This window comes from Emys orbicularis, chromosome 8 (assembly GCF_028017835.1).
Source record: "Emys orbicularis isolate rEmyOrb1 chromosome 8, rEmyOrb1.hap1, whole genome shotgun sequence".
In the NCBI taxonomy this organism is placed as follows: Eukaryota; Metazoa; Chordata; order Testudines; family Emydidae; genus Emys; species Emys orbicularis.
In genome coordinates, this window is record NC_088690.1 from 111,181,714 (window position 1) to 111,325,892 (window position 144,179).

The window sequence follows — 144,179 nt, forward strand, 5'->3', positions numbered from 1 at the left end:
TTCTTCAGTCGCAGTAGCCGTTTAGTGCTGAATACTTACAAGCCCAGACTGAGGCCATGAAAGTTACACACGATACAGCTGGGCCAAGTGGCAACACTGACATTTCTTATCAACACTGAGTTTATTTAGTCTGAGGCTCTGGGAAGCCAGCTGTGTAGAAGAGGCCGGGTCAAGGACAGCGTGGGCTGGCAGCAGAAGGGGGTTACATTCAGTTAAACACGTTACCTTGACAAACTTTACATACCTGCATCTCGAACTGGGAAGAGCCGGGCAGGGCATTGTGCCTCATTCAGGGTGACACTTTCTCAGCTGCAGTTAAGTTATTCAAGCCCCCACGCGTAGCGCTGCTGCCCTTTGCCGCGTGCCCTATGAGCTCGGCACTCGTGCTAGTGGGAGTTGGAACCGGCCGCAACCTGGGCCAGATCAAACCAGAGATCATTAATGAAGACGTTCATTTAGACTGCTCTGATGGCCGACCCGTACTAGACACCCTTCAACTCGGTTGGACAGAGCATCACTTTCTCCACGGGGTACAACCTGCTTGGGAGCGTCTCACTCTGCAATTCTGTGACCACATCCTGGAGGTCTCAGGAGCTTGGTAATGGGGATATAGAGCCTTTCACCTTCAGGTCACGGGGTCACATTCAATCCAGGTTGGTACTGACCAAAAATTGTTACTCTGCTGTTGAGTGGCCTGTGCAAATTGAGTGGGGGCTCGATTCCAGAGCCCAGTGCGAGGTGTCCAGGCTAAGAAAATGTCACTGCAATTGGCCCTGGAAATCCCACGACTGAATGGAGCTGAGGCTGAACCACCCCTTCCTTCTTGGAGGTGATTCTTGCCCAGCAGAAAGGACACTGGTTGGAAGGGCAGGGTGGGGAAGCCAGCAGTGCTGCTGCCCTGTGCTATACCTGTTCTGTAGATGAGGATCGGCCTTCAGCCTCCCGGCGTGTCAAGCTGGTACCTTCCATGACACTGAATGGCACACGCATGTTTCTCTCCTGCACAGGCATAGCATGGAAAGCTGTGACAACGACAGAAACAGCCAGGGAAAGTAAAATTGCCTTCTGCTGTTCAGCCACCAAAGGGTTTCAGATGCGATGTTATAGGAGAACATGGCTACAAGCAGTAGCTGTTCGGGAATGCCTTTCAACCTGGAAAGTCATTAGGAATTGGGTTACTTTACGTGTCACTTCAGGGTCACTGGGTGTAGTATCTCAGAACTGGGATAGGGTATTATCAACATCTGTGTGTGTCCAGGCACTCTGATGGCTGGAGGTAGAGCAAATAATGAGGAACAATGCATCCGGATACCAGAAAATTCACATCACTTTGATGGCTGGACAAATAGAGCCGCCTGTAAATAGAATAATTTAAGTAGGAACAAGCTAATAATCTCTAACATGTCCTCTATTGGGAGACACTTCTACTTCTTTCAGGGAGACAGCCTTTTCCCATCCTGGACTGCTAAGATCTGAGGTGTTAAGTGGAACAGTCCTCTGACATGTGGGGCTTTCTGGGGAAGAACGGAGACCACCATCCTAACAGCATAAAGCAATAGGAAAAATGGCAAACCCAATACTAGGCGGCATCAGCAGAGAGAGAATACCAAACCACAGGCACTGCTGATATCTACGGTGGCTGTTAGCTGCCTGTGCAGCCTTAGTCCTGGAGCCACAGGCTGGAAGACCATGGGACTGTACTCACCCATAGCAGACCAGGTCCCCTTCCTGAATGCATCCAAACCCGCCCGGATCACCTCCTCCTTCCTGGTGCGTCCTTAAGCCTAAAGGGGATGGCTAAAAAGCACTCTTCCTTCCTTTGCCAGTCCAGACAGCATGGTGCACGACCCACCCCTCACTAGAGCTCGGACAAGGTGCCCTCATGTATCAGTGAAGCCTGAAACAACCTTTGCAGAGACTCTCCAGACGCTGGCTGAAGGTAGGAACAAGAGAAGATCATTTGGCCCAAGCAGTGTCTCCATTTTAATTAATTTCAAAGTGTCCATCCTGTCTCACCCTCCTCCGGCTCCAGGCATACAGCACTGTGTCACTGAGACCCACCCGTACTGCATTTTTTGAAGACTTTAGTCATTACCAACACGAACTTTCCATACAAGTAACCTGTATTTATTCCCTTGAAAAGACCCATGTGTGTTTGTTCGGCCTTGTAGCTGTCTATTTTGTTCAAATTCCAAAAATGGGCACCATGCATTATAAAATCCACTTGATCCCGACCCTCGGTCTGGCTGTCATTTTATGCACTGACAGGATTTCCCAGGCTTTAGTTCTTCATGCCACTAACGCTGGGGGAGCTGTCCTTTCCCCCAAACCAGCTACCCCACCTGGGGTTGCTCATAGCAATTGTGCTATCAGTGGGTCCTTCCCTGAGTGACTAGCTCCCCTTTGGATTATGACCTAATGGGATCACCCTGAGTTCGGTAGGCAGCCTATCTTCAGTTACCTCAAAAAGTCCACCCATTCATACTAGTTTCCTGATTGGTACCCTCTCCCATTACGTGTACGGATTGTTGTTATCTTAGGTCCTTGACGGGATTTTTAAAAAGACTAGATGAGTATCAACTAATCACTTCTCCTTCGCTGCTTCCGGCACCTGTGCCTGCCACTGCATGACTATAGCCACGCAACGACTCCACCCTCATCCTGTGGACCAGCTACAGCAGGCTGCCATGCACACAGCTTTCTCCAGACACTGCCCATGCGCCCAGCCTGCACTCCCTATGCCAAACCTGACATGCACCTGCCTCCCGCGGTGTCAAAGGGAGCAGGCGTGTGCACCTTCCTGGCCTGCTAAACAGACCTAGGATTCCTGATTCTCTGCTGACTTCCAAGGGAGGCCAATGAGCTGACTTGCAACATGAGGAGCACAGAAGGGTCAAGCTGCTAATTAGCTTTGAAATGTCCCATTTCTTTTAACCACAACCTAAACATTCCTTGCCTGGAAGATTAGGAAATGTATAGTGATCCCTCCAGGGCTCTCTTTGGGGTGAGTTCATAATTAAACCTACCAGAACTAGATGTTTGGATCAACAAATGTGTTTAGAAGCACAGTCTCTCTTTGATCTTTTCTTTTGTGGCCACAATTGTCTGTACATTCACTGTTTTTCCACTCATGTTAATACCTTTACACACACATTTGGATGGAAGGAGGCACATTGGCTCAGTGAACAGATTCTGGGCACACTAGACAGCATTACAACCTGTGTAAATCGCAGATTCAGTACTTTAACAATGGATTTTTGACTATCAAACTGCAGCGGTGCCTTAGAAGTTGTCCTGGTCAGTTGGCTGTTGCAATGTTCTAGTGACTTTCCCTTTCCCTAGTGTTAATGCATAGCTCACATGAAGTACGGAGATCGATGGAGCTATTCTGCAGAGAAGGTAGTGGTGTGAGTTCTAGAGGCAAGTGTCCTGGTTCTATCCTTGATTCTGCATCACATGGTACAAGGGATGGCTTTGTGGAAGCACAGAGCATGGGGCCTGGTGCACTAGAAATAGATGTGTGCGCGCGCGTGGGTGTGCATACACACACACACACACCCCTACACCTCTCCCTGGCAAAGAGATTATACCTTCTTTAGTTTCATCTATGTGTCAGTACTTGGAATATGCTTCTAAAATGCAGTTCTAATGTTTGTGGTCTCTCAGAGCTTGTCTACACTACCCACCGGGTCGGTGGGCAGCAGGGCCGGCTCCAGGCACCAGCCCAGCAAGCAGGTGCTTGGGGCGGCCAAGGGGAAGGGGGGCACGTCTGGCTGTTCGGCGGCAATTCAGTGGCGGGTCCCTCTCGGAGGGAAGGACCTGCCACTGAATTCCCGCCGAAGAAAGTGGCGCGGTGGAGCTGCCACTGGAGTGCCGCCGATCGCGACTGGGGTGGCAAAAACCCTGGAGCCGGTCCTGGCGGGCAGTGATCGATCCAGCAGGGATCGATTTATCGTGTCTAATATAGATGCGATAGATCGACCACTGAGCGCTCTCCCGTCGACTCCAGTACTCCACCAGAACGAGGAGCGCAAGCGGAATTGATGGGAGAGCGTCAGCTGTTGACTTACCGCAGTGAAGACACCGCGGTAAGTAGATCTAAGTACGTCAACTTCAGCTACGCTATTCAAGTTGCATATCTTAGATCGACCCCACGCGGTAGTGTAGACGAGTGATTCCATAGCAAAATTGCGGGACTTAGAATAAACATAGTTTTACTTGCAAGTGCCAGTCAAACAACCTCAACCTGGGATCTGAAGATTAAGCTGGGTTTATTCCACTACCTGCATCACCAGCTGTACTAGAGGCTCTGCAGAACAGGTATACCCTCAGTTGCACCTCTTCAACCTCACTGCCCTCTGCAGAAGGGAGTGGCCCTCCCATTGAAAGCTGGTAGAGAATTTGGTTGAAGATACACAAGAATGCAGTCCAAGACACCCTCTCCTAGCTGGGTTGGCTCCTGCAATGCGAAGAGGAGTAAAAGAGTGCTGAACGTACTGGATTATAAATTACTTTTAACGCAGTAGGGCCTAGTCAATGGAGGTATAACCAGCAGAGGATCTGGCCCTAGATCCATTGGGCCCACACCTAAACGTGCATTAGAAGGTGCTCCATTGCAGTCAGTGGAACTGCAGCAGCGTAAATAAGAATAAAGGGCGTTCGGATGGTAAGCCATTGTCAGCCCAAAATACTATTTGTGATGCAGTGAAATTCATACACACGGACATCGCTATTAGGAAACCACAGCCGGGCTGGCTTAAGAAATTCAAAGCAGAAACAGAAATCTCCTCTTTAAAATGTTCCCCCTTATCCCTAGCTGTGATTTCAAAGGGCAAGGTCCTCTCTCTGGACGGGTTCAGATCAGAGGCTGAGCCTGCAGAACAAAGGAGAGACTGTATACAGTCCAGTTTCCTGGCCTCATGGCGTTTAACCCCTTACGCTCTCCCACCAGGAGTTGTGTGTGCAAATCAAAAATTAGTGAAAGATTTTGGTAACCCCCTGGCATCACCAACATTTTGTAAAAAGACTAATTGCCAAGAAGCGTATGCATGTGGGACCATTAGTAATTCTGTAGCTATGCAAATTAAAACAGTGATGTATGATTTATAGCTTTAATAATGTTCTGAAGGCTCTTAAATTTTAATCACTTGCAACATCCTTTTTAATATTCAATTACTTTATTAACTAATTAGGTCACTTGCTGAAAAAGCACATAAGGCGGGTGCTATTTTAATATCAGCTGTGCATCACAAAATCTTTGAAATGGTGTAAATGGTTTATTTATTTTAAACAGATCATTAAGATTCTATCATTAATAAGCCAATTATGAAAAAAAGCAAGAAACTGATAGATGCCAAAAATGACACCAGCAATGTCCATAGGCTGATTCAGTTTCTGAACAGTCAGCGAGGTGCTGAACTCAGATGGTGATTCATATTCAGCTGAGGAATAAGCTTCAAGGTACATTTGGTTCACTGTAGATACACCTAGTACTTTTTGTATGACTTTAGATTCAACTGCCGAAAGCTCCACAGGTTAGTGAGTCTGCTGCATCTGAAACCTTGAAAAGTAAAAGCTTTTGAGGGACCCTCTGACTGCTTTACAGCCCTTCTTTTGTATCCTTTATCAATAGCGAACGCAGGGCATCTTACTTGCATGGTGCATCTTAGTTCTGTTGATCTGAGGCTTTAAAATTAAAGTAAAAACATTCCAAAGGAACAAAGGGGACTTAAGCAACACTTTTGAGAATCGGACTTAGTTAAGATCTAAGCACCTAGGATCCTGTGTCATTAAAAGTCAACAGGATTTTGACTCCTTTAGTGCCTAAGTCACTTTTGAAAATTGGACTTGGGCTTCAGAGTCACTTAGGTGCTTTTGAAAATGTTACCTACAGCCTTTCATTAAAGCTTGGTACACCCAAGCCCAGGTCAGTCGTGACCGAAGTTGTCACCATCTTGCTGGTTGTTTGGTGCTCTCAGTCCAGTCCTCAGAAGCAAAGTCTCTATTCAGCGCAAAGTACTCCATTTGCTGACCGTCTCAGCCGAAGAGAGACAGGCTCAATGGATGTGGTGAATAAACCACCTTCACCTTTAGAAGTGGCCCCTCTAGGTCAACATTAAGACACAGTCCAGTAAGGCAATGGACAATAGCTTACTCTGCCACTGGGGATGGTAAAACTATTCTGAAGCTAGAGAACTGGCTCTGAGATATGAGGTAACTGGCTCTGTGGATGAGGGGAAAGCAGTGGATGTGTTATTCCTTGACTTTAGCAAAGCTTTTGACACAGTCTCCCACAGTATTCTTGCCGCCAAGTTAAAGAAATATGGGCTGGATGAATGGACTGTAAGGTGGATAGAAAGCTGGCTAGATCGTCGGGCTCAACGGGTAGTGATCAATGGCTCCATGTCTAGTTGGCAGCCGGTTTCAAGCGGAGTGCCCCAAGGGTCGGTCCTGGGGCCGGTTTTGTTTAATATCTTTATTAATGATCTGGAGGATGGTGTGGACTGCACTCTCAGCAAGTTTGCAGATGACACTAAACTAGGAGGCGTGGTAGATACACTAGAGGGTAGGGATCGGATACAGAGGGACCTAGACAAATTAGAGGATTGGGCCAAAAAAAACCTGATGAGGTTCAACAAGGATAAGTGCAGAGTCCTGCACTTAGGACGGAAGAATCCCATGCACTGCTACAGACTAGGGACCGAATGGCTAGGTAGCAGTTCTGCAGAAAAGGACCTAGGGGTCACAGTGGACGAGAAGCTGGATATGAGTCAACAGTGTGCTCTTGTTGCCAAGAAGGCTAACGGCATTTTGGGCTGTATAAGTAGGGGCATTGCCAGCAGATCGAGGAACGTGATCGTTCCCCTTTATTCGACATTGGTGAGGCCTCATCTGGAATACTGTGTCCAATTTTGGGCCCCACACTACAAGAAGGATGTGGAAAAATTGGAAAGAGTCCAGCGGAGGGCAACAAAAATGATTAGGGGTCTGGAGCACATGACTTATGAGGAGAGGCTGAGGGAACTGGGATTGTTTAGTCTCCAGAAGAGAAGAATGAGGGGGGATTTGATAGCAGCCTTCAACTACCTGAAGGGAGGTTCCAAAGAGGATGGAGTTCGGCTGTTCTCAGTGGTGGCAGATGACAGAACAAGGAGCAATGGTCTCAAGTTGCAGTGGGGGAGGTCCAGGTTGGATATTAGGAAACACTATTTCACTAGGAGGGTGGTGAAGCACTGGAATGCGTTACCTAGGGAGGTGGTGGAGTCTCCTTCCTTGGAGGTTTTTAAGGTCAGGCTTGACAAAGCCCTGGCTGGGATGATTTAGTTGGGAATTGGTCCTGCTTTGAGCAGGGGGTTGGACTAGATGACCTCTTGAGGTCCCTTCCAACCCTGATATTCTATGATTCTATGATTCTAAGGGGTTTCAGGCTCCCAGGGGTTATCAGTCTGACCAGCAGGATTCACTCTCTTTGCAAAGTGTACATTTGCACATCTAGTCACCTTTTCCAGGGAAGTTTGGACTAGGCTTTCCCACAAAACACAATTAAATCCCCTGGGCTCCAGGGCTAAGAGAAAATCAGTGTGTTCTTCAGCTGCGCATATTGCATTGCACCAATTTTCACTAAAATCACAAGTATTTGCTGCCAATGGAATTTACGCTCGGACATCCTTTGACTCACATGACCTCTGGCCCCGGCTGTAAACCAGTCGTCTTCAGTTGCTGATGAGCAAATAGCAAAATGTCTTTTTTGCTTTCAGTCTGCATCACACCACTCACTACCTTCTAGTGATGGACCTGTGGGCCTGTCTCTGGCTGGCATGGCTCCTTGTACCCTACCATTGGAAAGTGACCTAATAAAAGGCAGTGATCCAGTTTGGGTTTTCAGAATGTAGGATAAATAAGTGGTGGGGAAAAATTGGAATTGAAATTCTAGCAGTAACCATGGTTTAAATAATCTGTCAGTAATAACAGGGTTCCTCTCACCTATGGGCAGACTGGTGGAGTCTTTCAGTGCTTATGTAGACTGGGAAGCAGTCCCTATTGCCAAAGAAGCTTGAGGTGTATAATGAACACAGGATGCTGTGGGATGGGAAAGGTTTATCAGCATTCATTGGGGATGACCTGCAACACCCACTCGTGACTTCCTAGCCGCTAAGTATTGTGCCCCTCATTCAGGCCAGGCCTTTACACCCCACAATTGTGTATTACATATGCGCACACACAGTCCCACAAAAAAAATAAATCTTAAAGAGTAGGAAATTGTCATGATCCACAAGGACACAAGAGGCTGAATTGATAGCGAACAGCCCCGGAGCTCAAATATTCACACCCCACCTAGTGGCAGAATTTAACTCTGCAAACAAGCTAATCATCAGCGTGGCCACTGTTATAAAACAACTTCAATCAGTCATTTGTTTCAAATCTTAGGACCAGTGAGAAAAACAAACAAACACACACATTACTCCAGGAATGGACTCGGTATCGCTCCAACTAGCAGAGTTTAGCTTCAGTTGTATGTGTCATGGTATGTGGGGAAAAGTAAAGTTATCAGAAGCAATATGCAGCAGATCCGTAGCAAATACATATAGCTTTGCTTCTGGTTTTAATTTTTTCTCTTTTGTTTCTTGCTCATGAGGAAAGAGCAGTGCTGAGATCAGTGCCATGCCACTGCAATCATACTGACTTTAGCCACAGCAAAAATCCAGATTTTTCTATTTGACGCCAACCAGACAAGTTTCACTACGAACAACTTTGTGAGCCAGAAATGGGAGCAAGCTGGGGGCCAGAGATATCTGTGTTCTAATGCCAGCCCCAGTGCAGACTCAGGCAAGCCACACACTGCCTCAGTTTCCCTCACCAGCAAAATATGAAAAATACACACCTATCTCACAGGGGGTGCATGAAGATTAGTTAGCACTTGAAGGAAAGTGCTGATCAATATTAACCATCTATCACTAATGGGAACTGGACTGTATCGCAAGCTTCCCCAGTACAGAACTGCACCTGTTTATCGCTTTGCCTCCAAAATCCGGAACAATTAGCAGTACTTCTTGCATGGCTTATAGACCCATTTAGTCATGCACAGGAAATGGGCACTGGATCACTCCGAGAGGATCTGTACAAGACAGAGCCCAGGGTGCCTGACAGTGCCAATCCTGCTTAGAATCCCACCAAAGCATGTTAGGATGCAAAGGTGGGGGACGACATCAGAGGAGGCCATCCACCATTCACCTTCTCCTGCCATGGATTGGTACGACACATGTTGCTACATATGCTGGATGCAGCTCTCGAGGTCGGGGATTTTAGGAATACAGCCAATGACACCTCCCAATTCCTGCAGCCTTCTTTTCACAGGAAAAGCGGCTTAGTCTCTGAAACCTGCTGTGTTGATTTCACCCTATGAACACACTGTTGTGTCAGAACAGCTCCCAGAGTGCTACCATTCCACTTTGAAACCTGCAGTTCTCTGTCAAATAGGTATGTTTTATCGCAGTTCCTGTAATTGCTGCCCAGTCATTTATTCATATGCTGGATTCCTAGGTCTCCTAACTCATTTGTGCTGAAAAACAACTCCCAGCTTTGTAGAACACAGTCAGACAAAGCAGAGCGTGGCGTTGAAACTAAAAGGTCACCAGTGCCCAGCATACAACTGGCACCAGGAGAAATAAGGAAAACAACGTGCAATAGAAACCACCACCAATGCTTTGTGACTTCCACCACCATTCCCCCTCCTTCTCATGAACGGAAGCAGAAGTCCTGTTCTCAGGCACAAAGACACTGGTACCAAAGAGTTGATTGTTAGCCTCGCCAATTCGATTCAATGTGACAGTGACACTTCACAGCACATTGCACCCAATCTCATTTGAAGCTGACAAAGATTGTTTCTGCTTTATATCTAGTGGTTTATTAATGGACTACAGCCTCTTAAGCAGATGCATATTCATTAGATAGCCAGCTGTTAGGAGGTTCCCAGATGTCGAATGTAGCTCTGTCTTGGAATGTAATTTTTTTCCCCCTTATCATGAAGCAAAGCAATTGAAGCCCTATTAAAGAACCAGTTAATTACTAAACCGGTACCTTATGGCACAAGGTTGTATTTTTTTTTTATAATTTAAATCTGCAAACTCTTGGGGACTGCTCAAAATTGTTTAAAAAGAACCAATAAATAGGTCTATACCTGTTTTTATATAGCATATACACAGAATAGGTAAAGAGTCCTAGCAACTGTCAGTATTTATTGCTACTGTGAGTGTAAAAAATTCAGATTTACAGTCGTCAAGGAAGGCTCTCGAAACCTAGTTAAAGGCTCCTTTCTAATAAACATTTCCATTCAGTATACGGTAGTTTCTGGTATGGTTTTCCTCCTATCATTGTGTACGGGAACAACATAAAAATGGAGACTTTTTTTCTTCTACTTCCTTGAAACTTTTAGATGTCTGAAGAGAAGCAAATCCCTTGCATCACATATGGGTAGCCACATCCCTGGTGAGCCAACGGGCTCTCTGTCCAAAATAGCCTACAAACTCCGTAGGACGGGAAGTCCTATGTACATTAGCTGCATTAGCTCAATAAATGATTGTCTCCATAACAGCCTTATTCTTCCCCATCCCTTTCAAGGCTTTTCACTTTAATATATATATTTTTTTACTTTTGTAAAACTCTATCAATGACTGAAAACATCAGCTCCAAAATACAAGCCTTCAAATTGTTTTTGAAATGTTACAGGAAAAACAAACACACACCCTTATTAATATGTTTGCTCAAAACATTAGGTCAGCTCTGACTCTAACAATGTTAAGGGAAAATTGTTCACACTGATTCTGGATAATATGGTGGAAACAGAACTGAAGTTTACAAACAGCTGGGCATCATACCATTCCGCAGCAGAAAGAGGAACCGGAGACTCCAATGAACATCCAGTACAGCGGTTCTCACCCAGTTGCATACAGGGACCTCTCTCCCATTTAGCAATAGGGGAAGGGTATGGTAGTCACATTCCCCTTATGCCTGTTTATAGCTATCTATAAATATTGGACTTAATTTCTTTATCTTGTACTTTCATTTCTTACTCTTTTATAGTCAAACACCAGAGCATTGGGAGCCTGCTTTTCCTTCTTCCTATTCCATCTGATGTCAACCCTCAGACAAAGGAAACTTTAATTCATTGCTCAGCAATACAATACAAATACATCAGAAGTCCAAAAATATTCACATCTGGCCATCTCTCCCCATCAGTGCTAACTGACATTACTAGGTCTGTGATATCTAAAAGAGAAAAGCATTAACCTGACCATATTGTAAAGCAACTTTCTTTTCCTGTGGTCCTAATTCCTTCGTTTATTAGGCTGAAGAAAATTTTTTACATTTATTTTTCACTGTTTTTGCAATGAAGTCCTGTTTGACTTTGGTTTATAGTTAATTTCACTTCCAGATTCTCAGAATTGCAATGCTGAAGTTGCCAAAACTTTGAAGTAAGTGCTGTTTAACAATTTTCCACTGGAATGTTAAAAAAATGGAAACGAATATTGGCCTTTTGGTTTCACAGTGGCTTATTTTTGGACCAATTTTGAAAGAAGTGTCCCTTTAAAACATTCCCACCTCCTCCACAAATACATTAAAACTATTAATCAACACCAGGTACGCAGCTAGTTGAGTAGTAATTATAAATACTTATATAATACACACACTCACAGAGGAAGGCAGAGCCTGCAGAAACAAGTTCTTGGAGTAAGTGCCTCCAGGAGCAAAGACCTAGGAGAATAAAAAAGTCTTCAGATGTTTGTTATACTGTTATTGTTGGTATCACCTTGTGTATAGGATGCCTGCCTGCATTATGTAAACACTTCATTGATAAATCCCTCCCCTACCTCCCTCAGCAAGCTGCATCACAGTTCCTAGCTGAAACAGATGCTGCTATAAATACCTTGGTTTAGCTGTTTTGAATGTCATTTTTCTTTTGTAGAACATACTGAATGCTCTGGTTATCTCTGAACCTGCCCCTGTGCTGCAGTTTTACTTGCAAGGCTCTGGGTGCAAACAGGAAGACGCATGTGTTTTTAAATGATCTCCTACACACAGAGCCAGACATACAGGGACAGAGTCTACTACCCACCAGCCTTTAAAATCATGGAACCTCTCGCAATGGAACTACCTGTAGATTGAGCAACTATTCATTGTGAGAGTGGCGGAAGCTGGATGTCACTGAGAGGTCAACAAAGCAGCAGACAGAAGTTAACAATTTGAAAACTCCATGTGGGGACACTGGTAGGGCAAGCGGGAAGCGGCGTGGGCCGAGGGACATGCTGGCTGCCCTTCCTGCAGCCCCCATTGGCCTGGAGCAGCAAACCGCAGCCAGTGGGAGCCGCGATCGGCCGAACCTGCGGACGCGGCAGGTAAACAAATCGTCCCGGACCGCCAGGGGCTTTCCCTGAACAAGCGGCGGCCCAACTTTGAGAAGCACTGGCCTAGGGAATGGCTGAATTAATTTATTTACTTTTATTTTTTAGCACCCATCCCAACCTGTGGGCACTTTATCACGATTAGTAGGTCATACAAAATTAGGACACTTGTAGCACAATTACTGGACTGGATGTAAGCAGCAAAAAAGCCAGCCCCTCCCTTACCAGTAATAATTCATCATCAGACCCACCATCTCCCACGTTTATCAGCATATATAACTGACTAGTTAGCCACATGTATGGTTTGGTGATAAAATCCACATCCAATTGCAAAGTTAATAGAAAGCTATTGTACAGGTTCTATAATGTGTCAGGATCATTTGGGTTGCGTATTCAAAATGTTAGTGACCGTACTAAGGAATAAGTGAATCAGCTTTTACAAGTTCCAGCTATATATTTTTTTTTAATAAGATTGATTTGATAGTTTCCTAGAATATTTTCCTTATCTTTACCTGTGTGAGCAAGGTAAAGAGTATTAAATAACGGTCTTTACATATTTCATATCCTGAAAATTGGCTGGTGAGACTTCTTAAATATATGGTCAATACCTTTTCTAAAAGCTTACAAGATGCGTTTGTGGATGTGATATTTCAGTTTTTCAGGATACAGATCCCTTTAAAGAGAAGTGGAAACTGCTATCATTTCCCTGCCTAATACTTCTACATTCATCCTCCATAGTGTCTCTTCAACACCGAGACAGTCTTTGTTGTGCATCCTTTATATCGACAAGGAAGTAAACCTCCTTTTGTCAAGTTGTGTCCAAGCACTACCTTTGACCACTATCTAAACGTGTTCCCTTAACCTGTCTCTACACTTTGCATGCTCCTTGGGCTGGGACCACGCTGCCTTTGGAAAATCCTGGATTATTTTGGACATTACCCAACCCAAGTAAGTAATCCCCTCCATCCACTGCTTTGGGTTAAATATGGGTCACCTATGGATTATGCTCATCCTTAAAAGCATTGTCAGCTTTATATTTTTGCAGGATGGCAGGTGCTGCAACTCTGGGCCTGATCCCAGTGAATTAAATGGAAAGATTCCCATCAACTTCAAAGAGCTTTGAACTAGGCCCTCATTCGGCAATTTATGGCAAATATATTGACGTGTCCCCCTTTTTTTCTGTTAAAATGGCTTCAATGGACTTTGGCTGGCATGAGGACTGTGGATGCATGCGTAGGCCAGCTACATGGGCTAACATGCAGCGAAGCCCACTGAGAAACAGCTCGGGAAAAAACGTACAACAGAACATAGCAATAAGATTGAAAGATTCTCTCCTCTCCCAGCACCGCTGGGTCTAACAGCTGAGTAGCTTGAAACTAAAAGCAGTCTGCAGAATTCTGCCCAGATTCCTCCATTTGCACATGTTCACTAGGGTGTCTCAGGAGTGCTGTGTTGTCATCAGATCGATCCCCCCCCAGTGTAGACCAGCCCTAAGGTAAACATTTAGGCCCTTCATATTTTGTCAATACTTCTAAGGAGCTGGAAGAGGAAAACCCAGGTAAAAGCTACAGCAAACCTATTTCAAGGGATTGATAGAGTTCTTGAGTTTTGTTCCTATATTCCTATAGGCTGTTACCAGAACAGAAAGATCCTGGTCAGCAAAGCTGCTCCACACAGGAAGCTAGCTAACACAGGGGTCCATTCAGGAGTTGTTTGCCCAGCCAGTCACAATGAAGGGTGAAGAACCAACTTCTTTCTACCCCAGTGATCCTCATACAGAGGCTCGGGAGCCCCAAGTTGCTCTTTAATGCGTCTCCTGCCATTCTTTGCAGCACATATTAAAACTCTGATGTAATTATTAACCAATCCAAGATATTAACCAATCAGGATGCTTTTACTATATTATTAACCAATTGTAGAATACTTGGTCAGTTGTTTTAATACTGTGGCTCTTCTGGGTAATGTTGATTGCTAATTTGGCTCCTGAACCACTGAGGTCTGAGTATCATTTTTATTGCTCTCTGTGACGTTGCACTCTATATGCTGATGAGTGTGAATATAATGCAACTAAAATATGCTTCATGCAAAAGGTCTCTTGTAAGGTATCATTACAAAGCTTATAATCTACTGAGTGTGGTCATCCTATTTGTATAAATGTATTACTCTTGTATCTGAAACTAGAATATGAAATATAACTCTGAGGGCCTATTGTAATTATGCAAAGTGTGGGCCATTAATGGTGGTTTGGAATCTTGATGGCTCCCTTTTTCATAATTCTTTATGGACCAATAGCCTACTGTTGTGTTGGTCTATGCTAAGACTCAGTTCAATATTAAGATTATGGTCTAAGGACAGAGGTATTAGATCTATGAAATGAATAGGGTGGGTCTATATAAACCATTGACCAAGATGACTTCATTTGGAGTGATTCCAATCCATTGGCTACAAAAGATATCTTAGGGGGAAAAAAGAGGATTTATAATAGGGACCACAGTAACCCCAATGAGTTAACTTCTAAAAATATCTGAGAAATCCGGCAGGGACATAGATTCTACGTTCAGATAAAAGACTGTCAGGCCCCATCCATAACAACCAGCCAAACTGAGTTTAAAGCACATCAGTCTAAACAGCTCACTGTAGCTTCCAATTGTTTACACAGAGGATGTCCACTTTGACTGTGTTTGACAGTCTCAAGTTGTGACACAATCTAACAGTTTGTCCTATTAGTTTGGTTTTCCGTGCTTCTCCACCATACTCTCCAAAAATAATCTGTTCCTTCTGCCTTGCAATTCTGTTTTCCAAACCAGCTTGAATAGTACCATCTGTCACAAGATAAGTTCTGAAGATTATTCCAACAAAGTTTAAAGGTTTCAAAATGGCAACTGGAGAGAAGATCTCTCTTGCTCATCCACTAAAGTCTGCCTTGATTACTTTGATGTAACAACACTTGAAAGCTCCTATTCTTTGAAACTAATTTAAACACATTGAATTGTTGAAAGATTAAAAACCACAGTCAGCTAATTACACTCACTCTCATCTCTTATTCAGCAAATGAATCACTTTTCATTACCACTTAGCTGAAGTACATGAATTTCTGCCTAATTAGAAATGTTGTAGATGGAGCATTAGCAAGGCTGGAGCGGGTCAGGATATCTTGCCTGCTTCATTTTTAATTCCTAACAGTAGAGCCAGATAGGAAAGGCTGGAGATAAGAAGTCATTAAACAAATGTAAATTATTTATAAAAATTACTTTGCCCAAATTATAATTATTTTTCCCCCCAAACACTCTTATAAACGTCAAATGGAATGAAAGGAAAAGCGGCCCAACATTGATTTTAATGACCATTTTAATGTTATGTATAACAGAACATTGTGAATACAATGGAAACAAAGTTTTATCAATTTAATAATAAAAAAGAAATCCAACATAAGAAAGGGGAGGTAATAAATTTCATACCTATAATATAGTGCTTATTCTCAATAATACTCCCAGCTTGTGAGTATAACCATGTCTTTGTATTCCAGACTCTAGAATCATGATTCGTGTGTGAACTTAAAATGCAGAATTACAGCAGGAAAACAAAACCTTAATTAATTAATTTCCTTTATTTTCATTAAATCAATAAAATCTTTGACTGCTACAGGTTTCCTTTAATAATATATATATATATATATATGTATTATATATATTTAACTCCTTTCTTTTGGATTCCACCGCTGCTAATGCCATATTTACACCAAAAAGTCACCAAATGTTGTATAAAATCTAAAATCCAATGCTGTTGGATTGACAAGGGTTTAGAGATTTAACTTAAAAGACAATGTAGTTACCTTGTTACTTTTCTTTTCGTAAAGATGATTTTTTTTTGCCTTTTGACTGCTGCTGACACTGTAAACCAGTGGCCCCTAAGGGTACATGTGGCATAAAGTTGCCACTGAAGTAGAACTGCAAAAAGTGTTCATATGCTGGAGTTTTCTGAAAGGAAACCATAAAGCAGCTCTGGATGAAATGTCTCCCAATTCAGCACTGGGTATTAATTATAGCAGTAAAGGTGTGAAAAGCCCCTAAACCTATTAATGACCAAATTGCTTAAAGAGGTTTTTACAATAAAAATTGGGATATTATAGCAGTGTTGCTGGAACATCAGCAAAAGTATATATATATATATATATATATATATATATATATATATATATATATATATATATATATATATATATATATATATATATATATATATATATATATATATATATATATATACATACATACACACACACACATTCCAGGTCCCTTTGAATTAGCCATAAGCACATATGTAAGCCATTTTTTTTTTTTGGACAAAAATATATATTCTTATAAAAAACTGATCATTGTACTTGAGTGACTTCAAATATGGACTCAGAGTGGTAGTAAAAGGAATGGCTTCAATTATGACAAAGCGATTCAGGGAGAGAAAAATCAAGCTCTTCAAGAAAAAAAAGAAAAGTATAAAATTAGATTCAAACAGATTTACCCAACCCCCATTCCAGTCTCCCCACAAGTTTCAATGTTAAAATTGGTTCTTCCATCTAGAAAGGCTTTTGATGGTCTTGCTACAAAACAATGGCCTCTTAATTGCAAAGTCATCCAATTGATTCATCAGAAGAACCTTTCGTCTCCCCAGAGCTTGAACGCTAGGTGTTTCAGCATTTACAAAATAGCCTTTTGGTTCTTTATGTAGGTTCATTTTAATTAACTGATAAAAGGAAAAAAGGTATTGATCAGTGTTCTCCATCCCTCCCCCAGCTCTATTTGTGCAGCTAAAAATCCTTCATTCACTCTGACCAATTCTTTACAATCTTTATTTGCTAAAATTGGCAAAATTGGCAAAGGCATCTTGCTTGGGTTGCACAGTTCCAGGAGTCATAGCAGAGGAAATAGCTATATTGGGTACCCCCAAGCCCATTGTGCCTGTCAAACCCATTCCAGCAGCTGGCATCCCCACGTTCACATTCATGCCCATAATTCCCTGGTTCATCATAGGCGTGTTTCCCAAGGAGGTCATACCCATTGTACCCGTCATAACATTGGGCATCCCCATTCCCACAGGAATGGGCCCTCCCATCAATGAACTTGTTGGGGATCGAACAGGCATCACGTTGGACTGGGAGTTGAGGCTCACGGCTGCAAAATTTTGAGTCATCACATTCACAGGTTGTTGCATATCTGCAGAAAAATAAAATACAACAGCCTTTAATTTAATCAATATCCTAGGGTTGAACATGGTGAGTTACAATCTACTTTTAGAAGTTATGTAACTATATTGTGACTTTACAGTGAACAAAGACAAGGAAAAAGTTATATTTATGTTCGCTAGCCAGTTAGCCTACAAAAGATGACTAATTTCCACATCTCTTCCTTCTTCAGTTAAAATTCAGAAAAGTCTAACGAAGTTTTACAATATGTCTTACACCCAGGTTAACTATTGCTAACCAATTGAGCTCCGAGGACAGAGAGTTGATACCACCCATAGGAAGAGCTTAAGAGATGCGGGAGTCCTAATGTGAAGATTTGGGAATGATGCAAGCCTCTGCAGTTAGAGACTTGGCTTCACATCCCTGAAACATTCCCGGGCTCATTCTTCTGGATCACGTTACGGTAACAGAGCTGCCAATGGTAAGAGGCAATGGAGCAGATGAAAAATAGGACTATGATTAAAATTAAGAGAAAAGGTGATCTAGCAAAAGGGTCCGTTTTTTTTTTTTTTAAGACACATTGGTAACATCTGTATAGCAGGTCATGCCAGTGAAGTATTATTACATCAATGGGATCACTTACTCTGTTGCTGAATCATTGTATTAAGCGATGGCTGCTGGGGTTTGGAAGGCTGCATACCAGGTACTAAATTGTCCAAACTGATATTTACACTGGGGTCTGACCAAGTGGATGGTAGAGTTTTGCTGGCATTTTTTTGGACCATCTCTGTACTCGGATTATAAAGAGGACTGGGCTTCTGCAGCATACTGTTAACATTCTGCAAAGGCTAGAAACAAAAGAAAAAAGCTTTTTGTTTTTTTAAATGATGCCATTCACTCCCTAACATTTACTACTGCTGTGTCTAAGAAATAAACAGTTCCATCATGTCAGCATAAAATACAACAAATGGTTGTTTAGGTTTGCATATGAGAAGTTAAAAAGCCAAAGAGAAATGTCATCAGTTTTTATGAGACATGGACGTTCATCTCTTTCAAAGTAGTTTCCCCATCAGTTGGTATCTTGTTGGAAGTGATCAGGATGGTATTTCATATGTTAGCACTAAGCATTTTGCATCAGTGGATTGTGTCACCAAATCAGAGTTGCCTGGCATCTCCCAGACAAGGAGCCCACTCTATTTTGGGCTTTTTGAAATGCATTTGTAGGTTTTTGCACAAGAGTCAATGTGCTTTGGTTTCAACAGCCAATTACTGTCCACTGGAGTAGCCCCACTGTGCGTCATGGCAGCACACAGATGAGGGTGAGGACTGGTCCATCAGTTGCCTGATGACGTAGGCTGCACACATATTCTATTGTTTTTTTTCAGGTTCTAACTTTAAAACCTTCCCTCCCCCAAAAAGGATGACAGAGCATCTCAGATAGAGCGACCGAGTGATAAAGAATGCATCTGAGAGCTAGGGGTAACAAGAAGGTTTGAGCCAAAACAGGACAAAAGCATTCTAGAACCTTTTCTTCACAGAGGAACCAGTCATTAAGGGATTGAGTAACAACAGCATACCTGTGACCTTGACATGGGTAGACTGATGCCCACCGCACTAGAGCTCATCATCGCAAAATTCATGCTTTGTGAAGAAGCCATGGTTGCCTGAGAGGAGCCCATCAAATCAAAGAGGTCAGTAGAATTTGAGGCAGCTGGAGGATGGCCAAGAGCTGGCTGCGAGCTACCAAAGAGCTCTACAGCTGGTTGGGCAGTGCCACCGAAGTGCTCTCCTGCTGAAGCACTGGGACAGGGAGAGGCTTGGTTGAAGGCACTCCAGTCGCCGAAGTCTCCGTTCCCACTTGCTGCTGTACCTGGGGGTGAGGGAAAGAAGGTAAAAGATTTTGAAAGGCACAGAAAAACGCCACATTCTGTGAACTGAAACAAATGAGACCTGATTTGTGTCCGTCCAGATTAACATCTGCAGGTAGAATCTCCATCTGGACATCATTCCTTCTCATGAATATTCCAACAGTTTTAACAAGGTAGCAAAGGAAATATGAAACACCCACGCACAGACAAAAAACTACATCTGATAATGTGTCACCTATGGACCTGGATGAGTGGGACACAGGTTTCCTTCAACTAAGTTTGCAGCATCCAAATGCTTCCAAACAGACACGGGAAAAGTAGATTTGAGGTTCTGTCAAAAGCAGGGCTAGAAGTTTAAGAATCAAACTTGCCAGTACTTTAATCCAATGCTCTGATATTCTCAACAGAGCCATGATCCCAGCTAATGGGTATTAGGCAGTCACTGTACATGAGAAGCCCAATTCCACTGTCATAGTAAAGCATACAAGATAACAGCCATTTATTCAAATCTTTTTGATTACATATAATTAATAGCTTTTGCACAACATAGGAAAATAGTGACACTAAGTGGGATACCAATAAAACCAAGAGCTTTCAAAACAGATTACTAGAGGGTCCTTATCTTACTCTGTTGCCTGCTAACATCATAAGTAATATTTCCCCTGGGCTATGAGAGTACATGATGCTTTGATATGGACCTGTTTCAGATCACATGCCCCAATACCTACATACAGACCAGCAAGCCCAGGATGTGACAGGATCCTTACTTCCATTTCCTTACCTTTATAAGGATCAGTCAAACCACTGACATTAAAATAAGTTTCCTTCACTTACAGGAAAAAAGTAAGTTACAAGAAACATCATGGGTAACATTTTATAGTGAAAGTTATTTAAAATATCCCAAAAGCTGTGGTGGTTTTTGTTGTTTTTAAAAGGCCACATCTTCCAGAGGTTTTTTTGGGGGGGGGGGGTGGGGGGTTGGAGGGGCATTGCATAGGTCAGATTTTTGGTGATGTGGCTAATGTTTTACAGGTCTGGATGTAGTAGATGAATATCATTCTTCTGGCATATGAAATGCATAGGACTGCTTTATTTGCTACATGGATGCACAGCTTAGAGGGAACATTTCCATCATGCATAAGAATTATGATATTCCCCTGTAGGTTGTATCTCATGATGAAGTTCTCATTCCCAGTTAGGCCACAAGCAATATCCCTGCAGTAGGGAAAGAGCTCTGAACTCTAATAAATGATTAAATCAACTCCACTTCCTCCTGCATGAGCAAAGGAAGAGGCTCTGATTGAGATTTCACTGATTTCAAAGTTACTAGACCTATGCACCTGGCTAAGAGTACAACCCACACACCTGGCTATTTCCTAGAGCTGTATTTTCTCTAGTCAAAGGCAACTGCAATAATATTTTACACTCCATGTAAATGCTTAAACACCTGTGTGTTGAAACCTGGTTTTAATTACCCTTACCTTCACTAGTGTATTAAATTTTAAGTAATGGAAAAGGGGGTAGGAGGAAAGAAGCGAGTTTGTTTACAAAATCCAAGCACTACCAGTAGTTTTAACGCAAGAAATGGACTAATGTTCATTAGCTCAGGGCCTTACTAGAACATTTTGCTTTCATTTCCCTTACAAAAGGGACTGTATCGGAGGATTTCAATTAGTACTGCATATTAAAGATTTAAACCCACTTTAAGTATTCCTGATGGACAAGTAAACGCTGAATGTGCTGATTCCATGTGTACTGGATGCAGAGATCTGAACACACAATAAGAAAAAGTAGGGGTAAGAGGAGAAGGTTTTGCCCCCCTTTTGGGGAACTTGATCAAAGATGATTAATCCGGGAAGAAAGGATTACTAGAGGGGCTTATATTGTTAGAGAATGATTAATCATTTCACAAGACTCCTGGCCCACTGCATAATGGTGATCGGTATAGATTAATCATGTTAATGCAGATAAAGGATTGTGTCATTTTAGGCTGTATTCATACACAAATTATTTGCATAGTAGGCAGCTTTATACTTGTAAAAAGAACTTTATTTTGAATAAGTATCACAAGCAAGGAAGCCTGTACAATTAGGACAGTGCTTTTTTTCCCTGCCGGTTGAAATATTAAAGGTGTGTTTTAACCCACAGATGCCCAATACTGCTTTCCTAAATGTAGCAAATAATGCAAAAAGATTCCCAGGTGCTGATCTACAGCCAATTTGCCAAGAGATTTACTAATCTGTCACTGAAATGTCTTCATTCAAACTGGATTTACTCCTATACCCCTAGCTGAGGCACAACTCCCAACTGCCTCAAGAGCAAGAATTACACCCCTTTTGATTGGAGCTCCATACTTTTTGGTCAACTGCAAATATCCATATTTAGCAACATTGTTAAGTTGGCGCCTGCAAGTGGCTGAGCACCCTTGACTCCTACTGGAAGGCTGAGCTCAGAAAAGCTCAAGTTAAAGAAAGAAGAGATTTTAAGTGGTCACCTCCAACACACTTTGCTAGCATAAGACTGTTCACTCTGGTTTGCTTACTACTACTTTGTTCAGAATCGTTTTAAGCACCACAAGCGACGTGGGCTCCATTTCCCTTGAGAAACCACTCCCCAGTGTGCTGTTTCATTATGGATACATTCTCCTTGTTAGAAGAAAGAGCTGTTCTCTCTTACTCCTAGATATATTCCTTGTGCCCCCATAAACAGTTCCTTGCCCTCCTTGGCATTCATATATTTCCTATACTTGTAAACAAGTTGTCATTTAGCTAAGCTATGAAGGACCATCCATCAGTTTTAGCCCACGGATATGCATAAACATAGTCCACTGAAGACAATGGAGTTATGCCAGAGTATTGAGGGCATAACTTGGCCTCACGTCAGTCCTTCCAGGTGTAACTCCTATTCCACCTGGAGGTTTTGAAATCTTGATAGCATCTCCCTTGACATCCGTCAAAGCCAATTTACCTTTGTCTCTCCATTTATTATACAAATGTTTTGTTAATCTTGGAAGACAAGTGGGATTTTAGGTATCTTTAGGGATTATCATTCTTCCAACACAGGTGGGCTGCTATTCCTCATTGCATATGAGCCTAAATTTTTGTTTTTATTTGTTAGACTTTTATAGGTGAATTGTTTGTGGGAGTGTGTGGGGAGGTGGGGTTATCCTGACGTTAAATTCCAATTTGCCAATGTAGTACTCAGTCTGAGCTTTGGGCTAGGTCAAACATTCTATTGTTATTTTCCCCCAGAATTTCCAACATACTAAAATTCCTTTGTATTTGTGTCCTCAGACATTCACAAGTCTCCCAATTTAGTGTGCTCTCATATTCCAGATTAATAAAGTTGCTATGATACCCCAGTCCTAGAAAGGATCCCTGCAGCCAGTGTTCCCTCTAATTTTTCCCACCCATGTGTGGAATGAAATTTGTTATGTGCACCAATATGGAGGTGATGTGAGACACATCACCTCCATATTGGTGCACATAACAACGTTCATGGGGTGGGGTGGGGCCGAGGGGTTCGGAGTGTGGGAGGGTGAGGGCTCCGGCTGGGGTTGTGGGCTCCGGGGTGGGGCTCAGGGCTGGGGCAGAGGGTTGCGGTGCGAGGGGTGAGGGCTCCGGCAGGAAGCGAAGACTCCCCCCAGCTCTCTATCCCTGCAGCAGCACCTGGGCTGGGTGACCGCGGCAGGTCCAGGGCTGGGGCTGCAGGAGAGGTGCTTCTCCCCAGCTGCAGCAGATCTGGGGCCAGCGGGAAGAGGTGCCTCTCCCCTGGCCGCGGCAGGTCCGGGCTGGGCTGGGGCCGGCGGGGAGAGGTGCCTCTCCCCTGGCCGCGGCAGGTCCGGGGCTGGAGGAGAGGCATCTCTCCCCACCGTGGCCCTGAGCACCTGTGTGGCACTTAATAGGCTTCTGCGTGGCCACACAGCTTAGAGGGAACTTAGCCTGCAACACTGCTGAACAGTTTGATACATTGTTGCTGGCCATTACCATGTGTTTAGGGCCCTTCAATCACTTTTCAGTCCATGGCAGTGCTCAAAGTCAAGCAATATAAATTTGTTTTTGAAGACAGACTATCAAATACTTTACTGAAATACTGCTGCCCCACTCAGGCAATTATTTTTTTATAGCACTTGCTTGTATCTGAAAAAGTTTGCGAACTTTTGACTGGAAAGATCAGGAGAAAGGCTGCCTTTTCTCAGAGAAAAAAGTTGGTCAGATGATCTTACATAAGGCATTAGAACATTTTGACGAACAGTGATTAGGTATATCAGTTAGCGATTAGTTCTATCAATAACAGCCAAGAAAGCACGAAGAGTTCACAAATACTGTCTGTGGGAGCACTCAGCATATCACTAAGACTCCTATTAAAAAAGTTCCCCCTCCCCATTTCCAAATATTATAAAAACAATGTTTTTATTGTGTGAAGTTTTTTCTGCTGTTTAATACGTGTTTTTCACCTGGCACGCTACACCCACAAAACTTGGAAGTGTTGAATACCTTGAGTAAGTTTTATTGTCTTGATTTTCCACCCTAAAAGCCACATCTTATTTTGTTATGGTTCAAGTGAGACCATAATTCCAAATGTCAATTTGAATGGAATTCTACTTTCACTAAAACAAAGTTATGCCTGAAGCTCCCACTGGTACAGTGTTTTATGAAATAAGGCCCTCACACATTTCAGAATCAACTGTATCTGATATTGCCAAGAAGTGAGGCTCTCGCTTCCTGTCTGCGACATACCACAGTTGTGTTTCCCTGGACCATTTAAGTACTTAAACTTTATGCCAATACAAAGCTGAAATTTAAATACTGTTTTGTGACATCCACAAACTCTCCTCTAAGCCACCTGACATCCAGGATGGGCAATGATATTAAAAGCAACTTGGGAATCCGAATCACTTTGAAATGAAGAGGGAGGGTAAAGACTCATCTAAATTTCCGTTATTAACCACCATTTTTTCTGACTACTTATGTACTATTTCCCCTCACTCCCTGTATCCTTTTGATGGATGTGACTATAAAGTCTGCCAATTTCCTCTAAGATATCTTATGACTTTATAGCAACATTGCTAAGGGATGCTTCTCAGCAATGCAGGGTGCATCAAATAAAGCAAAATAGGGTTCTAACCCATACCCATTAAAGAAGTATAGAAGAATCATTTATCAAAACCAGAAAACTGTCTTTTATTTAGCCTCAACTGTGTGAAAATACCCATAAGAGACCAAAAAAACATCAAGCACCACTGAGGTGAGCATGTGGCTTTCTTGGTCAAACTAACAACACAAACCAGCCCCAGGAAAGGGAACTAACTGCCAATAATGCCACAAAAAAGGAAGTGGCTTCATTCCCCTCTCCTCATCCCTAATGGCAGTTTTTCAGTCAGTAAATTATCCTACCTTGTGGGGAGGGGAAACTTGCTGAGGCAGCAGCAGAGCCAAAGTCAGCGAATCCTCCAAACGGGTCAGTTGAACCACCTAGAAATGAGAGGAATCACAGGATTGTGGAGCGATACCCTGCTCAATGAACTTGACAAGGGCTTTCTGTAAGCTGCTTTCAGGCATTTCATTTTATTTTTAAACCTCTTGCATTTGGCAGTCAGGCTTTGTTGATTCTGTCGTATGTCTGTACCATTTTTTGAGGCTTTATTACCACCACCATTCTGTATTTATATGAACCTAGACAAACTGGATATTCTTGCCTATGCTGCAGATCTAGCTGATTGTGCATTGCCATATAGGTGGCACGGAAAACAAGATGCAATTTCTGTTTCACAATTCATTCTAAAATAGTAATTCATACAGCGCAATGAAGCTTGAGAGATCAAACTGACAGGAGATGGTGCTGGTATGGTGTAAACTAAGTAATGGGAGGATTACAGAATTAAAATTTGGGAAGCAAAAAATATCAAAATAAATACTTTTTGTAACTGGAGGAATCCTTAATTTATTATGCTGCTTACCATGAAAAATTAAAAGTCTTCTTATATTTAGTTTTTATGTTTCTTAAAGCATGAATGATTCTGCAATGATCTTGGTATCCAGATTTCAAGGACAGAGCTTGCATTGGTGTTCATTTTTTATAAGTTTGCTTTCTCTCTAGAGCAACAACATTAAAGTCCCAACCATGCCTTTTGTAAGCTACCAGTTAAATTATTAACTTTTGAATACAGTATTGTAACGATTTTTCATTAAAGCATATTCAACCCAAACTAGAAAGAAAAGGAAAAAAGCTTTAATAATTATATTTGGGACAACAGAATAGGCAGAAGGCTAATTTCTTAGTCCAAAACACACTTTGCTTTACAGTGTAGTTTTTGTCACTTCTTTCCCCTACAGCTTTTAAGTGGCCATTCTAACGGCCTAAAGGTACCAAAAAGTTGACCTTATTTTTGTTTGTCCTTAAAGATTTCACCTCTGAACAGTCACACCCTGAGAAGTAGCAGCAGCAGTTCAATTATTGTGCTTTTAGTGTTATGCGTACATTATATAGGTTACATCACAGCTGCTTAGCCTGCAGTGCTTAGAAACTAGCCAGGTGGGACTGGAACATCTGTGCTGCACTCAAACACCACCAGGGACAGCTTCCAACATCTGGTGCCATTTCTGAATTGTCTTATCGCTGCAAGACATTCTGCCCCATCTGCTACTCTCAACTGGGTTAATTAAACTAGAACTATCTCCTTTATAATAAACGGCTAGCAGTAATAAAAGGAACAATTCACTTTCTAATACATGTGTACTTGTATTTCTTTTTAATGTTATTTTATTGTCGTCAATATCAGGAAGGCATGACTGTTTTTCAAAGGGGAAATGGTGTCTATCTACAGAACGTGTATGATTTGATATAAAGCAGCAAATAAAGAGTAAGGGAGGACCATGCGTCTGAATTCCACAGAAGGTTAATTCCATTGTAATACCTGTACCACTCTTTTTAGAAAAGATTGAAATTTTCTATCTGATGATGATGCCTGAACAAATGCAGTAGGATTTGTATTGAAGGAATTTATATAAAATATTTGTTTAGTCTGTTGTATTTTGATATAAAAACCTTGCATTGGATATAATGTAAACGTGGGAGGGAGGTGGAATGAGCCAGTCAAATATCAAAGTTGGAAACTAAGTGAGAAGATCAAACTTACTGGGTCTACTGCAAAGGAAACACTTTCATAGTAATACCTCATTTGCTTCCTGTTAAAGTAGGTGAAGATTTGATCTTTTTGTACATAGAACATACAGCATAGGTTCTGTATTCTCCTATGTCAAACCACAACCTCAAGATCAGCTGCTTTCCTGACAAGCCTAAAGAGGTAACCCATAGCCACAGCATTGACTAACCCCCTCACTTTGAACCCAAAAGATGTAAGGGATTTCTGAATATTCTTCAGGTCTTTTGCCTCAATGGTCATTCTTGCCAATTCTCTCTCTCCCTCTCTCTCTCATGTGCCTGTTTCATTTTCGGATGGAACACTAAGCTCAAGAGGAAAGAAGCAGAACCTAGACTGATAGCAACAAAAGCAGCTCTCAATGGAGGAAGCCATTGGCCTAGAGTTAAACCTAGTCTCTAATAATCCTAAAAAATAGCTATGACCACCTACGTGCCACCATGGACATGGCACTGTCTTGTTGGTGTGACTTCTCTATGCAAGTCTGTCTTTACACGTTCTGTAAACAGGAGGTAACTTATTGGGCAACTTCAATAAATTGTAAATCTCAAACTTCACCATCCCTTTCCTGTACTGTAAAGCTTGCTCAGTGTTCCCACATCTCAGGGGAAACAGTTACAGCACCTACTACACTGAAAAATACATATAGATGAGGAGTTGTTTAGCAAACGCCTCCACAGATCCTGGAACTCATAGTATTTCCCTGCCAATTTCTTTACAGGGGAGATCAAAGGCTGCTTTTGACCCCTCCACTGTGTCTTGCGTGACCCAGGAAATGTTCCCACACCCTCTGCTGCAAGGAACATATTGGTCATCACAAGCGACCTGCATGTGAAGGACAGTGCTAATCTTCACAACATGAGCTATCCTCAAAGGTTCCCACAGGAGATCTGTCGCTATAAATGAACTCTTTCCATCTGCCTTCACAGGGCAGCAAGGAGATTATTTACAATGACCAGCTGGTAATATGCCTCTTCTCAATACCACTCCTCAATGCTGCTGAAGACGGGAAAAATTGCTGTACCACTGTAGAGCAACAAAAAGAATCAGCAGCTCAGATGTGCTCAAATATGGAGAGCTACATTTGTTTGAAAAGGGTTCAGTTTAAAAATGAAAAATTCTTCTGTTTAGAATTTTTTAAATCTCTCTCTCTCTCTCTCTCATCTCTTATTAAAACTGGATTTAAAAGGGAAAGAATAAAGTGTTACAAAATAGGCTTTTTACAAAAACCTGATGAGTATTTCCATGGATAAAGGGGCAAGGTGGAGGACAATGTGGATTCTGCTTTTGGAACATATCAGAATGACCATGGATCTCAGCATTCCTAAAATGCATGCCTCACTCATTTACCTTTCCCTCAATAAAGGCAAATAAAAGTTAATGTATGAAAACTTTAAAGATCTTGGGAAGTGGGAAGGAGAGAAATTAAGACAGATACTAATTTATTATTTATTTTAACTTGGTTGTCTGGTGAGTACTATGGGTGCTGTCTCTACCCAGCATCACTGCTTTGTCACCCATACTATTTTCAAGATCACACCATTATAGCACAAGCAGTATCTCAGATGATATTTATCACATTTGACTGTTATTTCATGAATGCGTAACATGTCCAAACTAAACAAGTTTGCACTCTTTTGATAAGTGACATTGTGCAATGCAGCAGCATTGAGATGGTGCCACATTGCTCCTGGCTGCTAACAGTGTAATCCTTTACTGAATTTTCTTGCACTTATGGATTCATAAATAACCCACAAGATTATGAATTAAATACATTTTAAGTTTTATGTAAAATTTATACAATTATATCCAGCGGCGGCTCCAGGCACCAGCGCTCCAAGCGCGTGCCTGGGGCGGCAAGTCGCGGGGGGCGCCCTGCTGGTCCCTGCGAGGGCGGCAGTCAGGCAGCTTTCGGCGGCATGCCTGCGGGAGGTCTGCTGGTCCCGCAGATTCGGCGGCTGGTACGCCGAATCTGCGGGACCGGTAGACCTCCCGCAGGCATGCCGCCGAATCCGCGGGACCGGTGGACCTCCCGCAGGCATGCCGCCGAATCCTCGGGACCGGGGACTTCCCGCAGACATGCCGCCGAATCCGCGGACCTCCCGCAGGCATGCCGCCAAAGGCAGCCTGCCTGCTGTGCTTGGGGCGCCAAAAAAGCTAGAGCCGCCTCTGATTATGTCTAGTTAATGATTATGCATCATACCACAAAGCTATTAGCCCTTGGTGTTGGGCAAAACTAGGAAGTGTGGCCTTAAAAAAAACAACAAAAAAACCCCCAAACCATGTATTATATAAAAGAGTAACCAGTTATTTGAAAAAAAATAAATTTGTTTTGATCAATGAATACAGCTGGAAAAACTGCAATCAATTCACAGAATTTAATTATTATAACCCAATCTGCTATGGGGAGGAGGCTCATTCAGCCCCACTATAAGCTACTACAAATACTGCGAGGAAAGAAGCACTACTAAGGTGCCCCATGTTACACAGAAACAGTAGGCTTGTGTTAATTAGTAAAATTTCTGTTTGCAATTGAGAGAGAAACCTTCTTTCAAAGGTTTCTTGCCAACTAAAAGGGTCACACTGGTGCTTAATTCTCTGTTAAACTTGATACTGAGGGGAAAATATTACATCCAGCCATCTGACCACCCCCATCCTCCTCCAGTTAACTCTTCTTTGATTGTCCCATTAAAACACCTTAGATACATGACAAACTCCCTTTAATAGTTTATGATCCACTGTTTTAACTGTGGCTGGCATGAATGTCTGTAGCATGACACGAGACTTTTTTTTTTTTAATTATATTATCTCTCTCTTTCTCACACCCACATCCATACACACCCACACCCAACCCAGTTTTGTACTTTTGTAGGCAAGTCACTGAAATCTAAAGCTTGCCTAAAAGAGTTACTGTGGTTTCACAGTTTAGTGCTAGTGTGGGCATGAGTGAACTTAAATTTCAGTTTAGTATTCAGAGAATAATTCACCATAAATTAATTGAACAGAATTGTAACTTCAGAGTGAGTTTTTTGGCATTAGGGTTGGGGTTATCCAGGGGTCATGAGGAGATAAAAGAAATGAGTTTGCTTTTGCTGTATACATTAGATGTGGCTTGTGAATAGAGGTCATCCATTTCTATAGCTGCCTATCCCTTAACTTGTAACATGAGAAACTTAAAGCTGACTGGATTGTGCTTGCTTTTAGAATTAATTATAAATAACTCTGCATTATAACCCATGCAGTTTCTGACAGACTGATTTAGTGGCTAATCTTTATGATTTGCTAACCTTATTATTAATCCTATATATAGTAAAAGCTGTGTTATCCAGCACTTTAAACCGGACTTTCAATGAAGACCAGAAATGCCAGTTTATAGAGCTGTCCGGTTGGTATAGTCCAGTTGGCACGGGGCCAGCAAGCTCCCTACATGGCTCAGCACGTAGTGGCGACATGTCCCTGATGCTCCGATGCTCCTAGGCAGAGGTTCAACTAGGCAGCTCTGCGCCGGCCCCGCCCTAAGCGCTGGCTCCGCAGTTCCCGCTGGCAGGGAACCGTGGCCAATGGGAGCTGCGGGGGTGGCACCTGCGGGCGGAGGCAGTGCGCAGAGCCATCTAGCTGTGCCTCTGCCTAGGAGCAGCAGGGACATGTCACCACTTGCAGGGAGCTGCCCAAGGTGAGCGCCACCTAGATCGGGCACCCCAACCCCCGCCCCGAGCCTCCTCCCTCCCTCAAAGTCCCACCCAGAGCATGTGCCCCATACCTACTCCTGCACCCCAACCCCCAGCCCCACACCCCTTCCCCCACTCAAACTCCCTCCCTCTTAGTTAACCAGAATTTTTCACTTACTGGCACCCCCCATTCTCCCAACATGCCGGATAAAAAATGTAATATGGTAATTTGTGTGCAGTTATAAACTTACACACAGTTGTCCATTTTTTGGGTACTTGAAACATTTTGCTTTGCTTGTCACCATTTTTCTTTCCCCTTTATCCTTACAATATTAAAACCCACAAGCTTGTGCACGGACAGTCAAAATTAAACAGATCATAGATTAAGGATAAGGATATATACCTGTTGAGATTGGCTGGCCAGCACCATCAAACAGATCAAACAGATCATTAGAAGACTTGCTGCCAGGGGGTCCTGAAGCCTAAAGAAGACAGAATTTACCAGCTTTTTAAAAAACATGATTGAAGTACTATTTATAGTTCAACTGCAAGTGTAGCTTTCTAACCGTCTTATCACAAACTTCACACATGAATTGAGCATTGTTCTCCTGATGAAATGGCCCCCCAAAATGGCCAGAATGTCTGCAGAGATGCAGATGGATAGAGGGGAGCTTGTTTGAGTAACCTAATTAAGCAAAGACAGACTTCACTAGAATATATTTAAGAGAATCTGAAGTTAAAAAGTGCTGAAGGAACATTACCTACCATGTTATTTTTACTATCTGTAGCCATTTATGTCCACGGAAGATTTAAATCGGAGAAGCAAACATCAAAGGTGTGCACGTTTAAATCACTTTGGTTTTGGTTGAATGATATAAACCTTATGTAAAATACTACTAAAGAACGTCACCGTTATCAGGTGGTGAATATGTTCAATCAGATCTTAGGGCTTGTTTACATAGGGAGATTTCCTTCCCACATACTTATAGCAGAATTATTAATTCATTAATACATAATTATTCCATTTAGTTATACTGGTATAAGTCTCCACGTGGACACTATTCAAGAATTACATTGATTTTATTCCAGAATGATGACTGTGCTTTGGAAAATTATAAATCACTTATTCTGGAATTGTGTGTCCACAGGGGAATTTACACTAGTACAACTATAGAAGAATAATTATTCTGGTATAGCTATGCAAGAAAATTTTGCCATGTAGACAAGCCCTTAGTTAATGGACAGAGTTATCTGGAAGACAAACTGTTTTGCAACACATTAATCTAAAATCTCAGAATAACTGACTTGTATTATCAAATATAATTCCAAAGTTACTGTGGGACCCTGACTTAGCTTGCAAGGTCACAAAGGAGACAGAGGGAAAGCAGTATTGAAGCCTTCCTTTTATCAGTCATGTAACAAGGAAGAGAATGCATTTCCTGACAGTACCATGGCACATCGGAAGTCACTTCACTAGCATAGTCACTAATACTAGTATTGGTCATGAATTTCCAAGAGAATGTTTTTCCATCAGAAAAATGCTGATTTGGCTAAACTGTTTTCAGGAAAGGGTTAATTTTGACAAAAAAAATTGGGGAGTTTAGAAAATTTCTAAACATCTCATTTTGACACTCCTGAAACAAAAATATTTTGTTTTTTGGTTTGAAACTTTAGTTAATTTATACTAAAAATAAAAATTTTAAGAAGTCAAAATTGAAGTGAAACATTTCAATTAACCCAATCTGAAATTTTTGGAGTATTGTTTGTGAAAGTTTTTGAAATTTCAGCTACACCTCTACCCCGTTTTAACGCTGTCCTCGGGAGCCAAAAAATCTTACCGCGTTATAGGTGAAACCGCGTTATATCGAACTTGCTTTGATCCGCTGGAGTGCGCAGCCCCACTCCCCCGGAGCACTGCTTTACCGCGTTATATCTGGTTGCGTTATATCGGGGTAGAGGCGTACTTGTCTGATTCAGGATGGGAAGTTTTTTTTTTTAAGTCTTCTTATGGGATGAGAAAACTGCTTCCCACCCAGCTCTAATACACGAGATCACCATCAGTTTGGTTAATCTGAATCCTATATTCTTGCAGGAAACATCACAAAGAATGCACACATTTAGCCAACGTTACTACTCCTGCAGTACAATGGCATTCTTACTGTTCTATGAATCTTGGCACTGGGGTCAAGTGCATCTATGGCAGACTGACGACCTGCTGAAGTCTGTTAAGTACCATTTTACTACCTGTCTGCCTGACTACTTGCCTCAATCACACTGGCACAGAGTTTGTGGATTCTCTTACTTTAGGTGGAAGTGGGAGGCAGTCCAGAACAATCTATCCTGGTCAATGAGAAAAAGGGGAAGGTCTGCTGACTCTCCAGAACTCTCCTGGCAGGCTTCCACATTTTAAGATGGTTTCTACCTACTAGAGGAACAGTCATGGACTCAGACATTAGTCGGGCGGGGGGCAAGGGGGCGCACAGAGAGAGAGAAAGAAAGATCCCAAATGGCTGACATTAGCTTTATTCCTCCAATGCGAGTTTTGTACCCTTCTAACGCACTCATTAAATTAGTACTTGTGGGATACAACCAGCAGTAAGAATCTGAGACACAAGCCCATGATCATCGGGAGGGGAAAAGCCTTACAATCCCACGCTCAAAAGAGTTTTAAAAATAAAGAACTGCTTCAGAACACTCTTCCCACAGGCAGCACTAAGGCTGTAGTCTAGTTTGTAGATCCTGGTGAAGATACGCATCAATGGCCAGTCAACTCTGAACATCTCTTCAGATGAGGGCATTTGTCAATAGAGAGCATTGCCCCTAGAGACTTTTGAGAACCGGTCTGCCAATTTTGGGGTAGACTTTTCTAATATCACATCTTAGCCATTTAGAAATGGTTATTTTGAAGATTTTTTATTCCTGTATTTGGAGTGGAAGCTCTGCAGATTTATAGATCTCTAGTCAAGCTGATAATTCATCTGAGATCCAGTTTGTGCTGAATTCCTCCTTATGCTTCAGATTCAGGTAGAGGGAAAGATGATTTTCTTAACATCACAGAATTCACAACAGCAATTATTGAAAGCGAAGTTGACAGGATCACCTTGTCCTTGTGAAGTATACAGGATGCTTCTTTATCTGGGTAGTCTGAATACCTACAGAGGTAATGGAAACCAAGAAAGCTACTTCAATGGACCACAAGTACATGGATATGATAACATGGAGTTTGAGAGTTTAAGACCCAGATCAAGTTCCATATAGGCCAATGTTTGTATAAAGTGGCTTTATCTGGACTCTGATGAATCATGCTATGTAAGAAAGACAGTGGAGTCTTACTGCCAGCTCCTAGAATGCTAGATATGTTAAAGATCCAAGTGATGGCTTGTCTACGGGATCAGACTATTTAGTAAGAATGAAGCAATGTCTTTAGTTCTTCTTGGTGTCATCACACAGTCCATTAGCTCCAACCATTGAGTCTGAGCCAGAAATGAGCAGAAGCCTTCTAAGACTGTGTTCCTTTTGAGACGATGGTATAACATATAAATTAGATAAAATCTCTTTTGTTATGCTACATTCAAGAGCCACACTTCACCTTCCTGAATTTTGGGTTCCAGATGGAAGATCTGGGTAACCAGTAGATGAAACGAACATATGGTTATCATCTCCATTTGTTCAAAGTATCAGGGCCTCATTAACCAACTGGTTACGAGCAGGATGACAAGTAATTTTTCTCTTTTTACACTGTTCTGTTCAGTAAAAGCATGGGGAGAGCAGAAGTAACTTGGAAGAGAGCTTCCATGCCTAGAACTATTGAGTGTGTCCTTCAAGACATTTGTTTTACTTGTGATTTGGCTGTGAAGCAAATAGGAACACTTAAGGCTGGCTTAATCTCAGATACGATATGGAAGTACTGGTTGCTCATTCTCCATTCTGACGACTGGACAACTTGACAATTCAGCCAGGCTGGATTTTCAGGTATGTAGGGCTAAATGAAGGCTAGGATTCTCTCCTCCCATCCCATACTGTGAAATGTCTCACAGCAGTTCAGAGCTTCTGATCCCTCCCTGGCAGCTGATGCAGACAAAGGTGGTCACTTATCACCTTAAAGTACTGACCCTGCCGGAGGTCTGGGAAGCTAAGAATGTGAACTTCACTGATCTCAGCCTGAGGAGATTTTTCTTTCTTTTTTTTTTTTTTTATAGCCTTTTCCACACTGTGGATGACCAAATGCCCTGAGGGTTGTGTGGGAGCCCAAGGTGAACCCCCACACCTGAGAAACAACTAGTCCCTATTATTTTCTGACTTCTTGCAGATAGGCAGTATGCAGCTGTCCTGTCAGGGAGCGCTTGATGAAAGATCACCACAGGAAATATTTGGAAGTCCAATGGGAAACATGCTCTTCCTTTTTATGGCAGAGAAGCGAGTGGACTCAGCTTTGCAGCAGAAATCTTTGCAACAACCTCTTGTGGAGTCTAACCAAAGAAGACACATCTATGCATGAGAGCATTGTGTTTAACAGCCTGAGGCAGTCTCAGTGACACTAATTATTTTTATAACAAGAAAGTTTAATTTCAGAGGATTACAATTTCAAATAAGGAACAAAGAGCAGGCCAGGAATAAAGATCCACTTTGCAAGTCAGTGTCAGACTAAAAATAGACAATATAAAAGATATACACTTAGGCAAGATGTGCTTCTAAAAGTTTTTGCCGTTTTCCAAGAGATGTCAATAGGCTCTTGAATTTTTCAATATTTTCTGATGCGTGTAAGTGAACCTTACAAAGATTCATAAACTGTGGATTGACCATAAATAACTGTTTCACAGAGTCTGGCATGCCCACAATTACAGGGAGACAAAAAGCAGAAAGATAACAGATGGGTTAGGTAAGGAAATACAATATCAGTAGAAACCCAAGGGAAGCTAGTAAGACTAGAGCCTTCACCTATACTACATAAGTAGATATTTTAAACACTATTGTGAAACAGGCTTTCAACTCAGCCATGTTATAAGACTTCTCTCCCTCCCCCCTTTTGCCTGTGTGTACAGAAAAAAAGTTAGTTGTGGTTGGGCCACAAACTTGTTCCAACAATTATTTTGTAGCTTAGATATGACTGTAATTAAAACACTGGCCCCAGACACTGAGTTTTCTAGTACCCAACAGCAATAGAGACTGACGAGTTGGACAATATTTGTGAACATACTAAATGGCTAGGGAAAAGAAACTTGCCACAAGTATTTTTTTCCCCTTAGGTATGTCCAAACAATTTAGAAGCTTGAAATTCAGCCTAGTGATAAATCAAAATCATGTTTCTGTATTTTAAGTTGGGGCTTTGTATTTTGAGAGCTTTGCTAATTACATATGGCTGAATGTGGTGTTTTTAAACAAAAACTGTTACAAATCTGAAGTATTGTATAGAATACTAATGTTTGAAATACCAGACATTTGGAGATTAAAAATAGAAGTATCTTTTGAACCTTAAATTCTCTCCTCCTGCTATTTTTTTAAATAGAGATTAAAATAGAGAAATGATAGCTACTTTGTTTAAAAAAAACAACAACCACATCCACCCATCAGAGCCTGCCCATTCTAAATTTGTGGAGTGACGGCACTATATTACTAGATAAGGGACATTTATTCTAGGTCCAATTTTAGGGTCTTAGACGCTATTGAAAATCCAACCCTTTAATTTCTGGGAAAATAGTTACTCTTTGGGCTGCTCTATAGTCTACTTAATTCTGAGTTCCCTTGTTCTTAAAACAAACATGGTTTCAGAATTGGAAGAATGGAAGTTACATCTTACCTTTACTGTAGATTGTGGGGTATGAGCTGCATTCTGATCCGGACTTGTTTTGTCTCCCGTGTAATGTGCTGCTGCTCCCAGATCAATGGTTTTGGAAGGATTTGCTGTGCGTTTGTGTCTGGTGGTGGTGGTCTCTGTGGCCTGTGTTATATGAATATGTTTGGTCGTCACCGTCTCCTCTTCATCTTTGAATTCACCTTTGGAGGATTTACCTCTTCTTGCTTTCTTTTCCTCATCACTATCACTACAAGAGCAATGAAGAATGAAACAAAACTGATAATAATCAGTACAAATATGATTCAATTCCTCCTCACCAAGATCCGAAGCCCACTGAAATCAATGGAGTCTTTTCATCTACTTCAATGGACGCTGAACTGAGGCCTAAGAATTTTGACAAGAGTGTTGATTTGTATTAACAAAAGACTGTGTAGACAGCGACTTAGGGAAAGGAGTACACAGCTTTAATATTTGAGAAATTAATACTTTACACTTATGTGGCACTTTACAAAAGTGGGAGTAGCATTATCCCAATTTTTCAGAGACTTTTCTGTGCATGTGTGGGGTTTAAAGGTATTTGTTAGATACAGCTGTCTGGCCTGTTATAATTAGGGATATTTAGAAAAAGAGTGAAGTTGGTAGGCCTATTCAACACTTGCCCCAACAGGTTATTTACTGGTCGAAATGAAGCGGTGCATCAAGAAAGGGTGCTGGCCTTAAGATGTCAAGCATACCAACTCCACTTCCAGCCCATGTTCCATTTGAGATATATGGGCTTTTATTTTCTTTCAAGTATTTGTGAAAAATGGTTACCCAGCTTTAATAAGATTGTTTCACAGTATTATACAGAACTGTTCTAAACTTCCCAGCTCAGAAAACACATTTATTCGTACACCTCAAAGCACGTGTCTGTTTTAGTTGAAATCTTTTTATGTACCACAGTGTAATGTATATTTAGTCTATTAAATTCTCCATTCTTACTTTGCTAGTGACCCAAAAAGGTGTAAAATATTATTCATTTTTGCAACAGGCATATTGCATTTTATCATTAGGGCAACAGAATTGTACATAACAATGAAGAATGCTGGAGAGAAAGCTTAAATATATTGAAAAACTATTTTGAAATAGCAATTCCCTTCTGGGTACATAATTAAAAGTGGAAGGTTTTTATATTTTAATAATGCACAAGAGTACTAACGTATCTAATTGAACAAAGACTGTCCTTTTGTCAGTGGGGATACAGGAGCAGCGCCAGGGTTTTTGACACCCTAGGCAGCAGCGCTCCTCCTCAGAGCATTCGGCGGTGGGGGTCCTTCCGCTCCATGTCTTCGGGGCGCTTCGGCGGTGGGTCCTGGAGCGAGTGAAGGACCCGCCGCCGAATTTCCACCGAAGACCTGGAGTGGAAGGACCCCCCGCCGCCGAATTTCCACCAAGGACGGCAAAATGCCGCCTCCCCCCCAAATCCTGCCGCCCTAGGGTCGCCTAGTGGAAGCGCCGGCCCTGTGGGGATATGACAACCACAATATACTCTAAAGGGTAGCCTTTGTTCTCTGCTGAGAATAGTGGGGAGTTTGGCATACTTCATATACATAGAGGAAATGGGACACATACAATCTAGTTGCCACTGGAAGTGCTTCCAAAGACTAACAGCATTAGCTTTAGCCAGACATACAAGCAAGTGTGGTGAAAGACTGCACACAGCTCTGCCAGTGCACCTAGTCCCCGATTTGTAGCAACTCTCAGCTGTTCCAGCTCTTGGCCCTCTGAGCCTACAGTACTATTAGCACCATGCACAAGAGAGGGAATAGAAGGAGACCACTACATTCATTTTCAGTTGTGATATCAGGATTTTAATCCAAGTCTCCAAAGATGACTGGCAAGCTCACTAATGCAATGCATCATTTAGTCACCCCACTCCTGGCTTAGAGTGTAAGCTCCTTTGGGGCAGGTTCTTTCCATTGTGTGTTCATGCAGTGCTTAGCACAATAGGTCTCCGACCCTGATTGGGACCTTTAGGTACTACTGCAATACAATTACTATTGTTAACCACATCAGTGCAGCCCCAAGTACCTAATGTGTGCATGTGTTGTGGGGAACTTGAGGGAGACGAGAGGTTATCAAGTGCAGGTGCTGTCACATGCACCGATGAAATGTGCACTTCAGATGCATGCCCATATTACACTATAGCATAAGTTTCAGAGGAACGTAGTAAGGTTAATCTCACTTGCTCAAGAGTAAGACACAGATGACCCTTTAGTGATCTACACCATCTTAACTGCTGCACTACCAGAAATTCTAGCTCTACAAAAATAAAAAGGGTTTGAGTGGTCAACTGACCTCCAAAATCCACAGCATTAGAGAAGCGATGTTTAGGTGGATGCATGTGTTATATCTGAACGTTTTCCAGAGAGGTTAAATAGATATACACTGAAATGTAGGACATAAAATATTATAGTGCCCAATTTTCTATAATAAACTGTACTGCTTCAAACGGAATGTCTCAGGAGATTTGTTTTGATTTTTCTTTGATGGTCACATTAACAGCAATGAAACATTATAGATTAATGTTCACTTTAAGTGTGTTTACTATGTACGGAATAAATCCCTATAAAATCGTACCGCTTCATGTGAGAACTGCATAGTGAATGTTAAGAAGTTTCATCTAGTATCGTATTGAATCATTAAAGATAAGGTCCTATGAGCAATGCATGTTCACGAAACAGCCAAGAGCTGAACTCTAGCCTGTGGTCTCTTCCTTTGCTTTAGATTCTCCTCCCCCCCGAAGGAGTGAAAATGGTTTACTGTCTCTTTGATTGGGGGGGTGGGGGGGGAGGGGGAAGATAGTTTGAGGCAGAATGTCTAAACCTAGTCAGCCCGTAAAGAAGGATTACCACTCTTTAAACCAAGGTCACCTTTAGCAAAGATGACACTTATGGTTTTATAGGAGACCAACACCACATTTTGTTTTCCTTTGCCATCTGCTGCCTACACTAGCTTCTTAAAAGGTTGGAGAGAAATAAATTTGGACAGAGTTCAAGAATTCCTGTTTGGTATTAAAAAATTGTTTTACAGATGCATTAAGGTACCTGCAGACAATTTGGAAAATACTGCTTCTGTACATAAGGATGGGATCAGCATTAATGGAGTGCAAAGCAAGGAGGATACTGGGGTCAAGCTTGGATCATTAGTGTAAGATTGGGGGAATCCCAACAAAGGAAAACCAGAGGCTTTTAGCGACTGCTTTCTGAATTGCCTTCTCTTCTACGATTTCAGTTCCAATGAGCCATCCGTACTGATAAGTTGGGAAAGGAACACAATTCTGAGAGACAGGAATGTTTTCCTTCTAAGGTTCAAAAATAGCCGTATTTCAAATTGTAGGCCCAGTTTCTCTGCAGACAGACAGTTGTGCATACCTTAAGTGTAGTTCTGCTCTGAAAAATGGCATGATGTGGTTACATATTTCTCTCTCAATGACTTAGATCAAGTGTTTTCAGCATATAAGTAAAAAAGAACCTTTTATTTAACTAGATCTGGAATCTGAAAGTCAAGCTGGGTTCTTCTAGTTCATGCATCAATAAAAATAAAGATTGTAATTGGAATTTTGTTAAGCATTCTAATGATGAGATGAAAGCCAGATGGAGTCTGTTCTCATCCTTCCAGAGCAGTATTGACTGCAGTGCTAACAGGAGTAAAAAAAAATTAATAACTTTGTTTTAATCACTAATGTCAACAGTTGAGACTGAACACATACAGAGAAGATCTGTGGATTGAGGCAGTACCCCTTATGTAGTCACTTTTCAGAGTAGAGCAGCACATTAATTCTACATTACTGCACCCTGACAGACTGTGAATAAACTGTGGAGGATGTTTGTTTTTAAGTGAATTCATTTAGGTGGTAGTACTGATGAAAAGGATCTGGGGGTTACAGTGGCTCACAAACTGAACGAATCAACAATGTGATGCAGCTGCAACAAAGGGTGATATTCTGGGATGTATTAAGAGAAGTGTCGTATGTAAGACATGGGAGATAACTGTTCCACTCTACTTCACACAGGCAACGCCTCATTTGGAGTACTGCATCCAGTTCTGGGCATCACACTTTAGAAAAGATGTGAACAAATTGGAGAGAGTCCAGAGGACAGCAACAAAAATGATAAAACGTTTAGAAAACCTGAACTATGAGGAAAGGTTAAACTGGGCATGTTTAGTTTTGAGAAAAGACGACTTGGGGGGGGAGGGGCTGATAACAGTCTTCAAATACGTTATGGACTGTTATAAAGAGGAGGAGGATCAATTGTTCTCCACGTCCACTGAATACAGGTCCCCAAGCAATGAGTTTCATCTGCAGCAAGAGAGATTTAGGTTAGCTATTATAAAAAACTTTAAAACTATAAGGGTAGTTAAGCTCTGGAATATGCTTCCAGGGGAGGTTGTAGAATTCCCATAGTTAGAGGTTTTAAAAAATAGGTTGGACAAACAGTCAGGTTTACTTGATCCTGCCACAGTGCAGGGGACTGGACTTGACAACTTCGAGAAGTCCCTTCCAGCCCTACATTTCTATGATTTAGGGCAGTGGATCTCAGCCTTTCCAGACTATTGTTCCCCTATCAGGAGTCTGATTTGTCTTGCATACCCATAAGTTTCACCTCACTTAAAAACTACTTGCTTACAAAATCAAACATAAAAATACAAGTGTGTCAGCACACTATTACTGAAAAATTGCTTGCTTTTTCATTTTTACCATGTAATTATAAAATAAATCAATTGGAATATAAATATTGTACTTGCATATCAATGTATAGTATATAGAGCAGTATAAACAAATCATTGTCTGTATGAAATTTTAGTTTGTTCTGACTTTGCTAGTGCTTTTTATGCAGCCTGTTGTAAAACTAGGCAAAATCTAGATGAGTTAATGTACCCCTGGAAGACCTCTGCATACCGATGAGTATGTGTACCCCTGGTTGAGAACCACTGATTTAGGTTATTTCCATGAACCCAGAAGGGAAGGATACAAACTCCATATCTACTGCACACATTCTTCAAAGTACTATTTTGTGCAGTGTTGGATTTTTGATTTTTAAGCCACACACGATTACTAAAATCCAATTTCTTCCGATCACTGATGCTTAGATATTAAATATTTATGTAGAACTTGCACCTGTAGTATTCAATTAGTGGGTTATGAAACGGGAAATGATAAAAATAGGTACGACAGTTCTAGGAGTATAAAGAACTATCAATAGGATTTTTATTGGGTTTTAATTACACATTACATCATGAGATTCCTATGACAATATGGACCCGGCCTGAGGACTTTGCTCCTCCTACAGACAAAACTTCCATTTGTTTCAATTCCCAATGCACACGTAATGGCTTCTAGACTAGGCTCCACATGTGTGCTGTTGAGGCAAAAAGATGCTTTCGGACTGCTTTTTATGTGGTACTAGAGACACGGCATATTGGCAGAAGTCTGGATTATTTTGCATTGTGGGACTCAGCAGTGCAACCTCACCTTAACTACCACTTGGAAGAGCATTTTTGCTGGTGTATGTTGCATAATTTCCCCTTTTAACTCCTTGTTTAAAATTGATGTTATTACTTAATAGTACCAAACGCTTTTATGGCACTTTATAGAATCAAAGACATTGTCCCTGGGCTGACATTTCTGGTAAAAGATGAAAGGAAAGAGAACGGATAACAGCCAAAGATGCAAGATGTAATAACTATGAGGTGTGAAAGACCAAATGATTAAGTTAGAAAACTGGTTAGTGCAGAAGATTAAAAACACTGGAGTAGAGCAGAAATTAGCAGTTGAAAGCTAGCTGAAAGAAGAGGGTTTTGGGGAGGGATTAGAAGGTGGAGAGAGAGGCTTGCTTGGCACACTAGGAGATAAGGATCCATCCAGGTGATAAGCAGTAGTGGGAGGAAGAACCATAGTGGCACAAGACAACACGAGGGGAATATCAAGGTAAATATTTGTTCATTTTCTATTTGAAATATAGCTAAGGATCTTTATGGATGTTCTCATGTGCAAAATTGCTTTTGAAAGATAAGGATAAAGCTCAAATCAATGTACCATTATTGTTAAATCTCAAGTTGTTTGTTTCTTCTGATCCTCTCTCTTTGTAGTCTATTGATGATAAATTCTAAGCGGGAACCCTGATGTGTGCATAGAGTACCAGTTTTTGATTTATTAATGTCCTAGGGGGAAGGCCATATTGCCCTGTTCTGAAAAGTGCCACAATTAGTATTACTTTCACTTCCCTGCTGGACTACTTGGTATTAAAAAAAAATATATACTTATACATAGGGTTGTGAAAAACCACTAATACACGTAAATGCAAGATGTATTAGAATTCTTACAATTTTAGAATGTTTACCTAAAAGGAAATTATTTAAATGAGCATTTTCTCTGTAGCAATTTCAGATTGTTAAGAATGGGTTTGATCTCCCAATAATAAAATTTAATACATCTGTTGAAGCGTGGTGCATTTAGAGTTCATACTGCAGGCAAATACACCTCAGTTTTATTTTCTGACTGCAGAGGATTTAGAGGCCAGGTGAACAAACATCTGTCATATTTTACAAAAGGGTTAGTTGAAAATGAAACTATTTGTTTCAAGTACACAAGTAAGTGGTCCAAATTCTCTGTTCTTCTTGAGATCTGCTCAATACAGAAACCCAGTGAAAAAAATGAAAATAGGAGGTGGAGGGTGGGGCTAAAGTGGCTGTAAGCAATTTCTGTGTCTCCTCTTATTCTTGGGTCATTTGGGAGTTTGCCGGGACTCGTCTATAAAATAGAGCAGCTTCAAGGCTACTGCAGTGGGTCCAGGAGGCCACTGCAATAGCTGAGAATTACTAGAGCTCAGTGCACTTTGGCCAGACTCCCCCTGGACAAGCAGTTGCAAGGCCAGCAGAGGTGGCTCCAGGCACCAGCGCAGCAAGCGCGTGCCTGGGGCGGCAAGCCGCGGGGAGCGGTGTGCCAGTCACCGTGAGGGCGGGAGTCAGGCCGCCTTCGGTGGCATGCCTGCGGGAGGTCCGCCGGTCCTGCGGCTTTGGCGGCAATTCGTCAGCGGGTACGCTGAAAGCGCGGGACCAGCAGATCATCCGCAGAAACACCGCCGAATCCGCGTGACCAGCGGACCGCCTGCAGGCGTGCCGCCGAAGGTCACCTGACTGCCGTGCTTGGGGCTGCAAAAAACAGAGCCGCCCCTGAAGGCCAGGGCACTTATGCTGACTCTAGACCACCCAAAGAGCCTCCTTATTCTCTGGGGTTGGGGATAACAGCTACATGGCCCCCCCGGAACCAACAGAGCAGGGTAAGGGGGGGGGGGGGGGGGAAGGTGTCACACAACAGACTGGCCCAAAATTGTATTTCTATTAAGAGGGGAAAGCGTGGCAAAAAAATGCAGACACCTAATAAACCTTACAATTATAGTGGCTATTCAGAGTAGATACAGCTATTTTAACATAGTAGAAGTACCTGCATCTTTCAGGAGAGTCCTCTCTATCTTTCCTCCGGAACTTGCTGATGGTATCATCAATTGTGCTTCCAATTTTGTCACTCAGTTCACCTAGTTTATCGCTGAATGGAAAAGCGCCCTTGTTTTTATCCCATTCTTCATCCCATTTTGACTTGGGCTCAGAATCATATCTTTCACCTATACAATTTGTGAAGAAATAACACTGATGATAAACGCAAGAAAAAGCCTGTAGTCTTTTTGGAGTTATCCCCCATAACCCCCACAAAAACTGTTACCTTATGAGTTTTCAAAGCAAACTGAAAGCTCCCACAGTGCTGAATCAACACTATTACAGCAAGGCACAGCATGGAATGCCAATCATTAAGTGGCAGGAATGCAGATTCAAAAGCTTTTATGACAACTACACAACCGTAATGCACTGCACAGCACAGCACATCAGGATACTGTTGAACCCTGCTGGAGGAGCAGCATAAGAGAATCAACTCAGGCTGTATAAGCAACTTATCAGAATTGGAACATGCCATTTTTATAATGGTCACTTAATGTGCAATATTGCATTCCTGGCCAAGCTGCCACACTAAGTGGTAAATCTTTCAAAGATTTTATACATTTTAAAAGCTCATGAATACACAGAGGCACAGTACCAAACACCAAAACAGACTAGTGTGAAAACATATGGTAATATTTCTAGCATCTATTCCTGTTAAAAAACCCTCAAACAACAAGATTTAGAAACCATTAAGGAAAGTACAGCAACTTACCTTCTCAGCAGCCAGTCAGTGCTTTCATTTCTCAACACTACAGTGCCATCAAGAATTAACAGCAAAATAAATTTGCTTCTGAATGTTGAGAATCAAGAACTCCAACTAGCTGCTGGTTAGTTTAGAAAAGAGATTATACCTTTTCTTCAATTACCTGCAAATATTTCATGTACACATCTAAACTGAGATTTAGTAAAGTTAATTTTTTTAAAAAAGAATTTAAAAGATATTTTCACTAAAACTTCCCCTTGCATTGTTGGAATCTGAAACAATATGATGACTGCACTAAGTTTGAAAATTTTAGCAACCCAATCAGTGGCTTGATTTTCAACAGGCAGGTATTTGGATCCTGGAAATGTTAAGCCTCTTATGGGGTGCCTAAATTTGTATTCAGGTGCTTAAATTTAAGCACCAAACATTTGAACATGTTGGTCATAGTGCATGAAAATTAGAAAGGAGACACTGACCAGCCTACTTTTATTGCCTTACCTGAGTGAAATGGAACTAGCAAGCAGACAGCAAAAATGGTAAATTAGTTAAATTATTTGGGAACTCATAAGAAACTTGTAAGATACTTAAAAAAATACAAGGGTCATGCTCAATTAAAACAGTTTTAAATCCACACACAATGAATAAGTTATAGGAATATGAAAAGGTCCAATTGAATCCGAGTTATGCCTCTCTCCAACCTGAATTACACATGCAAAAATAAAAATCTTAATCTCTGAAAAAGAAAATGTGAACATCAAAATGACTCCCTTTGTTAGTTTTTTGTATAATACAGAATCCGGACAAGTACAGATATGCTTTCTGATCAAATGGCTCAATGTTAGTATCCAGCTGCCTGTAGCCTTTTCTCCATCTTGTATGTACCAAGACTATATTGAAAGAGTTTATTGTAAATGTCTACCAAACCAGGTAATCAATAGTGCTCTCCATCACAGGAAGAACATAAGAACGGCCATACTGGGTCAGACCAAAGGTCCATCTAGCCCAGTATCCTGTCTACCGACAGTGGCCAATGCCAGGTGCCCCAGAGGGAGTGAACCTAACAGGTAATGATCAAGTGATCTCTCTCCTGCCATCCATCTCCACCCTCTGACAAACAGAGGCTAGGGACACCATTCCTTACCCGTCCTGGCTAATAGCCATTAATGGACTTAACCTCCATGAATTTATCCAGTTCTCTTTTAAACCCCATTATAGTCCTAGCCTTCACAACCTCTTCAGGCAAGGAGTTCCACAAGTTGACTGTGCGCTGTGTGAAGAAGAACTTCCTTTTATTTGTTTTAAATCTGCTGCCCATTAATTTCATTTGGTGGCCCCTAGTTCTTGTATTATCGGAATAAGTAAATAACTTTTCCTTATCTACTTTCTCCACATCACTCATTATTTTATATACCTCTATCATATCCCCCCTTAGTCTCCTCTTTTCCAAGCTGAAAAGTCCTAGTCTCTTTAATCTCTCCTCATATGGGACCTGTTCCAAACCCCTAATCATTTTAGTTGCCCTTCTCTGAACCTTTTCTAGTGCCAGTATATCTTTTTTGAGATGAGGAGACCACATCTGTACGCAGTATTCAAGATGAGGGCGTACCATCGATTTATATAAGGGCAATAATATATTCTCCGTCTTATTCTCCATCCCCTTTTTAATGATTCCTAACATCCTCTTTGCTTTTTTGACTGCCTCTGCACACTGCGTGGACGTCTTCAGAGAACTATCCACGATGACATCCAGATCTTTTTTCTGATTCGTTGTAGCTAAATTAGCCCCCATCATATTGTATGTATAGTTGGGGTTATTTTTTCCAATGTGCATTACTTTACATTTATCCACATGAAATTTCATTTGCCATTTTGTTGCCCAATCACTTAGTTTTGTGAGATCTTTTTGAAGTCCTTCACAGTCTGCTTTGGTCTTAACTATCTTGAGCAGTTTAGTATCATCTGCAAACTTTGCCACCTCACTTTTTAACCCTTTCTCGAGATCATGTATGAATAAGTTGAATAGGACTGGTCCTAGGACTGACCCTTGGGGAACACCACTAGTTACCCCTCTCCATTCTGAGAATTTACCATTTATTCCTACCCAGAGAAAGTGCTAGGGAGCACATCTATGTGCACTGAATGTGCACTTTTTTGTTTCTGTATTTTAACGTACATTGTGTTTCCTTGTGTGTTATAAACATTTAGAATGCTGACAAGCAGCAGAAAAACCTGGCCTGATGTACTGAAATGTAGATTGAGACAACAAAAAGAAATATCAGGTTGGGTGGGGGTGTTAAAAAAAAAAGTTTTCCAATGTAAAGTTTATCCACATGTTCCAGAACTGTGTTACACATTAGCCTGACACAGCATTGTTAAAAATCGTGGGCTATTTTGATGATAAAATATAGCCTGTTCACATTTTTTTAAACTCATAAAATAACCCAAACTAATATGTTTTTGGATACTTTAAAAAAAAATAATAAAAAAAAAATCTTAAAACTATTTCCCCCCAAAATTCCTATTGGATTCCCCTGCAAAAAATCAATTTTCTGTATAAGAGACTATTCCTTCCTAGCTGAAAGACCTGACCTTATATGTAAAATTTCAGCCTGAAGGGGTTTTTTAGTGCTGGCATTTTAAGATGATGAAAATGCTTGCAAACACTTCAATATAGTGATAAATGAAGTGATGCTAATTAGAGATCCTTTAGTATAAAAACAAATACATTTTAATGAGATGACACGGGTTCAGATTTGGAAGTGTGGTGAAAAGAGCTGAAGAGAATATGGAGAAGGAATGAAGTTTTCCACTGATCAACCTGGGGTGGGTAAGTTCTCTTTGGACAGAGAGAAACAAGAGCCAACCCAGACAGAAAGATAGGAGACAACAATGAAGAAGGTACAGAGGCAGTGGCCCATGAGTGTTCTACAAGACAAGAGGATTACCAGAGCCCCCAGCAGGTAGCATAAACCCAAAGGAATATATTGCAAGGAGGCACTTATCCTATAGCATGGTGGAACTGCCCGTCTACCCTATTTTGGGGGGGGGGGGGAGGAGGAGGGGGGAAGAAGAGGGAGGAAATCCTTCCCTATACCATGGAGACGGTTCAGCCCACTGGCACTTACATGTACCCTTCCTCCTCACTGTGATGGAAGGGTCCACAGTGCCACAGAGTGGCTTGTGCAGAGCAAATCTCCAGGTCACACAGAGAGGATGCATACTCCTGGCACAGCTCCCGCACATACAGTCCATTCTCGCACAAAGCCACACTGGTTCCACTGCACAGGAGCACTCAGAAGTTGTGAACATGAGGGTTGGACTTTCCTCTTAGTGGAAAATATCCTGATCTCTAGTAATACCAGGGAGGATATGGACAGACTGATGGTTTAGATGCAACATATTGGGCTACACGAAAGAGATGCAAATTTAGATGCACACTCAGACCTTTGTTCCTCACTGTGGCAGGACTGGGAGCATGGAGGAGGCCAAGGAGGGAGTGGTGCATAAAGAAGTGCCTTACATTGCTCATGAGTGATCATCTAAGCAAAGCAGACAGAGGTGGGCAAGCTTCAAGGCATGGCAAAAAAAGGCCTGATGTGAGATTCAATGCCTAAATCAAGCTAGATTTTAGGCAACCACTCCTGCAGATGAAGGGCAACTTCCCTGGACGTATTAGGCTCTGGAGTGCCTATTGTCAAGGAGAGATGTAGAGTTATGAATGGTCAAGTGACCTTAATGGCATTTACAGACTTACACGTTTTTGCATTTTAACCTTAGAATATCCCTTTAAACTGATTTTTAAGACAAAGCTACTGCTTAGTTTCCCCCCCTTAAATCCATAGTTCCTTAAGCTTCAATACCAGCTGTTGTTCAACAAGGTTCCTTTAAGTTTCCCAAGCACCCACTGAAACACTGAACAGGTGACCTGCCTTCAGTTTTGCAAGGCCTGGTGGGTGCAATAAAGCAGCACAGTACATATTCAGCTGCAAGTTTCCTAGTGTGTCAAGGCAAAGTGGGTGTGGTGCTGACACTGGGAAGCATGCTCCTTAAGGTGCACATGGGAGCTGCAGATTCACCGCATGCCATAAAAATCACATAGACCAGATGCAGACCCCCGAATTCCATTAGAGATTGTAGATCAGCAAGCAGCACCACACGCACATTAACAAGAACACACAGACCTGATGTGAATATCAAAATACATACATATGGTGGCTTATATTCCAAGTGTCCATATAATGCTACATGGGAGTTTAAGATCTGCTTGCATATCCTAAGGTACACATTGTTTTACTTTAACACCACACACTCACCACCATCACCAAAACAAATCAAAGGCACTCAGTGAGGTCAGCTCCCTGAGACAAGGGTAGGATGTCTAGGTCAAGCCATTTTCAGCTATGAAGAGGTGAGAAAGTATTAGCGATCTTAAAAAAAAAAAACACCACAAGGAAAAACAAAAACAGAATTCTTCTAGAAGCCCTGAAAATGCCCTTCAAAAAATGCCCTTTTGAAAATGCCGTTTGATTTGCTTCAAACTTTCCATTAGAATTGTATTGTGGCAAAGGACCCTACATGCCAATTTTCAGATAGATCAGTTAAGTTTTGGAAGCATCAGTGGATTACCACCAGCCATATAATAAAATCTCCATTTAGTTCATTTAAGTGACACCCCTACACCCCACCCCACCAAGGGACCAAGAGAAACTGCCACCAATACATTTGAAAATATTTCATTTCTATTCAGATGTACCAGAAGGATTTGAAAAGTTATTAGCTCGATAAGAGTAATAAAAGTGCCAGGCATATTTTAAAGAGTCCTTTACAAAGGGACAAATTGTCCAGGAAGGATTTGCTCATATTTATTTGCTCCTTGCAGCACATCCATGAAACCAAGCTAAGTCGCTGGGTGCAAATTGCTCTCCTCATCTACTTGACCAACACAGCACTGTACTCACCATATCTGAACCCTCCGACACTGTCAGAAGAAACCCCAATGTATTTGTCTTTGTTCTTCTTTGCCTTTTTCCTCTCTTCACGAAGTCGATCATCATCCTGGGCAAACTCTACCATTTCTTTCACCTTTTGGCGTATGTTTATACCTTGGTCTTTGCCATTCTCATCTATATATATATATATATATATATATATATATCGGCAAAGGGGGAAAAATTCAGAAGTAGCAGTTAGTATTGAGCATTAGACAAGCTAACAAATTAAAAAAAAGTTACAAAATGAACAATTATGAGAAAAATCCTAAAGTGCACTGAACCTGTCTAAAATAGGAGGTCAAACAATATTTTATATCAATTGAAATTTCATCCTCAACTAAATCATGTATTTTCATTAAGTACAATTTGTATTTAGAAGAGTCTAACATTAATCTTTAACAGATCAACAGCAGTAAGTTTGAGTAAAAAAAAAAACCAGGCTCAGATTTAAACTATTTTCTTCACTCATATTTTATTCCGATTTTAACCCATTTTAAGAAGCAGCACCAGTTTTTAGCTTTTTTAGTGCAGTTTTTGAAACACTAATTGCTAGAATTCTGTCTCACTGCAAAACTGAATTTTTAAAGTGCTTTCAGCTAAAAACTAAAATTTGCTTTTCTCACCAGCCTCTTTCACATTCAAAACACACATTGGCCTTGCTGCCTTTGCACTGTAAATATTATTTGGTGGGAGGAAAAAAACCCCCAGCTTCAAACAGATGTGTGTGTTTTGGAGCTCTAACCTTTTCTTCCCATATGATTAAAGCTATTCCTTTACGGACACCACAGGGGACCAGTCTCTAGTGCATATTTTAATATAAACCCGAACACTCATGTTGTGTTGGTTCTGTTGTTATTAGCCAGTCTTTTCTGCAAGTTCTTGTCTTCACTAATTAATACTCTAGGGTCCCACGTCTTGGATTCTGCACTCTTCACACAACCGGCAACAGTCACATTCTAATTAGAGCAGGGAGGCTTCTAAGCTGGTTCAGGTGACTGACAACTCCAACTACTGTTTTAATTTGCTTATAAGATTTTTCTATTGCTCACCTACAAAGTGGTAATTTTCCAGGGAGCGCAAATCATAAATGTGTTCTCTGGCACTCGTAACAACACGCTCTGATCCATTCCTTATGAGGTAAGCTAGGAGCAGCAAAGACTATAAAAATACAAAGCACATTAAATGATTGCATGAACAAAAGCTCTATCAGAATTTGTTTTAAGTGCAATAAAAAACTAAACCCTAAAATCCAAAAGTTAGTCAATGACAAGATTTGTTCCCCTTTTAAATAAGTAACTATTACACTGATTTGCCTTTTATCGGGTTCTCTTTTTTCTTCCCCTTTTTTGTTTATAAGTATCGCAAGCAAATTTAGATTGCATTTGTTCAGTAAAAACCAAAGTAGATTGTTAATATTAGATCATCACTAATTCTTGAAGCAAATAACTTTTCATCAGAAAAAGATGGTTATGGAAATTTAAAAAGCAAACCTAACCCTGTAAAACAAAAAACAGTTTTCCTGTCTCCCCTCCGCCCCTTCAATTCCCCCAATGTTTTTCATTTAAAAGCAATTTTTATGGTGACTTATTTATGTTGCTCTCTACAGGAATGTGTTCATGTATAAAACAGTATTCTGGAGTAAGTTTAAAGAAAACTTCAAGACAAAAATTTTAAAAGTTGAAAAAGTATTTTTTAAAATTGTGAACTTCCTTGAACTTCAAGAAGTTCCATCTAAAAAAAGTCATATGTGAAGCAGAGTCTACCAGCTAAAATACGTAATCAAAATGCAATATATTCTAACCTGGTAGATAATTCCAACGAGTCTTTAGAACATTAAGTAGTATGTATGATAGCATTAAATATTAATTTACATTATACTTCAGGGAAAACAATTACTATGAGTACAAAGCATTGGGCACCCCAAGAAAACACAGTATGCCTTAGAATTATTTTTGTCTTGTTATAATCTGAGCCTCAAACAAGACAGAGTAGGATCTAAACCTTAAATTTTAAAAATGGTATGTGCTATACCAATCCCACTCCACCCTCGAAAACCCCCAATATAATCCTACATATGTTGTTACATTGGAAGTACAGCATAACAATATTAAGGAAAAAGTTGATCTACGCTACACAAATTATTCAAAGCCAAGAAAACTTCAACTGGTGTTCAGTGCTTTCTCTACCACTAGTAAGACAAAAAGGCAAATGAAATACAATCTTCAAAATGAGTGGGAAAATTTGGATTCTTTTGAGGCAGAATGCTAATGGAAATTAAGTTTTAAGCGGTTTAACTTGGAAACAATTTTAATGTTTCTAGTTAGAAACAATATCCTTTAGAATGCTTAAAAAGAATTAGAAAATAATTTGGAAAAATTGTTTATCGACAGGCGTACATGCAAACGATTTTTTTAAAGTACAACATGTAGATGTTATTCTGTTTGACACTTGTGCAACAGTAAAATAAGATTGCTATGTTAATTAAAAAGCATTTTACACAAAACACTTGTTTTTAGAAAGCTCAATACTGCAGAACAACAAAACAGAAATTAGACTTTTATAACAGAGTTAATAGTAACATCTGATAGGAGAAATCTAAAGTTTATTGTAACTACAGTATCTTGATAATACAAATATAACAATTGAATACGTACATGCACAACAGTGCATCAAGATATGAAACTAAAATTAATACCTTAGTGTTTGTTCTGCAGTACACAGAGTAAGAGTAATCACATCCTAAAAATGTCTTTTATATGTACACACCTTATAAACTCTCCTCCAGTTCTTTTTATTATCTTTCAACATTCGAGTCCAAAGCATGTTCATAAGTTCTGGAAACTGCTCATACATAAATGTAGCTCTAAGAGAATTAAATAAAAGGAGCAAAGCAATTATTTTCATAACAATTTTCCATAATAGTTTGCTACAATTTATTGTTGACAGTAGATGGCAGACTTGGTCTAAAACTATTGTAATTCCATCAAACTCCAAGTAAAGAGCTACCAAAATTTCTTATTTATACAGATGTATTTCACACACCACCATTTCAAACAAAGCTGAGTATCTATCAATTTGGGGTGGAGGGAGAGGAATCTATTCTCTTCAAAGCAATGGTTTAATGTCTACAACATGACTATGGTGGTGCCCTTCATAACTAGCTCATCACACACCATCCAAGCCCTTCTCTGAAAGATAAAGTGATACATATGTTCATGAGCAAAAATTTGGCTAATCTTACTCTGCTTAAAACCTTTAAAAAGTATTGAAGCAACCGGCCCCAAATAGGATCTTTTTTATTCTGAAAAACCCACAAAATGAGACATATTGTAAGACCAAGAATTAAAAAAAAAAAAAAAAATACACTGCAAGTATACTGTGACATGTTTTTGATTCAGTGATTCTGATGATTTTTTCCAGCATATAATCTTAAAATTTAATTTTTAATTATTTGTCAGCTCCTCTCTATCAACCTGGCATCCCTGTTGGTCTGGCAGCAAATTTTATATTTCTGTATAAAGATGCATCTTTTTCTTCAACGCTGAGTCAAATTATCACTTACTTGGCAATCTCTCCCATGAGCTGCCCTGAAGGTCCCCATGGATCATCATTGGTTGCTTCTCGAACCTTAGACTCAATGTCTGAATAATTCATAACCACGTTGGTGCTGCAAAGGAAAAAAATTAACACACACATGAAGATTAGCATCAAACTGAGAAACATGAAAACTTAATAATGACACTAGTGGGTACCTTAATGAGATACCTCTACAGGGTGGGAAAGAAAACATCTTTAGTGCAGAAGCTACCCTGAGGACATTATACAACACATTTAAGTTATCTTTAAGAAGGTTTTTACTATTCCATTAGTCTTCAAGCATACAGATGAGAGACTAGGGATTACATGAGAGTTGGAATCAGTCCAGTAAAAATGGCTTTTGGTCAACTTAAAACTGAAACAACCACTAGAGTCTAAATCGGTAGTTTCCCCAGCTAGATCTGGCTTGCTTGCCGGCTTACATGGTGCACAATTATTTGCCAGTACTTCTATAACTCAATGAACAGAAGTGGATGTGTATTTTCTCAAACCATGTGCATTATAATGAAATCCAAACAATGTCAGTATCCCAGCAGGTGCTAGCAAAATTACACAGATAGGAGAAGTTGGAAAGAAGGGAGATGAGAAATTCACAGGGAAGTATGTTTTTTAGCTTGAACAGTTTTAATTAAGGGAAAATGGGAAGGAGAAAGGGAGAGAAGCTACAGGGCTCCCTGTATGCCGATTAAAGGAATGAAAACAATATCAAGAGTTCAAGGACCCTCTACGGGAGTTCTTGCAAAAATGCAATATGGAAAGAGGAAATAAGATGTTTCGGTATCATCTCTAAAAGAGTCAAAGAATCTGCCTTCTTAATGAATAGCTGTTGCAGAAAATGTTAATGTTTAATTACAAGCCTGATTTTTAATGCTTTCTTCCAAAAAAAAAAAAAAAGTCCTAATATACTCTGGAAGCAAGATGATCTGGCAAGAGGGGCTTAGTGCATTTATTCCTTAACAACTGTATTCACGTGAAAAGAGCTCCAACTGCAATACTTTAAGATGTATTTTTTCAGATATTGTGCCACTGGGAAAATGGAATAATTGTGCATATGCATATTTACATCAGAAAAATATTGCACAACTAAAAGATACACCATTACCTATACTCTGCCTACTTGTATAATTTTCTCACACTCTCTAGTGTATTTAAAAGAGATTTGCAATGGTTATGTTTATACCCTTTATACTACGAAGTTTAGAAAAAACTGTTAAATACTGTAGATAATTATACAACTGGTTTCAGAATCGGAAAGAAATTGCTGCAACATGATTGTGTTCAACTTGGAGTCCACAGAATGTCTTGTAAACCAACTGGAAGGAAATGCGGAACTGGTCCAGTGGCCTAGTAGTAATGCTACGGTGGAGGCTGGGTTCAATATTCATCACCTTCCTTTGTTCTCTGAATTTGGAAGGGCAGCAAAAACACTGCTTTACAGTCACCGGTCTGGGTGTTTAGGGAGAAGCATGAATAGGTTTTTAAAGTGACACTCATCCAACCCTCCATGCAGAAGGATGATGGAACTGGGAGTGTAAAGCAAAAGAGAAAGGAGAAACAAAAAGTTCTTTTAAGACCCAGAAAAGGCCACAGAGGGTAATAAAACCCGAGGTAGAACTCCTAGACTTAATCAGGGATTCCCAGCATTAGAATCCTTGCAATCAGATTCTGAAAACAATTGTATCTGACTGTCTAAAGAAAGCATAACCTACATGGCTGAATAAGTAATCAGCAAGCCAATAGACTATGATCTGTATAGGAAAGCATGTTCAAACTCAGCAATAGGTATGAACAATAGCAATCAGGGTTGTATAAAGTCACCGTTAAAAACTATTTAAAAAACCCTACAAACTTCTGTTTCTGCTGTTTTGTTTGCTGTAGACATCCAGATGTAAGCTAGTACCATTTTCAATTCTCATGCATATGGAACATTTTCATTTATTTATTTAACTACAGGCTTCAGAAGCTTTGCAGCTTTCAGCACACTAGTTTTCTTGTCCTATGTAAGGAAAACTTGTGGGTCAAAAGGGAAAGGTTCTGTTTGTTTTTATAAAACCTCCCCAAGCTCTTGTTTGAAGGGATGGATGGGGAGGGGGAAATATAAAAAGGAGTTTCCTATATTTCAAGTAAAGTTTGAGATTGAAAAAAAAAAATCACATAAAAAAGAAACTTACAGTAAAAATACCAGCATCAACTAAATAGTTTCTCAAAGTACAGGGCTAACACAGTACTGTGGGGAAAGTTAGCAATGGAGCGTGGGAGGGGGGAGTGCAGTTAAACCCCACTAAAATAGGAAGACATGCTCCATTTCTAAAACCATCCAGCAGTAAAGTTATTGTTCTCAGCAAATTGTAGAAAGCTCTCAAATGCCAAGACGAGATCTAATGGCACAAAACGTTCCAAAACAAAATATCTTTAAGCCACAGTTAATTCAGAAACAAATGTAAACTTAAAAAAGTTGTATAGTTTGGCTTTGTTCCAGGTCTTTTAAAAATAGCTATTTCTAAAAAGGTGGAAATATAGTTTTATTCTTCCTTTCCCATGTTTTCTATGGCCCTCATTTCATGCCCTACCCATGATTCCTGTGACCTTTGCAGCAAAAAATAATTTATGTCCAGATGTGAAGGGAAAAAGTGACTAGTTTGATTGCCAAGACTTCCTGTGATTGATATAAATTTAATATCCGAGGACACTTTCAGACGCCAGGGGGGGCTCTCTGATTAGTTTATACTGGGCAGCTTCCAGGGAATCGTGCTAGACTTCATGGACAGATTGCTTTGCAAACAAACGGTTATACAATAGTTAAGACTAACAGAAGGAATCCTAGTACTGAACGCTTAAAGCACACTATAATCACAAAGATTCCCTTTGGATTTACACCAGCTCATTAATTTAAAGCCTTCACAATTGAAATCTTATAACAAGCCAGTTTTGACATGGATAGAGATGTTAAATAAACGGAAGAAGTGGATTTAGCAATTAGATTAAAAGTACGGCATATGGAAAAAATAAATGGACATTAATGATTACAAAACCTTTGCCACATTCCTTTCTGCTTACATGGTACATGCATACATGTTAGCTTTCTTAGAATTGTCTTTTTAATCTTATAGACCATTGTCAACTCCCACTGATACATTTAACTTTTTTTTTTTTTTTTCATTCACTGTTCCAGCACCTTTTTTCAAAATCAGTGATGTCAGTATAGCTTTGGTTATTATATTTCTAGCCAGAAAGAGGAACTGGCAATAAAATAAATAAATGGGTTCAGTAAAAAAAAGCTGTGGTCAGTGGGGTGTTCTTTATTTTAAAATCTCAGCAACAGATGGGTTAAGTTTATAAATACAAAAAGCTACACATTTACAACCATTTTAGAAAGGTTTCAGAGTAGCAGCCGTGTTAGTCTGTATCCGCAAAAAGAACAGGAGTACTTGTGGCACCTTAGAGACTAACAAATTTATTAGAGCATAAGCTTTCGTGGGCTACAGCCCACTTCTTCGGATGCATCCGAAGAAGTGGGCTGTAGCCCACGAAAGCTTATGCTCTAATAAATTTGTTAGTCTCTAATTTTAGAAAGGTAGCTCAAGTGATGCTCTCAAATTCTTTGGCAGTGGGAATGCCAGTACACCTCATTATTTAAAAATATTTGGCTTGTCTCAGTGTGGATCAATTAACAAAGATTAAATATTCCTCATTTTTTGAAAAAATGAATGTTTATATTTAACACCTAATTCTACAACCAGATAAACTAAAAAAGAGAGATCCCTTTATTGTAATTAAACATACCCAGTTTACCTAAAGTGTTTTATGTGCTTCTGAAAAGGAAAGAGAATCTTTGAAAGAACTATAGAGCAACTTCATAAATATTCCAAATTTCTTTCTGAGTTATGGTTTCCTGAGATCTAGAATATTTGCGATGCAGCTCTCAACAAGGCCCAAGTGTCATGCCTTAAAATGAGTTAAAAAACAGAAAAGAGGGGAAACGGGTTGGAGAGAAATATTGTATGTGCTTCATTAGATTTCCTGCTGCTTCTCTTTTTTTGTGTGGGAGAAGGGAGGAAGGAGGTATGGGAGAGAAAAGTCAGTTCTGTAACCATTCCTACAAAGATAACAGAAAGCCAAAAAACAATAAGCGCCATCCAAAATTTGTTGTGCAGAATATTTACAAATTAGCTATCCGTTCCCACTCATATTCTAGAACACTCATAAATCACATCAGCTTTCAGGAATAAAATGAGTGAAGAAACCTGAAATGCTCTTCCGAAGACAAACAAACATACATGGATTTCTTAAAGCATACAAATGAAATATAGTTCATTTGCAAGTAAAGATTTACATGTGTTACAATTTTCTGAAGGAGTGTACTTCACAAGACTAAATGCAAAAAGCATAAAGAGATCATATCTCACCATACAGATGCTGAGCACAATTCAGGAACAAAGTAGGCACAAGAAACACTGTGTACACAAGTAAGTGATAATTATGTTGTTCACATGAGCTTTCTAAGTACTTGATTTCAATACATTCTGTGGCTGTGATAACAGTAATATTTTAGGCTACTGTACTATGGCTGTTCACAACACTGAACCCATAATGAATCATCAAATCTCTATAATGCTCCTCAGCTCTGAAGAACAGCGTAATAATGAGGGTGAAGTGTATTATGCTCTCCAGAAAGTATCAACTTCTCTTCAAAGTGTTTTACCATAAAACACCCATAAAATAAACACTGAAAAGGAAAGTTCCCTTAGGCTAAAAAAATCACTTTAGTCGCCAGGAAAAATCTGTTCTATTTTGTGTTTTCAGCCAAAACATTAGGGAAAACAGTTTTAAATAATACTTGCAATGTTGTGAGGTGAAACCTTGATAATCAATCATGTGGTTTTCATTATTCTGGATCACAGGACACCCTCCACAGATTCTTATGCTGCACTTGTACCCAAATTGGAACTCCTAAATGAGGTTTACCATCCAGCTCTAGATTTTGGGAAGCAATGTTCTTTTGAAGTATTACAAATACCTGGCTCACTAGAAAATGACATTTCAGCCCTTCAATGTGCACAACAATCCTCTAATGACAAGAGAAGTTTTTGGATTCAGAAATGTCCAAGTGATTCCCTCAACACCCCAGATCCAGATCCAAACTGTGAAATATCCCTAAAGTATTAGTAGTATACAAAATCTGAAGTGGATAAAAATTAACTATTGCAGCACACTTTAATCAGTATTTACTGGAGTTTACACATACAGTTCTTGCCACAGAGAGAATCACTGTGCTGAATAAAACTACACTCCCATGTAAGCAACACTAGTAAAGTATTCCCTTAATTCAATCCCCACTGTAGCACTGACGATTACGTCAAAGTAGGTAGAAGAGCCTATATTAAGTAAGGAATCCAAATATGAGCCAATCAAAAGGGGTGCGAGAAAAGAAAAACTCACACACTAAGGAGTGTAATGGGAAAGTAAAACATATCCACACACATTTAGAATAGAACCCACTTAATACTGGTTATGGGACCAAGCAGCATTATAAGCGTTATTCAAATTAGTATTGCACAACTGAAAAAACCTCAAGTGCAGCCTGGGGTAAGAGTCAGGCCACTCCATGTAAAGAGCTATGAGAACTAGGACTCCTATTGATGTAGCTGGTGTCAGCGAGGGCACAGGCACAATACTGGACATGAGGTCTGCACTGGCTTTGTTTAATGCTAAGTCAAATCTAGTGAGAACTAAAATAAATTGAAGTCCTAGTGAAAGGGAATATTATAATAGTTTCTTTATAGTGATGGGGAAAGGTATTGGACTGGACAGGGCAAGACTAATTAGAAACATTTCTCAAACCTTTGGGAAGCTACCCACTGTGCTGAGGGAGCAAGCAGCAGGAAAAGGGAACCTGGCTACCCAGTTAAATTTTTTAAATGCATATTTCGAACCAATTATGATATCATGTATACATGAACTCCTACGTGCATAATATTATGCCTTTAACTATTACTCCAAGGACCTTACTGGATTATGCACCTTCTGTTTTCCCTTTTTTAATTTTACAACTGGGAACACTAAAATACTAAAAGCTGAAATGAGAAACTTTCTGCTTTTTTACCACCATTAACAATTTGCAATGAAAGATCATTCCTCAAATATCTCCATTTGAAGAGTAAAGCTGAGTGTGTGTGTGTATATTATATATGTGTGTGTGTTATATATTATAGTAAGCTTTAATACCTACACTACTGAATAAACACCAAATTAAAAAAACAAAACAAACAAACAAAAAAACAACCTCAACCCACATTTGGAATCATTCCTTCCCAAGAATTACTCCTTTGATAAAGACTGTTAGGTTGGGTACTGGGCAAAGCTCTGTTACTGTAAAACACTGCTTAGTATAGGGAGAAAAATTTGCAAGAAATAATTTTTTTTTTTTTTTTTTTACTAATTGAAGTTATTTCTATAAGAGCTATCAGAGTATATGCCTAATAGTCCTATCCTCAATCTATAATTACCATCTGCTGAACAGTCATACCTTTTAACAATTTTGAGATGTAAACACTTCAGTTTTTATCAAGTCTGTAATTCTGTTGGTGGCTTATTCCCTTTTTATGAAGCAGTTCCCCCAATGCCTTCTACCTGACCACTTCAAGTGGAGTTTTCTTATTAAGCTGAGAATAAAATAAAACCTTTGATTGGGGCCATGAAAACATGGCTATGTCTACAGAATTAGTAACAATCTAGTGCTCTCCTCTTCTACCTCAGTAAATGGTGTTTTTAGCAGCCTCAAGCCCTGTACCCATAAAACCAAATAAAATACGTTACCAAATGTCTGTTGTATTTTTCAGACTGGCCATATCAATCTAGTTACTTGTCAGCCCTAAGAGGCCAATGGCTGACATCATCTGAAAATGGATATGCAAAATCAATCTTACAACGGGAGTAAAGACCACATTGTATCTGGCTCAATAAGCAAGTAGTTGGTTCCACTCTCCCTCCTGCACAGCTCTCTCAACCAGCGTATCAAGACTCTTGAGGTGGGGTACACACAAAGCCATAGGAGTGTTTACCCATCTAGTACCGCTCTCTATGAGCTGAGGGGTGAAAACATCATGCTAGTAACAATTCCTGAGGTAAACCTCTGAGCATGTCCAGTCTGGACTTGGAGTTTCCAGGACCATAAGCAGACTCAGACTGAGCTCGGTGTTCATTCTAGTAATACGAGTGCTGGAGACCATCTCTCCAACCAATTTAACTACACCTCTACCTCGATATAACACTGTCCTTGGGAGCCAAAAAAATCTTACCGCGTTATAGGTGAAACCGCGTTCTATCGAGCTTGCTTTGATCCGCCGGAGTGCGCAGCACCGCCCCCCCCCCGGAGCACTGCTTTACCGCGTTATATCCGAATTTGTGTTATATCAGGTCGCATTATATCGAGGTAGAGGTGTACTAATTACTTTAGTGCATGTTATTGGGATCTGCTCTAAACACCCAAGCTGGAGGAGATGGGACTTTGCTTGTGGTAAGAGACAGAAACCCAGTTTAATAGTTCAGTCAGCTCATTGGTGCCTCTGCTATGACCTTTGTTCAGATAGCAGAGCAGTGACCTGTCCCCTGACTTCACACAAGCAGCACAGCTAGAGGCTAAAAACTGCATAATAGGTCAAATGAGGGGGTTTATTTAAAGGTTAGGTTATACTACACAACCTTTAGAAGTCAAAGATAGTAACATCCACACCTGTAGAGTAAAATAACCTCTCTTTTACACACCATATCACCAGGGTGAACATTTATCACATCACTGTAACAGCAGACAAAGCAGCTCACATTAATACTATACTTGCAATGAGGTGGCAGTTATCCAGTAGACATTGTGTTTAAAAAGAAGTCATAGAACTTTTCTCTCCATTTAACAGGTTAAACAGCAAGAGATAGAACAGAAGTGCTATGTCCAAATGTCTGAGTGGATAAAAGAACAGGAGTACATGTGGCACCTTAGAGACTAACACATTTATTAGAGCATAAGCTTTCGTGGGCTACAGCCCACTTCTTCGGATGTATATAGAGTATCTTTAGTACCTAGATTGCTAATTAAAGGATCCTCAGTCACGTATTGTAGGAGGAAAATAGATGCATTTTAAAAAGTTAAAGGTTTTCCTTCAATATAAACAACCCAGTCTTAATACTGGACTCAGAAGTTGGCGTCTACTGTTAATATCACATAACATACAAAATTTCCAACTTGCTCATATAGAAGCTATTTCCCCACATTCCTACCTAAGCTGCTCTTAACCTGTTTAGTCCATCTACATAGCGTTTACAATCAGTTTTCCAGAAGCATTAATTTGTTATTAAAATAATTTACCTAATACTTAGCCAGCTGTGCCTGAAATATTTTCAATAGAGCATTTAAACCGTAACATGAGAAACCTGAGTGCCTGAACTCCAGCACTGCTCATCAGCCACTAGGGGCCAGCACAACATGTGAGAAACATTAACATCCCAGAAGAGGAAAAGTTTGATCATACAGCTCTATTCATCTAATTCTGTTAGCAGATTATCATGGCATCACTTGTTCCAGACTCTGAGGAAACAGAGGTGATCACCCATCCAAAACAAGCGCCTGTTTCAGAAATATACAAGGAACAGGACTTAAAGGTTTAAAAAAAGAATACATCAGAGCTCAGAAGAAAAGGTGCATTACAGCCTTAGTATTTCATTGGCTTAAGCTGTTACAGTATGTGTCACTGCCTTAGAAAGCTTAATGCACCAAGTAGCTTGGTTCACAGATGGGAGTGGGAGGTCACATGCTTACTTGCCTGTCTGCTCTCCCAACCACTCCCACAGAAATTCAAGTATCAAAGTACCTCAAGCTTATTGACTAGGTTTGCAGAGGAAGGGAAGTCAATTGTACCTGGAATAAATCTTAACAGTGCATTTAAAAAAAAAAAAAGTTGTCTTCATCAATCCAACATAGGTTAGTGACCATCCTACCAGCCCGGAGCGCTGCTTTACCGCGTTATATCCGAATTCGTGTTATATCGGGCCGCGTTATATCGGGGTAGAGGTGTACCTTAGGTCAAGTGCTACCTGACCATTTGAAATTACCTACTTTTGAACAGCAGTTTAAAACACCACAAGAATGATGACCAGTGGCACAATTACAAGGAGTTGGGGTGAGAGGGGGCATGAAGGGCTCCCTCTCCCACAAGGGTTTTGCATTTGTTCAAAGTCCCATAAGCTGTGGAATTGGGGAGGGATATGGCCCGAACACTTAAGCAGTGGTCCCGTACTAAATCAGTACAGCTGCTGTCAGAGTTGTCTGGAGCATTGCTCAGGCTACATGGTTGCAGTGCCACTGAAATCTGACCCACCTGCCCCTCCATAGAGAAGGGCTGCTGAGCCAAATTTTAGCAAGTGGTGTTGTGAGTTGGCACACAGGAAGTCTGTTAGCATACGTGCAGCGTGGGAGAGTCCCGCAAATACTCAACTCCAAGTGGCACCTGCTCATGCGCTGTGTGGGTAAGAGGGGAGACTTGCCAGCCAAGAGAGATCCCAGGTTCCTGCAGGAGGGTGGATGAGCTGGTACCAGAACAGGGTCCAGGCTGTGGGGTGGAGGGAGAACTAGAATTTGCTCCCCAAAGAAATATCTGAATTGGTGCCACTGATGACAACAGCAGGCAATGTTGTATATAAATACTGGATATGATAAGCATTCTCTCTCTGGAACTCTCAATCATTTGAGTTTTTTGACCAATGATACCATCTTCACTATAGCACAGTAAGAGTCTGAATAGCATTTTCAACTTTTCAAGTTAACAGTTTCATAATTTATGTGGCAGATGTGCAAGGCAAATTGTACAGAAAGTGATAAGCCAAGAAAAACATCCTGATGTCCACAACTGAATGATGACTTGTGGGAGGAAGGAACCATAAAGTTATTTCCTGTGCCTTACAACTTTTGTGGTTAAAACAGTACCAAGTAAATAAGATGACCCACTATGCAGCAACCCCTTTTTCGAACCTTTAAAAAGCATGCTGAATAAAGAAATGAGGATTGCATGCTGCTATGAACACCTTAATACGCTGTACAGAATATACCTTTTCTCTTCATGAACTACTTTTACTTCTCACTTAAAATAGATTTTTAAGTTCCAGAGCTGCTACAACTTATGTCAATGCTGTGCTACAGCTAAAGTAGTTCCCCCCTCCCCTTTTCAAAATGTTTTAGAAAACATGAGACTATTATTTTTAAGTAGTTATACAATGAAAGCTGCATTAAAAGGTCAGTGTCCTGTGTCATAAGAGAGGAAGTCACCCCCTTCTGGTGAAATTTTAAAAGTACTTTGGGAGAAAAAAAACCCCAAACTATCAACAGTTCAATTTTTCCTGTCCACTGAACTTTGTCTGAAATCAATTAGTACCTGTTCAAAAACAGAATGATAAATATATTTAAGTATTTTCCATAAGACATATAGGGTGGGAATTTCAAAAGCAAATCAAGTGACTCAGGAGCAAAAGCTCTATTGAAAACTCAATCTGACTTGTGTGCCTAGCTCACATAGGTACTTTTGAAAAATCCCACCCATAATCTTCAAACCCGTGGCTTCTCTTTCCCAGGTTATAGACCACTGTGGAAATATTTCACTAATATGAGCTAAGCTCATATTTTGTGCACTGCCAAATGTCAGGCCTTTTACAACCAGCAGTTTAAGCCAGCCATGGAGCCTAACAGCACAGGACAATGGGACACCTGGATTGGAAGATAATCTTAGAACTATCTAAACTTGTAGTGATCCAGTACTATACACTATCTAGTCTGTGATGCTATACCTAGGAATAAGAGAAAGTTTTAATGGAAGTACTTCAGATAGTTATATTCTTTGAAAGAATTTTTGATGCACGTGACGCTACAAACCTCTAGCCATTGGGGCCACAGGTAAGCTCTCTCACAGTGGCGAGCACTCAGGTCTGATGGTATTTAAGGGTTCAGGGCCCCAGTGAGTCTGTTTTTCCCCCCCAACATCTCAAAGTCCATTATCCTTTTCCAGTGATGAGTGTAATTTAGGGAAGAAGGCCGGCAAACTGAGAATCTGGTTTAAGTTAAAGTCAGAGTCTACCTCAGGTAAGAATTTTGGGTGTGGTCACAGGGTGAAATTCTCAGTTCCACTGAAGTCAAGACAAAACTCCCATTGATTTCAATGGGCCTGGGATGCTACTCAGTCTCCTAACCAAATGAAATAGCATAAGGAAGATCAGCCACCAGGGCCAATAGTGCACTAACTCTCCTTGATGTTAAAACGAGGAATCCTTTTGGCACCTTAGAGACTAACAAATTTATCTGGGCATAAGCTTTCATGGGTTAGAACCCACTTCATCAGATGCATGGAGTGGAAAATACAGTAGCAGGTATAAATACACAGTACATGAAAAGATGGGAGTTGCCATACCAAGTGGGAGGTCAGCCTAATGAGACAACTCAATTAAGAGTAGGATACCAAGGGAGGAAAAATCACTTTTGTCGTGGTAATGAGAGTGGCCCATTTCAAATAGTTGACAAGAAGGTGTGAGTAACAGTAGGGGGAAATTAGGTTTTGTAATAACCCATCATCTCCTTGATGTTGTTATTGGCAATAAGGAAGGCAATCTAAAGTGGCTAAGGGCTCAAAGGCTGGTTCCATCAGCTTTGTGAGCACTAGATTTACAATCACATTAAGGCATCTTTTGGGGTAAGAATAAGTTAGAGGATTGAAAAGGTGTGTGGGGAAGCTGATACAGTGGCCAAATTAAGACTTACCAAGTTCAGCAAGAAACCATTTCTTAATACATTAATTTTTTATATTGTGGTTGCTCCTAATGACAAGGATGGGCCCTACTGTGCTAGCTGCAGTACAGACGACACCCCTTCCGCAAAGAACTTACAGTTTAAGAGCCATATGTAACATGGATGAGAGAAGCAAGTGGCATAATAGATAACAGAAATGTCACTCACGGGTCTTCAGTGTCACAAACATTTGCTAGTTCTTCAAGTCTATTGAGATATATATAAAGTAAGTTACATACAGTGCATATTTCCAGTTCTTCACCCATCAGAACGTTACAGAAAGTATCCATGTCAGAGTTTATGCAGACAGTCACAATAAGCAGTTTTAATACCAAGCAAAGTGTGAATTGGGAGTGCTTTGTTCCAGGTGGGCCTTGAGTGGGCCTGACTGGTATATAAGGGCAGTCAGTAGCGAACCAGCTGAGCGGCGAACAGCAGAGGCTAACAGAGGGAGTTTGCCTGGGGAGAGCTCACTGAGGCTTTCATCTGTGGGTTTCTCTGAGTAGTTACTGCAACAGCTGAGGAAGCTCTTAAGAGGAAGGTGACATGGAAGGTGAGCGATCAGCTGTTGTAACCTGCACAGGTTGTGCCATGTTTGTCTTTCTTCCACAGGACAGAAGCGACTTTGTCTGTACAAAGTGCAAGATGGTCTCCATATTGGAAGAGAAGGTTCGAGGTTTGGAGAAACAAGTATCGACTCTGCGTTGCATAAGGGAAAATGAAGATTTCCTGGACAGACGTCAGGAGATGCTTCTATGGCCACAATGTTCTGAAGATTCAGAGCAGGCGCAGCAGGGACAGAACGATGGTGAAGAAGTTTGGCAGCATGTGACCTCTAGAAGGAGAAAGAGGAGCATCCATGTACCAGCAATGGAGATACAGGTGAGCAATCGTTTCCATGTTCTCTCTACAGGTACTAATGCGGAGAGTGGACTAGATGACCCATCTGAGGGAAGGGAGCAGAAGGAGACTCCACCGATTGGAAGGCAAAAGATGCACTGTCCTAGGGATGGGGGTTCCACGACCACCACTCCCAAGAGGAGGAGGAGGAGGGTGGTGGTGGTCGGGGACTCCCTCCTCAGGGGGACTGAGTCATCTATCTGCCGCCCCGACCGGGAAAACCGAGAGGTCTGCTGCTTGCCAGGAGCTAGGATACACGATGTGACGGAGAGACTGCCGAGACTCATCAAGCCCTTGGATCGCTACCCCTTCCTGCTTCTCCACGTGGGCACCAATGAATGATACTGCCAAGAATGACCTTGAGCGGATCACTGCAGACTACGTGGCTCAGGGAAGAAAGATAAAGGAGTTTGAGGTGCAAGTGGTGTTCTCGTCCATCCTCCCTGTGCAAGAAAAAGGCCTGGGTAGAGACAGTCGAATCATGGAAGTCAATGAATGGCTACGCAGGTGGTGTCGGAGAGAAGGCTTTGGATTCTTCGACCATGGGATTGTGTTCCAAGAAGGAGGAGTGCTAGGCAGAGACAGGCTCCACCTAACGAAGAGAGGGAAGAGCATCTTCGCAAGCAGGCTGGCTAACCTAGTGAGGAGGGCTTTAAACTAGGTTCACCGGGGGAAGGAGACCAAAGCCCTGAGGTAAGTGGGGAAATGGGATCCTGGGAGGAAGCACGAGCAGGAGAGCGCAAGAGGGGAGGACTCCTGTCTCATACTGAGAAAGAGGAACGATCGATGAGTTATCTTAAGTGCCTATACACAAATGCAAGAAGCCTGGGAAACAAGCAGGGAGAACTGGAAGTCCTGGCACAGTCAGGGAACTATGATGCGATTCGAATAACAGAGACTTGGTGGGATAACTCACATGATTGGAGTACTGTCATGGATGGATATAAACTGTTCAGGAAGGACAGGCAGGGCAGAAAAGGTGGGGGAGTTGCGCTGTATGTAAGAGAGGAGTATGACTGCTGAGAGCTCCGGTATGAAACTTCAGAAAAACCTGAGAGTCTCTGGATAAAGTTGAGAAGTGTGAGCAACAAGGGTGATGTTGTGGTCGGAGTCTGCTATAGACCACCAGACCAGGGGGATGAGGTGGACGAGGCTTTCTTCCGGCAACTAGCAGAAGTTGCTAGATGGCAGGCCCTGGTTCTCATGGGAGACTTTAATCACCCTGATATCTGCTGGGAGAGCAATACAGCGGTGCACAGACAATCCAGGAAGTTTTTGGAAAGTGTAGGGGACAATTTCCTGGTGCAAGTGCTGGAGGAACCAACTAGGGGCAGAGCTCTTCTAGACCTGCTGCTCACAAACCGGGAAGAATTAGTAGGGGAAGCAAAAGTGGATGGGAACCTGGGAGGCAGTGACCATGAGATGGTCGAGTTCAGGATCCTGACACAAGGAAGAAAGGAGAGCAGCAGAATACGGACCCTGGACTTCAGAAAAGCAGACTTTGACTCCCTCAGGGAACAGATGGGCAGGATCCCCTGGGAGAATAACATGAAGGGCAAAGGGATCCAGGAGAGCTGGCTGTATTTTAAAGAATCCTTATTGCGGTTGTAGGAACAAACCATCCCGATGTGTAGAAAGAATAGTAAATATGGCAGGCGACCAGCTTGGCTAAACAGTGAAATCCTTGCTGATCTTAAACGCAAAAAAGAAGCTTACAAGAAGTGGAAGATTGGACAAATGACCAGGGAGGAGTATAAAAATATTGCTCAGGCATGCAGGAGTGAAATCAGGAAGGCAAAATCACACTTGGAGTTGCAGCTAGCAAGAGATGTTAAGAGTAACAAGAAGGGTTTCTTCAGGTATGTTAGCAACAAGAAGAAAGTCAAGGAAAGTGTGGGCCCCTTACTGAATGAGGGAGGCAACCTAGTGACCGAGGATGTGGAAAAAGCTAATGTACTCAATGATTTTTTTGCCTCTGTCTTCACGAACAAGGTCAGCTCCCAGACTGCTGCACTGGGCAGCACAGTATGGGGAGAAGGTGACCAGCCCTCTGTGGAGAAAGAAGTGGTTCGGGAGTATTTAGAAAAACTGGACGAGCACAAGTCCATGGGGCCGGATGCGCTGCATCCGAGGGTGCTAAAGGAGTTGGCGGATGAGATTGCAGAGCAATTGGCCATTATTTTTGAAAACTCATGGCAATCGGGGGAGGTCCCGGATGACTGGAAAAAGGCTAATGTAGTGCCCATCTTTAAAAAAGGGAAGGAGGAGGATCCGGGGAACTACAGGCCAGTCAGCCTCACCTCAGTTCCTGGAAAAATCATGGAGCAGGTCCTCAAGGAATCAATTATGAAACACTTAGAGGAGAGGAAAGTGATCAGGAACAGTCAGCATGGATTCACCAAGGGGAAGTCATGCCTGACTAATCTAATTGCCCTCTATGATGAGATAACTGGCTCTGTAGATGAGGGGAAAGCAGTGGATGTGTTATTCCTTGACTTTAGCAAAGCTTTTGATACGGTCTCCCACAGTATTCTTGCCGCCAAGTTAAAGAAGTATGGGCTGGATGAATGGACTGTAAGGTGGATAGAAAGCTGGCTAGATCGTCGGGCTCAACGGGTAGTGATCAATGGCTCCATGTCTAGTTGGCAGCCGGTTTCAAGCGGAGTGCCCCAAGGGTCGGTTTTGTTTAATATCTTTATTAATGATCTGGAGGATGGTGTGGACTGCACTCTCAGCAAGTTTGCAGATGACACTAAACTGGGAGGCGTGGTAGATACACTAGAGGGTAGGGATCGGATACAGAGGGACCTAGACAAATTAGAGAATTGGGCCAAAAAAACCCTGATGAGGTTCAACAAGGACAAGTGCAGAGTCCTGCACTTAGGACGGAAGAATCCCATGCACTGCTACAGACTAGGGACCGAATGGCTGGGTAGCAGTTCTGCAGAAAAGGACCTAGGGGTCACAGTGGACGAGAAGCTGGATATGAGTCAACAGTGTGCTCTTGTTGCCAAGAAGGCTAACGGCATTTTGGGCTGTATAAGTAGGGGCATTGCCAGCAGATCGAGGAACGTGATCATTCCCCTTTATTCGACATTGGCGAGGCCTCATCTGGAGTACTGTGTCCAGTTTTGGGCCCCACACTACAAGAAGGATGTGGAAAAATTAGAAAGAGTCCAGCGGAGGGCAACAAAAATGATTAGGGGTCTGGAGCACATGACTTATGAGGAGAGGCTGAGGGAACTGGGATTGTTTAGTCTCCAGAAGAGAAGAATATGGGGGGGATTTGATAGCTGCTTTCAACTACCTGAAGGGGGGGTTCCAAAGAGGATGGAGCTTGGCTGTTCTCAGTGGTGGCAGATGACAGAACAAGGAGCAATGGTCTCAAGTTGCAGTGGGGGAGGTCTAGGTTGGATATTAGGAAACACTATTTCACTAGGAGGGTGGTGAAGCACTGGAATGCGTTACCTAGGGAGGTGGTGGAATCTCCTTCCTTGGACGTTTTTAAGGCCCGGCTTGACAAAGCCCTGGCTGGGATGGTTTAGTTGGGAATTGGTCCTGCTTTGAGCAGGGGGTTGGACTAGATGACCTCCTGAGGTCCCTTCCAACCCTGATATTCTATGATTCTATGAAAGGTATCAACATTTCTGGGTAATGTAATTAGTGACTTCATTCAAATGATGTACTAATGGCTTGCCATCTGTGATATTAGCACATTTAGCGTTGTCAACAGATACTCAGTACCACATCTAAAGCATGCCTCTTCTCTTCAAGGAATAGACCGGGGTTTAAGAACTTGGATGGTCACCTCTTGCTTCCTTCCCCAGCCCCAATCTTTCCCATTTCCAGTCTACCCAAAGTCCTGCAACTTAAAAAATAAAATAAAATAAAAAAATCACTGGATATGCTGCTGTCAGTGGGTTCCTCTAACCATTACTATCTTCTCTCCAAATTCAAGCTGTTTGGTCCCATCTATGGCTATGTCTACAGTAGGATAAAAGTTATTAACATATGATCTCTCTTATACAAACGTCCTTCTTTAAAAAGGTTGTTTAATACACAAAGTACTTATAAAGTTCTAAATTCAAGTACTTAAGGACCACGTTTCCTTTTAATGGGAGGGCTCGACAGCTACATGGTAAATATAGAGTAAGAGTTTCATTTCATTATATTAGGTTTCTCACAGTGAATTTACGATATTTAGATTGCACAGTATTCACTGCTATAATGTTATAGTCAATGCACCTTTTTATGATGAAACATCCTAAGAATGGAATTAGTAAAAAATATAAACCAATTTCACAAGGAGATTTAATAGTTCCTTTTCGATACACCTTCTTAGCTGAAGAGGAGACTCCATACTTACACAGCTAAGTGCTAGAAAAGTAAACTTGTGTTCAAAAAGAGCAGAACAGCAAAAGTAGTCATGGAACTGCATATTGGAAAAATTTTCCAATCTCTTTTCCTACACCAATATATACACACATAAATGTGGCTTCTTACAGCTGAAGTCACTGTTTAGCAGGCTTAGTTCCTTTTCATTTGTATGCTCCCAAGGTTATGCAAATTACATTTAAACTATGATAAACATATAACCAAAATATGTAAAAACATGTAGTTTGGGTATCCTAGTAATTTTTGACATGTAGATTTCTGGTTCTTACAGCTTAGATACATTTCGTAGCCAGAATGATTACACTTACTTCTCTTTTTGACTAGTTCTCGGACTTTTGAATAATGAGCAGGACAAGAGAATAAAACATTTTTTGGGGGGTAATGGGCAAACTAGCAATTCGATTAGTATTTTTAAATTAACTGTGTTCATGTACAGGATTTAGACATCTCATTCCCTCCCTCAGGACAGAGTTAGCCACTACCTAAAAGAGTAACATCAGCGATTGAGCGGGATTGCTTCCCTGGCCTGCCATCTGACCGCTGCTCACCAACAGCGACTGCCGGCTGCTCCTTCCACCCACACAGCCACCTCAGATGGATTTTGTTGCAACTCTCTTTGCATGAGGAAACAAGGGTCTGGGTCAAAGAGCTCATGCAGCAATAAACCTTGGGGAGAAAGCTTTGGCTTTGTTTGAATGTCAAAGTCAAATCTCAGAAAAGGGCTAATCTGGACTATACAAAAGGTGCATGTGATTTATTAGAGAAGGGTGGAAACCACACCTGTTTACAGAAGGGTCAGAGGCAGCAGCAGTTAATTGTTTATTGTAAGTAATACACAAATAAACCTTATTTACAAAATATTGATAAATACGAATATTCTATCGACAGTTACAGATGGAATCACTAATTAAATTGGATTATTTATTCTGCAATCAGTTGCTGGAGTCAACAGTTCTTAAAAAAGAAAAAAGCACTCAGTCTGTAAATTAGATGCTTAATGCAAAATCATCTCCCATCAAGTGAATGCACATCATAACTATTTTCTTTTAATAGCCAAACCCCTCCTTATTTAAAATGCAACATATTTTGCTCCTGAACATTGAGGCTAGTTCATCCCTAGTGCAGCTCAAATGAATATGGTGATGTTATACCAGAGATTAATTTGGGCCCATTACATGTAACAATACATGTTTATTACATGTCATGTTATAGACTTTCAGATATTGTGAGTGCAAAGGATACTAAATATGCAGAGCCTTGCACCACTGCCGCCTTTTGTCTTTTGGGATGAATTCGGCGAATCTCTCTGTTATGTGAGTGACACACTGGCAGTGCTGGCTACAGCTAAATAGAGTGCAAGCTTCCCACACAGAATTTCCACTGTCTTTCTTGACCAGCAAAACTCCTGCTACAAGACCTCTCAAGTAAAGGCTCCAGTTGTACCAAGTTTTGCTTTTCAGATGCTACCATAGCAAACTTAATATTTTTATGACAGTTACTCTTAAAGGCCTCAATCCGGATCAGAGGACCCATTGTGCTAGGCACTATACAAACACTTAGGAGAATCAGCCCGGATGACCATTCCAACTAAATAGACGTAACAGGTAACTATCCTTACGTCATCCCCATTTTACAGATGGGGAATTAAAGCAGAGAGATTAAGTGATTTACCCAAAAGTCACACAGGAAGTCTGTGGCAGATGCAGGAATAGAACCAGATCACTTGAGACCCAGTCCAATGCCTCAGCCTCAAGGCCATCCTTCCACCTTAGCCAGTTCAGTTTACAATATATAGTATAAAGTGTTGAACATACTTGCTTATCTATACTAGAGAATTCTGTAGAAATTATACTTCCCCTTGTTCATCTGAACTTGTGTTGGAACCAGTGGGAACCATAGGGTAGACGAGGTTCTTGAAGCTGTACTAGTTTGCACTGGTATATTCATAAGTCACTGAAGCCTTGCCTAGACTATGAGTCCCATCAATTCAACTGAACCAACGTGAGAACTGATGAAGTTTTATTGTAAAATTCCATGGTGTGAATACAGCTGTTGAACTAGAGTTTGAACGGTATGTGTAAACTAACTTATAATGTACATTTTTTTATTTGGACATGTTAAAGCACTTATTTTCTTTATAAGAATGGTCTGAACAAACTTCTAACATTTCCTTTATGCCTCTGACAAGTGTCTCAAAATGGGACATAGATAAGAACAAGTGAAATCTGATTATATTCTGTAAGAGTCAAAGTACTTTTGATATGAAAGGCCCAAGTCTCCAGTATCAAATCTTTCACCCCTGAAATTAATCAGCTAAAGAGTTATTTGAGCAAGGATGGATTTTGGAGGAGAAAAGAGAGCACATCATTTCACTTCCATTGTTAGCTTCCACCTTAGCCTACAAAACATTCAACAATGACTAGGCCAGCTGATGTGGTGTGTCTGCTGCTTATTATACTAATCATAATAGTATTACTGTCCTCCTGTGCTCCCCCATCCATTTATTGCATGTCATGTGCCTTACTTGGGGCTGAAACTCTTCCTTGTGCTGCATGCAATGCTCACACAAAACAATCTCAATCTTGATTGAGATATCTAGGTACTACTGCAATACAAATGAAGAATCATCCCAAATTTTACTAATACAGTAACTATATTAACCGTTTTTTGCCTTTTACAAGATACCTAAGCATAGCATATCTTGCAACACTTCACTGTTTTTAACTCCCCTACTCAGGTCTTCACCCCTTGCTGTGTTTATATCATTTACAAAGTAATGTCCTTGTAGAAAAAAAACTAATTTCAAGTGCGTTTATAAAATGCTGAATACATTTGTGTCACTGTCTGACAAACACTTCTGATGTCATTTTCCTCCAGCATAATTACATGCTATTAAATTATCACTTTAAGACTCAAACCTCCCCACCCCAAGAGAACTCTTGAAGCCTGCACAGAGCCCCACTGAAGACAAAGGGGCTTTGTGTACATCAGCTTGCAGGATCAGGCCCCAAAAGTCTTCAACTTCCTAAAAATCTCCACACAGCAAAGAGAATCAGGTTTTTGCCCCTAGAAAGACCATGAGACACAAGTGATAAAAATAATGGTTTCAAATGGACAATCAGGGTTCAACTCACCCACCTTTTTTTTGGGTATAAAGGAGAGACAACAGCACTAGGGATTATAAGAAGCTGCATTAAAAACAAGAAAGAATTGAATGCCTTGAACCTTATGCTTCATATTACTAACAATATAGAGAGAAAGGATTTGTGGAATTCAGTGCAGGATTATTCCAAAATAGCTATAAGGCAACTTTTCTTTTTAAGCTTGTAAAAAGAAGTGCAGAAACAGTCAACTACTGTCAACTACTCTTTGCATTGTAAACAATGATGTATCAACATGCTAATGCACCGAGACAATTTCTCTGTTTAAAAAAATTACATTAAGATAATTCTTTTAGAAAACAAAAGCAGTTGTACCCCACGCAAGAATTCAGTTGATTTAAAAAATAAAACTAACATTGAGGATATTGGTCTATCGATGACTGTTCATTTACTGGTCTCTTTTGGTTGTGTTCCAGTAAGGCATATAACAGATCACACCATGGCTTTCTAAAGGGATCACGAGCATGTGACAGGGTTATGCTGCCAACAAACAAGTAACATAGCTTGCCAAAGAATGGTCTTGAAATTATAAATGCTTGAAAAGTATTAGCTGAACAATTAGAAATTGAGTGCTTATGCCACAAAATAGGAAGGAATTCTTAGAGAAAGACTTCAACTGGTCTTAGCAAATACACTGTGTAGTACAATGATTCCACCTGGAATTCTAGATGCATCTAGAACTATCCTTACATCTAGGAATGAAGTTGGGATTTGAATATCCAGGAATTAGTGGTTGGAGGGGCTAGGGTATACAAAGAAGAATGTACACACTTCACAATAAAGCATAGTTCTTACTTTGCAAAACATCCACTGTAAGGGACCAGGTTTATCAAACAAAACCCATTCATTGGCTTTCCATCACTGCATTGTTAGCTCAAGGTATAACTCTAGCCTTGCCCCTAAATCAACTCCTGTTTACACACAAAAAACTCAAGATATAGAGTGAAGTGGTGCTTTAACTTTAACCCTTGCTCCATGGCAGGCCAGCTAAAGCTCAAATGCTGTTGATGCTTGAACTAGTAATACAGTGGGGTCTCCTCTAGCCAATAATCATTCTGGTGCTGATAATCCATATACAGTCATAAGAACATAGGAACGGCCAGACTGGGTCAGACCAGTGATCCATCTAACCCAGTATCCTGTCTTCTGACAGCAGCCAATGCCAGGTGCCCCAGAGGGAATGAACAGAACAGGTAATCATCAAATGATCCATCCCCTGTCAAACATTCCCAGCTTCTGGAAAACAGGGCTTGGGACACCATCCCTGTCCATCCTGGCTAATAGCCAGCCACTGATGGACCTATCCTCTATGAACTTATCTAGATCTTTTTTGAACCCTATAGTCTTGGCCTTCACAACATCCTCTGGCAAGGAGTTCTACAGGTTGACTGTGCATTGTGTGAAAAAATACTTCCTGTTCTTTGTTTTAAACCTGCTGCCTGTTAATTTCATTTGGTGACCCCTAGTTCTTGTGTTATGAGAAGGAGTAAATAACACTTGCTTATTTACTTTCCCCACACCAGTCATGATTTTGTAGACCTCTATCACATCCCCCTCTTAATTGTCTCTTTTCCAAGTTGAAGAGTCCCAGTCTTATTAATCTCTCCTTATACGGAAGCCATTCCATACCCCTAATCATTTTTGTTGCCCTTTTCTGAACCTTTTCCAATTCCAATACATCTTTTTTGAGATGGGGCGACCACATCTGCACGCAGTATTCAAGATGTGGGCGTACAATGGATTTTTATATAGGCAATATCGTATTTTCTGTCATCTTATCTATCCCTTTCTTAAGGATTCCCAACATTGTTTGCTTTTTTGACTGCCATTGCGCATTGAGTGGATGTTTTCAGAGAACTATCCACAATTACCACTCAAGAAAGAGATCTTGGAGTAACAGCCATTTTAGAGCCCATCATTTTATATGTATCGTTGGGATTATGTTTTCCAATGTGCATTACTTTACATTTATCAACACTGAATTTCATCTGCCATGTTGTTGCCCAGTCACCCCGTTTTGATAGACCTTTTTGTAGCTTTTTGCAGTCTGCCTGGGTCTTAACTATCTTGAGCAATTTTGAATCATCTGCAAATTTTGCACCTCACTGTTTACCCCTTTTTCTAGATCATTTATGAATATATTGAATAGGACTGGGCCAAGTACAGACCCCTGGGGGACACCACTATTTACCTCTCTCCATTCTGAAAACTGACCATTTATTCCTACCCTTTGTTTCCTATCTTTTAACCAGTTACCAATCCACAAGAGGACCTTCCCTCCTATCCCATGACAGCTTACTTTGCTTAAGAGCCTTTGGTGAGGGATCTCGTCAAAGGCTTTCTGAAAATTTAAGTACACTATATCCACTGGATCCCCCTTGTCCTCATGCTTGTTGACCCCCTCAGAGAGTTCTAGTAGATTGGTGAGGCATGATTTCCCTTTACAAAAACCATGTTGACTCTTCCCTAACAAATTATGTTCATCTATTTGTCTGACAATTTTGTTCTTTACTATAGTTTCAACCAGTTTGCCCGGTACTGAAGTCAGGCTTACTGGCCTGTAATTGCCGGGATCACCTCTGGAGCCTGTTTTAAAAGCAGCTTCGGTGTTATTTTGCAGTGTGACTGCTCTCACTCAAGCTAGGCTAACTCAGGAGAAGTGAAGTCAAACCAACACTGCAACTAAGACAAACCCTTATTCATTTTTTTAAACAAGTTTATAAAACTTGCATATTTTCGATATCCTGCAAGCATTATCTACAGTTATAGTTTGTGGGTTTTTTTTTTTTTTTTTTTTTTTAAAACACTGTTATACCCTCCATCCAAGTCCTCATCCTCTGAATTACTAATACTACTTTTCAACCCACCCAAGCACATTGATTTCCTGGGAAACATTCTCAATGTACAGACTCCTATGGCTTCCACCACTGTAGTATCGGAGTACCTAACAAACATTGATATCCTCACAATGCACCTTCTCAATACATTGCTCTTTGCTATTGTGTGTTTGCTTACAGGCTTTCAATTCATGAGACACTGATTATACCCAAATCACGTATTATATCAAGGGCTTTACTCACATGTAGCTGTAATACAACTACTGCATTCCTTTCACAACCAATACTGCAATCTGATAAAAAAAAAGTTATCAAATTTATCTCGCAAATCATCCAGATAAATACAGTGACCAAGTGACACTATTTTTCTCCTATATTGTGCTAAAGCAAGAATGCATTGGCTGTGACTAGATCAATGGAGCTCATTGGCATATAGCAGGAAGAGCACATTGCAAAAGATAAAGAAACACAAATTTAAGATAGTTTCCAAAGTGGCTTCCCTTTTTCTGGGGATGCAAGAATTGCCAAAACTAAGGCTATCCCCTTCCATTCCACCCTGATAATAAATGGATAGGAAAAAACTCTTGAGCTCAAGTAATCTAGAGTTTTGAAGAAGCTGAAATAATAGTTCAGATGGTAAAGCAATACTCCGTGGCCTCACTTCCGGATCTAGTTAATTTTAGCCTGATTACACCCAATTATGCTGAAAAACCTCTTTACGTCAGCAAAATCTATTAAATGAGAGCTGACCAATTCAACAACTTGAAGTTTTTCACTTCATACATCTTTTAATAACCCCTTATTACATTCAGGCCAATATGCTGGCTAGTTATGTGATGGAGCTACCAACAGGTACTCTTCCAATCTCAAAAACCACTACTCATTTTTTAGTGCCCCGGCACTGGCTCAGATATTCTGCAGAGAGGCTATGCTGCAACATACTACGGTCTTGTCTACACTGCATCTTGATGTGCACAAGCTGGGATGTAAACTCTAGTGCACACCAGTGTGCTGTGCACTAACTGGCCCATCAATGCTTGCTAAAAGTTCCCTAGCATGCACTGATGTAGTTCCATTTCAAACAGTACTATGTCAACATACACTAGAAAACTTTTAGTATGCACCAATCATGTTCACGCCACACTGGTGTGCATTAGAATTTACACCCAAGCTGGTCTGCACTAACGCTTAGGGCTTGTCAACACAAAAACTGTACCACCTTAGCTATGCCTGTATAGTTAAAAACAGTACAAACCCCGAGTGTTGACACAGTTAGGAGAATAAGTTACACCTGCGTAAGGCACCTTCCTACTGGTATACTCGAGTCCAAAGTTGGGGATATACTGCTTTAACTATTTAGGTTAGCGAACCACAAACTTTGGAGGGTTGTGCCCCCCCCCATACCTCTGTCCTTGCCTCCCCCCACCCTTGGAGCCGGGAGTGGGACTGCAGCTGGGGGGTGGGTGTAATATGAACAGGGGTAAAGGGGCCGCGGCTATGGGTGGTTCTTGGAGCGGGGCCACGGTTTGGGGCGGGATCAGAGCCACAGCCAGGCTGCGGTGGGGGCCAGCAGCCAGGCCTGTGGCCAGCTGCAGCTCTGCTCCTGGCCTTGCCCCCAGCATTGGCCTCAGGCCAGGAAAGGAGCTGCAGTCAGCAGCCAAGGTTCGGGCCAGGGAGGGGCTGGGTGGTACTTCCTCCCCACCCCCAAACAGTCCATCACGCCCCCCTGGGGGGGATCCCCACACTTTGGGGACCTCTGATTTAGGTTTAAAAAGCCACCCCACCCCAACCAAAATAGTTAAATCTGCACAGCTGAAACTAAAATGAAACAACAAGGAGTCCGGTGGCACCTGAGGTTTTTTGCCCACGAAAGCTTATGCCCAAATAAATCTGTTAGTCTTTAAGGTGCCACAGGACTCCTTGTTATTTTTGTGGATACAGACTAACACTGCTACAAGTTTTCCTGAGAATGGAATATATTCATTCTTCTCTAGAAGAGATATTATGTAATGAGTTATACTACAAACCTTTTCCTAAATTAAAAAGAACTCCATATATTTTGTAAGGAGGCAGTATATTTTCTTGTCCTCTTCCCTCTGGATATTCTAGGAGCACTCTACTTTAGTTTACTTTAAGTGTTGTATCAAGGCAGCACCTAAGATTCCAGAGATTGTTTCCACTATAACCTTACTTTCAGAATCTATTCCTTGGCTATAACATTTTAATCCAGTTTGCTCTATCTGAATCCAAGTTCTCCCTTAGAAAAATAGAATTTTCACATTACAAAAAACTAAGCCTGAATAATCTCTGCATGCAAAATTTTAGCTCCCTAAGTAAACATTATTGTTTCAACTGCATACTGGGCACAATATTCAGATACATCTTAAATATATTTGAACCCAATGGTCTGGAAAATCCCAATGTACAATAGCACAATTTTTTTTAATCTTCACCCTTTTATCAGACTGCAGCCATTGAAGTTAATCAAAAGAAGCAGCTTTAAAGAACAGCAAAAAACCACTGCTGCCCGATCTTCTCCTGTTTCAGATTTTTCTCCCTGTTCTCTGATGAATTTGGATTACTATAATTTTGCTTTCCCACTCCCTGAATAGCCAATTAAGGATAACAAAAGATGCAGTTACCAACTCTCAATATACTCAATTAGCTCAATACTTCTATTTGCCTTTAAGCTTTCAGTGAAGCAAAGTCACAACCTACAAATCCTTTTATTTTATAAAGAGTTGGATAAAGTTATTTCATAAGATGGAACAAGCCAGAGGATCTTATATTAATGGCTACAGTCCACCTCCACTGGTTCACACTAAACTATGCCAGACAAATTGCATACAAATAAAATTGTCACAATGGAACATCCAGGATAAGAGATATCTATATACGTCAGTCTCTCTTTTAACCTTTTTTTTTTTGGGGGGGGGGGGGGGGAAGGAGTAGGGGAAGAGAACTTAATTGAGACGGAGCTAAAAATACAATACAAATACCTTGTGGTGATCACTGAAGATAAATATTCTTTTGTATTGCAAAGCTTGGCTGCCAATATTATATACAAAGTAGTTTTTTTTACTGCTTATATAGAAGGACAACAAGTTTCCTCTCCTTTCGGAGGGATCATTTGTTAAAATGGTTCCACTAGCAGATCAAATATCAATTAAATCCTCAAAAGTCAACAAGGAGGTTTCATTTGCATCATAGCCCCAGTTTCTAGTTTCTGCCTGCAAGTACAATGAAAAGAGGATAATCTGAGATGAAACAATAGACTTTAAAACATTTAAATAATTTTTCACTATGATCCGATATAAAAACGTGCAAATTAATGGGAAGATTTGTACGTACAGTAGAACCTCAGAGGAACGAACACCTCGGGAATGGAGGTTATTCATAACTCTGAAACGTTCGTAACTCTGAACAAAACATTATGGTTGTTCTTTCAAAAGTTTACAACTGAACATTAACTTAATACAGCTTTGAAACTACTATGCAGAAGAAAAATATTGCTTTTAACTATCTTAATTTAAATGAAACAAGCACAGAAACAGTTTCCTTACCTTGTCAAAAAAAATTTAAATTTTCCCTTTATTTTTTTTAGTAGTTTATGTTTATAAACCCCCAGTATTACTGTACAGTATTTGGTTTTTTGGTGTTTGTTTTTTGTTTGGTTTCTGCTGCTGCGCTGCCTGATTGTGTACTTCCGGTTCCAAATGAGGTGTGTGGTTGACCGGTCAGTTCGTAACTCTGTTGTTCTACTGTACTATAATCTGATCATTGCAACTGCACCAAGTAAATTGTTATAATATATTTATATTATTTTGCATAATTAACCAAAAGAATTCTGTCATTTTGACATTTAATGATGGAAAATAGGACTGAGAGAACCCAGATTCCAATTAGAAAGTTTTGGATTTCTAAGTTTCCAAGTTATTGCTAGTAAAACTATATTATGTCACCAAAAAGTTTATTGAATTTACCATGCAACAGCCTGAATGTTTAGTGTTTTAAAGGCTTAATTGGAAAGCAGATGCTTTCAGCCTTACTTCGTACCATTATATGGTGACTAGAAAGCATCATGAAAAATGACAGCTTTCTTTCATGCTTCAGGGATGCACATGCAGCTTCTACCGACTTCAGTGAGATCCCCATCTAAGGGGAGATTTTGACAGTGTCAAATTCATTCCAAAATTAATTTGAATATTTTAAGAAGTTTTAGAACCTCAATAGAACACAAACTCCAAAATACTTCCTGTCCCTTGCCACTCTTCCACAATGCTCCCCCTCAGTCCAACTTAAAAGACAAGAAATCCTATGTTGTGCGTCTGGAACTGCATGTCAGGTGGCACTCTCAAGTGACAAATCAAATAAGGCTAATATCAGATGCTGTTTTGAGGGCAGGGATAGGGTAGACACCAAGGAGAGGAGAGTGTTTCCTAATCCACAATCGGTCGTCTTATCATTGCTGCAGATTAATGAGGCTGAGCTGTGTATTTTAAGAGGTTTGAGAAATTCTAACTAATCCTGTCATTTTAACATTTCTAATTGTATCCCTAATGGGCCAGCTATTTTCTGCTACACAATACATATGAAGTCTATATCAAACTGGTGAGGATGATATGAAATACACTTTACGAGTCGCGTGACAACATTTTAAAAAAAATCTTCCTTAAAACACACAGACACACTCTACAGTGACCTGGTATCACACTAGCTGGGACCTAATGACAATCTGATCCCCGTACAAACAGATTTACTTAACTATTCCAAAATACTATTCTACACGAAGTACTGGGGTTGTTAATGATTCATCAACCCTAAAACAAGAATAACTAAAGTACATCCCTCCAGTGCTTCTAACGCAATTACATTAGCTTAGAGTTGAAAGTACCAGGGGGTAGCCGTGTTAGTCTGTATCTACAAAAACAACAAGGAGTCTGGTGGCACCTTAAAGACTAACAGATTTATTTGGACATAAGCTTTCGTGGGTAAAAACCTCACTTCTTGCATCTGAAGAAGTGAGGTTTTTACCCACGAAAGCTTATGCCCAAATAAATCTGTTAGTCTTTAAGGTGCCACCAGACTCCTTGTTGTTTTTGGAGTTGAAAGTGTCTCATATGTGGCTATCTGCACAGCTGCTAAATCAAATTGTAGTTGCCAAATGTGTGATCATCTACTTCAGTTTGCTGCTGTTTTCACAAATTAGCAGAGGTGCCCAAGATAAACCAGAAATAATGGAGTGCTCAACCCCAAAAGAGTGACTGGGATGAGAATGCAACAAACATTGGGTAAACAACAAGTCAGGAGTCTGAAGTAGTGATGTCTGAGGAGGAGGATGCAGCCCTAAGAAAGTGTGGCCAAGTCTAAAGTTGTAATCATTGGGACATGCACAACTGTCCTAAAACATTATTAAGAGCAACTCTTCTAGAGACCAAAAACCACCTCGTCACAATCTAGACATTAAATATTTCTGCACTACCCCATCGTTATAATCCTTGCCCTTCGGGGACAGAGTAGGAGAGTCCCTTTTAAGGTCGCAAAATTCCTCAAAACTTTTAGTATGTGTTTTTACACTGGCTTCACTTAGGCCTATTGATAGAATTATTCAGTCATGAAAGTCTCCGCCGTACTTGCAGATCTCAAAGGTTATGTCTACACTATGGTTGGGAAGTGATTCCTAGAGTGGATAGACAGACTTACACTAGCTGGCACCGATGGCAGTTTGGGCTACCCACCTGAGTCCAAGGCTCCCCAACCCCCCGGGTCTGAGCTCAGGTGGCTAGCCCATGGTGCAACGGCCACATGGTGATTTTTTGCGGGCTAGCTCAAACTGAGCTTATGAGAGTCTTTCTGGGCTGGGAATCACACCTCCCAGTTGCAGCACAGACATATCCACAGTGATTGCCTAGTCTGGGAAATATCAAAGTAAATAACTTAATCAGTTGAAAGTAGATTAATTGAAACCTAGTTATTTGGATTGCTTTCTTTGAACTTAGTACAGTCCCAATTGAGGACACCGAGGCAAAATTCCAAACCGACAATCTCCCTAAAAGAAGACACTCATTCAATAGTTTGGCTCTACTCTTCAGAAACAGGGTATGAACAGGGAGAAATAAAATTAGTCTTTAAAGAAATTGTTGGACTTCTTCATTTGAGTGACCTTTGTAGTCCCAGATGCACTTCCATATCTGTCTAAGGAGCACATTCTCAAATGTGAAGGACTTTAGCTAAACAATATCCATTTATTCCAGTTTGAGCTGGGAAGTTAAAGCCCTCACCCCAAACTAAAAATATACATCTCCTCTGTCTATCTTTATCCGTTTCCTGTGAATACCCATGACTGCGATGTCAGGAAGATGAGAGAGATGCTGCAAGAAAGATGGAGGTAGACCAATGAGAGAGCTGAACACATTAGTATGCACATTGGTGGAATAATGGCAGGCGTCTTAGTCAGGTCTAGGAGAGCCTCATTAACATGTAGATTCACCCTGGAGGGTGTTGCCAACTGCAAGATATCCAGCAGCTTGTTTTGAGGATCCTTTACCTCCTCCAGCAGGATCTGCAGAGTACCTGCTACCCTTCTAATGAGGTCCTGGAACTGCCTGAAGTCATCAGCCATGGAAGGTGGAGGAGGCATAACCGTCTCATCCGGTGATGATGAAATTGGAGTCTCAGGGGTGACTTCTTCATCTGCCCTAGCTTCCTGTTCTTCGAAAGTTTCCATCTGTGGTGGGGGGGATCGGTAGGGGGGCAGGATGTGAAACCCTGGTTTCCCTGAGGGATGGCACGTGTGGTCTGTTAAATTGCTGCCAACAGGCAGCCCACAGGTCCCAATACAGCCATTATGGGGTCTGCAAAGATGCGGAGGGTACATGCAAAGCTGGTTCCACCATCCTTGGTCACCTGCAAGGTCCTCCCTGTGGCTGGCTAAAGGCAGATTCCCAAAGGGTTACGTAGGAAAAACCCCTCACTGGAACCAAGGAGACCTACTGGGAATTCTCTTCCTGCACATCCTCCCATGGGGGAGGTTGGGCAGCAATTGAGGATGGAGGAGAACCCTGGGCCATGTAATGGCTGCTCAGAGACAGAGGTCTCAGTAACGAGAGACATTCAGTACCTGTCAATAACGGGGACTCTGGTTCCTCCAACACTGAGAGGAGCCTCAAGTATAGGAATTCCCAACGGCATCGATGACGATGGGCATACTGCCGGCATTGTAGATATCAGTTGCCATTGCTTGCTCGGTACCAAGGATACCACTTGCATAGGTACTCCCAGCTGAGCTGCTTGCATCAATACTGATGGCTGGATTGAGGCATGTGTCGGCACCAATGGCTCAGTAAGATGCTTCAGGCCGAACCCAACGGTACTCTGTGCTTGTTCTCCTTACTGGTGGAGGGCATCGGTACCCTATTGGAGCCATGCATCCTCTCCTTGGAACTCTGGGGCTTCACAGGCCTGCTGGAACTGGAGAAAGAGTCCTCGGACTCAATGCTACCTTCAGAGACCGAGGACCTCACCAGGGATGTGGTCTTTTTTGGAGCAGGCTCCTTAGAGTGAGAGTCCGCGGTCCTCTTTTTGGAGTCTTCCCAGTGGGTTTCACAGACTTTCCTTTCTCAGGAGAACCATGCCCTGAGATTGATGGGGCACTGGAATTGTCCGGGGACAGATGTACCAGAGAGAGTGTGGGGGGTTCCTGACCTGGCTTGGGATGTATTCCATGGTATATTCCATGGCTTGCAGGGTGTGTTCCATGGCTAACAGTCTGAGCTTTATCTCACTGTTCTTCCTTGCCCTGGACATAAGGACCAAACAGAAGAATTACTTCTGGGAGACATGGGAATCCCCCACGCAATGGACACACTTGGCATGCCTGTTGCTTACCATAGAGCCTCCCGAGAAGAGGCAGTGTTTGAACTCTGACAAGCCAGGCATGTCCTGCTAGGAGAAGACAATTCTCCTGGAGGGAATGGGTGGTGGGGGGGGGGGAAATCCTCTCACTTAAAACTAACTAACTATACTAAACACTAAGGGCTTGTCTTCACTACCAGGGTAAGTCAACTTAAGTTATGCTACTCCAGCTATGTGAATAACTTACCCGAGTATATTCGCTGCGCTGCATCGACGGGAGACGCTCACTGGTCGACTTACCTTACTCTTCTCGGGGAGCTGAAGATATCAGATCCGAGTCGACCGGAGAGCGCTCTGCCGTCAATTTAGAGGGTCTTCACTAGACCCGCTAAATCGACACCAGCTGCATCAACTGCAGCAGCGTTGATCTCCCCTGTAGTGAAGACCAGCCCTTACTTACAACTTCCTAACTGCAAGAAAAATCAGAAGGCTGAGTATGCTCTAAGTAGATGTGGTAGGGTTCTATCTCAGACGGTAGAGAAGAAACGGAGGGCAGCTTCGCACCTCTATATAGCCTCAGGGTCTGCCACGAGGAAGTACAGGGCACACGTGCAGGCCAAATGCTAGCTCGAAATCTCCAATCAAGGGCTCAAGAGGTGCATGCACACCTGAAGTACAGCACCCATAGGGACACTACTCGAAGAAGTAGTATGAGTTCAAGAGGCCCCATAGTTGAAGTGCAGGTTTTATTCTCCCATTGATACATGTACATAACTATCACAAACAACTGGAGTCATGTATGTGCATCGAGGGAAAAATGGTGGTCTACTATTTATGTCTTCGTTATTGGTAACTAGATTTTATATTACATTGTTCAACAAGTTTTGAGGTTTTGGGGGAAGGGGGTTGTTTGTTTTTTAGTAAAAGTGATTGACCAGATGCCTTTAACATGGTTGCTCAGTAGCAAAAAAGTAGCAGCTTTCTCTCCTTTGAAAACATCTCTATTTTCAAAGTGTCACTTTACACTTTATACATTGGAGGTTAGAGCTAATCAATATTTTTATTCTGTTTTTCTATTTTGTAAACCATTTTCCAATTTTGAAACAGGAGAACAATCAAAACTAATTAAATAGAAAGATTTAAATCTCAAGCATACAAAGGCTACTTTTTAAAGTGACATGTGAAAACAGAAATGCACATTGATATTTTTTGGCTGTGGAATAGGGACAGCACTATCATTATGCTTTCAGTCACCACTAATTTACAACTGAGCACTCCTCTCTTAATGCTCTTTCAGCCATTCAAATATTCCTTTTATTTAAAGATGGAGTGAGAAAACAAAAGCAGGCTCACCCGCCCGATTTGTGGGAATGGGAAAGTACCATCCTACAATCAAGGAAATTTCTTGTTTTTATTACTGAGTTCTGACATGGAGCCATCACTAAATCTGATATCCCAGTCACCTATCAGGATGCATACAACTTACTCATCCCAGAGGCCAAGAGGATCTCTTTTCTTTCCTAATATTGCCATAAAGCAAATCTTACAACGAAGCAAAGCTATTCCAGTTAGGAGGAATTCAGAGGGATTCATAATTTTTTCATCTGCCTCATCATGTTGCTTCCAGAAAATGAGGAAGAGAAAATGGCCATCAGCCACCTCTACCTCTAAACCCAGTAAATGTGCTCACTGTTCACCCAAGGGGAAGAGAAAACCAGGCACCAATGGTCCCCACTTTAAGGTTTCCACTAAAACAGATCATGGCAGTCTATGCTACCACACATGGAGGGTGGGGGGATGGGAAGAAAAAAAAAAAAAAGCAGTTGCTGCATAGTTTAGTTAGAAGCTGAAATTAGAGGGTGCATACATAGAATCTGAGTGCAGGATTCTTCCTTTGGAATTCAAATTATTTAGTGACAGCTGCGATGCTTATGTATAGATTACTTGGAAAGGGGCAATCCTGATTAGAAATTTACACAATGGATAGAAATTAGTTAGGCTTCTGGGAAGAAAGCATGTGTACAACACCCTATTTTATAATGCACTGTGGTAGGCAGCATTATCTGGAGGAAACAGCACAGCATTGGGAGTAAAGCACATCTGAGTTTTAATCCTGGTTCTGCTGCACTCACACTGTGTAGTGCTGGGCAAGGCACTTCACCTCTGCCTGACTTCCCTTAGCTATAAAATGAAAGCAAAGCTTAGCTACTTGAGAGCTGTCAAAGTTAGTTCATGTCTGAAGAGCACTCTAAAGATGCTCAGATCAGGCACTTGAACTAAGATTAGTATACAGTACATATAGTGCTTATCTTGGTTCTAAGTGTTGTATTTTTACACTCCATACAAGGGTAAGAGTTTCAACCAAATTGGGTCCTGTTCCATAACTAGGCTCCGAGGAACTATAGAAACAAAAATAAATAATAATTAAGGAGCTCTAAGATCAAGTCATCACAGGAATAAAGCTGGAGTGCATGAGTTATGACACACAAGCTTCCCAAAGTCTTCCTGATCGCAATTGCCTTTTTAAATTTAAAATTATGTGCCCAATTAGATCACTCCACTGGCTGAACATTCTAACACCACAGAATGACGTTACCCATTAAATGCAATTACGTATTGCAGATCTTAGTACAAGAGGTTACAAATCATCAGTGGTACAATGCCTACTAATGCACACCAGGTACAGTAGTAAGTTAAGGGACAAAGTGGCACATTTTGGAAAGTAATTTCTTCAAGCCATCCTAACCATCTTTATGAATACCAGGCAATTAGAGCTACCTTCATTTGTCTATATGAACCATAAGATTTCATTAATATTGAAAGTCAGGTATTTCAAGATCTCAAACCATAGAAATTGCCATACTGGATCCAACTGAGGTGCATCCAAGTCCAATACCCTTATGACGGACAGATGCTTCAAATGGAAGTTTTAAGAAACCCTGTAATAGGCAATTATGGAATAACTTGCCAGCAGACACAATTCTTCCTTACCCCAGCAGAGGTTGTATAGGCTTTTGCCCAGAAGCATATGGGTTTATTTACTTTCCAAGTTGGCAGAGGGCAGATTCCACTGCCACATTGTGCTTCCTGGAAACTGAGGAATCAGAGTAATTTAACAACACAAAACCACACCAAAAGGGTGAAATACAGCTTCACTGTAGAGGGAAAAAAATAATTCATCTGTTTTAATGATTACCATGATTTACTCAGTTTTATGGGTATTCATGTAAACCAAGTGTCCTGCACTCAAATCTGTTTTGTGTAATACATGTATATATTTGTGTGTATATTACTACACCCACTTATCTTGCATTAAAAACATTGCTTCACTTTCTTTGATCTATCGCTTATTTTCCGGGCGATAATTTACTGGTATATTTTGGATGGAGGAAAAAAAAGCTTTGCCACAAAAATAGCACAAGGGCACAGAGATGCAGAATTTATGTTCTTTCAAAAATAAGTAATGTATATTACAATATTAAATTACATGCACTAGTAACTAGAGGAATTCATTTAGAAAGTTAGACGAGTAGGTAGAGCAGGGGTCGGCAACGTTTGGCACGCGGCTCGCCAGGGTAAGCGCCCTGGCGGGCTGGGCCAGTTTATTTACCTGCTGACGCGGCAGGTTCGGCCGATCGCGGCCCCCACTGGCTGCGGTTCGCTGTCCCGGGCCAACGGGGGCGGCGGGAAGCGGCACGGGCGAGCGATTCATTCAGCCCTACAAGAAACAAGGGCTTTGGGAAAGATGCTGCCTGTGACAACCGTGCTTAGCAGACACAGTTACACTCTGTGCTTGTATGCATCATATAGCTTCACAATGATCTTTCTTCTCAATCCCAACACTACGTTCCTTCTCTCTCTCAGAAGGACTGGTAAGAGCAGAGAGGAAAAGTACATATAAGAACGGAGACAGTAACAATCACCTTGCTTGTAATAAGGATACAAAATACTCACTGTTAAAGCGGTTATCACCAGGCGGTTTCATAAAGCAGCAATGGGAGGATAACTCATGCAGTGAGGGTTAACTGTCCCTTACATACAGTGACCAAAATGCTCCTTGCTCTAGAGATCTTACTTATGCATAACAAAATAAATCTTAAATATAAGGTAAAATGAAATGACCCTGGAGCTAGAGGGGAGTTTACAGGAAGGTCAGACAGCTGTAGATAAGTACTAGACTGTTATTTACCCTTCAGCTGGATAGATCATGTGATAGATCATTTACCATAATACTGGCTATTACTAAGCCAATGAGCAATAACTTAGTCACAGAAGGGCTGAATACTCTGGTGGACAAATCCATAAACCAAAAAGAAAACTGCCTGTAAACAAGCTCAGCAATTACAGGCATAAGGAAAAATTGCTGAAAGTAGTTAAGTGAGGTGATTTAAATCACACAGTGGGTAATGATAAGTAAGGCCCTACTTGCATCTTGGTCAAACATCAGCAAAAAATACAAGCAACAGGGAATTGAAAGTGAAATATAAGCCATATAACTGTAGAGTAAACTAGTGATAGGCAATACTATTTAATCACTAAACATGGTGCAGACTTAACATGGGCTGATACACAAGCACGTGTGACTAGGCGCCAGGGACTCTAGAGTACTATCCTTCATTACCATTGTCTCACGTACAGAGCTGAGCACTTAATACTAGTGCAAACATTACTACCCATTCTAAACTGGGACATACACACTTGCTCTGCATATCAAAACACAGAAATTACCTAAATGCATGTATTTGGCAGGACAGTAATAGTGAAATATGTTTCCATAAATATCCCACTTGAAGTAGGGCCTACAGTGATATGGAACTATGCACTGTCATGTGGGAGTAGAGCTATATATACGCATTTACCTCTACAGCCAACAGCGAGGTGGCATGTTGAAGTGTTGTGGAGGTGACAAGTTCACCCTGGGGAGGGGTATGGTCAAGTTTCAACTATCAAAGCTCCAAAGCAATTCTATGATGCCCTCCAAGACTGATTATGTAACTATGGGATCAGAACCCATCGGGGGGGGGGGGGGGGGGGAGGAGAGATCTATATAAGGGGAGGGAATTCAGAATTCAAGATCTCCCTCACCCCTTTAATTAATCTGTATGTCCAAGTATCTCCAAAACACAAGCAGAGTAGTAACCAACCTTCTGGCTACCAATCTTCTGTACCACTAACTCATACATCTAAACTGTAATCCAAATGAAAACAGTCTGAAAACTTTTGGATCATCCCGTGCTCATTACATTCATATTTTTCAGTGCGACACCTATTTTGTCTAGGCCATTCCTGGTTTTAGATCTTCCAAACCTCTTTTTTCAAGATTACTTTCTCCTTATAGGAGAATGTTAATTTTTAAATTGATAAAATATCAGATTGTCTAACATTTTGTACTATTATCAATTCATTTCTCACTCCAGAAGCCACGGGCATTCAGGAGATAACAGAAGCTTGGAGCAGTAAAATAATGAAATGCTGCAGAAAGTGAAACCCCTGGCTATAAAGTCAACAGATTGAGATCTGATTGTTGCTTGTCACAATAGGTCCAAGGTTAAGTAGGATGGAGGGAACAAGTTATCAATGTGCGCTAAAAGCCTGTGATGGGAGCTTCTTAGACAATACAGGCGAGTCTCATCTTACGTGGGGGTTCCGTTCCGCGGTTAGCGCGTAAAGCAAAAACCGCGTATAGTCAAAATTACATTGAGTTGAATGGCGGGCGGAATCGCCCGCACTACAGTACAGTATTAAAATTGTTATTTTTCTCTTTTTTGTTTTTTGTTTGCCGACCACGTAAAGCTGAAATTGCGCATGTTAAATGCGCGTAAGATGCGACAGACCTGTACACCAAGTTACAATGACATGTTATATTTATGCATCAGCTTTTATTCCCCCACAGGATCCCGAACTGTTTTTCAAACTATAGAAACACAAACACATAGGAATCGTGTCCACACTACTTTAAATGCAGGCACTTCAGGGGAAGAACACATTTGTTGTTTAAACAGGGCATAGCAACAATATGCAAATAATTCATTCAGGACAGTAAATTAAGAATACTGCATCCAACTGAAAGCAGAAGAGGGATTCGGGTAGTCAAAACATACGTACAATTACCGGTACCTAAATTAGAATTTAGCAAGGATACTAGAGCTAACATTTCCATTCTTTTGAAAAGTACCAAGGGATCTTAAGAACATAAGAACGGCCATACTGGGTCAGACCAAAGGTCCATCTAGCCCAGTAGCCTGTCTTCCAACAGTGGCCAATGCCAGGTGCCCCAGAGGGAGTGAACAGAACAGGGAATCATCAAGTGATCCATCCCGTGTCGCCCATTCTCAGCTTCTGGCAAACAGAGGCTAGGAACACCATCCCTGCCCATCCTGGCTAACAGCCATTGATGGGCCTATCCTCCATGAACTTATCTAGTTCTTTTTTGAACCCTGTTATAGTCTTGGTTTCACAACATCCTCTGGCAAAGAGTTCCACAGGTTGACTGTGCGTTGTGTGAAGAAATACTTCCTGTTTGTTTTAAACCTGCTGCTATTAATTTCATTTGGTGACCTCTAGTTTTTGTGTTAGTTTAGTAACAGGAGTGGGGTTTTTTGGACTGTGTCTTGTTTTAAACTTTCCTTTATAAGCTTCTCTGGAAAAACCTTTTATAGAATACGAAGCATTGCACACAACAAAACTGAGAAAAGGAAACTGCAAGATACATAATAATTACAAAATATTCAGTCCCCATAGTTAAAACGTGCCAACATCAAGGTCTAAAATGTATGTTTCACCCAAGAGACTAAGGCCAGGTTCCCACTACAAACGTTTGTCATGGGTGTGATGAGGTGTGACTTAATTGTGCTTTTGATGGCATAGGTGATTTTACTTGTAGGGGCTAGGCTTAAATAAACAAGGCCAACAAAAGCACAGATTTCCTGGTATCAGCTGCCTCAACACTAGGATTGGACAGTATAACAGCACAGCTATACTGGCAAAGCACTACTAAAGTAGACCTTGACCTAAGTTTCTGACGGCACAGCACTCCATAACATTCTGCCAGGGCACTGGTTCAGCAATGACTCAGAGGGGAGGGTGGGACCTGAATCACCAAGATCACATCATGCAACACCCTAGATTTTTCTTGGGCAGGAAGAAGAGAGCTCTGCCATTTAAATACTGACCAGAATCAACCCTGGTTGGTGGTAGGACAGTGAACAAGATGACAGCTCAATGCAGTAGGGCTGCAGTCAAAGAGTTTATTGTTTTGTTTAACATATTACCTAGTTTTTAAAAAAATAAACTAACTTCCAAATGAGACAAACTCACAGAATCAAAGGTTTCATCTGTTCCAATGTTAATTTACTTACAAGTTAATAATAATAATAACTAAAAATGGCAATTTATTCCAAAAAAGATGAGAAAATTCAAGTCAGAGGCCTGCAAGCAGTATTAAACTCTGCAGACAGACAGTTCCTCATACTAATACCACACATTTGAGCAATACTTGTACAGATTGTAATATTTAGTAGCCTATGTTTTAAATTACTTCTGAACATCTCTCTGTGAAAAATATGCTAATTAGAGACAGCAGGGATCAAATTAAAGGTACAAAATCCCCTCCATATAGCAACAAACCTACATTATCCATTTGGTTTAGGCCCCAAACTATTTTCAACTGGCCAGTAAAGACATGGCATGAAATTATTGTTCATGTACAACTACTCAATAAACCCATAAATTTTACAAGAAAAAAGTGTGAAGACTATTAAAAGGCTATATTAATAGCTAAAAATACTCAGGTCACACAGTGGAAACTGGAATAGTGTCTTCCCAAAACTTAACGGGATATGATCAGGTAGTTAAAATAAAAATTTTTATTAAACACAATCTCACAAAACTTCAGTTAAAATAGAAATATTTTCATGAAATTGAAGTAATCAAGAGAAAATTTGTTTGGATGTAAATATTCCTCTCTAGTGTTTGGTTTGCAACCACCACCGCCTGGGTCCCAACCTGCAATTTGTTATGCATGGGTCCCCGCGCCAACATGGAGCCAAGTGAATGGGGTTCTGTGTGGGCACAAGGGTCTACCCACATTAACAAATTGCAGGATCAATGCCTTGGAATGGAAGCTCTTTGAGGCCAGGACCAAGGTTTTGTTATATGTATGAACAGTGCCTCGCACAATGGGAAGTTGACCCCGTTTTGGACATCTAGGTACTACTGCAAAGTGATGCTAGTGCAGGTAAATCAAAAAGTAAAACGAGACAACTCAGTTTCTATCTAAACTGAGGGAAGCATATAAAGTAAACACCTTAAAAATGTTAATTATAAACTTGGATCTTTATTTACACTTTTCATAATCTAAAGAACTATTCTGTCATCTCTTGTCATGCCCAGTCTATTTTCAGATTATAAACTCTATGGGGCAGAGAATGTGTTTTATACCTCTTCTGGAATTGATCTAGCACACGCAGATGTTAATAACAAAAAAAAAAAAAAAAGTAGTAATAGTAGTAACTTAAAAACAAATGATTACTAACTCCACAATGTCTTTTTTAGAGAATGAGAGCCTAGAAAGTCTAGAAGTGGTTCTCCAATTTGACATCAGATATGACTGATCAAACAGAGCTCTAAGCCAGCAAAAGCCAAAGTGAAGGACACCAGGTCATCGTGGTGTGGATCACACCCCAAAGAATAGAAATAAATGATTGAACGGAAGCCTTCTTTCGTTATCAAGATATTTCCAACATAAACCTTTTGTATGCATTTATAACTGATCAGCAAGTTACAATAGTAAGTAGGCCAAAATCAGCTTTACGTAGAACCAAGGTCTAGGAGATAAAATAAGCAAAAGCCTTCAAATTAAAGTTTTCAGAATTGTGTTTTCAAGTTACTTGCACACATTTCAAGCCACTTCCTTATTTAAATCCCATTCTCCCTCTTCAAAGGAAGAAAGTGTTACTCTTGTTAAAATTCAACACTGTAGAAAGAGAGGATTTTTTGAATGACTGATTTTTAATAAATTAAACAGAGTGGAGAAGCTACTATAATTGTCGAAGCCAGTGGATATGGCACTAGACATGAATAAGGAGACTGAGTTCTATTCCCAGCTCTTTCATTAAATATCTCAGCTTCCTTCCCCATCTAGAGGAGGATAATGATACTTATCCTTCTTTGTAAAGTACTTGAAGATCTATGGATGTAAAACACTACAAGACATTTATGAAAAGGGCTTATTCTAGGCCTGTACAGCACCTAGCACAATGGAACTCTGATCATCGCTGAGGCTTTTGGGTGCTACTGCAACAATAATGCTTTCAAGTTAAAAGTAATTTGCAAAAGACAAGCTTCCTCACATGGGTAATATTAGATCACTAAAACCGAAAAGTATTTTAAAATAATTTATTTTTCACCTTTTGAACTATTTCTGCATTTCACTAAGGTTGAAAAAGTTTCACTTTCTGAGATTCATTTGGCACAATGTTGCATTGTTAGAGTTTAAAAGAAATACTGAAAATTAAATGAAACTTTCAGTTTTTAAATGTAAAGAAAGTCTATATTCATGTTTAGTAAAGTAAGTGTGTTATGTATATTTGTTTATAACAAAACCTATGCAAACAAAAACTAATCTGTGTCTGAACTCCCTGACAATGTCCTTTTAAAACCTGGAATTCAAGATTGGCACAGGAACACTAGAAACTGAAGGCTGACAAAACCAGACATACCACTTTTTCTATCTATTAAAACTAGTGCCCGCCTTTGACAAGAGACAATAAAAAGGAGACTCAGCAGAGAAAAGGTAAACAACTTCTTCAGAAAAAGTCTCACACCCTGCATTTTTAAAATGTCAACTTTGTTTCCTGTCCTAGAAAAGTCTCAGTTGTGTACGGAGTTAGGGTGCACCAGGAAGCAAAATGAATACTTAACCAGTGTTAATAAGAAGCCAGCTCTTCAGCTGGCTGTTTTTAACCATCCTGCTTTAGAAACTGTTCAGACAAACTAGAGAAACTGAAGATTAAATCAAATAGAGTCTCATGTTTTGAGAGCAGATTCTTAAATTTTAAGATCAGAAATGACTATTAGATCATGTAGTCCAGGGGTAGGCAACCTGCGGCACGCGAGCTGATTTTCAGTGGCACTCACACTGCCTGGGTCCTGGCCACCGGTCCGGGGGGCTCTGCATTTTAATTTAATTTGAAATGAAGCTTCTTAAACATTTTAAAAACCGTATTTACTTTACATACAACAATAGTTTAGTTCTATATTATAGACTTATAGAAAGAGACCTTCTAAAAACGTTAAAATGTATTACTGGCATGCAAAACCTTAAATTAGAGTGAATAAATGAAGACTCGGCACACCACTTCTGAAAGGTTGCCGACCCCTGATGTAGTCTAACCTCCTGTATAGCACAGGCTATAGAATTTCATCCAGTTACTCCTGTACTGAAGCTGATAGCTCATGCAAAGTTGCAACAAGTTTACCATTAAATAAAAACTGCATTCTCTGATGCAGACACATTTTGGGTGAAATTCTCAGTCTTTTCTCCACCACAACAAATAAGGAATGGCAGAGAAACACACTAAGTGATAACTCATGTCGTGCTACATTCTTCAAAATGAGACAAAGGTGATGGTCATGATGATAGTAACCAAGGCAGCCATGCTAGTGACAGAATTTCTCATGTGCAGCATGTAACTATGCAAATACCTGAGTCTACATGTTAGGTTGCCCTAAGGCAGCTTACGTCAACCTAATTCTGTAAGCATCTACACGAAAATGTAGCTCCCACCAACGTAACTCACCCACTACATAGACTTAATAATTCCACCTCCAGAAGAGACGTAGCACTTAGGTCAATGTAATCAGGTCGATACAGCATCAGTGTAGACACTGCATTGCTTACACTGACTGTTGCTACCTTTCAGAAGCCATCCCACAATGCTCCATACTGACAGTTAAATCACTGCAAGCGCTCCTTGTGAGGACACGACACAAGGAGCATAGTGTGGACATGCAAAACCAATTTAACTACTGTGGTGGCTGTATGTCGATGTAACTTAAACCAGCTTCATTTTGTAGTGTAGACTTGCCCTAAACTATCTGGATTTTTTTTTTTTTTTAAGATCCTCAAAAAAGGAGTGTTTTATTTCCTGGATTGCCTTTTCCCCCACCCACTCCACCTCTGGCCAAGAGGCTGTGAGTCAGTTATATCCACAGTAGCGATAAGGTGCAGTGTGTGGGTTCAGGGGGTAGCAGAAAACTTGAGAGAAGGGGGGGGGGATGAACCTTTGCAAGTATTCTGGGGATTTCTTCCAGTACAAGTGATTTTTTAAGTGTATCACTTCCTCTCCCACCTGAGAGGCCTGGAGGACATGACAGGGGCCAAATAAGCAAGGGTGGGTTTTGGAGGGTCAGCTGCAAAAAACAGTGAACTTGGGGGGCAAAAGGGGGAGTGGGGAACAGCAACTAGCCATGACTGTGGAGGGCAGATCATCTAGAAGAGAGGTGGATGAGAGGGGCAGCTGCCATGATGTGGGGGCAAATCAGCCATCATAATGGGAGGGAGACAGATCAGCTAAAGGGGGGAGAGGTGTTGAGGTTGTCAGAGGGGCAGCAGCCATGATGGGATGGGGCGGAAGGGGAGGCTGAGAGAGGAGCAGCAGCAGCCATGATGGGACACATGGGGTGGGCAGATGAGGCTGTGAGAGGGGCTATAGCCATGACGGGCCAGGTGAATAGCTCAGTGGTTTGAGCATTGGCCTGCTAAACCCAGGGTTGTGAGTTCAATCCTTGAGGGGGCCACTTAGGGATCTGGGGCAAAAATCTGTCTGGGGATTGATCCTACTTTGAGCAGGGGGTTGGACTAGATGACCTCCTGAGGTCCCTCCCAGCCCTGATATTCTAAGAGAGGGGCACCAGCCATGACAGGATGAATGGGGGGGGTGCAGATGAGGCTGTGAGAGGGGCACCAGCCATGACAGGATGAATGGGGGGGGGTGCAGATGAGGCTGTGAGAGGGGCACCAGCCATGACGGGATGAATGGGGGGGGGTGCAGATGAGGCTGTGAGAGGGGCACCAGCCATCACGGGATGGGGGGGGGGGCGCAGATGAGGCTGTGAGGGGGCAGCTAAGACGGGACATACGGGGATAGTGAGGTAGAAGAGGTAGTCCCAAGGTATGGGGTCAGAAACCATAACGGGGGAGTCAGCTGAAGGGGGCGTGAGGGCAGCACGAGGAGACAGCTTGGCGGCGGGGGCGCCCGCCAGCTCAACAGGGGGCGGGGCAGCGGCCATGTTGGAGGGCAGGAAGGGCCTAGTGGGGGGTAAGCGCGCGGCCGCAGGCCCGGACCCCGACACCCCATAATACTCACGCCTTGTCCACCAGCTCCCGGACTTTCCACATATTGAGCATGGCGGCGGTGGCGCAGAGCGCTCCCCGGCCTAAGTCCCCTCCTTCTCCTTCGCCGCCCGGAGCCCCGCTCGCCGCTCCCCGGGCCCCCGCCGCCGAGGCACCGCCAGGCCAGACCAGCCTCGGCTCGCCGCCTCCTCACCCCACAGCTCAACGGCACCTACGGACGCGGCGCGGCCCAGCCTCCGGAAGCCGACGCCACATGCCCGCAAGGCCTGCTGGGACTTGTAGTCCACTCCCAGGCGGGGAGCGAAGACCGCCGCTCTCGGCCTTAGCCCTCGCAAAGCATGCTGGGGGAGGTATTCCTCTTTGCCCCGCGAAGCTTGCTGGGAGTTGTAGTCCTCGTGAGGTAATCGGAAGAACTTCGGGAGTTCCTCGCAAGGTATTCTGGGAAGGGTCCCCTGTCTTCTTGGGAGATGTCGTTTCCCTCAGAGGGCAGGCGCTGGGGTGTCTGCCATGTCTGCAGACAGTGCGGGGGGCTGCAGCGTCGGGGCCCCCTCAGAGCACACCGCTCTCCCCAGTGGCCCCGGAGACCTCAGACCGGGGTGTCCCGTCTCCCTCCCCACGGGGCGAGACAGGCGCCCGCTCCGCTTGGAGGAGGCTTGGCACAGTTCGATTTTTAATATGTTTGTGGAAATAATGTTCACAGGTAATATCGAGGTGTTTGTCAACGGTTTTAAAATTATTTTTATCTGTTTATTTTTTCACAGTTGTGGGAAATTAACAGGGGGGTATCTGACAATAATTATTCAATGAAAACTTCACAAAGCCCCAAAACTTATGAGCCAATCAGCTGGGAGGAAGAATTTAATCCGAAAATAAAATGTGATTGATACTTAGATGCTCAGAAAAACACAATCAAAGAAGAAGATCGTGCAGGTTTAAAAAAAAACAACAACCAACAACCTGGTGTAGAGGGGAAAGGAAAGCAGCTATGCAAATTCTATCTATATTTTTCAGTTGGAAGGGTGGGTAAAGATGACAAGAGTCAAGCCCCATTGTCCTAGGTGCTCAACACACATAAATTAACATTGTCCCTGCCCCAAAAGTGCTTGCAATCTAAGTCAAGTTGCAACAAGTGACTGTAAATCTGGGGTAGAGATGACAAGATCATGAGGTTCCATAGGCTGATTATGTGCACTACTTGATGGCTCATTTAACTGCACAACAGGTTTTTAGGGCTGGAAGGAAAACAAAATACTTATTTCACTGAATATCCACCAACATTTGAAAGTGAATAAATGGGGATTTTGGGGACAAAATAAAATGGAGACACAGCTTTGAATAACAAGGAAATACACTGAAGCAGGAGGGCATTTTTGGAGGAATGACACGGGAAAATAAATATTTTGCTTCAATATTCTGGTCGGAGTGTTTGCAGTAGGGACAATTGGCTAGTGTGCCGTTGTTCTAATTAATTACCAGAGCAGTCAAACTTAAAATATTTATAACAGTCTGAAAGTTTTTTGAAATGCTGAGCACCCACACCATTTATTAACGTCATTTGGCATGGTGGGTGCTCAGGATCTTTGAAAATCAAGTTGTAGTTGTATTAAGATAGGAACTGAAAAATACCGAGGAACTCCAAATTAGTAGGCCCTTTTGAAAATGTTGGGTTACGGTCAGACCACAAACCACTGTTATACATCAGATGAACAACAAGGTAGTCTGCCGCCCCGTCTCATGCTCTATTACAACATGGCCTTTTCCTTTCATCCTACTTATGTGTATTTAATAGATTCTCCTGAAACACCTGCATGGATTAATTTCTTTTTTTAGAGCAGAGGTGGGCAAACTATGGCCCGTGGGCCCGTCCTGCCCGGCCCTTGAGCTCCCGGCTGGGGAGGCTAGCCCCCGGCCCCTCCCCTACTGTCCCCCCACCCCTGCAGCCTCAGCTCACTGTGCCGCCAGCACTCTGGGCAGCGGGGCTGCGAGCGCCTGCCGGGCAGCACGGTGGTGTGGCTGGCTCCGGCCGGGCCGCACGACTGCCAGACCTGCTGCTCTGAGCGGCATGGTAAGGGGTAGGGGAGAGTAGTGGGGGGGGGGGTTTGGATAAGGGGCAGGGGGTCCCAGGGGCAGTCGGGGGACAGGGAGCAGGGGGCGGTTGGATGGGGCGGAGGTTTGGGGGGGCGGTCAAGGTACGGGAAGGGTTGGATAGGCGAGGGAGTCCCGGTGGGCCTGTCAAAGTGTGGGGGTGTAGATAGGGGTCGGGACAGTCATGGTACAGGGAGCGGGGGGGTAGGATAGGGGGTGGGGTTCTGGGGGGGGGGCGGTTGGGGCGGGGGTCCCAGGAGGGGGTAGTCAGGGGACAAGAAGCCGGGGGGGGGTGGATGGGTGAGGGGTTCTGAGGGGGGAAGTCAGGGGGTCAGTGGGAGGGGGCGGGGGCCAGGCTGTTTGGGGAAGCACAGCCTTCCCTACCCGGCCCTCCATACAGTTTTGGAACCCCGATGTGGCCCTCAGGCCAAAAAGTTTGCCCACCCCTGTTTTAGATCCATGCAAGAAACGACAAGGAGACAGATCTACGCACAAAACAATTATATAAAAATAACTTCTGATTAAAATATGTTTTTAGCCTCCAGGCTTATGCATTATATATATATTTATTATGGTCCAATAAGAGGTATCACATTACCTCTTTTGGCCATTTTTTCCCTACAGAATACATGTGGAACTAGGTAGAAACATTTTCTTTAGTAATGATAATTATCTTACTTAGATTAAAAGAAAATGGGAATTCAGAGTTAAGAATAAAATTCTGTATTCATGATTTCTTTTTTGTTTATGATTTATACATCACCATGAATATGCCTTCCACTTTACAGATTATTTAATAGCGTCCCTTCCCTCAAGGCATTACTTAGGTATTGAGACATATATGCAAAATAGTCTACTGAATACTTGACCAACATTCGGAAATAGGGACCACTACACAGTTAAGACTAGATTGTGGCACCTATATTGGAGACGAGTGCTTCATCATCCTAGAGACACCTATATTGGAGTGCAGTGCTTCATCATCCTAGAGGCAACATCAGGAAGCATGAGAAAGGCAGGCTACTTCCTAGAGTTCTCTAATTGCACCAGGGTGGGGAAAGCCATCTGTCATGCACCTTTAAAGGATGCACCAAACATCTCCTCCTGTGTGGACCTGGCTGGCATGTAGATGGGCTGGAGCCATGGTTTCTGTCTACTTGCTATGGCTTTTCTAGTCCGTTGTTCCCATTGGTAACAACTAAACATCAGCCCCTCAACTGTCCTGAGCCCAGGGGCTGCTTGTCTGGCTGGCCTTTACTCTCTCCTCTGACAAAAAGAACAGGTGGCTGGGTAGGGGAATCATAATATAATTTCCAAAGGACTTGTGAATGTTTAAACCGCTGCATTAAAAGGTCAATGACATGTCATGGCACATTTTTAGAAAGATTCCATTTAGATACAAATCTGCTCATACAGCAGGTTTTCTATAATTCTCTTCTCTCTTCATTATTAAACATAATGTATTCCTGAGACACATGAGCAACTTCTCCTCCCAGGTGGTTGAGATCATCTGGGTTAACCTAGCTTCTCTGCTCCTAGGTTCCATCTTTATCTGGGTGTGTAAGGTGAGAACAAAGGATGTGCAAAGCAGACGGAGGCGGTCATAGCAGTGGGCAGGGTAGAGGATTTCCCTGGCTGCATTTTATATTAGATGAGTGAGGCAAGAAGCACGGAGATTGAAAAGGAGGAGGTTGCAGTAATCAAGGTGAGAAGTGATCAGAGCTTGCACCAGGAGCTTAGCACTGAGAATGGGCAGATGCTGGAGCTGTAGAGGAATAATTGGCAAGATTCAGCAATAGCAGCAATGTGAGGAGGAGGAAAGAGAAGATTTAAATGATACATAGGTTGTGGATCTGTGGAACAGGAAGGGGAGAGGAATCACTGACAGTAATGGAGAAGCAGTAAAGGAGAAGGGTTTGGGAGCTAAAATGGGGCATTGAGTTGTTGCCACATTGAGTTTGTAGCAGGACATCCAGATTGACATTTCAGAAAGGGGTCTGAAGAGCAAGACCGAAATGAAAGGGAATGGCAGGGTGAAGCACATGCACATTTGGAGCTAGTACAAGTTCATCTGTGTATGGTACATGCAGAAGCCTGGTCTCCACTATTCACAAAACAGCAAATCAATTAAAGGAAACTAAAGAAGGAGGAATCATACATTAAGGCTGCCCCAAGAGAATATTAACTTGCTTAAATTACTTGTCAAGAAAGTGTTGCAAGATTTATCTTCAGATTTTATTTGTCTGTGCAAGGGTATTGAGCAGTTATCATAACAACTCCCTTGTGATATAATGACAACTATGGGGCCAAGGCAGTGATTCCATAGATAAGATTGTCAGAAAGTTCCCATTCTAAACTCAGTTTTTCTATCTATCTATCTATCTATCTATCTATCTAATCATATGAAATTTTGGCATGCTTAGTCTTATGCCAGAGGAGATTTTTTCTTTAGAAAGCTTGAGGTCAATTGGACGTTCTTTTTTCAAGCTATGGTACTGTATTTCATTCAAGAAAATTGCAGAAAATGTAAATGAACATTTGCCTTACCTTTCCCCCACATACATCTCTGTACGTCAGCCTTTTATTTTAATTGTCCCCACAAAGCAAACCAGATAGCACATGAAAAATCTGTTGCAACCTAAAGCTCAAGTAATGACTTGTAAGCCTTTAAAACTTAGTTGTTCTTGAATGAATCTATGAACAGAAATGGGTGTGGTGGCAAAAATGGGATGATATGGTAATACCTGTATTCAACTTTTCCACTTTCTGAAGTCTATCTCTGTGTCTGTCTGTCTGTCCATCTGTCTAGGTGCTTATATGTCCTCCATCATCATGCCATCTAAGTGAATATGGCAATACAATTTTATGCAACATACAGTTCAATATCCCAAATGGGCCCTGATGGCTTAAGATTGGTGATAGGATGCAGACTATCTAGACTGCTGGTTCAAATCTAGGCTGGTTTAGAAATGACCAAAAGGTTTTAACTCCTAAAGCAGGACCAGGATCTGTGCATTTGTAGCCACAGTTTCTGGAATGGTCCTTAACACAGCTTGTTTTTGGCAATACTTGCAGTTAAGCTGTACTCAGCACCAATTCAGCTGCACCCATTGCAGATACCCATTGTCAGGTACTTATCCTAGCATTGTCAACGACAGCTTGTAGCAGTGAGTTCCACAGGTTAAGTATGTGCTGTAATGCACAAGTGGCAAGCTGGGTGTGGAAGCTTGCTGTGTGATACCTGCGCTTGCTCTGTGCTACCATGTTCTGTGGATAAACAGAGGACTTTGGTCTCCAGGAGAATGAGTACAACAGTTTTCATTAGCACTACATAAAAAAGAAATAATATAAACTATCACCACACACTTCAGAGAGAGATGGTGAATAGAGAGGGGGAAGTTTCAGACACAGGCAGAAGGGGATAACAATGAATACCAGAACTCGGGCAATCTAGCATCTCCAGGATGTAGGGAGATTAGCACTTTTGCTAATCTCACCCGTATTAGCACATACCACAGGCTTGTTCAAGTCAGTGGAGGATTTAAAAGTAAGAAAATGTTAGGGGGAATGTTAAGGAAAACGTAGTATGACCAGGCAATAGCAACTGCACAGCTAACGTTGAGACAAGCTTTTCATTTAAAGTAGGAATGAAATAGTTGTTTTTAACCCACAGGTGATTTAATGTAGCCTCCAGATTTTACACATGAACTCTTCCGAGCCCCACTGAATTTTCTAAAAGACATTTGTTTTAAGAATTAGTCACTTTGGCAGGGGGAGCATTGGAATAATGCTCCCTGTTTGAAATTTGATGTGGCCCACTTTTTTTCTAGATCCCTCTAAACAACCAAAGACACTATAAACCCTGAACTTCTCTCTCTCTCTCACACACACACACACACACACACACAAACACACAAACACACACACACACACACACACACACACACACACACACACACACAAGTTAATCATATGTGCACTGCATCACGAGCTGTAGATTCTCCAGGTAATATTTTTGAAGCTATCTCCCCAATCCGCCATAACATTTTCTGTCTCCACCAAATGGAGGTGACAGCTCTCCAGCTACTGCCTGTTTCCAGCACTACCTGTCAGCCTCCTTGACTCACCAGCTGGGCTCAGTGCAGAGCCCTGTGGAGACAGAGACAGAGAGGTGAGGTTCACAGCGGTCTGCAGGGTAGTGGAACAGGCAGTTATGGGGTATATAGGGAGTGAATGCTCCATTTGGAAGGAGCAGAGAGGGGAGAATGGGTAGAGGAGAGATCTGGGGGAGATCAATGCCACCCTATCCATATCCCCCTCCAATATCATCCTTTCCCCTGTAATACCCCTCGACCAGGGGAAAATGCTTTCCTTTACCTCTAGCACTTCCAGTCTGAGGAACTGTCTGTGGTTCATCTTCATAGGACATTCCTGTTGGCAAACCCCAAGTGGCTCTAAGTGTTCTGAGAAGTAGAAATGGTAGCTCTGACCCTTAGACTGCTGTAGGGACTAAGCCCCACCTGCCCCCTTGTTGTGTTGGCAGGAGACAGGAAACGTGTGTGAGTGCTGGAGGAAAGGATCAGGGTGGGCAGGATAACATCTCAGGAGTGGGGCTAGCAGCCCTGCTGCTCAGACAACTTCCCCTGCTGCCAAAACACCTGTAGTTTGTTCATGAAAGTCCCCACCGGGAGGAAATATTGACCATTAACCTTATTCTGCATGCAGTCTTAGCTCTGTTTTCTTTCCTCACGTCAGCAATCACCTGTGTGCTCAGGGCTTGCAGTTAAGAAGAAGAAGTGGAAGTGCTGGGGTTGCCAGCTAATGGCAGATGCTGAATGTTTTGAGTTTTTCCTACAAGCAGGTGAAAGGAAACTTTGTGCACTACTCTGCTACTTTCCTTGAGGCTTTCAGGCCAGATTTGCAAAGGTAAGTGCCTACATTGCACCTGTAAAACATTACACGTGGGGAAAACAGCTATTGGTATGTGTCACAGCTACCTATTTTGTGCCCACAAATACCTGTTTGTCCCTGGCTGTGCATGCTGCATGGAATAAATGTAGGTGCCTGTTTCTGAAAATGTGGTCTTTAATATATAATTCAGAACAGCCATATGTGAGTGTATTCGTCCTTTATGTCCGCAACTCACCTGCAGATTCTTTACTCTCTCTCACACATCCTTGGCTCTGATATATTCTGATGATCCAGAGGCTGGATGCTTGTTGGGACTGTTGCTGCAATACAGCACTTGCTGAAAGTTCTTACATGCATTGCTGTCTCTCCACAGCAGCTCTTCCTGGTGTTTAACTATTCAGTCCATGAAGGAGGAGAAACAAGAAAGAGGCTGCTGCCTGCTTTTTGTAACCTTCAGCAGTCAGACAGGTTTTTCCTGGTTATCAGTCAACTCTTGGAGTTCTTCTACTCCAGTGACACTGGCCAGAGATGAAGAACTAGTAGCAGCAACATGTTACAACACAGGGTTGAAACAGAAGCACATACCAGACTTTTGAGGCTGGGATTCTTAGGATTGGCTGTGGGCGTAAACGTTCCCATTTGCTGTTATGTCTTTATGTGTTTAGTCTGCATCGCTGAACTTTGTTCCCAACTCCAAACCAGAAAAGTCTCTCCCCTCTCTGCTCTCAAGAATATGGCAAAGCAAACTATGACCCAGATTCTCTGCTATGTCCAGCCACAGCATGAGGGGAGAGAAGGCTGCAAGGTAGCCTGCTGTGTTTCTGTGATTCTCAAGCCCACTCTACTTTGGCTCTTGCACTGCTTAGAGCAGTTTAGGGGTTGCTCTAAATGCAGCAATTGGCAAGGCCATGATGGAGCATTCCACCAGCTGAGGATATTGGGAATACAGAGGGCTCCAGCCACACTCCCTCCTTGTCCCCAGTATGCTGCCTACACCAAAGGCTAAAGGGGTTGGTGTAGCAATCGGAACCAGCTATGATGGATATACAACCTCACAATTTGGGAATCCCCAGCCAGAGAGGTACAGCCAGTTTGCAACCAGAGAATCTGTCCCTCTCCAAGGTGGAGGCTCTGGGGGAAGAAATACTTAAAAGGTCTGTTCAGATTTAGTTTTGATCTTCCTTCAGTGGGCTTCAGTTAGATCATGGTTAAAATAAATCTCCAAAAAGGAAAAGGGCAGGGGAAAGTGCTGCTGTTTATCTAACTCTAATAAATAAAATATTTTGCTGAGTTTCTCTTCTCTCCCTGACAAGTCTCTGTCAGGTCATCAAATATATCTCCAAGAAAACCATGCAGACCCACGTACTCCTTGGAGGTGGATCTCTCCGTGTCTTGGATATCTTTGGAGGGGAAATGGTGTTTTGAGTAGCTTTCAATTCCATGTTCCTCTCACCCCTCTTCTCTTCTATTTCAATTGCTTGGAAGCATTTTTTTTAAAGCAGCACTTTAAAGGCTGCTGTTGACTTTTAGTGCCTAGAAAAGGGCTTTTACAAAAAAGCTCATGTGGAAAACAAAACAGTTTTCATGGATGAAAATAAAAATGTAAAGTCAAATTAAAATCAAAGGTGAAAGCGATGAGACTGTTTTCATTGCCATTTGAGGGGAATGTAAAATGGGAACAAATAGCATCAATTATTAGGGTTTAAACCCTCAAGCTTCAGAGTATAAAACAACAGCTAGCTATTAGGGGCTAGGAGTAGATTTTCCTGGAGTGCAACTTATCCCTTGTCAGGGTTTCTTTCTTTGAAACCTCTGGTACTGGTCACTGTCGGGTAAAGAATAGTGGATGGGATGGACCAGAGGTTTGATCCAGTCTGCTAATTCCTATGTTCTTGTATCAGATTCCTGACAGTCCTTCACTTTGAATGAATACTGAGTATATGCTGACAGCACCCCCCAAAATGCTTTTTTGGCACTTAAATCCTCTTCTATTCCTCTTTCTCTCATCCTCTAGGATGATTTTTGGAGCAAAATGCTGCTCATGCCATATCCCCCTTCTCCTCCCTCTGATATAATTCCCACATTAACCTAAAGTTTTTCCTTGTGCAAAACACCCCATAAAACCCATGTGCTGCACAGGATCATAATGTGGTGACCTCATTACTTTTGTGCCAGCTGCTGACTTCTGTGCTTGCAATAGTGGTAGTTTCCCTGCTACCCTCAGTGGTGTGTTTTTATTCACTTGTTCACCCTTCAGCATGAGCTTAATGCAAACCTTCAAACTCACAGTGAAGAGGGAGTCCACAGGGAAAATGTTAGTAACCCTTGAAGCTTAATCTGCTGAGCTTCATGGTGCTTGCCCACTAGTGTTCTCCAGCTGGAGACCTGTTTGCTGCAGATATACTTTGGAAGATTGAGGCGAAGAAAGGTATAAATGCTGCCACCCTGAATAACAGGGTCTGTTATTGGGAAGGGGAGAAATGAAAGAGAGGAGCATCAAGGTAAGAGGTCTGGAGAGGCAGGGATTGTCAAAAAGCCTTTCCCATCAAGCAGGCTTCAGAGAACCATAACAGACGGATTTTCGGTGACAGTCAACTATAAGAGTGTAGGAAGTTGACATGCTGTCCCTAGGAGAGCCGAGGTATTGACAAAAGACATGCAAACTTGAAAAACATACATTTGTGGAAATATCCGTCATGACAAGTGACTGCACTTAAGTCACCAAATGCACCTCACCCCTGGGACAGAACTCACTTATAGTTGCACATCCAATGAAACCATCCATGGATAAAGCGAATGGCCAATAAAAGGAAAGCAATGGGTAATCAGATCTTTCAAAAACTATTTAGCTTTTTGGCAGTGAGTACTTGCTATAATTGACGTGTACTTCCCTGCAAAACTGCTGGGCTCCTCAACCCCACCGTCAGAAGTGCTGAGCAATTCTGAGCTGTTTTGAAGCACAAGCACGTCTCTCCAGAGTCACTTAATGAAACATCTCAAACTATTCTGAGTAGAAGTCTGATGTAGCCTTTCAGTCATTGTATTAATTGCACATGAAGGATGTCCCTATATTTTGGGATATTTTTATGGTACTAGCAGCAGGAACTATTTAATGCTAAGGTGTGTTAAATGGTTTAGCACAGAGATTGCCACTTGAGGCCCCATAAAGTAGAAAGTTCTCAAGGTTTGAGTAGTTAGGACAGATTTTCATTTTTAGTCAGAAAGAGTCTGATCGGCAGCCACTTCTCTGAGCTTACCTTTCCATTTCAGTATTTCCTAGGGGCTATCATCCTCCACTGAAGATGACATTATCTTTTACACAAACTGTGAGTGTTTTTGTCACCCGTTTGATTTCAGTCCAAAGAGAGTTAAGATCTTGGCTATATCCCTCTTAGATGGTGAACACCTCTCTTGGGTAATTTTTATTTTCTGCCCGGTGAATGAAAGCCAGACCCACTAACGACACTCAGCTATTTGCTTTAGGATGCACCTGCATATGCATACTTGTTTTGCAACAAAAATATCTCTGAAACTGAAATGATTTGTAGGAGAACTACAACTATAGCATGCTAAAAGTAGTCAACAAGAGCTGGTAGATGCTTTCTGTAGTGTGGAAACTAGGGGGAAGTGTAATCAGAAATAATCACAGTGGGCCAAATCTGAGGTCCTTACTCATTTTTATCAAGTCTATCTATCTATCTATCTATCTATCTATCTATCTATCTATCTATCTATCTATCTATCTATCTATCTATCTATCATCATCTTCTGCTTACATAACCATCAAATCTTAGGCAAACTTCCAAGACTTTTTCTCTCTCTCAAGGCTTTTGTTTGAATAAGTCAAGACTTCAGGATTTAGTCCAACCTGCTTTCCTTCTCCATTTGGAGTCCATTCTCTCTCCTACCGTGTTAATATTTACTGTGTGATCACAGGCAGCAGAAGCGGCATGCCATTGTCGCTGTCCGTTGCTTCACATGCTTACTATCAAAAAACGGATGGGGGAATCTCTGTGCCACTCCCTGTCCACAGCTGTGGACAGCCTTTGCGTATCTGATTTTTTGTTGCGATTTGGAATGAAAATATTTTCTAAAATGTGAATTTTTCTCCGAAACAGAAATTCCGGTTTCCATGCCACTGTAAAATGTATAGAATTATGGATGTCTATCTTAGGTAGATTATTGCTGAAAAATTTAAACTGGTTGGTTGACAGTCAAGAAGTGCAGAGCATTCCACACACAAATGGGCAGCGTGGGAGGAGGTTCAAAGATGAGAAGCAAAAAGGACGTGCTTAGGAGAGAGCCTCAGGTGGGACAAAGGGAGTGAGAGGGGAAGTAGAAGGAAGGGAGAACAAAGTGCTGGGTTCATTGAAAAACCAAGGACATGTTCCTTTTGTGGTGGTGGGTTGATTAGCACCAAGCTATGCAGGAGAGGGCTCAGCCAGCTCACAGACAGGCTGCGCTGTCACGGCTATGGAAATGCCAAACACAAAACATGTTGAGAATCGTTGATTGCTCCATATGACAACGCAGACAGGAAGGCCCACAAGCAGCGGGAGGTGGATTGTTCTGATGCAGTTTTATCTCCATTTCAATCTGCTTGGTTGCAAGATAGCTTTTGGACTTTGTAACTCTCCTTGGACAGTTAAGCACTCGTTTGTATCTGTTTTTAAAAAAAAGATATTACTGCTTCTATAACAGCCTTGGAAGCCTTCCTGCACATCCTTGCAATGCAAACTTCACATGATCTCAGACGGCCACATTATTGGGATAATGACAAATTTAGCTTTGTGAAAGCAAATAGTGGGTGATGGGATGGTATTCGCAAAAGTCACCCTTTGTGTGGATACATTTGGCCAGTGCCAAGGGGTTAGGTCGTGAGTTAGAGTTGAGATGTTGTGCTCAGATCTTTTAAATGCAGACTTTGTCAAATAAATATTGTCATCAACAGAGCATGCCAATTTACGTCAGTTGAGGATCCTGCCCTAAAAATAGAAGAAAAATGAAACTGAGGGAATATAATATTTAATCCTGTACTTTTATTCAGTTTGGTGTTTTGTGTCATTTAAAATCTTTTCAATATTTGATAGATCTGTATCTCAGTCAGGGCAGCTGCTTGTTCTGGGAGAAATTCCATGGCCTCTATGAAGAACAAGGAGTACTTGTGGCACCTTAGAGACTAACAAATTTATCTGAGCATAAGCTTTCGTGTATGTGTGTGTGGGGGGCGAGGGAGGGGAAGGTGCGGGGGCGGTGTCAGATTGGATGGTTGTAGTGGTCTCTTCTGCACTTGGAATCTGTGTACCTGAGTCCTGTTTATCCCTTCCTTCATGGGCTGGGGGAGGACAGGCTTGCCTGCATAGCCCTCAACATGCTCATAATGCTTGCAGCTCTGCATTAAGATAATGACTATAATCAAATCTCATGCTTCAGGGCTTCAGCCGGTCACCTGCAGGGGTCAGAAAAGCATTTTCCCCCTGCTGCACCACTGGGGTGGCCTTTTCCCCCATCTCCCTCTGAAGCATAGGAGATTGGTCCCAGCTGGAGACAGGACAGTGGACGGGGTGGACCGGTGCTCTGAGGTGATGCAGAGAATCTTTCTTCTAGATGTTTGGCGGGTGTGTCTTGTTCAAATGCTCAGGGTCATACTGATTGCCAGGTTTGGGGTCAGGAAAGAATTTATCCCCCAGGTCACATTAGCAGGGATCTTAGGGGTTTTTCGCCTTCCTCTGCAACTTGGGGCATGGTATGCCAGCTGGGATCATATGGGACATATCTCACCTAATCAGTTGCCTGCTATTGCAGGATTCGCAAGCATTGATGGCACCTCGGTCTCTCGCGTTCTCTGCCTGTGGCACACAGTTTAGTTCCCTGAGGACTGAAATCCTTTAGTTTGACGAAAGTCTTTGGGATAATATGGGGTATCTGAGTGAAAATTAATGGCCTGTGAAATACAGGAGGTCAGACTGGATGATGTAAGGGATCCTCGCCCAAAACAAACTCTAAGGATCTATGAATTTTAATTGGGGAGCTAGGTGGGAAACATCTCAGTTTAGATGATTCTAGTGCATTTTTTAAAATGCTAGACAGTAACATTATAAAATGGATCTTACTGTATAACATTAGACTTCCCTTCTGAGCACTGTAGAAATATTGGTACAGCAGAAAAAAGTCAAAGTTATCTGAAGGGTCTCCTTGGGGAGCTGAAAAATTATCCCACAGCTGCCTGTGTCCCACCAATGAGGCGTTTTCATAAGCACTCGCTATATTCTCTCCATATTCCTGCCTATCTTTCAGCCCACTCAAAGTGTAGCAATTTAGTATCTAGATCTAAGATCCTGTGTACATTTTTCCTTCATAAATACAGGGACTCAGCACACCATAGGCATACTGAGCCACCCCACCATTAAACAAATACTCTCTGTAGTTTGCAGAATTCCCAGAATACATGGCATGGAGTAGCATGGCATTTGAGATCTGAAGCATCTGAATGTCATGTAAAGTTCAATTAATTATTTTCTAAATGGTCACCAGAGCTGCTCTAGCTTTGATTAGGATTCAACCAGTATTACTGTGATCGCAGTGAAGCCTTTCAGAGGAGGGGATGTTTGCTTTTGCTGTGGGCTGCTTCGCCTTGCCCTGTGACAAAGCCATTTCAGTAATGGATGCGCTCTACAAGGCTTAGAAAAACACGGCTGTGTTCTTTAAAAAAAAAAAAGAATCATTGTGCTTCAAATGAATCAGCTCAGTCTGATTAGAACGCTGGCCCAGTGCCACTTCCACACTATCACCACTAGAGCACAAGCCAATCCTGGCCCATGCAATGCTGAAGTCAATTGCCTCTTCACTTAAATCTGTGGCAGTTTAGTGTATGCTAAAATAAAAGAGTCAGCAGTATTCAAATTGCCCTTCTAGCTACATACTTCTTTTGTTTCAAAGTATCAGTCCTAGCCCTGCTCTGTACCCTTTGTTCTAGCAGGGCAAAGAGGATGGACAGCTAATTTAAAGAGTCAGTCAGAGATTCATAAAGCCAGCATAGCCTGATCCTCTGCTGTGATCCTGAGCTGGTGAACAACAATTGGACACAAGTTAGAGCAGCCATTAGGTTGGTATAAGTTGCAGTCCTAGCATTGGGGGGATCAAAAGGTTGCAAAGAGCAAGCTCTTGAGCTGTGCAAGGCAGACCTGAGTGGCTGAGAACGAAAAACCTCAAATCCAGCAACCTGGATGCTTTGGGAAATGAGTGGGGAATTTGAGCTGGGGTTACAAGAGTATTTAGTATCAGAGGGGTAGCCGTGTTAGTCTGGATCTGTAAAAAGCAACAAAGAGTCCTGTGGCACCTTATAGACTAACAAATGTATTGGAGCATAAACTTTCGTGGGTGAATACCCACTTCATCACTATTTAGGTTCCTAAAGATGCAGGTAGGTGAACAGGTGGATTTACACAAGCACAGGTTAAGAGCCCAATTCCCACTGAAAGTCACTGGGAATTGGGCTCTTAACTCACTCAGGCACTTTTAAAAATTCCACTAGTTGCCTCTCTGCATCTTTTGGCACCTATATACTCTTGTAACCCTGCCCCTAATTAATAGAATTATTGTTATATGGCTTTGATTATTGGCTGACGTGGTTTGAACATATCTTTTGTAACATGCAAATAATTCACCAAAGGGAAAACTATCCTCATCCACAGCAAAATAATAATGAAAACAAAAGTGCCACAAGCCAGTGAACATCCTCTTTAAAAGGTTTAATTTCTATTGCCCAGAGTGGAGCTGAAAGCTTATCACACTACATGCACTCAGCCAAGTGCCAGCTGAGATTGGAAATGTTTAGCAGCTTTGGGCAGTACACGCACTCTGTGATTCCCCTTTCCCACTTAGACTGCCTGGACACACACCAGCTTTAGACTGTCAAACAAAACAATCTTTAATTTTTTTTCTGTTTCTTGATGGGATTCAAACAATAACTAAAAATCACCATCCCTGCAAATAGTCATGAGCCATGAAAACATGGATTCTTTCTGGTTTCCCTGGCCTTCCACAGTGCATAAGCATGGATATTTATTTCATTAAACCTGTCCTTCAGGCTCCAGTCCTGTAAACACTTAAGCACATGAACATAACGTACTTTGAGCTGCACCACTGAAATCAATGCAGCTACTCCCAGCAGTAAAGTAAGTACATGAGTGTTTGCAGAATCGCAGCCTTAAAGGGCCATTTATTTATTATTGACCTTGGACTCTGATTAGAGTCAATTCTTGAGGCAGAGTTACTCTCTGGGAGCTGGGCATTGGCACTGGGCTGAGATTCCTAAGGCCTTGGCTACACTCGCGGATTCACAGCACTGCCGCGGCAGCGCTGCCACGGCAGCGCTGTGAAGCGCAAGTGTAGTCGCGCCGCCAGCGCTGCGAGAGCTCTCTCGCAGCGCTGCAAGTACTCCACCTCTCCGAGGGGAATAGCTTGCAGCGCTGCGAGGGAGCGTGCAGCGCTGCGAGGGAGCGTGCAGCGCTGCAGGCGCTGATTACACTGGCGCTTTACAGCGCTGCACTCGCTGCGCTCAGGGGGGGTGTTTTTTCACACCCCTGAGCGCAGCAAGTGCAGCGCTGTGAATTGCCAGTGTTGCCAAGGCCTGAGAGAAGGGATTGCACTGCATGCTGTTTGACCATCTCATTTCAGGACTGGTGTATTTGTGTAAATAAAGCAAGTTACAATTAGGAGCTACCCAGAACTGGCAGAATGCTGGTTTCACATTGCTGATTTATCTCATGTGAAAGGGACATCTTTGCCAGAGGCAATGGCATTTAACTGCAAGGAGAATACATCATTACAGAAAAAATAGGCAATGCAGAAGCTAATAGGTCTGTAAGAGGAGGGATGGCCATTGTTTTTTTGAGAGTGAGTTTAATGCTAATGAACTGAAGGGCCATTAGCACCATCTTTTCCAGAATGCTCAGGTCTGACCTGAAACACCTCTTGCTATTGAAGATCCTAGATGCTCTTGAAGTGAGAATGCCAAGGTTGATGACTTGTGCCAAATTATGTGGGGACTTGGGGCAGGCTAGACTGGGAGGGCCAAACTTTTCTCTTTGTGACCTAAGGCAGGATTTCCCTCCAATGGGTTGATTCTCCATTGCATGGATGGGAAGGGGGGGAGGGGGTTATTCAGGGCATTGGCGAACTAATGAAAGTGAGGTCACTGAGGGCTGGTCTACACTACACAGTTAGGTCGACATAAGGCAGCTTATGTATTTACTGCAGTGGCTGTAAGTTTGCAGTGAAGACATACCCTGAGTGATGATTAGAGCTGGAAGGGAAACAATTTTTTTTCTGGGAAAAATATTTAGGCAAAAACTGTGTTGTTTACAATACAACTTATTCTTAGAAAACTGTTCATTTTAAAAAAATGAAAACCATTTTTTTTTGACAAAAAATGAAATTTGTTGTGGAAATTCCTGCTTAGTCAAAAAGCCATTTTCCATTAACCCTCCATCCTCCCCCCAACTTTTTAATAGAAAATTTCCAACTAGCTCTAATAATTCTTCTTGATCAAAATCTCTTCCAATAGTTTGATTTCTACATTCTTTTTTCTCTTTTAGTGATGTGGAGCTCTGCCCAGTCCCTGGAATCTACACATAGATGACATTTACCCTCTATACATCTGATCCAAAGCCCCAGTCCTTCCTCTGGCCCCAGAATGTGATTGATTGGTCTCTATGTATTTATACTGGAACGCATCATTATATCTATATTAAACACAGAGGATCATTTTGGGCAGGAGGGGTGTGTGTGTGTGTGTGTCCCAGCTTAGATCTGTTTCCATTGTGATGTGCTTCTCTGATAAGGAAAGGTATAGGAAAGAGGCCACTAGTCTGGCCTTGTCTGTCTATATAAGAGAAACCCCTCATTGAATAACCTTCACAGAAGCATCCATGGTTTAACTGGCTTTTGCCTGAGTTGGTTGGCAGGGTAGAGAACTTAGCACCAGAGCCTCTTAAGGAGTTTATAACATTCCATCTGAAAATACCTCTTAAATACCTGATTTTGAATGTTTTGTAAATTCCTTTTCTTTCTCATCCCCCTCCTCCAGGCTTCTCAATTAATGATGGAATAAATTGACCAACAGGACAAACAATTCACAGCTGGGGAAATGTGCCTAGGTAGGTTTAGTTCTGCTTTAGTTTTTCTGTCCTTAATTCAGCTTAATTTTTTCTCATTTTGTTTGTTAAATGTCCTTGAAAAGGAGCTTATTTTCCAGCCCAGTCACATCCTGGAGAGAGAGAGAGAGAGAGAGAGAGAGAGTGTGTGTGTGTGTGTGTGTGTGTGTGTGTGTGTGTGTAAGAAGTGTTTGGAATCTCAGTGAAATGAATCTCTCTCTCTCTCTCTCTCTCTCTCTGAGCCCAACTGTTTGAACTGCACATCACAGCACACTGACTTACAACCACAAAGATGTTAGTTACTGAACAGAGGGGGGGGAGGGAAGGGGGAATCCCACACTGATTTTACATGATCAATATTTTTAAAAAGTTGTTTACCTGGAGCTGTAAAGAATAGCTTGCTTAGCCAGCTGTCTTAGAAGAGCCATTGCTGGAGATGCTGAGAAAGAGTTTATTGACCTTACTTGTTTATGCCATTAGAGTTTCCTTCTGTCCTTAGGGGTCTGGTTTCCCCTTGATCTGTGTGTGGGGTCTCCAGTTATCATCCGTACTCAACACTTCTATAGCACTTCATATATATAAAGCACGGCACAAATATTAACTAGTTTGTACTCACAATCCCCTCTCAAAGGCGGAGGAGTGTTAGCTCCATTTTACAGATGGGAATATTGAGACATGGAGGTTTAAAGGGCCAGATTCTGCCACACTTACCAGCATCCAGCAGTACTTTACTTTTCGAGTCCTTCCATGGATTTGAGAGGTAATGTGGCCTAGTGGAGAGGGCACTGGACTGGGACTCGAGTCCTAGGATCTATTCCTGGCTCTGAGCTGCTGAGTAACCTATGTAAGTCTCTTGACCTCTGTATTTTCCCTTCCACCCTGCATCTGTCTTGTCTATTTAGTGCGTGAGATGTTCAGGGCACGACCTGCCTTTCACTATATGTATGTACGGTGCGCAGCACAATGGAACTCTGATCTCAGTTGAGGCCTTTAGGTTCTACTGAAATATAAATGGTAAATAAATAATAACTCAGAGTGAATGAGGGTTCCAGAATCTGGACTTGCCTAAGGCCAAAGAGTGACCGGCAGGCCCAGGATTAAAATTTGGGAGTTCTAGCTCTCAGCCTTATACTCAGTCCGTTCTACACCCAGTCTCTCACCTCTTAAGCATGTATCTCTTTTACCAAATGCTTAAAGTACATGTTGCTCTTTGCAGAGTGGAGTGTGTTAGAGGGATAATTAATGCTCATAGCAGTTGCATGATTGGACAAGATTAAAAAGACAGGTCAGGGTTCAAATCGGCTAAAAACTTACAACAATGAAAAAGCCTCAGACAGATGTGTAAATTGAAAAGCTGTGCTAGGAAGGGACAAGTCAACTGAAAATTATGTGCAAGACTGGACCTTTGCCTAATCATTGTGGTATTTCCAACTCTGGAAGTTCTGGGAATCTGGTGAGGACCAAACTCATGACACGTACAGCCAGATTTGCAGAGTAAAGACATTGGAATCGGCACCTGAACTTCGAATGCTTACCCAAAATGAAGCTTTTTAGGCTCAGTCATTAACAGGCACCGCTGGACTTTTGTGTCATGACTGTTGAGCCCTATCAGAGCTGTGCAAAGCCAAGAGGCTGGGTGGCAGAGGTTCATGCCAGCCTTTCCATCAGTCCCAATTAGCACAAGTCTGATTCACCGGCCTTGAGTTACTTGTATGTGAACCTGTCACAGAAACACACAGTGAAACTCAGTGGGAAGCACCAAGCTGAGTGCGGTTCGGAAAAAGACCAAAACCAGGCCCAACGTTGCTTGGAATGGAGTCAAGTGTCACACAACAGGATCACACCCATCAGTGAATTTTTTTCAGTGAGCTTGAGCAGAGTTTTGCATTTGTCACAAAAATCTCCAGGCCTGGGGAATTTCACGTTTCCTGGCGCTCTAGTTCTGTGCCAGTGTTACTCTGAAGGAAGGGATACTAGGCTGATGGACCAAGGTTGACATATCCCAAGAACCATTACTGCTAATTAATATTCCTCACATATTTAAACATATTTGTTGAAAATTACCAGGTTCCCCCTTGCCATCACCTAGAGATCTTCAGGAATAAAAACCTCTGTCCTGTGAAACTCAGGGGCTTACTGTTGTTGTTGTTGTTGTTGTTATTATAGTAGCATCTAGAATAGAGCTGGATGGAAAATGACCCATCCTGTGAGAATTTTCAAGATTTTGAAATTTTTCCCATCTTGAATTGAGATGAAAAGTCAAAATCTCAAAATTCTTCAGTGAACTGAAGGTCTGAAAAAAAAATCAGATTAAGTCAGTTGAAATATTTTGTTTTGATCATTTCAAAATGCTGTTTCCATTTGGACCTTTAACATTTGTTTTACATAGTCTGACTGTACTTAAATTTTGAAACAAAGTCATTTCAACCCAAAATATGCAACTGTTGTGTTTCAATGCAAGGAGACGAGGGAGCAAACTACCTACTGCCCTCGCCACAGACCCTGTTTGTCTGGTGGTGACTATTTATTTTTTATTTACATACATTTCAAGTACGATAAGTCTTCTGGCTGGTGAGTTGATGAATGATTACACAAGAGTTGTCTCAGCTACCTTGATAAAGTGTGGAGTAACTCCATTTATTCTAATGGAGCTAGTCTCTGAATTTACATGGGTGTAACTGAGAGCAGGGTCTGGCACTCTGAGTACACAGCACCTTCAGTAACAATGACTTTTATGAACTATACCATCATGATGAGGATCCTGAATCTTCAAACCCTCAATTAAACTTTGTAGACCAAGCTCTACCTTCCATTATAGCTGGGCATTTCCACTGCAGACAATAGGAAGCAAGCCGAAGCTGACCCTTGACTGTACTTTAAGACTAACCTGAAAGAGGGTTATTAATGCTGTGAGCCAAATTCTCTGATTCTATGCAGTTTCGCTGGGTACTAGTGTGATCTCAGTTACAGCGGTGTAAGTTCAGAGTGACACTGTTGACGTCAGTGGGATCACTTTGGATTTATACTGCTGCAACTAAGATCAGAATCTGGCTTACAGATTTCACTTGGGCTGTATATAATTCAGTGGAGAATCTGTGCAATGCTGTGTCTGTCTGGTTTTAAAGGTGGAATCTAGTCTCTTTATATACCCAGCTTTCTGAATCTGTGGCTATTGCAAGCAGAGGCATGATAAATTCCTTTTTAAGAAAAAAGAACTTTAATTTCAGTCCCGTTGCATCTTTTCCTCGGTTCTTTAAAGTGTTATTCTTCTCTGTGGAGAAGATAATTTAAAGTGATACTTGACTATATTCACACACCTTTTCCCACCTGAGGAGAGCTGTAGCTGAATTGATTTGCATATGTATTGAATATGTATTCTTAGAATGGTCACACCGAGATGCCATATCTCATTTACAGCATGTTCCTGCTGGCTCCGAGGCTTGTTAAAGGAAAGAGACTGTAAAAAAGAAAAAACACATTACATGTGGACTGCAAACATAAAAGTGACTGAAGTAGGACGAGAAAGAGATAGATTGGCAGCCTGGAGACATAATAAGCCATTAAACCGTTTAAGGGAGGCCTACCATGGCTTGCTGAGTTTGTTGTTCAATTACTATTACTGATGAAGAATGTCAATAATTATGATTTTCAGCCTGGCTTGATGTTTACATTTGTAAAAGTTTGAAAGTCCGACTGTACTAAAAATCAATGGAACAACCGTCGTATCTTCTCACAAAGAGGGTGGATTATGCCTCCTCCACATACTAAGAACTTTCAAACTCCAGGCTCATTAATGGACTGTGTCATACGTCATCATCACTGCTTCATATGTCATCATCACTATCACCACCATTTGCATTCTTTAAAGGGGACTTTATGTGTCCTTTGTATTTTAGGATGGCACCAGAGTCCAAATCTCTAAAATAGTAAGTGCTGAACATACCACAGCCAAGCTCCTGTGGATGTCAGCAGAACACAGATTATAGACCAGGGGTCGGCAACCTGCGGCACGCATGCCAAAGGCGGCACTCGGGCTGATTTTTAGTGGCACGTTGCTGCCAGCCAGGGTCCCGGCCGCCGGCCCCGCTCAGCCCGTTGCCGGCCTTGATTACGGAACCCCAGACCAGCAGCGGGATGAGCCGCTCAACCCGCTGCTGGTCTGGGGTTCCGGCCACCGGCCCCTTGCCAGCCGGGGTCCCGGACGCTGGCCCCGCTCAGCCCGCTGCTGGCCTGGATGGACAGAACCCGTCCGACAGCGGGCTGAGCAGGGCTGGCGGCCAGGACCCTGGCTCAGCCCGCTGCCGGTCTGGGATTCTGTCTGCCACCCGCGCTGCTGGTCTGGCACGCGAAACCTTTTACTGGCATGCGAAACCTTAAATTAATGAAGACTTGGCACACCACTTCTCAAAGGTTGCCGACCCCTGTTATAGACTATCCTTTCTCAGCCTCTCCATTTCCAGTTCTGATGGTGGCATGGTGCTTTCCAAGAATGATTGCCCTTGGCCTTTTTGACATTCATGTATAATTTGCATTTCACAGCAATGTAGCCATGCCACAAAACCGTATACTTTACCATGTCCTACCCCGAAGCGATTTCACTGAGAAGAATGGTATTAACTGTATAACACAGGCTGCAGTGTGTGTCTCCACCAATGGAAATACCAGCACCATACGGAGTAACACTCATCAGTAACTCATTGTAAATCTTGAAGAGATGCGGTGAAATACGCACCCCTGACAGGGTCCTCTTTTGGTGCTGTGCCTTCCACTTTGCTGGCTCTCAGGAAGGCTGCCCAGTAAACTGATGAAAACCCAAGTGTAGTTGAGTGGCCCACAGATTTATGCAAGACTAAAAGCTCTCTAATGTAGTCAGTTAAGCACATTCACTATTGCAACTGGTGGCAATGTATGAATAATATCTTTGCAGTAGATCTTCACGTCAAGTTGTAGGTACATCTTAGCTTTCACCCATAAAGCATGTTTAAGTGGTGCACAGGACTCTGTGCCGGGCCACTGTACTGGGATACATTTCACCCTGATTATTCAGAGACCTTGGAGGAAGACAAAGGACAATTCGAAAGTCTGATGTCTTTAAAACTCTCCTTTGCCATGATGCCTACAAAAAAGAACATTAATAAGGTTAAAAGAACATTATTAAGGTTGCAAAGTTAAATATTTTGGAAATATCAGAATTAAGTGTGTATGCATTATGATACAGTCTTTGATTACATGATCACATACACCTCTACCCCGATATAACGCGACCCAACAGAACACAAATTCGGATATAACGCGGTAAAGCAGCGCTCCGAGGGGGGGGGGGGGCTGCGCAGTCCGGCGGATCAAAGCAAGTTCGATATAACACGGTTTCACCTATAACACGGTACGATTTTTTGGCTCCCGAGGACAGCGTTATATCGGGGTAGAGGTGTACTATTTTTTCCACTTTTTTTTCCTGCTTCTGGTTTTTGAAGCATAGGTCAGAAAATGGCAAAATTTTCATCTGACCCTCAAAATGCTGGTCATTCGGGAGCTTTGCTCACCCCTGAGCTATATCACATCCACACTGCATTGCAAGCATTTCCTCTTTAGTAGAGCAGTAAAGTGGCCTGAAATGTTTGTGCAAAGGGAGAAAATGCGATAAGAAAAGGTAAAAGGATTGAGAAGAAGCTCTGAGTTATAAGAGGTTTCCCAGGATGGCATCATCAAGTCCCTTAGATCAGCTTCTCTTCATCACTCTTTAGTAGATGAAGATGACAAAACAATTTAAGATGACCCAAAAAAGAGAAATGAAGATAATCTAAAAATATAATATGATCACAATTTATCCAAAGTGCTTCATCATTCTGGATTCATTTAATATGCACTGTAATAGCACTGGTCCTTATAAGAGCGTTTGGTATTCAGATGGATATCGCAGACACCTTCTGTAAGTATTGTGTTATAATTTAACAAAAGTTATTGGAAACTATAAATAAGATCTCACTCTGACTGTCTATAATCTGCATTTGATGCATAAAAAAGGCATTTGAAAAAAAAATCACACGTTCAGACAAACTGTAACTTAGAAGCAAAAGAATTTTCTGTTCATTAAAATATCAGAGTCACTTTCAGCAGTAGGAAAATCTTTACTGGTTTGCTTCACTTTCAGACACCCTTTCTGTAGTCCATGAAGGGACAATGAACCTGATTCTTCTTTCACATCCACCGGTGTAACTCTGCCAAATTGATGTTTCTCCTCCTGATTTACACTACTGTAACTTGAAAGTACAATCTGGCCCCCATCTCTGGAAAACCTTTCTTCAATAATCATCATCATTATTATCGTTGTGGTTTTGCTATATTGGTCAAAAACAAAAAAAACTTTTCATGAAGAATTTCAAAAAAAGGAAGTTGTCATCATTTCAGAATGTTGGAAACAGACCCATTTTTGTATTTGAAACCTCACTCCACAAAATTTTTCTTTTTCACATTTTTATCAAGAACATTCACTTTTTTGGTTATTTTTGTTTACCACACAACGTGGGTTTTGGTAAACAAAACATTTCTATTAGCTTTTTGATAAAAAATTTGAAAAAAATGTTTTAAAAAGGCACCACATTTTTGATGAAAAATGAAAAATGTCAGCTATTTTTCACCTTAGAATTTGTTTTTGAATACAGCCATTTTTTGATTAAAAAAATTGTTTAAAAATTTCCAAGCTCTGATTAGTATCAGTAATGTGTCAGATCAACTTCAGCACCCTGGTTCTGGGCTGATGGAGTCTGCATTTGAATTGACAGAGATAAGACTTTCCTGTGGCGAGCCTTGGGCTGTGACATTCACTATGACCCACCATCAAGCTGAGTCTTGCTTCCTTAACGGTTTAATGCAAGATCCATGTCTTTCAGCAAGTCTGCATCTTAGAACTGAGTTGTCACATGGCCCCTGCTGTCCCCTCTGAGAAATGAACCATCTCAAGTAATTGGCTTTACATTTCCAGGACAGGGAGGGGACATTTGTTCTTCTTCCTGAGGGAGTGGATGTACTCTGAAACGGTTTTCATTATAAGCAATTCATGGCACAGTCCAAAGCCTCCAATGAGCTCCTTGTGGGTGTAGGGGTCTGCCTGTGCAGAGCTCACTGCAGGTTCAGAGCCTGTGCTTGTACAGCTCCTAGCACAATAGGGCCCAGATCCTGACCGAGGCCTCTGGATGCCATGATAATATAAATGATTCATACAGGTGTACTCAGACAGTACATAGATGAGTACTTCAGCGATAGAGACAGGAACAGATGTTTTGAAGTGCTCAGGGCAGTTTTCTAAGCACCCACAATGGGAGCCAGCTCTGTTCCCAACATGCTGGGCTCTTCTGAAAAGCTGGCCCATTATACCTACAGCATCAGAAATGAGCCCAGTTCTTTATACATCCTGGAGTAGGAGTCATCCCTTGCCCTGCAGGGCTCCCACCTCTCCCTTTGTGCTGTATATGCACAAACATGGTTTTTGTTTTTGTTTTATAAATCCTTCCTTTAGCTGGGATTCTCCTGCCCCCTGGCCTCTAGCCTCCGACAGCACATTTCCTTCTGCTAAGAGAGTGATCAGTGGCTCCAGTCCCCAGGGCTGCTAATGGGATGGGGTGCAGGGTGTTGGAGACACATTCACACCTGCTAAGGGATGGTTCATCAAAGCAGGTCCTTGTGGGGAAAGAGTTAATAATGGTGAGTGTTTCCTTACATAGATTATAGCCTGGTGGAAGGGAGGTGGGAGAAGTTTCTTTTAGAAATACCTTCATTTTAGCAGCTCTTCCCTCTAAGAAATGTGTCTCTGCTGGCTTCTCTCGTTACAAGAATGTATACCCTACCAGCAGGTCTCTTTTGCAAGAATTACAGCTGGTGAATAGGGGAGCTCCAGGACAAAGTAACATCTCAAAGGCTTTCCCCACATCAGGGTTGTGAGGCGGCTTCTCTATTGTAAGAATAATACCCCTGCAGGAAAGGCAGCTCCCCCGACTAGATACTACAGCCGGGCCCTGAGTAAAGGGCTAATACAGATCAACATGTTTTCCATGTCACTGTGCTGTTCCCCTCTGTCTGAGCTGACAGCTAATGCTGTGAATCTGCTGCATGTCCCCTGTGCCTGGAGGAGTTTGGATGTCAGCTGCAGCGGAGATGGGGCAGGCATGGGCAGCCAGGCGTGAGCTGAGGGGAATGGTAAAGAGCAGCCAGAGAACAGGTCCTAAAGTGTCATTGTGGACCTGACCTTTAGAATGCAAAGCATTTGTCAGAAACCCAGAGAAAAGCCAGTCTCACCAGCCAAGTGACACGGAGAGGAAAGAAAGCGTCTCTCTGTCTTTCACACACCCATCTGCACCCCCGCCCCCCATACACACACACATACCACACGAAGCGCTGGTTTACATTACAGAATTACTTTGGGATAACTACGTTGCTCAGGGGTGTGAAAGTGCCTAGAGCAGGTCTACACTATCAGTGCAGCTGCGCCAATGCAGCGTTTTACGTGTAAACCTGCCCGAGGCCTCATTCTCCTGCTTCTGGATACAAGTGTCTGTGCTGAAGCCAGTGTGAGTCACACCAACCCACTGGCAAGAGAATGGAGCCCAATGACCGTCCTAGATTCTAGGGGCTCTGTCCTCCCAACCCACCCCAAAGGTACACGTAGCTCCCATTGAAGTCAGTGGAAGTTACCCATACCCTGCATGGATGTAAATAGGAATCTATTGATAGGAACATATCCTGGCCTCAGGTGTATGGGAGCAACCTGATCTCAATGGGAGTTGCCTGAATCTTGCTTGTGGTCTGCAGGTCAGCGATTCCATTCTGTGGCCAATTCCAGCCGGCCTTCACCTTGGAACTCTGGCCCTTGGATTACATAAGAACATAAGAACGGCCATACTGGGTCAGACCAATGATCCAACTAGCCCAGTATCCTGTCTTCCGACAGTGGCCAATGCCAGGTGCCCCAGAGGGAATGAACAGAACAGGGAAGCATCAAGTGATCCATTCTCTGTCGCCCATTCCCAGCTTCTGGCAAACAGAGGCTAGGGACACCATCCCTGCCCATCCCTGCCCATTGATGGACCTATCCACCATGAACTTATTTTGAACCCTGTTATAGTCTTGGCCTTCACAACATCCTCTGGCAAGGAGTTCCACAGGTTGACTCTGTGTTGTGTGAAAAAATACTTTCTTTTGTTTGTTTTAAACGTGCTGCCTATTAATTTCATTTGGTGACCCCTAGTTCTTGTGTTATGAGAAGGAGTAAATTACACTTCCTTATTTACTTTCTTCACACCAGTCATGGAGGATAGGTCCATCAATGGCTATTAGCCAGCATGGACAGGGATGGTGTCTTTAGCCTCTGTTTGCCAGAAGTTGGGAATGGGTGACAGGGGATGGATCACTTGATGATTACCTGTTCTGTTCATTCCCTCTGGGGCACCTGGCATTGGCCACTGTCGGTAGACAGGATATTGGGCTAGATGGACCTTTGGTTTGACCCAGTATGGCTGTTTTTATGTCCTTATGTTCTAAAATGCAACTAGTGTGTATTCTGCGCTTTGTAGCTATCAGGGCTGGCTCTACCATTTTTGCCGCCACAAGCAAAAAAAAAAAAAAGCCTCTCGGACTGCCTTGCCCCAGGCAGGGCCGGCTTTAGGCCAATTCAACCAATTCCCCTGAATCGGGCCCCGCCCCTAAGAGGGCTCCGCGCTCAAGCCCCGGTACCAGGGTGGCCCAGCTTCCCCAGGGGGCAATTTAAAGGGCCTGGGATTCCCAGCAGGGGCTGGAGCCCCAGGCCCTTTAAATTGCCACCAGAGCCCCACTGCTGGAGCCCTGGGGTAGGGCTGTGGGGCTCTGGGGGCTATTTAAAAAGTCCGGGGCTCCCGTTGCTTCTACCGCCCCGGCCCTTTAAATAGCCGCAGGAGCCCCACCGCTTCCCCAGGGCTCTCGCGGCTATTTAAAGGGCCGGGGCAGTAGAAGCAGGGGAGCCCCGGGCCCTTTAAATAGCCCCCAGAGCCCTGGGGTAGCGGGGGGCTCCGGGGGCTATTTAAAGGGCCGGGGCTCCAGCTGCCTCTGCCGCCCTGGTCCTTTAAATAGCCGCCGGAGCCCCACCACTTCCTCAGGGCTCCCTCGGCTATTTACAGGGCTGGGGCAGTGGAAGCAGGGGAGCCCTGGGCCCTTTAAATAGCCCCCGAGCCCCAGGCTGCTGCTGCTACCCTGGTGGGGGAGGGAGGAGGAGGAGGCACTTACCGTACAGGGTGGGCTGTACCCGCACCAGCCCCGCATCACCTGCCCTGCCTGCAGCCAGCCCCTATCTCCAGCCAGCCCCGCACCCGCTGCCCGTACCAGCCCTGCACCCCCTGACCTGCCTGCACCAGCCCCGCCCCCCCTACCCTGCCGCTGCCTGCAGCCAGCCCTGCACCCCCTGCCCACAGCCAACCCCTGCCGCACCCCCCTGTGGCCCTGCCCGAAGCCAGCCAGCCCCACACACACCCCTGCCTGCACCAGCCCTGCACCCCCTGCCCTGCCTGTAGCCAGCCCCGCACCCCTGCCCTGTCTCCAGCCAACCCCTGCCGCACCCCCCTGCCTGAAGCCAGCCAGTCCTGCACTCCTCTGTCTCCAGCCCTGCCAACCCCTGCCGCACCCCCCTGCGGCCCTGCCTGAAGCCAGCCAGCCCGCCCCACACACCCCTGTCTCCACCCAGACCCACACCCCTTGCCCTGCCTGCAGCCAGCCCCTACCTCCAGTCAGCCCCTGCTCTGCCTCCAGCCAGCCCCATGTCCAGTGGTGCCCTGCAGTTCCCAGGGCAGTAACCCTGCACACCTGCTTCAATGAGGGGGGCAGGGAGCAGCTGGGACCCACACATGTGCACACCACACCCCCAGGGAGTGGTGGGGACCCCCACATGTGAAACAGAGCTCATTTCTAGTTCAGGCCCATCTTTTTAAAAAACAACTTTAGGTAGGGTTAACATACGTCCGTATTTTCCTGGACATGTCAGGCTTTTTGGTTCTTAAATCGCCATCCGGGAGGAATTTTTAAAATTTAAAAACGGGAAAATATGGACGTATGGTAACCCTATTGGTACAAAAAATACATACTGTGGCACATCCCTTAAATCAGAACTTTTTATAGGAAACCGGTTGCTAAGAAATGAAAGGCTTTTTTTAATGTTTTTTAGTCATCCCTGCCGGGGCCCCGCCGAAAATGTTCGAATTGGGCCCCGCACTTCCTAAAGCCGGCCCTGGCCCCAGGCACCTGCTTCCTCCGCTGGTGCCTGGAGCCGGTCCTGGTAGCTGTCTAGTAAAACCAACCCCCACGTGTGAAACAACCAACACCAGTAAAAGCGCAGTTTTGCCTGTACAAATTGCATCTACACTTGGAGCTTCTGCGGGCACAGCTCTGTCGGTCAGGGATCACACCTCTTCACTCCCCGACAGAGCTCTGTTGTGGTGTAAACCTGGCCTCAGAGGAATACCAGGGGGCAGAGACTTGCTCGGGTGCCGGAGACCCAAGCTATGAAAGGGTGTGTGGGCTATCAGCAAGATATTGAACTGAACCCTTTGCTTCACCAGCAGCCAACGCAGATTGCAGAAATTAAAGATCATTTAACCGCTCTTTCCTCAGCGAAGCCAATCAAACATGCAAATCTCTTGTCTAGAGTAAGGAAGGCAGAGCACCTAATCAGAATGAGTCCCCTTTCATTCCCCAGGACACCTTTCCCCAGTGCCATGCAGCCCAAGTGTTATATAAGCTGAGGTTCCGTACTCAGTGTTGCAGATTCTAGGTGCTGTGAGTAGTTGAGAACAGCAGCTGCCTCACCGAAGTGCTGAGCATATGGAGCTCCGGTCCTGCCTGGTCGCTCTGTGCTCTGCTCTGACATCTAGTGGAACAATCGTACTGAAGCATCGGACAAGCGAAGCCGCTGAGACAATGGTTGGCTTCACTGACTACAGCGGAACAACAGACTCCACCATGTACTCATTTGTTTTATTGCACTTAATACAGCCAAAGCAATTGTGGCAGGAGAAAAGAAAAGCCCTCAGCCTGAACAAAGAGCAATCCTTAGCTGATAGCACTCCTGTCGTCTTCCCTTGAAGAATGTACTTCCTTGTTGCCAGCTGAATGGTCTTCTAGCTGCAATAGTATTAGGCAGCAATTTCACCGTTACCTTGTGATTAACACTATGAAATAAAATATAACTAGCCCGCTGTCCCAAGAGGTTTCAGGGTAAAATCTTGGGAGGCCTTGTGATAATCCCTGTGATAAATGTGAAATCACGAGGGGCTATATTTTCAAAGAGGTCTCTCAGAATGCACCCACACAGTCTGGGAGCACAGCTCTTTGCATTAGAGCGGGATGAATAACTGATTTGTCAATTTAGTGGCAGTTCCGGAAAAAATTGGTTTCAGATCGAAGTGAATCTGAAAATTTGGGGGAATTTTGGGGGAATTGCCCATTTCAGGTCTAAAAAAAACAAGGAGTCCTTTTGGCACCTTAGAGACTAACTAATTTATTTGGGAATAAGCTTTCGTGGGCTAGAACTCACTTCATCAGATATATGAAGTAAAAGATACAGGAGCAGGTATAAATACATGAAAGGATGGGGGTTGCTTTACCAAGTGTTAAGTCAGTCTAATGAGATAAATCAATTAACTGAGCCAGCGTTTGAACCTGAGTCTTTCACATTCTAGGTGAATGCCCTAAGCATGGGGCCGAAGGTTATAATGGGGACGGTGGTGGTCGTGGTGGCAGCTGCAGCACATCCACCTCCACCTTCTCTTTTGGCCATTTTGTGAATGACCAAAGCTATTTGTGTCAAATATGCCAATAGTAAACTTTCAGGTCAACTGAAACTTCATTTTTTGTCGAATAAACAATTTGTTGGGAAAATTTGACCCAACTCTAGTTTGCATACGCAAAGCCATCTCTTTTCACTCATGAGAAAGGAGTTGTGTATGCAAAGAGACATTTTGTCTACATAGGGGAGATTTTCAAAGGTCCAAATGGGAGCAGGGCATCTGACTGCCCTTGTGCCTTTGCAAATCTCCCCCACAATGGGGCTGTGACAGGTTCCCCCTGGGGTACCACTGAGCCTGCTTGACCCACCAGCCTGGGCTCCCTCTTACACTGTGATACTGTGATAAGCTGCCAAGTTCCCCAGGCTTGCTCTTTCACCAGCACATACAGATAGGGACACACCCAGCTGCAGCTTCACACACAGATGCTGAGATCAGCTCTGCACGGGAAGGCTCAGCTAAGGCACCTCCCAGTTGCTAAGGCACTTCCCCCCCACCCCGGAGTGTAAACCCAAAATTATACCATCTTGTGCTGCACACGGAACTGTACAGCGTAAGCTCATAAAAGTCGCCACCTCCCTCAATGTGGAGAGAGATATGCAACAGTTTTCTGCCCCAACTTATAATTTCCACACACTGGTTTTAGACAAAACAAAAACAAGTATATTAACTACAAAAGATAGATTTTAAGGGATAGCAAACAGATCGAAGCAGATTTCCTTAGTAAATAAACAAAACCACAAACTGAGTTTAACACACTACAGAGGTAGGATATGAATTAGAAAATTCTCACCCTGAGTGATAAACAGGCTGGCAGATTCTTAAGGCACAAGTTGCCTTCTTTTCCCAGGTTTTCATACACAGGCTAAAAATTCCTCTAGCCTGGGACCATCACCTCCCACAGTTCAGTCCTTGCCCCTCAGGTGTTTCCAGGTGTGTTGTTGTAGGGAGAGTGATGTCTCATCGTGATATTGGCACTGCCATGGTTTGGATCTGACAAGTTCGTGTTTGTTCACACACAAGTTAGCCCTGTTTGGTCGCTTCACCACAAGCAGGATCTCGCTGCAGTCCTAATGCAATTCCAGCTCTCTGTTCCCAGAAATTGGATCAGGACTGGTATGTGAACCAAAATATAAAAGAGTAATAGCGAGCCAGTTCCCACTCCCTTGGCGGGGAATGACAGGAGCGAGTACAGGCTTCTGGTAGGGAGATATAGAGATGAGATCTCACTTCTGCTGCAAAAAAGAGAACTCTGATCTTGGGGAAGTTTCAGAAGCTGGGCTACAGTTATGAAAGCCAGATGTAAAGCAGCCCATGAGTGGGGGACTTACAGAAGCTAATAATGTGTCAAGCCACAGTCTGAATAAGACAAGCCAATACAGGGGCATGTAGTCTCACTTTGTGACTTTTCTATTTGCATCAGAGAACTCGGCTAACACACAGCCTCTTGCACTGAGAAAGCAAGTGGCAGTGGACCCTGCTGAGCTGGGCTGGTCCTCCAAGTCACGAGGGGCAGGCTCAACCAGTCAGAGGCCTCGGAGATACACCACATGATTCACCCCACCTGACCTCTTGTGACAAACAGGGCCCAGGCTCGAAATAACAGTGAAATGACAACTTGAGGCCTTCCAGATGGAGGAAAAAAGCCCTATGGACACCAGGGAAAATGGAGCAAGCCACTGCTGTCCCAGAGACACTCTGCTCACCCCAACGAGGCTGATTTGGGGTGCTGCATTGTAGTCGGAGCTGCTCGCGTCTCCCCTTCTTGGTTCTCTAACTAATACTAGTGGCAGTGTCACAGATTAGCTGCTGCGCCGTAAGCCAGAAGCAGGGCAGGCTGCCTAGTGCTTGGAAGAAGGAGCAGCGACAGGGAGCTCACGTGGAACCAGCACTATTGTAACGTGGGAGCACAGGGCAAGCTCAGGCCCTCCACATCTTCTGACGGGTTTTCTTGCACTGTTCGGTGACAATACACATGTCTTAGACAAGGATTTAATTAAGATTTTAATAAGCCAGTCACTGCATACTAATTAAGAACCTACTTGGTTATTTTCACATATTTTGTGAAGTTCAAGAAATTGGTTACGTTGTTATTAAATTAGCATATAATATCTGCAGCAATTTTCATCTGATGTAATGGGGCTGTTACTGTGTGTGACTTAAGTAGCGACTGATGAATGAAATCCTGCTCTCTGAGCCACAGCAATGATGGAAGCAGGGCAGGTATATTTTTGACTCATACCGAGCAGGTCACGGTGAGAGATCAGCCCAGGGTGTGAAGTCTGGACTTGGGAATTAGGACTGGCTCCCAACCACCCCAGGACTCCGCTGTCTTTGATTTTTGTGTCCCTCTTTGGCCCATCAAAGAGATAGGCGGGAGCTGGGGTCTGGTTTGGACCTGTCTCCATTTTTAATATTAACTTTATATTTGCTTAACACACAGGGGCCAGCTCCCAGGGTGCAGCTGACCTGAAAAGATTGCAGATCTTAACACTCCCCTGTGCATTACTCTGATCCTGCTGCTGCTCCGGGCAGGCTGGTCCCTCTGTGCTGTGTTAGAGCAGCCTGAGGTGTTGTCTAACTTACACTGGCTACGATAGTCATATAGACAAGTATCAGCATAATGCGGGGACATCCTGGCTATACCTCTTTCCTGTGGGTGTAACTCCTATCCCCTATGTTGGTAGAAGGGGGATATGAGCTCTGCATGGCCATCCGGAGGATCAGCCTTACATTGCAGTCTATTCTGAGACTATTAAATTGGTTTTGAGGCCAGATTGCCCTGCTGGAATGGAGCAAAACAGATTCACATTCATCACAGCCAACTCGGGCAGGGTGGCTGGGGAGAAGGGGGCAAGGGCAGGGATGTTGTTCTGCCCCAGCTAATCCTGGTCACCAGAAGGGTCTCTTGGGTTCATAGGCAGCTGGTATAAAGTAGGACAGCCTGTGGCTGGGGACTGGTCTGGAACCAGGACGGTCCCAGGATTGGGGAATACAAAGATAGCTTGAAGCCACTTTTGCACCATCCTTCCTGAGCTACGTCGATGGTAGCTTAGCCACAGTGCAAGAAATGGGCCACTGAATCTTAGGATTTGATACAGTCCAACTGTACGGTAGCTGTGAAGAAAGCTGTGGGTGGTCCAGGTTTCCATTATGTAGTAGGAAAAGCCATATTGACTACACTGACCAGGCGTTCTGGAGGTGGCCAGTTGTCCTTTTGCTCACCTGCTGTTGACGATACCGTGTAATTCTTAACAGTGCCTGCATTGGAATAGTGTCGGCGTGGGGCTGCCCCTCTGCGTCTCCATTCCTGGTCCAGTTTTTAAGCAGCCGGAGCAGTTGCCAAATCCAAGAGAGCTAACACAGCATCACACTGAGAAGAGTTGTCTTATCTTCTGTTTTACTGGCTGGCTGAGAGTCACGTCTGACTGCGGAGTTGGGGTGCTTCCCCAAGAGCCCCGCCTGGGCGGACTCGCTGCGGGAAGCGCACATAGTGGAAGGGATGCTGAATGCTCCGAGGTCAGACCCAGGAAGGTCGAAGCTATGTAAGCTTCTTGCCCTGGCGACAGTCTGCTCAGAGAGAGGAGGCTCCCCCAGAGTCCTGACTGGCCTCACATGGAGTAGTTCCAGAGCATTGCCCAGGGACTCCATGACACTTATGCATATGTCATGTGTGGCTAAAATGCATGTGCTCGCATAGGCATCCTGTGGTCATGTTCAGCGGGGGTGGGAAGAGGGAAACTTACCAAGATTGGGCAAGTTTGTTTTTTATGCAGCGCAGCTTCCCGTCCTATATATAGAATATACAGGCTCCCAATGTCCCTGGGTGAGCAGATCTCCCAAGGCCCACAGCTGGGTTGGCAATGTGTCTTGTGGACTGACTTTGAGAACGCTGATTTGTAGCATCCTTTCTAGAGGTTTGATTTCTTATCCATTTCCAGCTTGACAACTGACTAGGCTTTGCATGTTTACACGATGCCTCCTGCTCTACCCCATAAAATCCCATTGCCTGAGCCAGGTGTGCTTACGTGAGCGAGTGCCGGCCTACACAAAGCTTCCCAAACAGCTCGAGTTTGAAAACACTTATTGAAATGATCAGTGGCTAAGTCAGTATCATTTATTTGTATCACATTAGACCCTTGAGGCCCCACGGTGCAAGCCACTGTTTAAACACATAGTAAGAGACAGTCCTTGCCCCAAAGAGCTACGATCTGACTAGATAAAACAGAGATGGGAAGCAGAAGCATAGAGAGATGAAGTGACTTGCCTGAGGTCACAAAGCAGGTTAGTGGCAAAGCTGGGAATAGAATCCAAGTCTCCTGGCTTCTAATCCAGTGTTCTCTCCACTGATCATACTGCCCTCGCTCTGCTTTGACTGCTACAACCTATAATCAGTTATGACTATTACAGTTTATACCCCTGTTGAAAAGTGGGTTTCTGGCTTTCGCCCCTGCTGCTCAATCCTCCTGGGAAGGAAAGTGGAACTGCTATCGTTTATAAAGATCTCATTCCCCTGATAAGGCACTGGACACACAGGCATCTAAGTTAGCTAACTATAGCAAAGCAGTTGATCAGCATGTCACCCATTAGTGCTGTAGGTGGAACTGCACTTGATAGGAATTACACTAAATGGATATAGGAGACCTGGGGATAATTGACCAACCTAGTCTTAAATGTGTTTGTGGAAAGAAAAAGCCGCAAAACAACAGGCATCTTCTTCATTAGCCTCTCTGCAGAAGTAAGCAGCAGGAGGGGGTGCTGGGGGTCAGTTCCTCAGGTGGTGTGAATGGGCATCGCCCCTTCTTCAGTGGAGCTATGCTGAGCTAACCGAGACGGCACTCTGTATAATACAGGCTGGATCTGGCCCGTGCTGTGGTGTTTGCAAACAGAATTGTACTTTGCTAGTTATATAAACAGACTCTCCGGGTGATTTTTTTAAAATGAAAAGCCCGATGCTTACGGAGAGGTGAGGACAAGACTCAGAATGTTGGGATAAACAGGTTTATTGTCATTAGCCCTTTTTTCAGGGGTCTGCTGGCATTACGGACAACGATAATAAAACTTGGCTCTAATATAGCACTTTCCATCTTTAGATCTCAATGCATGTTACAAAGGAAACCGGTATTGTTATCCCCATTTTACTGATGGGGAAACAGAGGCACAGGGCGGTGAGGTGACTTACCCAAGGTCACCCAGCAGGCCAATGGCAGACATGAGAACTGAATCCAAGTCTCCTGAGTCCCAGCTCAGTGCCCAAAAAGTCACTGCTAACATAAGTGGCTGCATCTCCATGAAATAAGCAATGGGATGATATGCAATGGAGTTATGTCAGTGTTTAATTTAGCCCATATATTATCCACTCAGTGCAAAGTGAGGGGAATGTTTCCCAGAAAGACATTTCTTTAGTGCTAGTGTGGCTGCAAAACAGACTTGTCTTTTGAGTCTTTCCTCTCCTTACAGAAGTACGAGGCCTTTCACAATCAAAGGGAGCCTTAATGCCACCATTTATAGCTCTGCATTTTGCTCTGTTATTTGCATTCAGCATTGATTCCCTTTATTTCAAAGGGGATAGTGACAAGATTTGTGAATTATTCCCGGCCGCTATCTACATTAGTCCAAACAGGAGAGTTTTTTCCCTGTCACCTTTGGGGACTGTAACCTCCATGTAATGTTTCTGGTCTCTGACCCTACCTCCACTGAAGTCCATTACAAACATTTCTTTATACCATAGCATTCATCTTCCTCTGACAGGTATATTTCACAAGTCTTGCAAAGAGCTTTGTTAAAGGGGAGATTGTATTGCAATAAATTGATGCAATGATTTAAGGTCTCAGTTCAGGAAAGCACGTTTATTCAGGACAGCATTTAAGCATGTGCTAAAGTTAAGCATGCGCTTAAAACCCACTGAAGTTAAGTTTTCATGTATAAAACAACTAAGTTTCTAGCCCTTATGATTGCAGAGAAAAAACAAAACACAACCCCCAATTTTTTTTAATCCAATGATTTTTAAGCCAAGCTCATGATTTTTGAATGTTCCATTGAATTCACTGGGACTTAAGCACATGGTTAAATTAAGCATGTGTTTAAATGCTGTCTTGAGTATGGGATAGACTTTAGCATGTACTCAAGTGCTTTCCTAAACTGGGGCCTAATTGAGTTAAGGATGATTGTTTTGTTTGTAGTGGCAATCCCTTCTTACAGTTATTGACAGCCGGCTCCTGCTAATGCACTGAATCCCTAGGAAAGAAAACAAACCTTGCAACTCAGGCACAGATAAAAATCAAGCCGTTTATTTTAAAGAGAAGCCGGATTTTCATCTTTTTCAATAAAAGAGGAAACTTGATTAAATTCTCTACACTTGTAAGCACTGTGTTTTCAAAACAGACCTGACACTAAGTAGGTTAGTGGGAGGGGAGCTTTAACAAATTTCCTGTAACAGAACTTGATGTGATCCTCTGACCTGAATTTTCAGTCTTAATCTGCTTTATAGAACATGCCCGATCCTCAAACAAATGTAAAATCCATGAAGGAGCTTAGTTGTTAATTTAAAACAATGCAACATCAAAACAAAGCAACTCTCTAAGAAACATTAAACCACAACCTAAGGAAACAGGGAGTCAGCCAGTTACAGTAAAATATTGTTTTTCAAAGGAAGAAAAGTTGTTATTGAAAGTGTTAAAGAAGCAAACCTGGGACTAAGCCCAAAGCTACTGAAAGGGGCTTTTCATGATACATCCCCCTGAAAAACTACAACCCTCCCATAAGTCATCAGATATGGTATTGCAAAGGCATTTAGATGTGAGGTCCTGTCAAGCAATGCAAAAGCCCAATGATGTATGGCCCAAAGGAGTTTATCTTGCTCTGGGAAAAAAAGAGCTTGGAACTGACATTTTATATTTCGAAGCCAATAAAAACATCTTAAAATAACGCCCCCTCCCTCCCTCCAAGAGCAGCTGACAGTGAGAAAGAGAGAGAGAGCAGCGATCGCAAATGATTCAGTTTCTGGGTCTGAGAACTTTGTTGTGGGCAGTGCAACGTGAGTGATTTATAATTAACTCTAACATGAAGAATAAAATGCAATGCTTTCATAACTTCGCTACAAAAATAACCACATTCGCAGTGTTTGCAAAATTGGAAACAAATGTCCCAAGGAAAACAGCTCTTTGCAGCCCTACCCGTGCTTTAGAAAAAGGAATATACTGGAATTCAATCATTACCACAAATGATGAGCCAATATCATTTGTCATGGGAAATTCATCTGGGTAAAACAGGATTGCTCCATTACTCCTCCATGACTCAAACAAATAATTGTACTGAAATATCTTCAATTAAAAGCAGTTCAGTCTGTTTTTTCTCTTTGGCAGCTAAGTTTTGTCTTCTTCTGTTTCTGGACCTCAAGGACCTGAAAATGAAAAGCAGTACATTTAAATATATACTTTTGGCATAACCCAGCCAGTGTTTGAGAAAAGACTCGTGTCCTGGGTGGTCATCTCAGTGTTCTTGGATAATGGGCATGTAAAAACATCTGATGGTGCTAGTGACAGCAAAACTGAGCCCAATGGATTTTTGTTTAGGTGAGGTATGATTTGTCAATTTGGTAGGTACTAATTGTGAGCACATGAATAGACCCACTAAAGTCAACCGGACTACTCAAAGCTGAGTATATGCTTAAGCACCTTGCAGAATCAGGGCCTGAATTAGATAGATTAAAAGTTGAGAGGTTAGTTGGCCCATAATGCTGTGCTGTATAATGCCTTGGAAAATAACAGTGAGGATTCTATCTTGGCTCATGAGAAAGTAAAAGTGAAAAGTTTCTCTAGGAAAGTCCTGCACAAATCATAACAGTGCTGCCACCCTGCATGATCTTATTATGAGTCTCATGATATTGGACATTTTTCTTAAAGCCCCAGCTCTTGGAGTCATGGGATTATATGAAAATTTCAGTTTTCACTAAAAAAAAAAAAAAAAGCTTCTAGGTCTAAGGATTGCACACAAAAAGGAACCCCCATTTTTTTTAAAGTCTCATCATTTTTAAACCAATCTTATGACGTTTTGGGGGCCTGATTCCTGAATTTTTTTGAATGCTGGAAGTTGGCAATGCTGTAGAAATGAAATGGAAGGGCATGACTCAGGAGAACAGCATATTGCAGCTTAAAATCCTTGTCTGTTATTCATGGTTCCTTATCTCATGGCTCCTGACTTGGTTAGCTATGTCTGATAAAGCCTTCCAGGGACAGACCGAGTTCTCCACAGTGGTATCCTCTCCAGGCGTCACCATAATTATTAATATGTCCTGTTACAAGGCACCATAAATGTGCTAAGTGTTGTACAGAATGTAACTGTGCAAAGCAATTAGTGGTGTCCCGGCCCACATGTGTTTACAATATAAAAGGCACAAGTTGATAAAAACCATAGCTACTTCACAATAGAGCAAACACAATGCTACACAGAAAAGGGAAGACTGAAAGCAGATACTCAAGATAATGAATGCATCCTTGTGACCTATATTTATATATACAGGCCATTGGATGATGTAAGAATACAGGTCATAAAAATGCTTTTCATATATAATACCAGGGATTGATCAATTGATCTATCCATCTAATTAGTTTAATCTTTAAATGAAAGGTGCTAGGTAATATTGTCAGTCATTATTTTGGTTCATATTGTACATTTTCTTTCTTTCTTTCTTTCTTTCTTTCTTTCTTTCTTTCTTTCTTTCTTTCTTTCTTTCTTTCTTTCTTTCTTTCTTTCTTTCTTTCTCCAGTTGCACAATAAGAACTCCAGTCAAATGCACCCCTTAGAAACAATAAGATAAACCACCTCTGTCATTTACTTCCATTGTAGGAAGTCTTAACAGCACTGTCTATTCATTAACACCTCCGGCTTTGTGATCATTCATCCGCAGAACCACTGCAAGATTCGGTGATTTGAAGCCTGTGAAACCTAATTTTGATTCATGAGCTGGAATTTCAACAGCACAACCCTTGTGGAGCTTGAAATCTGGCTTCTCTTTTACCCAGCCTCATGGACATGCAATCAACCTATTAACCATGTCTGGAAGATTTTGATGATGTCATACAGAGCAAGCACAGAGTTCTCTCCCTGATGGACAAACTCTTCAAAGTGGATTGACAACAAGCCAGCTTTACAAGATGGTCCTAAGCACATAGCTACTGTTTAAAGGTCACTGCCACATTTCTGCAAAATTCACTATTTTTGTTACACAGATTTTCACTTCACAGTTTTTTCTCTTTAATTCAATATGGTTTTGCAACTCTCAATTTTTGCTTTATTTGGAATTTTAACAAAATGGCTGTATTTTCCCCAGATAAAAAACATACAAAGCTGCAATATTCCACCTATTTTTGATACAAAAGACCTTTGCATGGAAAATGGACTCAATTTTGAATTAAAAATGAACTAATTTAGTTCAAATGTCCATGAAAATCGCTCAATTTCCCAACTTATAACGTGAAAAATCTTGTTTTTCCATAATTTTGTATTTCATTACAAATATACACACTTCGTCGTTCGTTCGTTAAGAACATAAGAATGGCCATGCTAGATCAGACCAGTGGTTCATCTAGCCCAGTATCCTGTCTTCCAACAGTGACTGATGCTACATGCTTCAGAGGAAATGAACCAAACAGGGCCATTATTGAATGATCTGGTCCCCAGTCATTCAGTCCCAACTTCTGGCAGTCAGAGGTTTAGAATCATAGAAGATTAGGGTTGGAAGAGACCTCAGGAGGTCAGCTAGTCCAACCCCCTGCTCAAAGCAGGACCAACCCCAACTATATCAACCCAGCCAGGGCTTTGTCAAGCCAGGCCTTAAAAACCTCTAAGGATGGAGATTCCATCCCTAGGTAACCCATTCCAGTGCTTCACCACCCTCCTAGTGAAATAGTGTTTCCTAATATCCAACCTAGACCTTCCCACTGCAACTTGAGACCATTGCTTCTTGTTCTGTCATCTGCCACCACTGAGAACAGCACCTCCGTAGGTAACCCATTCCAGTGCTTCACCACCCTCCTAGTGAAATAGTGTTTCCTAATATCCAACCTAGACCTTCCCACTGCAACTTGAGACCATTGCTTCTTGTTCTGTCATCTGCCACCACTGAGAACAGCCTCAGCCTCTCCTCGTAAGCCATGTGTCCCAGCCCCCTAATCATTTTCGTTGCCCTCCGCTGGTCTCTCTCCAATTTGTCCACATCCTTTGTGTAGTGGGGGGCCAAAAACTGGACGCAGTACTCCAGCTGTGGCTTCACCAGTGCCGAATAGAGGGGAATAATCACTTCCCTCGATCTGCTGGCAATGCACCTACTAATGCAGCCCAATATGCCGTTAGCTTTCTTGGCAACAAAGACACACTGATGACCCATATCCAGCTTCTCGTCCACTGTAATCCGCAGGTCCTTTTCTGCAGAACTGCTGCTTAGCCAGTTGGTCCCCAGCCTGTCCTAAAGCTGCACGTGTCCTTGTTGAACCTCATCAGATTTCTTTTGGCCCAATCCTCCAATTTGTCTAGGTCATTCTGGACCCTATCCCTACCCTCCAGCGTATCTCCCTCTCCCCTCAGTTTAGTGTCATCCGCAAACTTGCTGAGGGTGCAATCCATCCCATCATCCAGATCATTAATGAGTTCCAGAGGTTGGTTGTGTGAAGTACTACTTCCTTATGTTTGTTTTAAACCTAATAATAATAATAATAATTATAAATAATTAATGGAGATATCCCATCTCCTAGAACTGGAAGGGACCTTGAAAGGTCATCGAGTCCAGCCCCCTGCCTTCACTAGCAGGACCAAGTACTGATTTTGCCCCAGATCCCCAAGTGGCCCCCTCAAGGATTGAACTCACAACCCTGGGTTTAGCAGGCCAATGCTCAAACCACTGAGCTATCCCTGCTGCCTATTAACTTCATTGGTTGACCCCTGGTTCTTGTGTTATGTGAAGAGGTAAATAACTCTCCCCTATTCACTTCCTGTACACAATCATGGTTTTACAGACCTGTATCATATCCCCCATTAGTCGTCTCTTTTCCAAGCTGAAAAGTCACAGGCTTTTTAATCTCTTCTCATATGGAAGCTGTTCCATACCCTTAATAATTTTTGTTGCCCTTCTCTATACTTTTTCCAATCCTAATATATATATTTTTTGAGACGGGGCAACCAGAACTTCAGGCAACATTCAAAGTGTGGGTGTACCATGGATTTCTATAGTGGCATTGTGATCTATACTGTCTTACTATCTATCCCTTTCCTAATGATTCCTAACATTCTGTTAGCTTTTTTGACTGCCACTGTACATTGAGCAGATGTTTTCAGAGAACTGTCCACAGTGACTCCAAGATCTCTTTCTTGAGTGGGAACAACTAATTTAGACCCCATCATTTGGGAATATGTTTTCCAATGTGCATTACTTTGCATTTATCAACATTGAATTTCATCTGCTTGTTTGTTGCCCAGTCACCCCGTTTTGTGAGATCCCTTTGTAACTCTTCATAGTCACCCTTGGCCTTAACTATCCTTAGTAATGTTGTAACATCTGCAAATTTTGCCATCTCACTGTTCACCCCTTTTTTCCAGGTCATTTATGAATATATTGAACAGCACTGGTCCCAGTATGGATCCTTGGAGGCTCCTGCTGTTTACCTCTCTCCATTGTGAAAACTGACCATTTATTCCTCTCCTTTGTTTTAATGAGTTGATGATCCATGAGAGGACTTTCCTTCTTTTGCCATGATGGCTTACTTTCTTTAAGAGCCTTCGGTGAGGGACAATGTCAAAGGCTCTCTGAAAGCCCAAGTACACTATATTCACTGGATCATCCTTGTCCACATGCTTGTTTACGCCCTCAAAGAATTCTAATAGCTTGGTGAGGCATGATTTCTCTTTACACAAGCCATGTTGACTCTTCCCCAACATATCATGTTTATCTATGTGTCTGATAAGTGTGTTCTTTACTGTAGTTTCAATCAATTTGCCTGGTACTGATATTAGGCTTATAAGCCTTTAATTGCCAGGATCGCCTCTGGAGGCTTTTTTAAAAATTGGCATTTATATTAGCTATCCATCAGCCATCTGATAGAGAGGCTGATTTAAGTGATAGGTTACATACCTCAGTTAGTAGCTCTGCAATTTCATATGTGAGTTCATTCAGAACTCTTGGGTGAATACCATTGGTCCTGGTGACTTATTACTGTTTAATTTATCAATTAATTCAAAAACCTCCTCTATTGACCCCTGAGTCTGGGATAGTTCCTCAGATTTGTCACCTAAAAAGAATAGATCAGGTGTGGGATTCTCCCCCACATCCTGTACAGTGAAGACTAATGCAAACAATTCATTTAGCTTCTTTGCAATGGCCTTGTCTTCCTTGAGTGCTCCTTTAGCACCTCGATCATCCAGTGGCCCCACTGATTATTTGGCAGGCTTCCTGCTTCTGATCTACTTACATTTTTTTTTCTTATAGTTTTTGTGTCTTTTGCTAGTTGATCTTCAAGTTCTCTCTTGTCCTGCCTAATTATATTTTGACTTGACTTGACTTGCCAGTGTTTATACTCCTTTCTATTTTCTTCAGTAGGATTTGCCTTCTGATTTTTAAAGGATGCCTTTTTGCCTCTAACCACCTCATTTACTCTGTTAGTTAGCCATGATGGTATTTTGTTTGTCTTTTTATTGTTTTTTTTAAATTGGGGTATACATTTAGCTTGAGCGTCTATTATGGTGTGTTTATAAAGTTTCCATGCAGTTTCCATGCATTTCACTCTTGTGACTTTTCCTTTTGAAGTTCTGTTTAATAGCTGTCTCATTTTTTGTATTGTTCTCCTTTTAAAGTTAAATATTACTGGGATGGGTTCCTTTGGTATTTCGTCCCTACTAGGATCTTAAATTTAATTACATTAAGGTCACTGTTACTATATTCACCTGTTGGGTCAGATCCTGTAGTCCATTTAGGACTAAATCAAGAATTGTCTCTGCTCTTGTGGGTTCCAGGACTTGCTGCTCCAAGAAGCAGTAATTAATGGTGTCTAGAATTGTATCTATGCATCCCGTCCTAAGGTGACATGTACCCAATCAATATGAGGTTAGTTGAAATATCCCATTATTACTGGGTTTTCTGTTTTTGTGACCTCTCAATCTTCCTGAGCATTTCACAGTTACCATCACCATCCTAATGAGGTGGTCAGTATTGTATTCCTACTGCTATTCTCTTATTATTCAAGCATGGAATTTCTAGCCATAGAGAATCTGTGGTACAGTTTGATTCATTTAAGATTTTTAGTCCATTTGACTCTATGCTTTGTTTCACATTGTGACGAACTGGGACTGTTCTTAATGTGGTCTTTGAATGCTGAGTGGGGAGTGTGGCTAGGATGGTCTGCATTGGGGGATGGGAGACTGGCCGTGAGGGAGAATACCTGAGCATGTAACATGAGAACCCAGGAAGGGGTTAGAGGCCAGATGACACCTTTGCTCGGGAAACTGAACAAAGGCTGGGGAGAGAGTTTCAGAGCTGGCTGGTGGAATGGCTGGGAGGCAGACGGGGCTCTGACCTCCCAAGGGGGCTGTGGTGCCCTGGGACCCCAAGATGCACCTAATTGTTGTCTGTGCCTGCAAAACCTGTCTTGGACTGTGTTCCTGTCGTTTAAATAAACCTTCTGCTTTACTGGCTGACTGAGAGTCATGGTGAATCACAGGAAGCCGGGGGGCAGGGCCTTGTGTCCCCCCACACTCCGTGACACACATACAGTGCCACTTCCCCACCAGCATGACCTACTCTGTCATTCCTAAATATTTTGTACCCTGGTATTACCATGTCCCATTGATTATCAGCTTTCCACCAAGTTTCTGTGATACCTATTTTATCAATATTCTCATTTAATACAAGGCACTTCTAGCATTTGTATACAAACACTTATAAAATTTGTCAATTTTAATTCAGTTCCAGTTGTGATTAACTTTCTTTAAGTGATAGCAAAACAGTCTTTAATTTGAAGAATCCTTTCAAGTAATAAAGGTCCCTTCTTTGCCTTAAAATCTATGAATCTATGACTAAGCATTTTTATGGATACAACACTGTTGCTGATTGCCAGCGGTTTGAAGTAATTTTACATATGACAAGCATACAGTATAGAACCTAATAAAAGCCAACACAAGCATTAAAATGACTAAGATTATTTCTCAGCCTTCTTAGAAGGTGTGAGCTGGAGAATATACAGTTCTTTGTTTTTGTATGATGTAACTTACTGCATATGATCTTTGCATATTACATTATAGTCCTGTTAGTAAATAATTGATTATTATGTAGGCAACATGCCTTCGTTAAAACAACATAGAGCCAAATCCATCACTAGTGTAACATCATTGATTTCATTGGTGTTTGTTTGTTCCTGTCTGTAGGGCATGTTACTTGTTTGCTATTGTGTGTGCCTCTCACTGGCAGAGGAGTTTAGCTTGCTCTAAACAGTGCATCACACATGTTAGAAATAGTGTTGGTTTGTGCCAGAGAATGAGACATTTGTTCAACCTCTCTGACTTTTTAAGATCATGTCTTTGTTTCAATAAAAGTTGAGTATTGTTGAGGAAATCCAAGTGGGTGCTTCATTACTCATCCAAACACAAAACAAATTTTCCTCCACAAATCAGTAAAGACCCTCTGAGTCACAGATGGGGAACCACCCACGGAGGGTGGATTCATTTACATGAAGCTAAATGTCACTTCTTGGAAATAAGTCCACTTATGCTGGTAGAAAATTGCCCAGTGGGACAGGTTTCCACTGGAAAATTCTAATTCGACAAACTTGAAACATTTTGCATTTAGTTTGGACTTTACCAGGTAAAGCGTTATGATATTATATAAACATTGAAATGATACATTTGAAACAAATCATTTCTCTAAGGTCAAAGCAATTTTTTTTTGGAATATATCGTTACATGCACAATTTTGGGATTTTGACTTTTTGTCTTGATTCTGGATGAAACCCAGTTTTGAAGTCTTGGCATTTCCTGTGGGACAGAAATGCTGAAGTTTGACCAGCTCTAATGTCCACCAGAAGTTGAAGGTCATGAGTGAAATCTTGACCCAATTGAAGTCAATGGAAGGTTTGCCATTGACTTAGGGGCCAGGATTTCACTGCATGCGTCTTCTCATAAGATTTAGGCGAAATTGGTCATTAAAATAATATCTATTTTGCAATTATTGGACCAGGTGCAGCATATGGAAGAAATTCCATTTAAACCAATTCTAACATATTTTATGGGGATATTGAAGCACTTTGGTAACTTTGGTTAATTAAGAATCACACCACGTCTGAGGCTTTATATCATCAATTTTATAGATGGGTAAACTGAGGCATACAGGAGTCACATCACACATGAGTTCAATGGCTGGGCCAGCAACAGACATCTAGACTCCCAGTCTCCTAGGAGAAAAAAAAAGATGATATTTTCCAATTAAAGAATGAATGATTTAATCTATTGTCTAATCAATCAGGCTCCAATTCACCCATCTCCAGAGGATCTGGACACCAGATAATTGGTAACACCTGTAATTTTCCTGTTCCTTTTGAGGTTTTAAGTGAACTTAGCTCTTGGGGAAAAAACTGACAGCCTTGGAGTATGAAGTCTTTTATTTAGCCACATAACAAGCACACGGACATTAGACACAGCATGGGGCGTTCCTCCACATTGCTCCAACAGTTTGTGTCAATGCTCTTTCGGATGCTCCTCTGGATGTCTAGGATTGAGAGAATAGTCCTGTCCCACTGATGTCAATGTCACCAGCCTGTCTGCTGAGACCCAACCAGGATGCTAATGTTGGTGTGGGTTTTTGCAGCAGGGATATATGACCACTAGGAACTGTTGGGTTTTAACTAAACTTGAAACCCTGATCAATTAGTTCTTGGCAAATTCATTCCTATTTGGCCATCCAGTGCTAAAATCAACCCTGGTGTAAATGATTTCCCTGGCGTTTTGCCAGCTTAGCCTATGGCAGAATTAGCGCATTTTCTATTCCCCTGTGGGAAATGATTTCTTCTGATTTGGACCCCAAAGATGCTTGTTCTGAAGCCATCAAAGGAGGAGCTTGGCAGCAAAAGACCATGACAAATAAAAATAACTTTTATTTTCTGTGCCAAAAACTGCAGTGCCATTTCCAGACTCCACAATATTATAATAACAAACCCTAAAACATATGATGCTAATACGGTGCATCTTTTGATGATAAACGTAAGTAATGATCCTTGTCAAAGAGACACAGGGATGAATAACACACAGCAATTGCCTTTCAAAGAAAAAGAAAGAACAAAGGAGAAAAAGAAAGTGAATTTTTATTTAATTACTGAATACCAGTGGCCATAATACACTAAAATTCCTGGACAGTGTGAGCTTAGGGTAACAGAGGAATGAATGGGAAAAAATATTTGTGAAGACGATGTGACATTGTCTCATAATTCGCAAAACTCTAATGATTTCCAAAGCTGGTATACAAGATTTACCCTCCTTTTTTGGCATTCAGATCGACACAGGGGCTTTTTCTTGCCAACTAGAACATTCTTGAGGTGGTTTTTTTCCTCACATGAAGTTCATTGTGATCCCATGCTTGCTATTATCCATAAATTAATTTCTGGCACTGCAATAAATTCTAGGAAAACCAATAAAACCACAAACTTAGAGCTAATTCTTTGTCATTTTTCTTTCCTTTTCTTTTTCCCCTTAAAACGTTCTGTGGGAAAGACAAGGGGGGGGCATTAAATGTTTGCCGAGGTGCTAGCTTGGATCCACAGGATGAATTTATGTTTCCAATTGGTCTTCCTTACTTGTCAAAGCACTGTAATTGAAGTCAACATTCTTTATTGGTTCTGCTGGGTAGGGCCGGCTTTGGAATGTATCATAGTTTGAGTCTCTGTGATTCATAGGAACACGTTTGTGATGTCTATTAAAGTTGGGCCAGACCCTGAAATCCTCACTCAGTTCCTACTTGATCCTTACTATGGTCTTCAATGGGAGTTTTGTATGGGTAAGGACTGACAGTGAAATTTACCCAATGGCTTGTTGTCTGGGTATTCAAGTCACACATTGCGGGCCCTGCATGCCCAACTGGCTGTGCATTGTCCAACTGGTGGCCCGTGAACCAGATTCAGCCCATGGGATGATTCCATCTGGACCATGGAGGATGCCATTTTGTACTACAAAATGGCGTCCTCCGCACAGCATGACTTCGCACGCACTGTACATGCGAGGTCACACCACATGGAGCAGGGCCAGCTCCAGGCACCAGCCGACCAAGCACGTGCTTAGGGCGGCACCTTGGGGCAGGGCGGCGCTCGATTTTTTATTAATTTTTTTTTTGATTCGGCGCGGCGCTCGGAAGGGGGGCGGAGCTTCGGGCGGCGAAAAAGTTAGAGCCGGCCCTGACATGGAGGATGCCATTTCGAACTGCCTAAGGCATGCAAATGAATTGTTACATGCCTTACTAAAACTGTCATGGTATGCCATTGAATTTACCCCTCTGCATAGGCCTTGTGGGACTTGTGTGGTACATTGGCCTTGTGTTGGTCCTCTGCACACGGGAAAATTACATGGTTCAGCCTGCTGATCGTCTTCTAATTTCACAAGCAGGAGTTCTCAGTCAAAGAGGGATGTGTGCAAGCACATGTGTGTCACACACATGCATGTACTTTGAGAATTGCTTTGGCCAGAGGGGAGTGGCTCCTTTTATAGTAGCCTCACATGGTAGGCTGTCATGGATCAGCCAATGGAAGATAACATCATTAACAAGCAGGGGATGGCCTGTCGCTTACAGCTCATTCCCCAAGACAAAGGAAAATGTGTCTAGTCCATTAGGTAACTGAGATGTGAAAATAGCTCCATTTTTCTTGGTATGATAATACAGATTTAGAGCCTCATTTCCATTAAAATTACTGGGTTGAAATGTCCACACTGGAGCCTTATTATGATTGATCTATATACAGGCAGGTATGTATATACAGTATCTTTAACT

At 42.2% G+C, this 144,179-nt stretch overlaps 1 protein-coding gene across 1 annotated transcript; it reads right to left on the reverse strand.

The window, feature by feature from the left end:
• Positions 1 to 16,702: 16,702 nt before the first annotated feature.
• CLINT1 (clathrin interactor 1) lies at positions 16,703 to 96,304 on the reverse strand. Its single transcript, XM_065409280.1, has 12 exons — positions 96,230 to 96,304; positions 52,862 to 52,966; positions 52,066 to 52,162; positions 50,349 to 50,457; positions 49,267 to 49,431; positions 43,556 to 43,733; positions 36,073 to 36,316; positions 30,679 to 30,757; positions 24,842 to 24,919; positions 19,155 to 19,447; positions 18,221 to 18,425; positions 16,703 to 17,608 (listed from the first exon to the last, which is right to left on the reverse strand). Exons 1-12 carry the CDS (start codon positions 96,268 to 96,270, stop codon positions 17,244 to 17,246), a joined length of 1,959 nt encoding a protein of 652 aa, XP_065265352.1. The 5' UTR covers positions 96,271 to 96,304; the 3' UTR covers positions 16,703 to 17,243.
• Between the last annotated feature and the right edge of the window lie 47,875 nt (positions 96,305 to 144,179).

Bases quoted from the DNA above. Each gene is read 5' to 3' on its own strand.
- CLINT1 (XM_065409280.1), bottom strand. From the start codon at position 96,270: ATGCTCAATATGTGGAAAGTCCGGGAGCTGGTGGACAAGGC. The intron at 36,317-43,555 runs GTACTTCTACTA...TTGCTCTTGTAG, and splicing joins GACTCTCCTGAAAGATGCAG to TGATAGTGATGAGGAAAAGA. The intron at 17,609-18,220 runs GTAAGTGATCCC...ATTTTTCTGCAG, and splicing joins TACAATGATTCAGCAACAGA to ATATGCAACAACCTGTGAAT.